General features: G+C 39.1%; 19 protein-coding genes across 23 annotated transcripts in view; 11 read left to right on the plus strand and 8 right to left on the minus strand.

Moving 5' to 3' along the window:
• The window catches only part of LOC106649747 (zinc finger protein 888-like), a 1,328-nt gene extending 117 nt beyond the window's left edge, over nucleotides 1-1,211 (plus strand). The window contains exons 1-3 of the mRNA XM_023460063.1: nucleotides 1-148; nucleotides 220-343; nucleotides 426-1,211. The exon at nucleotides 1-148 is cut by the window's left edge and continues 117 nt beyond it. Coding sequence (XP_023315831.1) covers nucleotides 123-148; nucleotides 220-343; nucleotides 426-1,211 — 936 coding nt within the window. The 5' untranslated portion in view covers nucleotides 1-122. The remainder of the gene's footprint in view (nucleotides 149-219; nucleotides 344-425) is intronic.
• A 6,227-nt stretch (nucleotides 1,212-7,438) lies between these two features.
• On the minus strand, nucleotides 7,439-10,025 carry LOC106660237. Its single transcript, XM_023460065.1, has 7 exons — nucleotides 9,968-10,025; nucleotides 9,254-9,266; nucleotides 8,731-8,993; nucleotides 8,359-8,561; nucleotides 8,077-8,275; nucleotides 7,884-7,993; nucleotides 7,439-7,809 (listed from the first exon to the last, which is right to left on the minus strand). The coding sequence occupies exons 1-7, from the start codon at nucleotides 10,023-10,025 to the stop codon at nucleotides 7,459-7,461; spliced, it is 1,197 nt and encodes a 398-aa protein (XP_023315833.1). The 3' UTR covers nucleotides 7,439-7,458.
• Nucleotides 9,974-49,653, plus strand: LOC106649774. Its single transcript, XM_014367377.2, has 5 exons — nucleotides 9,974-10,973; nucleotides 19,576-20,718; nucleotides 33,337-33,500; nucleotides 46,464-46,648; nucleotides 47,299-49,653. Exons 2-5 carry the CDS (start codon nucleotides 20,099-20,101, stop codon nucleotides 47,722-47,724), a joined length of 1,395 nt encoding a protein of 464 aa, XP_014222863.1. The 5' UTR covers nucleotides 9,974-10,973; nucleotides 19,576-20,098; the 3' UTR covers nucleotides 47,725-49,653.
• A 1,017-nt stretch (nucleotides 49,654-50,670) lies between these two features.
• LOC106649775 (asparagine synthetase domain-containing protein 1) lies at nucleotides 50,671-53,236 on the plus strand. Its single transcript, XM_014367378.2, has 5 exons — nucleotides 50,671-50,912; nucleotides 51,013-51,210; nucleotides 51,293-52,171; nucleotides 52,245-52,657; nucleotides 53,037-53,236. Exons 1-5 carry the CDS (start codon nucleotides 50,838-50,840, stop codon nucleotides 53,209-53,211), a joined length of 1,740 nt encoding a protein of 579 aa, XP_014222864.1. The 5' UTR covers nucleotides 50,671-50,837; the 3' UTR covers nucleotides 53,212-53,236.
• Nucleotides 53,237-53,381: 145 nt separating this feature from the next.
• Nucleotides 53,382-55,110, plus strand: LOC106649746 (malate synthase 1, glyoxysomal-like). Its single transcript, XM_014367336.2, has 2 exons — nucleotides 53,382-53,647; nucleotides 53,723-55,110. Exons 1-2 carry the CDS (start codon nucleotides 53,392-53,394, stop codon nucleotides 55,084-55,086), a joined length of 1,620 nt encoding a protein of 539 aa, XP_014222822.1. The 5' UTR covers nucleotides 53,382-53,391; the 3' UTR covers nucleotides 55,087-55,110.
• A 296-nt stretch (nucleotides 55,111-55,406) lies between these two features.
• LOC106649799 (WASH complex subunit 1) lies at nucleotides 55,407-57,267 on the plus strand. The gene is made up of 4 exons (XM_014367424.2): nucleotides 55,407-55,643; nucleotides 55,730-55,859; nucleotides 55,932-56,457; nucleotides 56,546-57,267. The coding sequence occupies exons 1-4, from the start codon at nucleotides 55,622-55,624 to the stop codon at nucleotides 57,251-57,253; spliced, it is 1,386 nt and encodes a 461-aa protein (XP_014222910.1). The 5' UTR covers nucleotides 55,407-55,621; the 3' UTR covers nucleotides 57,254-57,267.
• A 5-nt stretch (nucleotides 57,268-57,272) lies between these two features.
• Nucleotides 57,273-62,642, minus strand: LOC106649797 (congested-like trachea protein). Its single transcript, XM_014367422.2, has 5 exons — nucleotides 61,965-62,642; nucleotides 61,726-61,840; nucleotides 61,347-61,661; nucleotides 58,589-58,762; nucleotides 57,273-58,405 (listed from the first exon to the last, which is right to left on the minus strand). Exons 1-5 carry the CDS (start codon nucleotides 62,058-62,060, stop codon nucleotides 58,218-58,220), a joined length of 888 nt encoding a protein of 295 aa, XP_014222908.1. The 5' UTR covers nucleotides 62,061-62,642; the 3' UTR covers nucleotides 57,273-58,217.
• On the plus strand, nucleotides 58,947-61,293 carry LOC106649796 (leucine-rich repeat-containing protein 15-like). The gene is made up of 6 exons (XM_014367421.2): nucleotides 58,947-59,065; nucleotides 59,136-59,270; nucleotides 59,416-59,538; nucleotides 59,610-60,406; nucleotides 60,483-61,026; nucleotides 61,097-61,293. Exons 1-6 carry the CDS (start codon nucleotides 59,021-59,023, stop codon nucleotides 61,268-61,270), a joined length of 1,818 nt encoding a protein of 605 aa, XP_014222907.1. The 5' UTR covers nucleotides 58,947-59,020; the 3' UTR covers nucleotides 61,271-61,293.
• Nucleotides 62,643-63,487: 845 nt separating the features above from the next.
• On the minus strand, nucleotides 63,488-69,058 carry LOC106649757 (ras-like GTP-binding protein Rho1). Its single transcript, XM_014367349.2, has 5 exons — nucleotides 68,842-69,058; nucleotides 68,473-68,669; nucleotides 65,164-65,324; nucleotides 64,686-65,069; nucleotides 63,488-64,596 (listed from the first exon to the last, which is right to left on the minus strand). The coding sequence occupies exons 3-5, from the start codon at nucleotides 65,317-65,319 to the stop codon at nucleotides 64,558-64,560; spliced, it is 579 nt and encodes a 192-aa protein (XP_014222835.1). The 5' UTR covers nucleotides 65,320-65,324; nucleotides 68,473-68,669; nucleotides 68,842-69,058; the 3' UTR covers nucleotides 63,488-64,557.
• A 1,324-nt stretch (nucleotides 69,059-70,382) lies between these two features.
• Nucleotides 70,383-80,089, plus strand: LOC106649872 (glycerol-3-phosphate acyltransferase 3). 2 transcript variants are annotated; one of them, XM_014367571.2, is made up of 9 exons: nucleotides 70,383-71,802; nucleotides 75,128-75,442; nucleotides 75,517-75,657; nucleotides 75,738-75,872; nucleotides 76,028-76,264; nucleotides 78,333-78,448; nucleotides 78,531-78,672; nucleotides 78,737-78,945; nucleotides 79,020-80,089. In XM_014367571.2, exons 1-9 carry the CDS (start codon nucleotides 71,650-71,652, stop codon nucleotides 79,105-79,107), a joined length of 1,536 nt encoding a protein of 511 aa, XP_014223057.1. In that variant the 5' UTR covers nucleotides 70,383-71,649; the 3' UTR covers nucleotides 79,108-80,089. The 2 variants fall into 2 exon arrangements, with proteins under 2 accessions (XP_014223057.1, XP_014223058.1); XM_014367572.2 differs by lacking the exon at nucleotides 76,028-76,264 and adding an exon at nucleotides 77,028-77,261 and having other exon boundaries at nucleotides 70,393-71,802.
• On the minus strand, nucleotides 80,079-81,118 carry LOC106649874 (39S ribosomal protein L43, mitochondrial). The gene is made up of 4 exons (XM_014367575.2): nucleotides 80,961-81,118; nucleotides 80,657-80,763; nucleotides 80,363-80,568; nucleotides 80,079-80,283 (listed from the first exon to the last, which is right to left on the minus strand). Exons 1-4 carry the CDS (start codon nucleotides 81,095-81,097, stop codon nucleotides 80,164-80,166), a joined length of 570 nt encoding a protein of 189 aa, XP_014223061.1. The 5' UTR covers nucleotides 81,098-81,118; the 3' UTR covers nucleotides 80,079-80,163.
• A 155-nt stretch (nucleotides 81,119-81,273) lies between these two features.
• On the plus strand, nucleotides 81,274-82,753 carry LOC106649873 (ribulose-phosphate 3-epimerase). The gene is made up of 5 exons (XM_014367574.2): nucleotides 81,274-81,416; nucleotides 81,653-81,893; nucleotides 81,964-82,071; nucleotides 82,143-82,364; nucleotides 82,615-82,753. Exons 1-5 carry the CDS (start codon nucleotides 81,286-81,288, stop codon nucleotides 82,723-82,725), a joined length of 813 nt encoding a protein of 270 aa, XP_014223060.1. The 5' UTR covers nucleotides 81,274-81,285; the 3' UTR covers nucleotides 82,726-82,753.
• A 220-nt stretch (nucleotides 82,754-82,973) lies between these two features.
• Nucleotides 82,974-84,200, minus strand: LOC106649745 (putative methyltransferase C9orf114 homolog). Its single transcript, XM_014367335.1, has 4 exons — nucleotides 84,125-84,200; nucleotides 83,613-84,007; nucleotides 83,083-83,451; nucleotides 82,974-83,027 (listed from the first exon to the last, which is right to left on the minus strand). The coding sequence occupies exons 1-4, from the start codon at nucleotides 84,198-84,200 to the stop codon at nucleotides 82,974-82,976; spliced, it is 894 nt and encodes a 297-aa protein (XP_014222821.1).
• A 329-nt stretch (nucleotides 84,201-84,529) lies between these two features.
• LOC106649803 (puff-specific protein Bx42) lies at nucleotides 84,530-87,327 on the minus strand. The gene is made up of 2 exons (XM_014367432.2): nucleotides 87,089-87,327; nucleotides 84,530-86,238 (listed from the first exon to the last, which is right to left on the minus strand). The coding sequence occupies exons 1-2, from the start codon at nucleotides 87,103-87,105 to the stop codon at nucleotides 84,627-84,629; spliced, it is 1,629 nt and encodes a 542-aa protein (XP_014222918.2). The 5' UTR covers nucleotides 87,106-87,327; the 3' UTR covers nucleotides 84,530-84,626.
• A 3,387-nt stretch (nucleotides 87,328-90,714) lies between these two features.
• LOC106649888 (protein BCL9 homolog) lies at nucleotides 90,715-97,846 on the plus strand. Its single transcript, XM_014367611.2, has 7 exons — nucleotides 90,715-92,189; nucleotides 92,288-92,517; nucleotides 92,589-92,868; nucleotides 92,962-93,314; nucleotides 93,390-93,948; nucleotides 94,606-94,795; nucleotides 94,870-97,846. The coding sequence occupies exons 1-7, from the start codon at nucleotides 91,880-91,882 to the stop codon at nucleotides 96,782-96,784; spliced, it is 3,837 nt and encodes a 1,278-aa protein (XP_014223097.1). The 5' UTR covers nucleotides 90,715-91,879; the 3' UTR covers nucleotides 96,785-97,846.
• Nucleotides 97,847-97,975: 129 nt separating this feature from the next.
• On the minus strand, nucleotides 97,976-100,488 carry LOC106649767 (zinc finger Ran-binding domain-containing protein 2-like). 2 transcript variants are annotated; one of them, XM_014367366.2, is made up of 7 exons: nucleotides 100,408-100,488; nucleotides 100,186-100,319; nucleotides 99,882-99,934; nucleotides 99,735-99,816; nucleotides 99,305-99,665; nucleotides 98,767-99,008; nucleotides 97,976-98,700 (listed from the first exon to the last, which is right to left on the minus strand). In XM_014367366.2, exons 2-7 carry the CDS (start codon nucleotides 100,296-100,298, stop codon nucleotides 98,697-98,699), a joined length of 855 nt encoding a protein of 284 aa, XP_014222852.1. In that variant the 5' UTR covers nucleotides 100,299-100,319; nucleotides 100,408-100,488; the 3' UTR covers nucleotides 97,976-98,696. The 2 variants fall into 2 exon arrangements, with proteins under 2 accessions (XP_014222852.1, XP_014222853.1); XM_014367367.2 differs by lacking the exon at nucleotides 100,408-100,488 and having other exon boundaries at nucleotides 98,767-98,799; nucleotides 98,866-99,008; nucleotides 100,186-100,364.
• A 611-nt stretch (nucleotides 100,489-101,099) lies between these two features.
• On the plus strand, nucleotides 101,100-104,104 carry LOC106649764 (phenylalanine--tRNA ligase beta subunit). Its single transcript, XM_014367363.2, has 12 exons — nucleotides 101,100-101,483; nucleotides 101,576-101,631; nucleotides 101,702-101,856; nucleotides 101,939-102,005; nucleotides 102,085-102,351; nucleotides 102,430-102,609; nucleotides 102,686-102,861; nucleotides 102,935-103,139; nucleotides 103,238-103,318; nucleotides 103,428-103,520; nucleotides 103,602-103,881; nucleotides 103,949-104,104. Exons 1-12 carry the CDS (start codon nucleotides 101,426-101,428, stop codon nucleotides 104,098-104,100), a joined length of 1,770 nt encoding a protein of 589 aa, XP_014222849.1. The 5' UTR covers nucleotides 101,100-101,425; the 3' UTR covers nucleotides 104,101-104,104.
• Nucleotides 104,105-104,317: 213 nt separating this feature from the next.
• Nucleotides 104,318-105,996, minus strand: LOC106649765. 3 transcript variants are annotated; one of them, XM_023460201.1, is made up of 7 exons: nucleotides 105,878-105,996; nucleotides 105,618-105,743; nucleotides 105,369-105,550; nucleotides 105,200-105,295; nucleotides 104,971-105,106; nucleotides 104,481-104,896; nucleotides 104,318-104,408 (listed from the first exon to the last, which is right to left on the minus strand). In XM_023460201.1, the coding sequence occupies exons 1-7, from the start codon at nucleotides 105,880-105,882 to the stop codon at nucleotides 104,347-104,349; spliced, it is 1,023 nt and encodes a 340-aa protein (XP_023315969.1). In that variant the 5' UTR covers nucleotides 105,883-105,996; the 3' UTR covers nucleotides 104,318-104,346. The 3 variants fall into 3 exon arrangements, with proteins under 3 accessions (XP_023315969.1, XP_023315965.1, XP_014222850.1); XM_023460197.1 differs by having other exon boundaries at nucleotides 105,191-105,295; XM_014367364.2 differs by having other exon boundaries at nucleotides 104,971-105,295.
• Nucleotides 105,997-109,392: 3,396 nt separating this feature from the next.
• Nucleotides 109,393-119,461, plus strand: LOC106649795 (fibrillin-1-like). Its single transcript, XM_023460163.1, has 18 exons — nucleotides 109,393-109,739; nucleotides 110,587-110,919; nucleotides 111,003-111,254; nucleotides 112,329-112,739; nucleotides 113,427-113,591; nucleotides 114,203-114,340; nucleotides 114,418-114,609; nucleotides 114,679-114,965; nucleotides 115,036-115,266; nucleotides 115,346-115,770; nucleotides 116,481-116,684; nucleotides 116,757-117,227; nucleotides 117,291-117,521; nucleotides 117,595-117,723; nucleotides 117,817-117,977; nucleotides 118,057-118,452; nucleotides 118,752-118,881; nucleotides 118,954-119,461. The coding sequence occupies exons 1-18, from the start codon at nucleotides 109,685-109,687 to the stop codon at nucleotides 119,369-119,371; spliced, it is 4,629 nt and encodes a 1,542-aa protein (XP_023315931.1). The 5' UTR covers nucleotides 109,393-109,684; the 3' UTR covers nucleotides 119,372-119,461.
• Nucleotides 119,462-124,770: the final 5,309 nt, after the last annotated feature.

Below are 124,770 nucleotides of genomic sequence, written 5' to 3' on the forward strand. Positions count from 1 at the left end.
TAACAGTTTGACTTCATACACAGTTACTAAATATCGATATAAATAGTTTTTATCAACACGAATACCTATATTTTTATTTTCACAAAAATTGTCAAAAAATTGTCTTAACGCGAGTTTGAAAGATGGAGTCTATTAGACCTTTACTTGGGTAATTTTATTATTACATTCTTTGAATTGTAACTATTATATACTACCTTTTTATATGAATTTCTATTTTAGAATAAAGCAAGAATGTGACAATGTGTCATCAAATGAAGGTTATATAGATAGTCATGATTGGTATATCATGACAAGTCCATTTAATAATCAAGATATTAAAAATATTTTCCCGAACGAAAGTTTTGTATGTCCATTATAGTCAATTTAGATCGACATTTTGTAATTTATTTCGAAAGGAATCAAACTTAAGTAACATTTAATTGCAGGTTCACGGGCCACAACTTGCAAATTTTTCTGCAGTATCACAGTTTACATTCAAAGACGAGATAATAATCGATTTTGAATGCGAGGATGTCAAGCCTGGTATAGAATTTTTGCGCCCAAAAATCTCCGACTTTAACTCTACAAATGACTCAAATAATGTGAGAGTTGAAAAGTACAAGCGGCCAAGCAATATTGTTGAAGATGAACAAGTGAGAGTAAAGAAAAAAACGATTCTACGCGCTAATGAAAAAAATGAAACTTGTAAATGCGAGAGACGTCGAAAGAGCGATGGGCGAAGAGTTGTTGCGAAAAAAGGCGATAGTGTGGTGCCAAATAAAATCAAGCCACACAAGTGTAAAAAATGTCAAAAGAAATTTGGAAAGAAGGATGCTCTGAAAATTCACTTTAGCTTGGTACATGGTCATGTCAAATTCGAATGTGACATATGCAAAAAAGAATTCAATGATAAAAGTAATCTTAAAAACCACATTCACAACGTGCATATTCGTTTAAAATCCCACAAATGTGATGAATGTGATAAATCGTTTGGTGGGAAAGGCGATCTCAAAAAACATATCGATAGGATTCATAACTGCAGCAAACCTCATAAATGTAAAGTATGTAAAAAATCTTTCTTCAAAAGGAATGATTTAACAAAACATGTTGATTCGGTACATACCAATAAGAGTCGCGTTATTTGTGATATGTGTAAAAAATCGCTAAGTCGAAAAGATAGTCTAAGAAATCACATAAAAAATCAACATAATAAAAATAAGAAGTTGAACTAGATGAACGACGAAGATTGAAACAAAGTTTTTTTTTGTACTTATAAAATATTTTTATTGCTTAAATATTTTCTCGATGAATATTTAGAAAAGCTTTCTGATAATGTTAATTACATACGTACATAATTGCACGATTTCCGTAAAATTTTTGTTTCCAATTCAAAATGTACTTCATAAAAATTTTTTAAATAAAAAGTGTTTTTTTACGACGTTTCATGGATTAATTAACCTCTATTGATCTTCATATTATCGAACAATTTTGTAGAGAGCTTGAATATTCAAACGCTATTTTTTCACTCTTCTATTAAGGGAGTTGAAAATTAGTTAAACCACATTTTCTAATAATTTTACACGATGAACATTATTTCACGGCCCGCCTGTAATTTTTTTTTCTGGCAAAAAGTTGAATTGCAAAAGGTTGCAGCGAAGGAGCGCACGAATGATAAATAAACTGTAATCCTTTAAAAGGTATTTCTAATTATTTTTAGAGCGTGTATTTCCTGCATTGGTTAATTTAGCTGAAAACAAAGCTGATTTGCAAGGGCGCATGCTAAACAGTAAATCTTGACTAACAACGCGAACGAGCTTATACAGCCGATGCGCGCAGTTGGGAAATATGAGTCGTGAACACGCGAACCAGAGGCGAATAACAACACCGGTACCGAGAACATGCCATATACATGTACTTGCGCAGCTGCACATGCAGCATAGACCAACACATATAGACGGAAGGCAGCGAGGACACGCGAGCCGACTCGCAGCTCGCAAGCCTGCTGTAAGCTGTATACCGCATGCACAGCCATACAGCCGCACGCAGTTGGCGCGCGCATATTTTCCTCACTTTTCCAGGTGTCATTTTATCGTCCCTCTAGGGTTAATTACGCGCTCGACTGCAAATGATGGGCCGTGTCCGCTGCTTTTTCAGGTCATAACGGGAAAATCACATGGACGCGCTGCGAGCGTGCGCGCGCGCCTCAACGCTAATTAATTGAAATCCTGTTGTAAAATTTTAGATAACTCAAAGCGCATATACGAAATACGCTTTTCTAATCTCGGCGATTAATAATAATTGTTTCAAAAATGTGTACGTACTGTAGGCTGCGCGACGACGGCTGCGGCGGCGATGAAGGAAGAAACTCGCCGCATGCTCAGAATGCGAATTTAATTGAACGCTTATCACACTATTGAATCGTAGAACAACGAATGTAGCCTCTCGGAGTAGACTGCCTACGTTATTCCGTTGCCCATTGGATAGGTGCTCGATGCCAAGTCGCATTACTCTACTGTTAATTATCTCCGAGCATTCGACGTAATATATAATAAATTATATTATAATATATCGTTGCGTAATTTCGTTTGAAAAGCTTTAAAATGCGGTACTTAGTTGCATCGCGTCGCGCGCGCATTGTACGTAAAAATAATTACTCGCTTTAGCATCGCGGAGAAAAGAAAGAAAGAAACGGCCGAACGAAAGAGCGACGTCGATCGTTGCGAAATATCGGAGCAAACAGACGACGAGGTTTGGACGCCCAGAGTCTCTGAAATAAAAAAAAAATTCGTCGAGTACGTAAAAGTCGCATTAGAATAACTGGATCGTCGAGCATCGTCGACACAAAGCCTGTGCGAGCTTCCGCCTGCGGCTCTCAGAAGCGTACACACACATAGAGGGACAGATCGCCGACTATGTGGAGTATAGCACAGGAATAAACACGGCGAAATACGAAAAAAGAGGCAACGCGCGTCTAAACCGCACGCCGGTCGCAGAGGAAAGTCTCGCGTATAGTCCGAGCTCGGATTTTTCTCGAGGAAAGTCTTATTATAGTTTTAGCGATGGCGATACGGAGATCGCACGTGCTCGCCGAGCCTATTTATGCAGGCCGCAGCGCAACACAGCAGCAGTGGCAGCGGCACAGCGGAGAAAGGTGAAAGAGAGAGTTGCTGAAAAATGACTCTTGTGTGTATGTGTGTGTGCGGCGCGCGCGAGCGGCCAATTAAAGTCGCCTTCGCGTATCGACGGCGACTCGCGCGAGCCCCGACTCGTCGTGCAATACATAAACTTATCGCTCGAGCCTCAAAAACACGCGCCTCGTTTGTCAGTTTCAGCTTGGCTTTATCCAAGATGCATTTGGATTTACAAGCTGCGCGCGGCGTACAGCGGCTTCGATATCGCCCTCGGCTGCAATCGGACAAAGAGCCGCGCTAATCGTTCGATTTTGACGCAACCTTTACTAATGTCGAGGTGTTTCGCTCCCGATATAAACTTTTATACGCAACGGCGTCACAAAAGGCTTATGCTCGCGGCATTAGGCCGACGTCGACGGCTAATTAGGATAGCAGCTTACTTTCGATGCTAAACTCGGCCATCAGCGGAAATCGTCCTCGATATTCAGCCGCAAATAATCGAGAGAGCCGCTATAAATTAGATTCAGCGCTGCGGCGATCGGCGTCTTTTTGTCTTTCTCCAGCGGCGCACGGCGTCCGGTCGTGTCCGGTGCAAGCTGCTGCTTAAACGATTTTCAATGATTTCCAATGCGGCCCCGGATAGACGCGGCTGACGCTGGACATCGGTAGCCGACATTGATCAATTCGTTTGGCTCGCGTCGCGACCACGTCTCTGCGGAGCTCATTTCGATACGCAGCTGATTTCGTCGCACAAGTGTCCGGTCAAATTTCTAGCGTCCGCCATTTCGTTGATTAATTACTGTTACATCGTCCCTATGGTTAAGCCTCATCGACCATCAAAAGGCTGAAATGCTTATTTTATACCAAGAAAATGAAGCAATAGGAGCACGAGCTTCAGATAAGACATGCGATAAAACGAATAAATGCCGTCATGAAATTGGCACTTTGATTTCGCAAAAAGGATTTGATAGAGTAGGAAAACTCAACATCGTCGCGTGCGTCGCGATCCTCAGCTGCGGGATGATTCAATCGAATGAATTAGCCGCGCTCGCGACCAACATTTTTTCACCTCAGCCTGCGGCTCTCTTCGACTCTGCCCGCCTCTTGTTATCTCGCGGCAACTCGCGCAGTCCCCGACGTGATTATTGCGCTCTAGCCCTTGAGTTACCGAGTTCTGTCTCGGTGCCTGTATATAAGAAACGCGTATAAACAGGTTATTCGCACCAAATCATAATGATAATGATAATGATGATGATAATGATGATGTTGCGCCGCACACGGCGCTGCGTCTCGGCACAACGAGAGATACGTGTACGCGACGAGGCGGCCCTTTTAGCATGAGCCGCGTCGTACCGATGTGGCATAGGACGATTTCTGCGTCCGATCGAGAGTCTTTGTGCGGAGCACACACGTACACGCACGCATTAAAGTGATAATAATGTAAAGAGCCGGCCGGGAAATGATGTTGCTCGCTGCGCGTTGCGGATTAAAGGAGTGGCTCGCAATCGTTTCGCAGTTTGACCCCGCGCGCACCGGCAGCCAAAGTATTTCTATCATTTTTATGCGCGCATAAATCGCATAAATCTAACACGGCGCGTTGCAGGTTGTTGTTATTGTTGCTGTTGTAGCAGCAAAAGCTACGAATTATTATTGCAGTCGCTGTGCGCCGCGAGTTTTTACATTGAATCGACCGCAGCAGCAATTCGCAGCTGTAGCAAAGAGTCGACGAGCCTGCCGCGATAAAATAGGTAGCTTTGTATTTTAATGTACTTGGGAACGGTTCATTTGACTGGCTAGCTCGGCGCTCAAAGATTTAGATGCCATAAAGCTCGAAGAAGGCCGCGAGCTCGAGACACAGTCGCGTCGAGAGGTATACACGCGAGTAGTCGGCGTTAGCTAGTACTGCACCGACGCGACGCACCGATTTTACACCGATATATATTGCGCGCGCCGCAGACGAGAAATTAGAAAAGCAGTTATACGCGCCTTCCAACCGTCTATGCGCGCTAAGTCGACGTCCTTTTCGCGTTTTATGGATGTATATGGCAGCTACACCCGTGCGTGTATATACAGACCCCCGCCTGTATCCGAGCATCGTCCTCCATAATATAACTATATAATTTAAAGATTTCAGATTTATGATCGACGCGGTCGATTTTGACCCACAATACGCTTCAATATTACTTGCGCCGTGCAGGTGCTACTCAAGCTGTGAATACTCATATTTCTTTGTCGAGCCGATTGATGAATTTCCTAATATAAAGACAATTACGGCTATTTATGACAATACTGGCATTTGCGTAAACGAGAGTAATCCCGTGAAACAAACGAATCTGTTTGTGTCAAATCAATATTAGTGTTATTAGTTTAGAAGGACTGCAAGTGAAATCTTTCGTTAAAGTTTAGTTCAATTATTATAGTATTGCGTTTTTTTTTATTTCATGAATTTTTTGTGCATTGGGTATACAAGTTTGTAATCCAAACGAGCCAAACGAATGTTCAGCTGAATTATTTATCTTTCAAGGGTTGGTTAAAAGTTTCAACCGCAAACGCTTTGCGTGTCTTTCCGTGTAGGCTATTTTCTAGTCGAAATAAAGCAAAATAATAACTTTCTATTACATGGCTGTGTTATTGGAAACAAATAGTTTTTTGTCTTGGCGCAGACGGCCGTTTGATGAGCTCAATGAGCAGATGTTTTTATTTGCTTTCCATAGAAAGAACAGCGATTCATTGACCGTGATTATTTTAATCTGAAAAAACGATTCGCATATAGAGCGATATTTTATAAAAAGACTCAACGAGTTTTTGCTTGGAAAAACATTGAATGAACGACTGTGACAATAGCGTAAACACGATACATTTTTTTTATACAATTAAAAGCTTGACGCTCGTTTAAATTTATTTCAGCACTTTTCGCATGAAAGATCTCACACGCGTAACAAGAATATCTTATGCAAATGTACGAGGGAGTTTTCCTAAAATAGCAAATGTACTGAAAAACGTTGCAGGAAAATGAACTCGAAAAGGTAAATTTTTTATGTTATTTTCATATTTGGACATTTAAATGGGAACGGATGTCAGAAAAGCAGTTATAATGGAGTTATTAATGTAATAAAAAGTCAATCGAATCGATCGAGTAGATTAAAAAAGTTCAGGAATCGTGTCTACAGCCGTGTCTCAAACAGCACAGCGTTACAATGTAGAAGCTAGAAGAGGTCTTCGGAAGAAGCTGCATCTTGCATGTGGAAGTAAAGTTGCGGTAGTGGGCGTCGCTCTGTCTCGTTTCAGCTGCAGCTGTGGACCGAGCAGAGCAGCATCGTCGCTCCATCTCGCGTCGTGCACGCGGCTCGCTGCAGTCTGCAAGTCTGTTTACTGCACAGTAGGGTGTCCGTTATTTCCCGACTTTTTTGTATTGCTTCTCCCCCCACCTAGATGTCTTCTATTTGATAAGACAATGAGAAAGCCGGGTAATANACACGCTATTTGAGAGTAGACCGCTGACATTTTATTTTTACCTGCACAGCTGCCCAGTGCATTTCCGCATTCACATTCATCAAAATAAATGAAATATGGAATCACAATATCTTGACAATGTTTTGGGATATATTTTTGCCTGAATAAATCAGCTTGAATAATATTTTTTATAATAAGGGGATTATTTTCCTCAAGTAATTTGGATCTATATTCCATTATGGAATTAAAAACATTTGGAATTTCCAGAAAATGTTTTAAAGTGATCTTTAAAGGCATCACAAGAGCAAATACTGGGTCGAAACTAACATAAGTGTGATTCCCTTCCGATTTTTTTTCTAATACATTTCCTATCTCAGGAACCTGCGGATTACGATAATTGATTTTACGTAATAAATTGAATCTATTATCCTCTGTATTAAGTGGAACAAACAACGTTTTATAATCGTCAAAAACGGAATTTAACTTCATTTTAGTTCTCTCTGACAATTGTTCATTTTCTAATGCTTCTAAAATATCTGCTCGAAGAGATGGTATGAAATGATTTTGATTAAATTTATCAAAAAAATCAATCACGGTATCAACAACCGATCTAGGCAAGTTAGAATCTGCATAAATATTTAAAATAAAAATTAAAAGTTCTTTGATTAAGAAAAAAAGATCCATGATAATAAAGATTCAAAGATAGGGCTATAAATAATAACAATAGAATACAAATTTGTATTATTTTTGTATTGTATTTAACAAATACGTGATTTTTACTTAAAAATGAAATTTACATCTGATAAAATACAAATCTGTATTATTATATCTGTACATATGTTTCAAAAGGATGTGATGTTTAATTTAAAAATTAATTAACATTTGAAAAAAAACCTTATTTCTTATTTATTTGCAATTTTTCAATTAAGTTTTTTGTCACAGCATGAGTCTTATAGACAAAAAATAAGCTCTTATTCATCGGTATCTTATAGATAATAAATTGAAAAAAAGCATGAATTGGCTCACAGGCAATGGGCCATGAACGCAGAGCTGCTTGACACTTAATGCAAGTTAAAATAGCTTTGAACGGATTAGAATAACTTATAATAGTTCCATTAAATACAAGATAAGATTTTGAAATTGATTCAATCGTTCCACATAAAATTACATACAAAGGTATCCTAATAGAAAGTTTTTCTAGAGTTTTTTCGTGATTCTCCCTATCTACAGCTAAATTTGAATCATCCTGTAAAAAAGTATTTGTGTAATTAAAAATAAGAATGAAGAAAATTAGAATAAAGTATGGGTAGAGAAGCTTACCTTAAGATGTAGAAAAAAAGCATCTGCAGCTTGCTTTCTAGTGATCCCTTCGTGAGTGTTGTTCAAGTACCATGGCAAAGCGAAAAGAGCCAATAGATTGTCATGTTTACCTGTACAAATGAAGCAAACAGATATAATTATAAAGATGCACTGACATCGATTATCAAATATTTACATGAAATAAATTAATTACCTGCATCTATTAAAGGTTGGTGCTTTTTCTTGAAATTTTTTATGTTTTGGCCAGAGGCAACTTTCACAATTGCCATAAATTTTTCAGCGATGATTGGCCATTGAGTTTCAAAAAAAGTTTCACTTCTTGCATAAAACTCGGTAGTTATTTTAGTAGAAATATAAAATTCGTTAATTATAGTCTCAAAATCAGATACCAACTGCAAGAGACCATGTAACATAATAATAATTATAATATTTGTAAACAATTCAAAGATCTATATTTTATAAAGTGGTAGATTACCAATGATATTGACGAGTGATCTAGAAGGCATTTAAACGAATGAACATAAAGTGTCGGTGTTAATAGGAAATTTTTTCCTTCTTTTTTACACAACAAATCGATCCTCTGCTTGAAAGTGTCTGTCCACCTTGCTGAAACTATAACGTCGTTATACTTTTCTCGATCGGCATCAATCAAGCAGTCGTAAAATGAAGCAAAAAGCTCTGTAAAATACATAATAAAATATTAATTTATTATACATTGTCATTTTTATGCGTGTTTGAAAATATTAGATAAAAATTAGATAAAAATAAATGCATGTATATTAGCAAACTAAAGATACAAAATATTCATGTAACAATTTGAAGTACATGACCAATTTTTAAAACTTACGTTTTTTGGCAGACTCTGTACTTATTGAAGCTGCTTTATCAGTGGCATTTTCTTCAATGTCGTCGTCGTCGTCGACGATAATTCCTACTTTTCGATACTTTCTTCTAACTTCTTTATAGGACCAATACAATTTTCCTCCCTCAGATACTTCCAAGGTGGTGCTGGTGCTTTTGGCGTGTTCTATGTACCACAAATCTTTTTCAGTGGTTGGGAAAACTTCAGCCAGTTGATCACGCAACCACACGAAAACAGGAGTAGTTATTCTGCAATTGATTACATTAAAACTATTTTATTAAACATGAACAAATTTGTAAGTTCAAATCACTACAAAAGTTTTCTACACATACATTATAATTTACATAGAATTAAAGCATAAAAATCACAGTTAAATAATAGAGAGTACACATAGAAATGAAACTCTTAATCTACAATTAGTAAGAAAAGGTCTATTTTTAACATAAAGTAGTTGAAGAGTAAATTTCAAAGTTGTTGATTTGGCAAAGCATCCCTTGGTTTTACATACTTGACTTGAAATCCTGTCAAGTATTAAGAAAAATACTGCTAATAAATATTAAACATTTAATATAAACTTTAAAATAAGTTTATTTTCTTTACGTTAGTGACAACATTTAAATATATAATGCCTGGAGTGACTTACATATAAAACAGAGGGTCTTTATTAATGTATCTGTATATAACAATGGGAATAACTTTAGAAAAGTCGACTTTTCCAAATTTTTCATATTTTCTCAAAATAAAATTCCCTTGGTCACTGCCCTCAATTAAATAATAAATTTCATTTTTTTTAAAAGTAAATGGTTCTGTAATACATACTTTAATCAGATCAACAACAAAAATTAAAAATAATCTATAGAGATGGAAAAAAAAATTAAAACCTTCCACTGGTGTTTCTAAATTTGATCGCTTACAGGGATTATCAATTTCTGCTACAATAGTATCTTCTGGTGAATGTGGTCTCTTATTATTTATAATATTATTGTTAGTATTTGAAGAGGATTCACTATTTCTATCCAAATGTAAATTTTTCTCAAAAAAATAAGATGAGATAAATGAATTTTTTTTACTTATTGAGAAAGGCTTTAAAAGTGACTCAATATTTGAAATTTCAACTGTGTAAAATTGCTCTGACTCTATTCCGCAATCTAAGAAAGATTAAAATGAAAAAAATAAAGGCTATAGATGTAAGAAGTTTAGTCCTATATTTATGCTTACTTACCCCAAAAGTGTTTGCAAACATCTGCCAAATCTGGATATTCTTTTTCAAAAGAATCCATGCTGGAGACTAATACAGGAGTATTTTGAAACAATCACCAATTCAGATCGAAGTTGTTGGTTAGATTTATAAATAACGCACGCGGCACTGAATAAACTTAATAATTATACACGATGATTATGTATACACGTATATATACACGTATATAGCAACAATAATAACAGCAGTGCGATAAAGATTTGCAGAAATGCAACTCACGATACAATCGTATGTTTTTGCACGATACTTCAGAGTCTTTAAAACTCTTGCAAAAGTGTGTGTCGTGCTTTGTCTTTAAAGCGGGAGAATCACACGTGTGGCGCGGGACGGTTACTCGACCATCGAGTATCTAGCACACGATGACGTTTAGTTAGCAGCGCCACGGCAGTTTGAGTGTCGTATTCACGACGCTGTGTGCGGCTCACTCGTTCGCCGTTTCAGTGGAGACTCTAGAGTTGGCGATTCGCTCAGTGTCGGCCCGAGCGTGTCTCCGAGCGCGTCTCTCTTTATCTCTCTGCAGCAGCAGCCACCTTCCTTTTTTTTCGCCCGCGTCTCTCCGACCGATGCTGCTTGTCACTTAGTTCGGAGCCACCTCGAGTTTTTCGACCTTGTTTTTTTATTTTATTGCTGCTTTTTGTTATTGTTGTTACCTTTTTGTTTACATTGTTGTTGTGATTGTTTGATGTTGTTGTTGTTTCGTCGAGATCGGGAAAGTGCGCGTTGCAGTGTGTCGGGCCTCCGCAGAGTCTCGAATCCTTCGCAGTATACATAGCGATTCTCTGTGCTCCGAATTTGACGTATGCAAATTGCTCCGACATCAGTGGCTTTCGCGCTCGATCGTGAAGCTCTCCGACGACTTTGCGTCGTCCTTGCTGGACGCTGCTGGATATAACGATGATCCGGACCAGTTGATTTACTCGAGCAGCAGCAACAGCATCAACGGACGACGGGACTCGTGTCTATAGAAAAGGTGCGTCTTGTTTTATCCAGCACGAGAGAGAGAGCGAGATACTGTAGCTAATGCGAGTGTACACAAAGTCGTACTTTCGTATGCATGCCGTGTTTCGCTCGTGTAAGCGAGTCAATGTATGCGTGTGTGTGTTTTGCAGTCAAGGGTCGAATGCAACTGCGACCAACGCGTTTCTGCCATGCGCGATTTAGGGTTATGTGCATCGTCTGACGTCTCTTCTCTGGACAATACCTAGCTTGCGGTCTGCGTGCAGTTTTAATCGACTATACTGCACCGTTTAGTTGCTTTACTCGATTAGCCAGATGAAAGCTAAGCACTCGATCGCCGGTAGTCACAGGCATATGCATACGAATCGGACGAATGACGGATATAAGCAACGAGAATGCGCGACGAATGACAGCTAGCTGCGAACGTCGCGTTAGACTAATCCTCGTGCGTGCGAAAACGCAGCTGAATTTTAAACGTCAGCGTTGTATGTATGCAATGTGCTCGGTTCGGTGCACGAGTACTTATACTCGTTGGAGTCGCGATCAGACTCGGCTATATCTATACTTGTACGTGTGCTTTGGTATATTATGTATTGACACAGAAGCAAAGAGAGAGAAAGAGAGAGAGAGCGAGTGCACGAGGCCGCGACTCTGCACTCGCGGAGAACGCGTTCTGTACCCTAGCATGAGGGAGAGAGAGAGATACCTACTTACAGCCCGTAGCTATATAGGTATAACGATGACGATGTGTGCGTGCCGTGTACGTGTGTATGTATACACGGGAAACGGTACACGGTTCTCTCGTCGCTGCTCTTTCTTTCTCTATTCTGCTGCTGCTGCTGTTGCATTCGCTGCGCTGATGCTGCTGCTGCTGCAACACAGCCAAGAGCAACTATACCAGCTCTATATAAGTAGTAGCGGCTATAAGTTTACGCTTTTGACGTGCTCTTGCGTGTGTTTGTGTGTGTGTGTGTATATGTTATACGCGCGCCGCAGCAGCAGCTCTGCCGATGCACATTTTGCACGACTCGTTTCCAAGAGCACACGGGATGATCCTCTTTGTCTGCACAGAAGAGCGAATGTATGCGCTCTTTGATGGTTTATTTTAGCTCGATTATGCAGCAGCAGCAGCAACATCGGCAGCTGTAGCTCCGCGTAATAAATTGTCGAATGTCGCGAAGCTTTTCGGTCGAATCCTGCAGCGAGTTCGTGCAATTATCAATCAACACAGGCTATGCCAGCTCAAAGAGTAGATCCGCGAGGGATACACGTTTGCTTTTGATTAGTCAAAGTCTGCAGCTATGGAGAACGACACAAAGACGGGCGTGCGTCAGTAATTATCCTGCAGCTAGTATTCGTTATCAATTTTTTTAATTCGTCTCAATCTGTTTTAATCCGTTGATCGTCGAGTAATGTAAATAGTCTCTCTCTCTCCCTCTCTCGCATAAGAGCGCGTCAAAGGTTATCCATGTCCTTATCGTTATCGTTGCATTTCGTAGAGGGAAACAGTTGACCGAGAACAAGTTCGCGCGGCGCATGCAAACGAGTTGGTCGATGCTCTTCCAGCGCGAATTTTCGGAGAAAGTTGGCTGCGCGGGGCACTTATTGTTATAACACACGGGAATCGATCGATCTGCCTCGCTGTGTAGCGTAGTACGTGCAGCGTCGTTCTATCGGCGCGCCGATTATATATTACAGGTACGCCTGCGAGTCGCGAGCGCGTCGGTGCACGCGTACCTGTGGCATACTCTACTCGATGGAAAGCCTCGCTTCGCATTGCACGTATAAGTAGAGGAGTACGACCTCGTGTGTGTCGAGCATGCATATATAGTTGCAGTCGCAGCGTCGGTGCATCCTGCTGCACTGCGCGCAGCTCGAGTCTCGTATTCCTCCTGGCCTGTGCAGCGTGGAATCGTATGGGGCAACAACGGCGAGTCCTTACGTCGCCGCCGCCGCCGCCGCCGCCGCATTGTCTGTGCATCTGAGCACGCGTACACTTTCATAATAAAGCGCCTCCTGCAGAACCGTTGATATTTAGGACATGTACACAGCCCTTGCCCCTTCCTTAGCCACTGACCGTATCAGCTCGCACATATGCGCGCGAAACGCACGCACATACGCGCTAACCGTTATCCTGTATACAACTATAAACGCTCGACTTTTTTCTCGCTTATACCTGCGCTCACTCTGCCGGGATAATTATTATTTTTTTTATTTTTTTTTTAACAGTAGTTGAACGAACCAAGAAAAAAAAGAAGAAGAGAAAAGACCTTAACGCGCAGTAAGAAGCTCTCGGCTCATTTGTTCGTTTGTTTTACCCTTTCCGCACTTTCATTTTGTGCATTAAGCTGCGTGCTGTTATTATGTATCCCCTTCGAGGCTGCTCGCTGCAATATTGCTCGAGCTCGAGCCATTGTGTCGTTTCGGCCAGCTGCAATTTCGCTCGCGCGTCCGCAATATTCTCTTCGGCGCAGTGCTGACCTACATTTTTTGGGCGAATTTGAGAGCTGGCCGAGAAAAAACAACACGCACGATGCGGGCGAAGAAAACAATAAGATGCCAAGGCCCGCGAATAATACGCGCGCATTTTTAATGCGACATTCGTGTATACGTATATGCGCGAGCGCGAGGCAATTGTGCGCGCACGCAAATCATATGAAATTAAATTGATGAACGACCGTAATATATACGAATGTGAATAATTGTATGAAAAACCAGTGGGCTAAATGAAGCAATTATATTTCATAAATGTCCCTACGATGCGGATGCGTTCATGCTCGCTTCAATGTTACTCGTTTGGGAGCTTAATAAAGGAACTTTTGCAGCCCGTGACGAAGCTGCAACGATTCTGTGTCGTCTCCTTCGAAGAATAAATTACGCCAACTTGTGCGCCTGCAATGTAGTCATTTTGTACAAATAACAAGCGCGCGCGCGGAAATTGTTATGATCGCGGTGGCGGAGCGCACCGACAAACATAATCGACTCAATTATAAAAATAACCAACTTTTGTTCAAATACCTATTAATCCAATTTCATACAAGGACACTAAATAATTTCAATTTCAATATCTATCCCGAACTTCTTTATAATTCAAACTTAACATGGTTCAATTTGCCAGTTCTTTTCTTAAACTTTTTCCAATATACACGTGTATATTGAATCATGTATTGATCGTATAATTGTCTTACTTTTCATTAAAAAATATTGGAGGAAAAAATTAAATCAGTATCACGATATAACGGCAATCGAGGTAATACCGAATTCAGATTATAATGAAAACGAGTTTAAAATTTTTATTTTTACTTCGGCTTTGTTACATTCTTTAAAATTGATACCCCAGATCAAAAAGTACATTATTATATCAAATTAATCGAAACAATGCAAAAAACGAAAACTGAAAAGGCCTGCCAATTAGAAAATTGAGATAACGAGAGCAATAAGTTCGAAACTGTAGCTTGAATTATTTTTGATAACACACGCGAATGCCGTCGCGTTAAAGCCACAATCTAGCGGTCTCGTAAAAAGTTGTTGCGGAACCGACTCTAACAATCACTGGTTGGAAAATCATTTCTAAAAATACAACCATACGATAGTCCCCGTCTTATATCCTCAAATGTAATAAAAATGTAATAAATGCAATGCCATTAACGAGAGGATTTTCTCCATTCGCCAGTCCAGCGAGTTAACCGTTCGATAAACAGACAGACCAGCTATGAGCTTTGAAAATAAACTAGCGAAGGTCCAATAATTTAAGGCAATCAAATTACGGGCGCGTGGCTATCGTACATAAAAGCTAGTCTAGAAAATGGCTGCGTTTATCTGGTAGGAGCACATCGGCACCCGCACTCGCAAGAGCCGAACCAGAGTCCGGGAACAAAGCGAACGTACATCTCGGCTTCGCATCAAAAACTCGTGGTTAGCATGTGAAATTATTAAGTTTTCGAGCATTTATTTTCGCGCGCGCAAAAGAGCAGGATCTTTTTCTCGATCGATTAGTGCTCGGAGCCGCGCGTTCGAGACATCGTAATACAAGCTGGCTACACAATAAATCCATACGTGTATAAATCCGTGCTGCGCTGCCGCGGCTTCTCTCGCTTGGGTTGCGCGAGCAAGCGAGCGAGCGAGCGACGTTGGAACTGCATCGAGTGAAAGTCGGGCTCTTTTCCTTTAACTTGGTGCCGATCGAACGATTCCGATCGCGCGTGGCTACGTCTAAGCTGCTACATAAGCAGCCACAGCGCCGCTATTGCCATTGCCGTAAATAGCCGCGGAGCAGAGTGAAAGAGCAGATACCTCCTGCGCCGCGACGTGCTAGACAAAATTTTTTACGGCCTTTTTGCTTTGTTCTGATCCTCGACTAGACTGATTTTTCATGCATCAAACATTTAGCACTACTTATTTGCCTTGAGAATCAGCAGCGTTGATACGCGTCTACTGTACGGTACTAGCCTCTCCTTGGTTCGTAGTTTCGTACTTGCTTTTATCATTTATCACTTTTAACCGTTTTCTACTTTTTAATTTTTTTTTCGTACAGTTACTTTAAAGAGCTAGTTCATTTTTTTTCGTTTTTTCGTTTTTCTGCCTTGAACGGAGATGCTATAGACGCTCCATCGTAAACTGAAAGCTCTCATTTTCTGTACAAGTGAGAGCTTTCGCAACGAGAAATTGTTTTTTTTTCGCAAGCGCTACATTTCGAATAAAAGTTTTCGCTTTAATACCAGATGGCTTAATGCACGAAAAGGTTTTAATTTTCTCAGTATTAATTATTTGACGCGGAAAAATCGCGCGGATAACAAAATGTAAGTTTAGATGTAAGTTAGTAAGAGCATAAATTGAACCGAGACTTATGCGAATTAGCATAATTGCATTTTTGTAAATATGCGAATGGCGTACGGAAACTAGTTGGGTATACAAGTCAGAAAGTTTATTATTTTTTTATCTGTCGTTTCTCAAACACTCAGAAGTAAGTAAGTAAGTAGTCGGAAGAAAAAATAATTGTTGCGAAGCATCGTACTCGGCAGATTTAATCCCGCCGAGTATATGTACAGTCGAGTGTGTAAGCAGCCACTGTTGCTGTCGATGTTGTCTCTTGATATGACCTGCTTTCCTATTTCAAAGTCTTGCCTTTTTTTCTCTTTCTCTCGGCTCAGCTTTGTATGCCGGTATATATAACGTACATCGCGATTACATGAACTTTCCGCTGTGTACAAAATGCACCGGGCTTAACATGCGCATTGTCAATAAAAACTCATGCGAACTTACAAACGTACGTACACACACACACACACACACGTCCGCACACAGACATATAAAAATAACATTTTTTCGAATTTGTCCTCGGAAAAGAGTCGCATGCAATACTGAATGTAAATGAGTATAAATGTCACATTGTAGAGATCACACAGAAATTTAATAACGTTTTTCATTGTATTTATATTTCTTATGTAGTTTAGCGTTTTACGAAGCATCTGTTAAGGTAGAAAATTGTTTTTATTGATTAAAATCTCTGAAAATGTTCTTGTCCAACTTTTACTATTCTTACAAATGATACGACGGTTTTATCAGATTAGAACTTTACAAAGTGTGTCAGATTATAGACACGAAAGCAATACATTTTTATGGATATATCTTCGACTTTATTTGTTCCGTTCGAATCGCGGCGTTTTTTTTATCATACTTTACAATACTTTTTTTACGTCAGTATAATTTTTAACGTCATAAGCTGGCTGATTTTCATATAAAAGAGTAACAAGACTCTTGAACAGTTTGCTTCTGCGTAAGCTCGTAAAACTGCACAATGTTCTTTAAAGTAATTTTCATATTTTTTTAATATTCTCGTGTATCTTTTACTATAAAAGGATCCAAACATCAAAAAATGAGAAATTTCTCGCGCGATAAAAGAAGCTATATCGTGTACAAAGTGCATGGTAAAATCAGCCGAGGTTTCGCAAGGCGCGCAGGCATCGTCGACGCCTGCGATGAAAAAAGCACGGAATCATGCACAATCGTGTGCATTGTCCTATAAAATCTTCACGACGGCCTGCGAATGCTCATTTCGTAATAGGCCTTTTATCTAGCGGCGATTTTTTACGAGCCCTCCAGGACTCGCAGCGTATCCTGCCGACGCAAAATGTCCGAAGTCATCGAAATTTGAAAGTGCGTTGTAAAAATCAGTCGCGAGGCTCGTTTGCGCAATGTCCTTATTGTTTCACAGTTTCCCGGAGAAAAACGGCAACGGTGGCGCGCGCGCGTGCGCGCGAACGATGAGAGAGATAAAAAAAAGACGGGAGAATAATCATTTCGGAGCGCGATCCGTTAGAGGCGCATAACTTACATTCGAGCGTCAATAAAGCAGTCGGCAGCGAGCTGATATCAATTACGATGATTAGCCAAGGACTCGAGGAACGAATAAATTAGAAAATTCGATAAGGATCGGCGTAGAAGCTTAATCGGGTTTCTCAATCTGACATAAGAATCAGAGCGCGCGCGGGTTATATCCACACGGTGGCAAATGCAACTCAAAAAGGTTATAAGAAAGTGCGCGAGCGAGACGTTGTACTATACAGGTAGTTGGCTGCAGCGCACATAGAGAGCAGTATGCAGCGGGCATATACAGCGTCGAGCGAGCGGCAGTCGGGCAGGCAGCAGCAGCAGAGATCGGGTCTCTCGCGAACTCGAGTGTACCGTTTGTCAAAAGAATTGCGCGGGCGCACGACAACGGTGATAATTTACGGCAGCAGCTGCCGCCGCCACGGCCTGAGCCGCTGCAGTGCAACGTGCACAGTTAGCGAAGTGCGTCTGCACCAGAGAAGAGAAAGAGATGTATATAGGTATACGAGGCGCTCGTGCAGCAGTCGCTCGAGCTTCGGGATGGATCGGCTGCACGGTGTATATATACGCTATATATATTGTAAGTGCAGCACATTCTCTCGTGCGTCGGTCGCGGGCGCCCATCGCGATTCTCGCGCCTCGTTATTTGCTGCTGCTGCTGCTGCTGCTGCAGCGCAGGCTGAGTCGCGAGCGCGCGGGAGAGCCAGTTTATATGTATGCACCTCTCGCGCCGATTTAGCCTGCGCTGCTCCTATACATTTGCCTTGCGTATACATGTATGCATCGATATACCCGCCGCATCGAGTTATTAGCGCTGGGCTAGACGATAGCTGCCTATCTGCAGTACTCGAGGATACCGCGCGTCCGACGCGTTCGGTTGCTGTTTATCGCGGGGCAGGAAGGGCCCTCGGCCCACGCGCCGATCGACTGGACCTTGCGATACTCGCGCAGCGTCTTTTCCCTCTCTCTATCTCTCTCTCCGCGAGCATCTCTCAGTCTTTCTCCCTCTATATGCGAGTATGTATTATATGAGCGCTCGTACTTACATTGTCTGGCCGATCGAAGGTGCGCACTTTTACGACAGCCTACGTTTCAATGCAGGCACACGCCGTGCGTGCAGCAGCGCTCCGTTATAAATACGTATACATATACGTTGCCATTGTTTCGGGAATATAACGACGCCGTGGCAGTGCTCAACGAGCTTTGTAATATCGGTCACGCCGGCCGCGGACAGCGTACAACTCGCCTTTTTTTTCCTCTTCAAATACACATTCCTCTATTATATGGTATCGCGAGAGAGGCGGATGCCTTTTAGCGGATTTTTACCGACGCGCGCCTCGCGATCACGATCGATTTTCGATTCTTATAATATCTTGACAATTTGTTGCTGCGCGCGCTTTCGAGGAAGGGGCCGATCCTGTGCGCGATATATTTATACATGGCTGCGGCGACGACGATAAATGTTGCTGCGCAATTTACTCTACAAAGTTTCGACTCGAAGTATGTCCCAATTATTCGTGCAGCAGCAGCAGCAGCAGCAACACGTCTTGGAATATCGGAGAGGCGGCACGCGATATTTGCACTCGTTCGAAGGGTCTGCTGCTGCCGTTGAGTGCACGCGTGTTTGCGCGCAGGATACAGAGTCGAAGTGCAGCAGCGCGCTTATATATATCCTTGACGCGAAGCCTCGCGCAGGGTCATCGTACGAATGTACTCGATACGAGGGAGCACAATAAAGAGCAACATCATTAATAACAATAATCATGCTGTAGCTCTGCGCTCTCTGCTGCGACCGACTCTAACTTACCTACGTACGTACGTGTGTACGTACGGCGAGGCGATATAGGATAGAGCGACAAAAAGGCCTACTACCGTAAAGCCGCATCAATCAAGTGGAATACTATATATATATAACGTGCGTGCGTATGTACAGCCGAGGCGGTTAATATCTATACTATTCCACGAGAATGAGCCGTAAGTGCGTTTCGCTCGCTGCGCGCCGCCGATCAACGAAAGAAGAACAAAACACGCGCGCAAAAAAGTACTTACTCGCTGATCGTCGGGCCCTGCATCTTAACTGCGATTCATATACCGTCTGGCATATGTTAATAGACCTATATATATATAAATAAATACACAACTCTGTTGCGTGCTCAATTATGCATGCACGAGATGAAAGAGCATGACTGCAGTGTGTGTACGTGTGTGCGTGCGGTAGCCCTAAGCCGCGTTGTACATCAAAATGCCATTTGCCTGAATAATAAGCCTATTAAATGTTGTTTCAGGCTGCTCTGGAAGGAGTCAGGAAGGAGTCTGGTCTCTTCCGAGGGAACGGGAACTTTGTTGCGAGCAGCAGCAGCAGCAGCAACAGAACTGCCATTGTCGCCGACAGGATGCCTGAGACGGCCGTTCTGGGCCAGCGAGGATCGGTCACGCGAGACTTGCAGTCGAGGCCGCTATCGAGCTTGCACCGAAGACGATGATCGCTCGTCGTCGACGTCGTCGGCGGGACACTCCTTGCCGCGCGTGCTGACCGTTCGAAATAGAGACTCACACGAGTAATAACTCCAGCTCATCCAGTCCTCGTTCGTCCGCCAACAAAGTCACGGCCCATCGGCGTAAGGAGACTTCGTATCGGAGAGACACAGAGCAGTCTGCAGACCGAGCAGCAGCAGCAGCGCATCCAGTACACGGAGTCAGTCACTCCGGCGAGAAGAAAGAGAGCGCCGTTAGAGCGACTCCGGAGGAGGAGGAGGAGGAGGAGGGGAGCCGACGCGCAGCGTGGAGCCCCATGTTCAGGACCGTACGATGGCCGGGGCGCTGTCAGAGAGTGCCCCCAAGCCTGTGAGCGTCGTCCGGGTCGAGGCCGAGCCGCCGCTCACGCCGCCAGCCCCTTCGGCGGTAGCGGCCTTGCTAGCTCCGGCGCTCGACCAGCAGCAAACAACGACAGCGGAACCAATCTCGACCGATGAGGTCGACGCTCGACCGGCAGCGGCGCCGCCGCTGGTGCGCTCCTTCGTGTCGACCGAGGCCCAGACCGAGCTCCAGACGCCGCCGCTGCTGCTGCCACCCCCGGGAGCCGACCTGCTCTCGGAGGAGCTGCGCGACGCTCGGCGTCGGGAGCGCCGCATGCGCCGCCACCACAGGAGGGCCATGCAGCGAGCCAACGCCAACGCGGCCGCGGCCGCCGCCGTCGCCGCCGCCAACAACGCCTGCGGGGTCCTGCCCCCGCCGCCGAGCTACCCGGGCCTCGTGCCGGCCGGCTGTGCGCCCGTGCCTCCACCGGTCGCGCCTGCCGGAGGGAGCGCCGTGCCCCTGGTGGGCCCGACCGGACACTTCCTGCATCCGCCACCGCCGCACCTTGGACTTCGAGGGCTCAGCCTCGGCTTGCCCTTCCCAGTGCCCGCCAGCGTTTCCGCCTTTGGCAGGTCAGTAACCTACCCCGCTCGCTTCTCATCGCCTTCTCTCCATCGCATCTATTTTCCTCTCTTTGTGTGTGTATGCTTGTATTCCATCATTATTGGCCCTTTGGCGCGTCAGCTCAGAAACTCTTTTTCCACTTTGATTGTCTAAACGTTTAACGGGTATTCATCTTCGAGTGCGCGTAGAGATTAACTAATTGATATCATTCATCCTGTTGAATCGTTTGCATTTAAAGATCGTTGTGCCTTTCTTACTATCGCAGACCGATCTTTAATTGCGAGCAATTTTCAAATACATTTTATATAATAACCATTTGTCTCATTATAATTGTCCAATGATTTTATCAAGTCGAAATAATCTACCTTAAAAGAGCAAGTTATCAAAAGAACGAGACTCGAGCGTAAAATAGGTTTCACCTCTCAAGACTATACGTTTAATTCCTAGTTCAATAAGAGCTGCGCGAATAATTAATTTCCATCTTGCTACTCGGCTGTAGAAGCACGCCAAACTTGATATGAACTTGAACAGAAAATAAGCAGTTCAATTGAGCCGGGAGGGAGCTTTTGCGCGCAAAATTAACTGCGACGAGGGAAGAGATACTTGAAACTCGGCAACTCATGTATACACTAGGCGTGTATATATGTTCACAAAGCTTTAATGCGCAGTACTAGAAAAGCTGTTGTTATTTCTATGTCGAAAGAGCGAGCTTCAATTGGACCGAGTCTGCAGTATTAAAACATTCTACCTGATGTATGTTTTTTTAGGACAAGACTGTGAGCTCGCTCGAATATCGATCATTTAAGCCGAAAGTTTTTCAACTAGTTCCTCCGAGCCATCGCAATTACTGTCGAAATAAAAAAAGTATCAAAATTATCGATTAAAAACTTTGGTTTCCTTTGGTTTATTTTCATCGTCAATACCGTATATATAGTTCCGATAGCAATTTGAAAATTGATGCGATAAATCAAACGTTCGCATAAATCAAAAGGTGAAATTTAGTTCGTTAACGAGAATAATGTGAATGTTGCCTTCGACTCACCTTGGTGTAAGGACGGTCCGAATTTAAATGCTTCTCTGGAGGGTGAGCGCAAATCATGGGAACGAGACGAAGCGCGTTCGTGTCAAGATACGCGTGTCTGCATTCGTAACACTTAACAGAGAGAGAGAGAGAGAGAGAGAGAGCCGTGTGTGCGTACGCGACCTTGCAGAGAGATACCGCGCGACATACTCGTCCTGACCAGTTCTGCGCTGCGGATGCAAAAAAGGTCGATGATGCGGCGGTACCCCATAGTGCATCGTACTCCTGCCGCGCTCGAGTTCGAGGATGCATGCGAGCTATCATTTTTCACTCCTCGCAGCGCCCAGAGGCCGTCAAGGCCTTTGTGCCGCTTCGAAAGACACAAAAGTGAATCTTCGGAATGAACTCCCGGAAATGAATACACCGGTTAGACTTGTTCTTCTCATTGTCTCTTCGACGCCGCATCATTTTTCAATCTGCGCGCGATTTTCTGAGAGAGGCGACAAAGCAACGACGCAGATGGAAATTTTACCTTGGTTTATTGTCAACAATTTCGAGTGGGTGTAATATATATGTAGAAATCAGACGATGTAGCAAATCAGATGATAAAGTTATTTATCGATGAGTAATTGTAAATACACATGGGTAAATAACGCATTACCTGGACTTTTAGTGCGTCTATAATCTCGAGTTTGAACGTCTTGTACAGATAATAGGTAATCTTCGCAGCAATGCACACCTCCACTTCCGGCAACGGTGTGGCTCTATCGAGCCCTCAAAGTGACGATCCGCAAGCAAATTACCTACTCGTATACGTGTTTCTTAATCGGAAAAACTGGATAATTTACGCTTTCGAATGAAATACCACAACTGTACGGGAACCGACAAAGTTTTCTTAATAAAAATTCGGTTAACGTATAAGCTCGTTCGTTAAGAGCTAGCGCAATGTACGTTGATAAAGGACAATGCGTTAATTCATTACTCTAAACTTATCCACCCAGATCTTCAGATATGTCATAATGTAATCTCCGCCTCTATGGTCCGCACGCATCGACGATTGTGGGAATCAACGCATAAAGATTTAAGATTCAGCTCCACCCGTATAATTTTTGAAATTGAACAAGTTTCGATGTATAATGTTGCAATTAAAATTGACATTTTGAACTTGGAGCGATAATTGAGCATTTGAGTTTTCGCACGATACTTTCAAGATTGCCTCTACTTGATATAATAAATTATTGAACGTATCAACGGTATAACAGACAAAATTTCATCATACAGTCGGTATCCAGCACAGAAAATAACTATTTAATCGATCGTGCGAAAGGTTATAGAAAATCCACGCTTTAGAAAAGCTTCGGACCCCAACCGGAAACATCGTGTACCAAGATTTTTTTTACCTTTCACTATATACGGGTAAAGCTTCAACAGACTTCATAATGATAGCTTGCGCAACTTCGTGCAGTGCGAAGGTATATTTGTGGCCGATTGTGATTTTTCCTCGCCGACTGCGTCGTAATAAAGCTCGTGATGAGTGTGATTACCGATCCCGTAAATACTCAAATCCCGATCAATTGCCAGCGGAGGTGTTGCTGGCATCGATGTCCGTTGCAATTCTATCCTTTGACATATCCTCCGACTCGAATCATCTTTTGTAAATCATATTTATTATTTCTCGACATGTTTGTAATTTATAGCACATCGGCTTGATTCGCGCGCACTATCAACATATTGTCTCGATCGAGCTTTCTCTTTCACCTATCCATCATTGCAGGAATATTCCTAATACAGATATCGATAATCACCGTTTTGTAATGTATTTGCATAACATGACTCTGTCGATTGCAGTAAAATTTATCATTGTATTCTTAGCTGTTTAGACAATACGTTTGTATTTATCAAAAATTCATTTTGATTTGTTTTACATAAAATGTGCTAATATCGTTAAAATTATTTTATGTGTTTTTGAAATTCATGCACGTGTCGCAAACGTAGGCAATAATTCATGCAACTGTTATTATTGACATCAATTACTTTAGTCGGTGACAAATCATAATTTTGTATTTAAAATTCATTGTTCTCATTAATTAAAAAACTATTCATATAACTTTCTTTGATTTGTAAAATTTCATTGACACGCAGGTAGCAATTATCTAAAAATCGTAAAATGAAATGTCCAATGATAATCTTCGGTACAAGTAATTGGTAAAGCTGCATGTAAAATAGAGTGACACGCGTATATTATGCATGGCGGTGTGCGCTTTATTTTACCGTTACAAGTCCAACTCGCGTTTAAAGTACCCATGCGCGTGTGCGTATACTCCGACGCAGGCTTACACACACACACACGCGCGCGCACACAAACGCACATAATCTCACTGACAAGGATGTGTGCACACACGTACACGCAGGCTCTCGTACGTTTGGATCGCTGTTTACACTTTCAATGCGCCTTTCCAATTGCGATGCAAAGGCCTCGATTTACACATGCGCGCGCGGTCTACCGGGATATCTTGTACGCGCTTCTAAAGATGTTCCTCCGATACTACGCACTCGGAGTCGAGCGACTACAACTCGCAATCTCCGCTCGAGTGAATTTGGCGCGCGCAGTTTACATAGCGAGCTGAGAACAAAACGTTTTGACAGTGCACTGCGTTGATATACTCCAGTTTTTCAACAATTGAATTTTTCCAAATTTGCAAAAAAGACACGTTATACTTTACTTTTCCTCATTTTTCTCATCAAATACTTATTCGATCGGGTCGAAAAAAATTTATTAAAAAGTTCCACAGAAATGGACACTGAACCTAATTCTTATGTATACTCATCGTGTCCTAGCCGCTTGTGGGAACCGCAATAATCGCTAAATAGACACCTAGCGTCGAGAAATCTAAGTAACCGGCGACGAAATTGTCTTTTACGCGGACGTGGCAACATTATTTTGCGTAGTTTTTCTCCGTCTCCGAAGTGCGCGTTGTAAGTCGAGCTGCCAGGCAGGCAGGCAGGCCGGACGTCGTTCGGCAGTCGGGACATTCGTTTGTTAGCGAGCTCGCGCATAAGTGCCCTCAAAGCCCATTTAATCAAGATGATACCTGTAATTACGTTGAATCGAGCGACTCGAGCGCACACCGACGTGTATATACGTTAATTTTGCGCCTTTACTGCTGCAGCGACGTTATTCTCGCTCCTCTTCCTGCAATCGCAGCTCGACGACGAGAGAGAGAGAGAGAGAGAAAGAGAGAGGGAGAGAAATAAGAAAATACGCGAATTTAAAGCGCGGAATGTAGGACAGAAAGTGAAGCGCTGCTGCTGCTGCTACAGCATTCGAAATTCAATCAGCTTTATTACACCCGCGGCGCGGCGTACGGCGCACGAAGCGATAAACCATACAGCGTATACCTATATCTCTGCCCGCTCCGGCAACTTCATTCTCGGAAAGCGTAAAATTTCATTAGGTCCGCAGTGTAGCCTCGGTGCAACTGACAACGACTGCAGTTTCTTCCTCTTTCTCTTTCTCAAAATTTTCTCGAGCCGCGTCGTCGCCGCCGCTGTCGTCGTCGAGAGCCAATGAGACGCTGGCTTAATTGATTTTTCCACACTTTTCTGAGTCATAATTAATTGTTGGTAAACGAAGCTACGAGTCGCGCAACTACGCTTTGCCGAGGCCCATTATTATTGTTGCCGCTGCTGCTGCTTCTATGATATTGCACGTTCAGCGAAATGAGTCGAGGTTTTGACGACGATTGCCGTGCCATGTACTAACGAATGTTTCCTCTCGGCGATATTATAGAGCAATTGCAGGAGACTCGCAGGAATCGGAAAAAATCGCGTGGAATGGCTGAGAGACCGGCACATATATAGAGGAAGCCGCATGCACCGCAGCGATCTCTGCAACGAGGCTAGCTCGAGAGAAAGAGAATGACTATATCGAGCGCAGATAGTATACATAGTTGGTAAAACCCCACCTTAAACTTTTCTCTGCTCGATTTTTGTAGGCACATTAATACGCTTGGGAAAGTGAGCCTTGTGCACACACATGCACGCGGCTGCAAATATATGTATACGTATACGTGTATAATATACATAACCGCATCGTTGCGAGAAAGTTGAAAATTGAGATCACTGATTCTTCTTCGTCTTGTACCTACCTCTCTCGTTCTTGTTGCTCGTTCTCTCTCTCTCTCTCTCTCTCTCTCTCTCTCTCTCTCTCTCTCTCTCTCTCTTAGCTGCTCCAAAACGACTCATTTTTCATTGCTTCGGATCTGCCGGAGCGCGTGCGCAGCGCGAGGCTCTCTGCACTGGATATATGTGTAAATTATAAGCGCGAGTAATTGCAGAACGCAAAAAGTATGTTGCCACCGCCGCCGCAATGCATATATCTATATTGCCTTGTCTGGCGCGCGTGGCTAGTAGAGAACGAGCGCGAGACTAAGAGAACTGCTCACATTTGTACGTAATAGCTCTCTGGCTTTTCTCCGAGGCGTCGGCGCTATTTTTCTCTCGACTCGCGTCGAATTGCGCGTCTGCATACGCGCTACTAGGTAGTATAGAATGTAAGCCCAGGTACACGCGGCGCTATCGATTGCCCCTTTTTTCTCTCGGGGCGAGCTCCTCCTTTTTACCGTACGTCAGTTTCGATTGATGATAACGTCGTTGGAGATTTATGTTTGGCGCGCGTGTTAGCGACGACGACGACGATGAACGAGAGCTCATCGTTTACGTCCTACCTAAGGTTGTCCGGATGCGTCGAGGAGCTCGTCGTCCGTCGGCTCTCGTCGAGACACGTCTCCTCGCAATGCACACTGGCATACGCGTATATATATACACTGCTCGACTCGCGCGTGTCTGCCTCTTTGCCGCTGCTACTGCCGAGGGAAATTAGGAAAATATGCTCCGACTTTTGCGACTGGTGCCGTAGCGAGGCGTCTGTGCAGTATTACGGCTATTTCGTACCCAGAAAACTCCGGCCTAAATGAGTTTGCGTCTCTCGCTGCTCCAAACTCATTCCTCTTCATTTCATATTTTTTTTTTCTCAAGAGACACTAACTTACAAATAAAACTGCAACTCGTCAATTAAAATGGCGAAAATCGAAGTATCTACAAAATTTATTCTCTTATTTACTCGTCTCGCTTGAGAATGCAGGTAGATATAATATAGATAAGTTGGAAAATTGTTGATTCATGAATTCAATTTAAAGGCGAATGTTGGTGGAATTGTGAAAAAATCGCAAAATAATAGCGAGTAAATAACACGGGTGCGAAGAGTATAAGATACATGCCGGCGCCCACATCGGAAATGGCGTGTGCGCCATCAATAAGGAAATTTTCGATGGTTTTTTTGCGGCACGCGCATACCAGCGACGCCCCTTTATCTCGCGCCAACGCTACCAAAGTCTTAGCAAGTTCGCTCGCTATCAGCTATCGATCTTGCCGCGCCGCGAATAAATGTCCATTACGCCGCGAGTATTTTCAGCTTTACCCACACACACACATATCTACATTGTGCACTCGTACGGATGCGAGAATTCGTATACGGTAATCAATTCATCTTGCTGCTACATGAGCAACCTACGTACGGCGTCGATGTGAAGCTGCACCGCTGAATTATCTTGACTTCCGATAAAGTAGAGCAGCTCCGGCGTATTTTAAAATTCATACGTATATTTCAAAGACTGTGACACTGAGCGCGGAAAAACGAAAAGACGTGTCGGAAGTATCAAAAGTTTACGTATACATACCGAGTCGACTCGAGTCGAATAAAAACGGACAGATTTCCAATCGGCGAGAGGCGAAAAAAGCGCGCGCGAGAGAGCGCCGTTAAACTGCCTCAAAACGAAAATACATAAAATATATACTGTGGCGAGGAGTATTGTGTGTGCGCGGGCCGAAAAGTGGGAACCCGCGAGCCCAATAATTCCGCCAAAGGAATTAACGAATGTTTGCAATGCTGAAGCAATTTGTCGAGGTGAAAGAGTACGCGGCGCCATTTACGTCCAGTTACGGAACATTTGGGGAAAATTTGACTCGGAGCGTTTCTCTCTGGCACTTTGCGCGTTTTACAAGAAAACGAGTATAAATGCATTTTAACGCGATTATCGCCGGCAGATTTTGCGGATCGATGGCGTAAAACTATAAAATAAATAGCGCGCGCTTATTTCGTGCGAGATAACGCGCGCTGGCGGGGATAAACACGGTGTTTAGATATTTCGACGCATGAATTTTTTGCCGGAGCTGTGTACAGGATTACATCGTATAGGAATCGAGTCGCGATTGCACGAAGAAACGTATATATACAGGAGTGCAGCCGGAGGATCGATGCGCCGAGGCTCTAGCGCACGGCTCGAGAGATTAAATAGTTTCTAAATAAATGTGCCGCGGTCTATTCTCGCTCGGGCAAAAGTCGCATCGTGAATGGGTGCAATCGCAACGTCAGGCGCGCTATGGCGTCAGGGTATATAGATGTATTGTATATCTATATGTAGGTTCAATTTATTCAAGAGCAATTGTATCGCTAGAGCTGCTCGAATAGATATACCGACAAGCCGAGTAGCAGCACTCCACGACTACGTTCGAGCAACGTACATTGCTACGTGCATCTATCGAAAGGATGAAGAAAGCATTACGAGTATATACATATTCGCTGCAGCTGGCGCAGTAGCGACGAGACTATAGCGATATTACGATCCAAGATGAAATTAACTCATTTGCATCGATCGAGCTCGCGACGTCTCGAGCGCGTCGCATTGTCGTCCTTTTCGGACTTTCGATGCGAGCTTTCTCTTTCTAACTATACGCTCGCTTCGCGGCGCGCATCGCGACAAAAAAAAAGAGTTGATCCTCATCGGCCGACCATTATAAAGTACGGCTCGTCGGAGCTAATCGAATGGCGCAGGTCTAGGGCAAAGGAGCCGAGCGCAGTAGCAAGAGCCGACGGCGAGCCGATGAAAATTGGAAAAATGACTCGAGTGGAAAAACGGCTCTGTGCTCTCTCGCTGTACCGGGCCTGCGCCGCACACAGCAACTAATCCACTTAACCTATGAAGTAGAAAGTCCAATCTAAAATATATATCCTGGCAGCTATAGCATAGCTCGGCTCGGCTCACGACGGCTGTAGCTGACGTGCTGCTGCTGCTGCTGCAAGCCTCTGCGCAGCTATATCTATCCTGTATCCACGAGTTGGCTTCGAGCACACGTTGGCCACCGCCTGTGCAGCTTCGCTTCGGGTTTTGTGGTCTGGAAGCCATACATAAATACATATACAGCTGTATGAAGCATCGCTTGGGCTGTGTGTACCTATACGCGCCGCGTCAACCTCAACTGCGCGCCTCTACACACGCGTGTATCATATATATAGGGTTTGCAAACACATACACAATGTATATACAAGTGTCAACAGCCAACCCTGCCACTCGTCGTCGTCGACGTCGTCTAGCTCGCACGAGTCAATGAGCGAGATATCGCCTGTTCCATATCCAATAACCGCTTCGACGCTGCTCCGATATTATACCAATGCGCTTGGATGCTGCGGCTGTATAGAAGCCATCCCCGCGTGTGTATATATATATCTATATACACGTATGCGCCTATGATGGCTATAATAACCTCGGGTATCGAGCGTGTCTGTTATTATATTCTGCAGGACGTATGGTTAAACCGATCGTGTCGAACGACTCGGCTCTATATATATGCTTCCCTCAACCTCTATCTCTAATACGAGCCCACTATACAGTCCTCGAGCGTATTGTCGTCCTTCGATCGATTACTTTTCGACTCAAATCCTCTTTTGTCAATTTTCTTTACTTCATCTTTTCTACGTGCAAAAAGTAACTAGTAAACATAATTAGACGGGCCAACAACAAAAATATACTTTTTTGTGCCTTTGCCGTATTCATTATTATTGGTGCCTGCCGAAATCGTTAATCCTTCGTTAAAATATTTTGCTATAATCGTGATTTTTCATTCTTTTTAGACTTTTTTCTACTAACAATCCATTTTTTCATACAAATATAGATCTTTCTTTAAAACAACAATTTTTTCTGTACATTAAAGCTTTTCTTTAATAAAAGAAATAGGTCATACTATGATATTAAAATAAAATTAGAAAATGAACAGAATATTTTCAAGTTGTTTGCCTTGTATTTGTGTGAACTTTCTTCAAACTAAGTATACGGATATTTTTATCGTTTGATTCACGAGTGAGTTTATTGTTAAACCGATGAAATATCCATTGCTTTTAAGCAATACAAGTGACTAAAATGAATGGGATTGATTGGAAGCAACTGAACAAGGAGTTTTTTTGGCTTACATCGGTTAAACAGCGTTGCAATTCGGCCTGACGAAAAAGAATCGTGAAAGTGACATCTGCCGTAACGGCAACTTCTGGATATAATTTTTCAGTAGTAAAAAAAAACAAGCCAGAGGAAAATAGGAAATAGCTCGTCTGCGAGCTATAGCCATATAACTCGATGCGTGTGCGTGCGATATGTAGATGCAACAATACCATTACACACTAGTGGAACAAGTCGTGGGAATAAACAAACACGAAGCTCCGCAATTATATTATATACTTTTACGCGCAGACGATAAAAGAACCGCACCAGAAGTCGGAAATTCCTTCTTCCTTTTCCTACTGCTGTACAACGCGCGCAATAAATTATCAAGGAAGTGCGTGTGCGAGTACGAGGTGCATCCGCGTGCGCTATGTTTGCATTTAAACGTGTTGTATTGCTGTTTACGTTCGTTGCAGCTAGGTGGCGTCGACTCTGGGCGTCGCACCCCAACGAAGGAAAGTACACTTACGTGATTATAAATGCATCTACAAAATTTTTGTAGACTAACTGGGATTTTTGTTTTTGACCCATATTCCAAAAAACCATTGCCATCATCATCTCATTCATTGGTGAAGTAATTACAATTCTCGGCTTGCACACAGACTTTGCTCCAAAGTGAGAGGAAAGTTGAAGCAAGTAGTTCTTTGACGACCGATAGTAATCTCTGCTCGAGCGAGGATTCACTTTTCCAACTAGCTTTATGTAGAACTCGGTAAAAAAGAGCCCGTTTTGTGTATGCTAGCTCGCCTATATATGCTGCACCGCGCTCTACCTCGTCGAATCTCGATCATCGATATATAATCGTCGAAGATTTTCACTTCGATTACTGCGTTGACTGCATCTCTCATTCTCTCGAGCGCTATGCATACATATTATATAGTACATGCCTTGTGCTCCTTACGCGACCGTCGTTTTTTTTTTCATTATTTTCCCAATGAAAAAGTGTGAGAAAAAGAAGATAAAAGAATAATTTTCATTAATTTGTAGCTGCATAACTCGTTCACTTGCTCCGGCTAGCTTAGATTATAAACTGCTCTGATTGGTTCGTAATAGAACAGAGCGTTTACGAGTTCGAGCTTTCCTTTGGAAAAACACCGTGGCAATTTCGACTCGCATTTTTTTCCTATCGATTTTCTTGTGCGAGGAAAGCGCGTCGGTCGACGCGCAAGCCGGGCCCAAAACGAGTCAACATTTTTCTTTGGTCAACAATAAGCGAGACGGGTTAGTTTCGCGCTTCCTGATGCCGCTTCCTGACGAGCTCGTTCGTTCGCTGGGTCAGGCACAATGCAACGATTTCCAGTCGACTCGCAGATAGCAGCCCGATTAATTTGTAGCGGGCATTGTGCGATATGAAATCCTTGCCGAGACTTGACCTATAATAGCCGTAAAGTGGAAATAACACAGATGCGCCGCTCTTTGTTCGAATCAGCGCGATTGCCTCGGCCGATCAATGAGAGAAGGAGGAAAAGCGATCAGAGACTCTCGAGTATGATCGGAGCTATGGCTTTCTCGCTAGTTGCTTTTCGCATCCTTTTCCCGCGCCAATGCAAATTACGTAAATGCGCAAACGAATCGATCGAGCGAGTGGCTGTGGAGGAGGTATAGCGTGGTCGATTATGCCAGTCGGACGCTATATATAGCACGAATCTACGCCTTGCTCCTCTCGTCGCCCATGTGAAAAGCCATTAAAAGTAAATAATCTCTTTCCCTTTTGTTAGGCTCGTTGCTGCGACTGTGCAGCCGCTGCCAACTCGCTCGTCGAGAAAGAAAAAGGAAAGCGGCCATGTTCTCAAACGAACGATAGCAATTATGCAAGTACGAATGGCTAAAAGTGCGGTTGCGAACGAAAAAAATACATCCGTGAGACAAAAAAAGGCCGTATACATTATTTTGCGCACGTTTCAATATTGTTCTCGAAAATCTCTTCGAGTAAGAGTATTTTCGACAGTCACGTGTCAAAGGCAATTAAAGGACTAAATATTTCCCAGCGTGGCATTTAAATTCAAGCGTACTCGAATCTAGATGATGCTATTTTTCTTTGCAACGCTCAGTTGCCTTCACAATATCTTTATAATTAAATTTAAAAACTATGTTTAAAAACTAGATGCAAATAAGTCATGAAGGCTCGCAAACAGCGGATTAACCTCGTTTAACTAGAATGATGCATAAACTTAAGTAAAGACTCGTAATAGTCGAACGAAAAAAGATCAACGTCCGCGTAGAAAACACGACTCATTTTTGTTCGCGCGTACATGTGTTGCTCTGTTGCTCATCCCTGGCGACAAAGCAGTGTGCGCGCAAACATCGTTACATTATGTAGCTCGCAGCAGCGCCTAAAAGCTCTGCATACGAGCCCGAGAGCTGCTGCGTATATAGCATAGCATTTGCAAGTCAAGACTTGTAATTAGTCAATTTTCGAGCTCACAATTTGCATACGCTACTTCCGAAGGCTCGATCAGGTTTACATAATTATAACGGCTCGAGCTTCAACTTCGAGACTAATGTCTTTTTCAATGCTAACGTACCGAATGAGCATTACGTTTGATTAAGCTTTCGTTGCTGTGCACATTTCAGCAAACTTAATTGGCTGCATAAACAAATGGGCTGCTTTAAATAGCAATCGTCGACGCAGTAGCAGCTATTCCCTTACAACTCGGCAGTGCGTTGCATTTGGGAAAAAAAAAGTTCTCGAACCAGTTCCGCTAAATCGCTTCATCCATGACTCGAGATCGGCAATATGTAAAGTCGTTGCTAAAAAATTCCCATATACTTTATCAGCGAAAGTACCGATTCGAATTATACACCGATTATTAGACGAATCCATGATTTAGTGCTACTGGTTTTCGCATCAAGTTTATTTACTAAAGCGATTGATTTATTGTAAATATTTTAGTTCACTAAAAAACAAGGGCGAATAAAAGGCTGGGGATGAATGTATTACATCTCATGCGAGCGTATGCGTGTACTGGATAAAAAACGAAAAAAAAGAGAGAGAAAAGAAAGAGAGCCGCAGGAAGTTGGCTCTCGAAACTGTACATGTGCGCACGCGTAAGTGCATGGATGCATATGTATCTGATGCAGTTGTGAGTGAGTGTGCATGTGTGTGTATATGTGTGTGTTTGCGTTCGGAAGAAGGTGTACGAATGTATGTATATATACGGTAGAGGAAAAGAGAGTTGCTATGGAGCTGCTGCTGCTGCTGCTGCTGCGGTAGGCTCTCGCTCGCGCTCTGGGTCAGTGGGTCAGTGAACGTTGGTGTGTTTTTGCTGTTGCAGGGACGCCGTGCCGAAGCAGTGCTGCGGTCTGGGATCTCCGCCGGTGCGCTGGTCTATCCTCGGGGTCGGCGTCGTCGGCCTCGTCTGCGCCGGTGCGGGTGCGCTCCTCGGAGCTCTGCGCGCCACTGGCCGCGACCACATAGCCGTCGCTCTTCTCATGATAGGTAAGTCTTTTAACAACGATTTCAATTGCAACGATTTCGATTCGCCCCCTCGTAAGTGGCGCGTAATTGCCGCGTCGAAAAAGTTCCTCGTTCGGTTCAACTATATACAGTTTAACAATAAAAAGTTTCGAGACTAGAACTCGCAGCTTCGAGTCGTGTCCCATATACCATACTATGTACTTTAAAATGGGATAACTTTTCGCTCGAGCCTTGGATTACGCGAAGCGTCACGGTCTCGAATGTAGCTCGGGTGGCTCGCGCGTATATAGGTACGCACGCAAGAATAAGCCGAGCAGCGAGCCCTCGCTCACGCGCAGATAATTGGGTCAACGTAACGAAATTGAGAGCGTCAGCTGCTCACCTGCATCGCAATTAGGTGGGGGATTCTGCGACTATAAAAAAGAAAAGGAAGAGCAGCTGCCCACGTGACACAATGAAACGAACCGAGTTAAGTTTTTATATGTATAAAAAAAAAAAAAAAAAAACGAAGAAGCGATTAGAAGAGGAGGTCGATCGCGCTCGCACTAGGAAATTTCGGTGGGTCGAGCTGCGATCGTCGATGCACGCGCTGCATCGATACGTCAATTTTGCTGCTGGCCGGTCGGCGGCGGCGGGGAGTAGCGCGCGCGAGCCCGGGAAAAGTTTGGCAAGGCGAAGGCGTCACTTTTTCCCGGCCATGACCCTGCGCGTCGAGGCAGTGGCCAGCAGCAGCAGCAGCTCTTGGCCTGTTATATGCTGGCACGCTGCGCGAAGCGTCGATATATAGGTATAGGGATGGCAGCTAAAATTGCGCTCTCTCGAGTAGTCCGAAACTCTCCGGGCACGCTCTAGCTCGTGTATATAGTGTACACTCGGTATGCGCTATAGTCTGGCGCTAGGCGAGCGCACGCGGTTTCCTTGACCTACATACCCTCGTGTGCAGAGCAGCAGCAGCAGCAGCAGCCCAGCACCCGCCACATCTCGCCTCCCTCCCTCCCTGGCCTCCTCTCGAGCTACACGTGTCTACGACGTCACAGTCGCATACGTATATGCTGCCTATATATTCCACATTATGAGCGCGTATCTATATTTACATTGTCCGAGCTATATCGTGCCCCTTATCATCGTCCCGGAGCTATAGCAGCAGCTCGTGCCTCGGCAAAAAATCTTTACGCACCGAGTTTTCTTTTACCCCCGTTCTCTTTTATCGATCGCTCGGCTGCTTTACCGCGCGCATCCGGCTAAATTGTTCGTACCGCGTGCGTGAAATTTATTTTATTCAATTTTCTCTTTTTTATACAAAATTCAATTCCAGACTGATAGGAGCGCGACGAGAATATATTTCCGAGGAATCGTGCGAGTATTGGAGAAATCAATTTTCTGCAATCTCGGAAAAAATGTAGTACACGCGCGATAATTTATGCTCATTAGTCACTCGATTACATCTTCAAGGTATTCCGGTCGCGCTTTATGCATGGAAATAAAACTGGTTGGCAGTCGGAGTGTGTGTGTATCAGCTCGATCCTTGCAGCTGTATCGGAAAGCCAAGTCTCGTGTGAATTATAATCGCGTTGCAGTCGCGGTGGTGTCGCGTCGCTATTATATCGTCGCACGCAAGGATCGAGCGCGACGCGTTTGTTATGCGTAGGACAAATGCACGCACAGATCCTGCGAGGCGAGCTCGTCGTTATTTCCGACCTCTCCTAATGAAAGCACGTCTCTACTTAACCCAGAAACTACGCGTAGAATATAATCTTGCGCGATTTTTGAACCTTGACCGGCTTTCCATAATTTCCTATTCGCTCGCGCCTCATCGACGGGCTTCATCAACCTTTTTTCCATTGTACTTTATATCGTATCGTACGCGATCGAGATGACTTCGGAATTGGCATAAACGACTTAATCAAGCATTACCGACAGTCCTTGGAGGGGTGAGCGCGAGGATACCTAAAAGTACATCCGATAACACGAACACGATTGTCCTCGCTACTGCGATGACGCTCGTGGTTGAAAATCCTTCGGCTCGGCATGGCTCATTGTCGAAAAATATTGACGTAGGAAGGTCCAATGTTCCAAGAATTATTGTTTCAGCGTAGAGCAGAGGTGAGTCGTGAGCGCGTCAATGACACAGTCTCTTTAGGCTTTTAGATCATGTGTCCCCTTGACATCGATTCTACCTGCGGCTAATCAGTAATTTTCTTAACAAAGAAAACGTAGACGCGTGCGAGCTTTATGCATTCCTCGGCCGCGAGCTGCTATACGCGATCGCTTCGTATCGGCTGGCTAATTTAGCCGCGCGAAGCTAATTATTTAGTCAAAGTCGATGTTGCCACTCACGCACTCGCACGGTTACGATCGCGCATTCTTCTAGCGCGGCTCTGCGAGAATCAATAATTTTCGCGCGCGCTCGACGTGTGCAGCGCGCAAGGATATAGCTACTAACACGGCGCACACAACGTGCAGCGAGTTTCGCTTTCGACATAATGTGCTCCCCGCGTGTATCCTCGAGTCTCGAGGTGTGGCTCCGCACCGCTGCTGCTGCTGTAGCCGCTATACCATATACTACCTAGCTTATATTGCAACTGCATCGTGAGCTGCACCGCGCAGCAGCTATTTCATCGTTTATTCGTAAAATTGCGCAAAACGCCATATTGCAGCTGTATACTATAGAGCGATCGCGAGCGCGCAAAAAAAAGTCTGCGTGCGACCGAACGCGCGAGAGCTCTCTGCGGCTGCAGCGCGAGAGCCTGACAGCTGCTGCTTATAACCACACACACACGCACACACATTATACTCACGCGATTCGCAATGAATTAAGAGTCGATCGTTGAATGAATTAAGGCCGCGCAGAGTCGACGTGCGGCGTCGGCGGCGGGCTTTCTCTCTCCCACACTGCGCTCGAGTATGCATGGCGTTACTTCGATAAGGCAAAATCATTCGGTAGCGGAATCTCGTCTTCGGCCCAGAGTCCCGATCCCATCGAGACGAGTGCGTGCCACACGACTTGATCGCAGAGATGCAGTTCTGTACGCTCGAGCTCTGCCAAGTTTTTGCTCGTAAAATTCATCGCTTGGCTTTTGGCCGGCAATTGATCCGAATAATACTGGCGCGAGACTCAACATCCATGTTTCGATGCGAGAAGTATATTTGAAAATATTGAACTTTGACCTTTCAATTGATCTTTCGTGTACACATCTATATGTGTGTCTGTCGTGGCGCGCTCCGCTTTCTATTTCTGAATGTGAAAAAGTTGAGCAATTTTTTCTTACGTGCGACGGATCTCATCGAATAATCAATGAGTCCTTTCAGACTTTTTTGAGGAATTTTATCTAAATGCACGAAGTACTATTCTGATCCGTATACCTATTTTATGAATGGATCGCCGCATAAAGTTGAAAATCTATTTACGGTTATTGTGCTACTTTGAATATAAGCAAACTCGAGCGAGATGCGGCTTTTTCAAGCTCATACCATTAACTTCATTCATTCATATCTAGTCTGATCTTTTCCATTTCAAACTCATTGGATTAAAAAAAAGTTTACATTTTTGCAACTAAAATGTGCCGGTATGAACAAGAAACTAGGTTCCAACGCGTTCAATGAATTTCACAGATTTCTTAAATTTCAATGAATTTTTTTTAAAAAAACTTGGAAATAATCAAAAGTTTTTAGTTAAAATTTTTCATTACGTACATCCGTTGAATTCCATTTTTATGATGTTTACAATGGGTACAAAATGTAACTCATTTCTCCTCAAAACCAACTCATTTTTTCTTATTATGTACTTTTTTTCGAAAATGTATAAAAATGATACGACACTTTCTCTAATGGATCTCTTTCATTGTATTCTATTGAAGCTAGGATTTTCGCATCTCAACAATAAAATGCACAGATATATTTCATACGTGGCACTGCTATATTACTTGTGTTTATTAGAGCATCGCAGGAATAATGATATTTTTTGTGACAGTCTGTGCATGCGGATTTACATGTAAACACACTCCGACACGCACAACAACATTTTGATTGATTGATAGATAATGCAGCGCTCGGAGCTTTGCAGATTGGCCGAGTTGTCGTTCAATAAGAGAGCGAGGGGCAAAGAAAAAAAAAAGGAAAAAGAAAAAGCTCTTGGCTTCTTGCTTCGTCGCTTCAGCCGCTCTCGACATTTTCGATTTTCCAGAACAAGTCTTTCGGGCATAGAATTTTCTCGCCGGTATTGCGTAATGCAACGTCGCTCTCGAGTCGAATCCTTCGGTGCAACGAGCTTTCGCATCCCTCGCAGCAGCAGCAGCAGCAGCAGCAGCTGTCTGTCGCGCGTACTCTGCTCTCGTTTTTCCGATTTAACTCTCGTTCGATATTTATCTTGAGCCCACTGCGCGAGGTATCGAATTTTTTCTCTACCTCGCTGGCAGCAAATGCATTTCTGCGTTCAAAGCGATCGTAGCACCGAAGCCTTGGCTCTTAGCGGAGCAGATTTGTTCGACTGCAGACTGCGAGTGCATTAGCATCGCCGCGATAAAGCAATTACGAGCTGTTACGTTATTTCGATGTGCAGCTTATGGCTCTGCACTCAGCTAGTCTAACGTTCGAGTTGCATCTCACTAGCTGGGATTGATTTTCTCAGTCACGTCGAGAGATTTCGAACTACGATTGTAAATGAAACACGAATGGCCAGAAAAGTCAGTCGACTGTTGCCTGCTCGATGCATGTACGTGCCAAGTCGAACGCAGGGGATGTAAGTTTCGCCATAACTTTTGCTTAATAAGCTACATTTATAGGCGAACGATAAGACGGGGGATTTTTATCTCCGCCAGCACGAGCTGCAGCTTTTTTCATTCGCAGCGCCGAGTGCGAGTCCGAGTAGCGATTCCGAGCTCTCGCATATTTCGTCGCCCTAGCTGCGCTGCGAAGCACGTATAGTTGGCGCAGGATGGCAACTCGCGTAGGCGGCTATGTATGCACTTGTGCGCGCAGCGACACGTTGTTAGGGGAGTCGTGTGTCGATGCTGCGCGCGGCAGAATTAAGTACCGAGCAGGGACAATGGAGCACACATGTACAGACGCGCACAGCCGCTGCACTTGCGCACGCGAGATCGACCCTCGTTTACGCGCTGATTTCCCTCGCCGATATAGGATCGGATGCTCGCGCCAACTATATTGCCCGCGGCCGTCCTCTTTCGCTGCGCTGACGCTGCTCTTTTTACAACTTTTCCATCGACTTTTACACGAACTTAACGATGACTGATAAATTTACGAGAGAGAAACACGCGCTTAGTGCCGTTGTAGCTGCACTGCAGCTAGATCGTGCCGCGCTGTTGCTTCCATCCGAGCGAATTCGAGCTCCGCGTCTCTTCTCGCCTCTGCACCGCCTCATCCGTTCCGATGAAATACTAAAATGAAACTATTGAATTTGTGTCTTGATCTAAACAAATTTTCAACGCGGCAGTTTAGTTTTCAGTCAATCTCGTATCATCGTTGTAAAATTTCTTTAAACTTATGTTATTTTTATTTCATCAATAAGCTCACTTTTTCTTTTTATTATTAAAACTTTTTAACGTGAAAAGGCTTTTTGCGCTTACAATTGCTAGCTCACCTTCTTTCGAAGATCATTCAATTTTAATTACAGTTTTACTCAAATACAATATTTTTTCTTTGCGAAACATTTTTTTGAACCATTAATCTCATGAATTTCCATCTAAAGATGAAAACAGTCAATAATGATAGACTTGGCGCAAGAAAAATTGCTTTACTTAATTGCAGTATACCTATCTGTGACGCCAGTTGATAATAGTATACAATTATAAGCAAATAAAATAAATAGATTCTTCTATTTATTTGATTTGCTTCACAATATTCAATTTAGAAAGATTCGTGAATACTATTAATAACATTTTATCGAATTTAAAATTAATTTCGCGACGAAATGAAATTTCTGGGATCTGGTATCAAAATAATACGTTTGCAAAATCGTTCATTCAAAATAATGAAGTTTTATCAAGGAAAATGTTGCAAAAGCGTTAAATATCGTAGAATGAGATCTGCGAGTACGATAATCCATGTACGCGATGGAATAAGTACTCATTGGGCGAAGTAAAAATGACAAGCGCGTAAAGCAGCGAAATCGAGTCGTTTACAGCACGAGCGGGGAGGGAAATTGGTTCTCGGCAGGTGCGTCGCGCGGCAACAAACAAAAGAAATTTTGCGCTCCAGTAAGTCAATTATGCCTCCGCGCTGCGTCCGTCGCTGTCGGTCGCGTTGCGCGAAAGTGTTCAGCTCGTGCTTCGGCAGCGGCGGCGATTCGAACAAAGCTCGACGACGACGAAGCGCATCCGCGCACGCCTCTCTATATGTGCAATAGTATCGCGAGACTCGCGAGCTTGACAATGGCCGTTGCGTGCGTGTGTCATTCTGCGCTAGAAAAATAACGCGAGGCTCAAATCGCAGGCATGAAAATTTCTTTCGGATCGTTGTCGTTCGATGATCGCAAGACAAGGAGTCGCCGAAGAGCTGCCGTGGAATAAAGAAAAGAAAAACGAACACGAGCTCGCGCCGCAATTATAACTCACGCACGAGCTATTGGTGCACGCGCGACGATGCAAGTCGAGTTATCGCAACTCAATGCTACGTAGTCGCGCGATCGTTTATGCGGTGTCGTCAAGCCAACCGAGTCCGATCGCGGAGTTTACGTTATTTGCATTTTGTTGACAAGAATCGAGATCACTTGTGCGTTACACAATTGACAAGAATTGTATATAAGCCAGTCATATCGAGTCTTGGAGCAGCATAGGAGAGACGAAAACGTACGTCTCGTTGCTCGATCGAGCGAATATATCGCGAGTCACAATCGATCGTTGAGTTGTAATAACAGCGATGATCGCTACGTAGCCAAGCTTTCAACTGCACTTATATATATATATAGCTGTTGCATGCGCTATCGGCGAACCGAGTAAATATCACGGGTCAATCGAGCCTCGATCAACCAATCCCGGAGGGGGATATACGCCCACGGCGTCGCGAAACAATACGCAGTTAAACCATTATTATTTTCATCGCGCTGTCAGCTCGTGTCTTGTAATTTTTTCCATGCCACTATTTATTTTATATATATAATACAAGTCGGTGTGCGTGGCTATGCGCTCCTCGCTCGGCTGCAATTTCGTATGCGCGCGGCTTCGAATATACGCTCTGCAATTATCATGGGCAAGCCACGCGCGTCTTTCCCTCGATCGTCCATAAAACGAAGCTCGCGTACGCGTTGCATATAGCGTTGGACTCGTCAATTCGAAACAATGAGATAGCACGCTTGGTGCGTTACCACGGCGGCTCTAGACATGTTATTGTCTTTGAATGGCCACATGCGCCGGTCTATTCGAGTCGACTAATTAAAGCTGCAGACCAGAACAGATTTGTCGCTCGGATCTGCAGCACGGCGTGCAGGTGTTACGTCGTAGCTCGGGCTCGAGCTTTACTCGGCTCCGCCAAAAATCCATTCGGCAATTATTTCCTCCAAAGCTGCGAGTTGAAAAAAGTCGTGCCAGGCTCTTGGTAGATGTACACGTTACGTCGTGTCTGGGCAAGCAGCGGTTAACTTGCGCTTGCCTATACATATACGTACGGCATACATACACGCGAACGAGTCAATTAATCTAGCAGACTGCGACTACGTGTGCAGTTGCATACATACGAAGCAAAGATCCTTTGCTCTTTTCAAAGTACGTTGCCGTTGACATTCAAAGCTCGCGGCGTACGAAAGCAAAGGGAGCCATGCCGAGAGAGAAAGAGTCAAGCGCGCGGAATTATAGAGTCATGAAAAAGTGTGTGTGTGGCCGCGCGCCAGTGACTCGTCGAGGAGATGCCCGTAAAACAGGAGAAAAGATCTGAAAAACGACGACGACGACGGCAGTACCTTGTGTTGACAAAGTCTTCTGTACTTACGCACTGCTGCAGTGCGCGCGCGCGGAGGGGTGCCTTAATTGTTCTCCGCCAGGCTCTCGTGCTTGACTCAATCCTTTGAGAAGATCGTTGAGCTTTCGAGTGGGCCGTTGTACTTTTACTCGTACACGCCGCGAGCAAACGACGCGACTCTCGAACGTATAGAGGAGCTGCTGCTGCTGCTGCGAACGACGTTTTGCTCGCTATTGATTCAAGGATCGCTCGTTCAAACATATCGACGTCGTCGTGCAGGATCGCAACGGATTATTTAACTCGAACGAGGAAAAAGTACAAGTGTATTTGGGTTTGTTTCGAATTTTGCCAAAGCGAAGCATGGAAGTTAATGACGATGCGGGCCGCAGCGGCTTTGTTGCGAGGCGCGAATCCTTTTCTCCTCGTAATGACACGTGGAAAAGCTGTGCGCCGTACGTACATATGTATTCGCGGAGCGCTTCAAAGTCGACGAGCGTTGAAAAGATAATTAGTCAAGCGAGTCGACGTAAGTACACGAAAGCTGCGCGCGCAAAATAAAAGAAGAAGCGACTTACGTTTCCATGGATGCAAGCAACGCAACGCAACGTGCACTTTCTAAAACGATCCAAATTAACGAAAATGTCCGGGCATCTTTTTTCGCACACGCGTCTCGGCGGCGTCGTCGTCCCGTCATCGTGAATAGGGATCTATCAACAATGGGAGTTCGCACGAGCGCGCGTAATCGTCGAAACGAGCCGTTGAAAATTCTCATTTCCGCGTATACCCGCGCGCGCTAGTAGTCGTGTATTTCGTTCGTCGACGACAAAACGCGCGCGGCATATATCCAGCGAGCGACACGCTTCAACGAGACAATATATATATATAATGGACTGTGCAGGAGGCTGCTGCTGCTGCAGTTGACGAGATCGAGATCGCGAGAGCTCAACTTCTAAAAGGTGTCATCGTTACGAAGCCATGGGAATACACGATCGCTCGGTATATATATCGAGACTAATTTACCATTGGCTGCGGAGAATCGCTGTACGTATCGCGCCTAGAGTACAATGAAGAATCGCTATTGCGAATATTGTAGCAACGCCTCTCGTGACTTGCTTTCACTTTCTCTTTCGTGTCTGTCTCTCTCTCTCGGGTAGCGCGAGCGCGACTTTGCTCGCTCGCGAGCTCTCTCAAAAAATCTCTGCTGTATACATATATAGTAAGTTGGCGTGCGCGAGCGAGGCAAACGCGAAGAGGCCAGTCATCGGTACACAGAGTACACCTTGGGACTGTGCTTGTATTATGCTACCCCAGCTACTTACTGCTCTCGGAGCGCGTCATGCACGCGCGCGACGCACAGCTGTCTCCATCATCCTGTCGGAGGCTTTCCTTTTCTGCTCTCTTTCCGCTTTTGCTGCTGCTGCTGCTGCTCTATCATATAGTTAAGCAGACAGATTATAGCCAAAGCGCTTTTTTTTGCAGCTCCAACTTTTCTACTTACTTTATTTTTATACTTTACTCGCTCGATGCCTCGCTCGGATTCCGCTTGGTCAACTCTTTTGATTCCTTTGATCCTTGACATCTTGCCTGTAGCATTATTCGGATTATAAAAGTGTAGTTATACGTCCAGGCCTCATTTACTAGGCCATTACAAATCCTCGCATTATATTCAGCTCGTACGTCATCGAGCCGCGTGTACGGTAAAACGTGCAGCTATACGCAAAAACGATTACGTTCGCTTATTGGTTTTTCTAACAAAAGGTGCGACTCTTTATTCGAGTGTACAGGCTGCAGTGCAGAGGCATATATATACACCCGTATACACTGTCAGTCGTTTAAATTGAGATGAGTCGACGTCGCAATTGTTGTTGTTGCTGTCGGCCAATGGTAGAGCTGGCTTTTTTTCATGTTGTTGAATTTAAAAAATTATCCCGCCAGTAATTACGGCGTTTGACATTGTGTTCGCGCGCAGCATCGCGCGGAGTGCATTTAATTCGCTCGACGTCGCCTATACATATATATCTGAATCATCGGCCTTGGTGAACGTTTATTAAGAGCAGAACGCGTCGAGCTGCTAGTCATACTCGCGCTCGAGAGAGCTGCACTTTTCAAAGGTAGCGGCGGATCGCGATTCCTTTATAAGTTGCTACAGAGAGAGAGAGAGAAAATTAACGAGCGAGATTTAAATGAATATATAGCCTCGAGGGTACGATCTTCGCTTGCTCGCCTCTCTCGCGCGCGCGAGATCTAAACCTTGCTTTTTTTTCTTGCGCCTAGCTTCATGAGTAAGTGCATTTGTTTGCTTTTTCCTCCTATATGCGATTAGCGATACAAAAATCAGGCGAGAAAAAAGCGCAGCTCGTGAGAATATGTAAATCAAGACATCAATAGACCTGACTATATCTTAGCTATTGTCTATACGTACAAGTTATTTATATTTATACCTGATCGGATAATAAAATGCCATGTCTTATAGGTCGAAGCAGATTTTATCTGCCTTTGATTGGTTTTTATTGTATTATAGTACTTGGCAAAATTCATGTTAGTGCATGTGCTGATACGAGCAGTAAGCTTTTCAAGCTCTCAAATTATTGCGACGTAATTTTCTATATGCGCGCACGATAATAACGAGATAATAGAAATTTCGGTATCTTTTTTCTCGAACGAATGCAAACGAGCTCTCGGGGATATAATTTCAAACTCAACAGTCTGCTAAGTGATTTAATTGAACGAAATTGCACGGGCGCAAACTTCGAGGGTGAACAATTCAAGCGGAATCGTCGAGTTCACCTATCAACGCGTAATGAAATTCAACCGCGCCGCTCATGGCCCGCGAATATACGTAGATATTCCAGTAGTGACATATTTTTCGTGCACTCGTCAAAGCGAATTCAAAGCCGTCTCGTGAAATATCGTTTGCAGAATGATTGATAAACCAGACGAGTCGCGCGAACTACTTGTACCACGAGAGCATCATAATTGCGCGGCCAATTGTTGTTCGAATTTTTAAAAGACCGAGCTCGATCGCAAAAAGCTGTATAGCTGTACATTAGGGCTAGCAGTCCTGCTATGGCTTTCCCACGCTCTCCCTCCTATATATAATATGAAAATATGCCGATAGCCGAGCGGTTCAAAGTATTAGCATTTATACTCGGCTGATCTCGTGATGCGTCCCACTGCCAGCTCACACGTTCGAATTGCTCCTTCTTGGATCAATATAAAAGGCCATATAGTCGAAGTACGAGCGTGGAGGTATCGAACTTCCACCGCCACTGCTCTCTGTGCTCGATGAGAGGCAGAGAAAGACCAAAACACGAGCACAAAGGATAGGCTGCAGCTGTGCATAAATGTCCGAGCTTGACAATACCGAGTCCAATTGTCCGTGTACATTCGTATGGACTTTTACGAGTCCGACGAGTAATTTTTTGTTCGTACACGATTGCGAAGAGTCCATCGAAGCAGGTATCCGTATTCAGATAAATGTTACTCGGTTGATTATCTCTTCAAATGGTCTCGAAAGCAAACGACTCGTATATACGACTTGTACGATTAGGCTAGGACAAAAGTACAAAGCTTGCGCAAACAAAGCACGAGCGCCGAGCGAGATGTTTCGATAATATGCAAATTACGAGTTGAAGCAATTGTAGTTGAGTTATCGTCCGATTACTCGCGCGCGTTCGTCGTCGTCGTCGTCGTAGCTCGAGAACTACAGGCACATATAATCGTAGCGGAGTGCAATCGCTGACTCTCGGAGCGGCTACGGCACTCGCTTGCGCAGCAGCAATCGAGTTAACTTTTTCATGGGCACTCGAAGTATTAGAGCTGGTCAGCACGCGATCGCGACCTCACCACGCGCGCGCAACTTGAAATGGGCAATTCGAAGGCTACAACTACTCAAACTGGCGTAACTCGTGTGCTCTTGCGACTCGATTCATCCTTCGCGTGTAATACTACTACTACACAGACGGACTTTGGTCGGTATATACTGCGCAACATTTCGACTTTCCCGAGGTGCGTGCGCGCGTCGCGAACTTTTCGCTCTTTGTGTCTGACGTATATCGTATATATGTATACACACGAGCCGGCGCTCTCGCTCTCTCGCAGATAACGAGGACTTTTTCTACTCGTGCATTTTAATGCGCGTGCCAACTGCCATTGCAGCAGCCGCCAGGGGCCATTGAGTTGCACCAGCAGCAGCAGCTTGCCCAAGCTTTATACAGTATAAGGCACGGAACGTAAGCGACGCGCGCGCGTCGTCTTCTTCTCTCCGACGTCGTCTGGCGTCTATACGTACACGAGCTCTGACGAATTCCCTTTGTAGCCAGGCGCGCGCTTCTCTAGATATGTGTGTGTTGTCTCGCTTTGATTGCGCGCCCAGACCTTAAACCATTCCGGCCTTTGCGCTCCCTTTTTTCTTCTTCGTCTTCTTTTTATTTTCTTTTCTTTTTTCTTTTTTTTTTTTTATTGTCTTTGCAGATGGCGCAATGAACTTTCGCACGCGTACCCGAGGTACATAGCCCAACTGTTTATCCCATCCGATCGATCCGGTAATAATTGCAACTGGGCTAATTACACCGGAGTACCTTCCGACTGCGAGGCAGTAAAAATCTCAAGACGAGCCCCGATACGAAGATTCCGAATCGAATTTCAATAAAGCGATACTTTTATCTTGAGCGTGAAATGCGTCGAATTTCATACGGTGTATTTCGCGTACCATGCATACATCGAAGCAAGTCGAGCTGAAGCATATGAATTTTTCAATTTTCCCATAATTCTATCGAACTGTCAAGGGGTGTTTTTGACTATTTCTACGACGGGACGCGCTAACGCGTGCGACATTACGTTCGGTGTTGCGCGTACGAGCGTTCGCGATGTCTAGCCGACGTCTCGGCTCGAATGAAAAAATTCCAGGCTGCAAGCTAAGCGCGCATCCTCGCGTTCTTAGAGCAAGTCTATCGGAAAAATCTCGAGCCGTATCGTTCGAAGCACTATTTTCACTCGTTGTTGCGAGCAAATTTTGATGCGATATCAATACTATACACAATATTTGAATGAACACTTTTATTGCTTTGTTTGCAGGAATAGGAGTGGTGCTGGTGACGGTGAGCGCAGTCGCTTGGCGAGTCACGAGCCGGGAGAACTGCGGCGGCTTCTTCGGTCTGACGGGCATCTCCGGCAGGATACCTCCTGCTCGGCCGATGCATCCCTACGCGGCCATGATCTACCCGGAGTTTCAGTTTCGCACTCCACCACCGAGCTATCAGGTTAGTAATGCGCTCCTAATTTTTATGCCCTCCCGTCGTGCTCTATTCTTGGACTCGCTCGTTATCTGCTCCAAAGTTCGAGCCATCTTGTAATTTGCGCGAAAATCTCGAGTACGTAACGATCGCAAATTGCAAAGCGTCGAGAGTACGTCCGCGTGCAAAAATAAACTTTTCGCCCGAGCGGGACGCTGTAAAGAGAGTTGAGCGAATTGTTGTACTTTTTGGCAGCGGCGCTCGAGTAAAGTCGATAAGTAGCCCAGCTTAGACAAAGTTCGAGCAATAAACTTAATGCGCGCAATACCTGCGAGCCATCGCTATATTCGACACTTATATCTCGGGAAATCGCTCGAAACTATGTTGCTCGACTGTAAATACACATTTTGTAGAAAGTTTTTTTGTTCGATTCGTGCAAGTGCCTCGCTCCGATGCCGGACATAAAGAAAATTGACGAAAAATCGCTTTGCTCCAACTTTTACACTTTCTTAGAGCTATTAGAGCGCACTTATGTATCAAAGTGCATCGGTAATACTCGACGAATCTATGCGAGATTTTCTCCGGCGTTCCACAAACTACCGATACATAAATAGACCAATTTGAGAATGCCGAAACACGATGGATCAGTTAAAGGAGTATTTTTAATTTGCTCGCAGGCTAGCATGCAGGAGTATCGGCTGAGGCTACTGCTGCTGGACCGACTGCAGCCGACGTCGTCGCCGCCACCAACCTACCGATCGAACTCGGGCAGCTACGTCCAGGGCGGGGGCGGCGTCCAGTCGCCGACGAGCAATCACCATCACCACCAGCACGCCTCGGTGCTGCCCGTGGTCTCGCAGAGCCCGGGCTCGCGGGCCGACCTGAGCAGGCCGCCGAGCTACTGCGGCCACCACAGGCTTTCGTCCAACAGCTCCCAGGGCCACCACCACCACCACCACCACCATCACCAGCACACGAGCCTCGTGCCCTCGAAGAAGGACGCCAACCTGGTGCGCATCGTCCAGACCGAGAGCGAGCCCGTCATACTGAGCGGCGACCAGACGCCGCCCTGCGCCGCCGTCGAGGTTCTCGCTCATCTTTAGTCGCGCGAGCGTCTCCGTTCTTTCTTTCCTCGTGTCTACTTCGTCGTCTCGACTTCTCGATTACCCGCCGCCGCACGAAGCTTTGGCATATTCTGCGCGGTACTACGCGCGCTCCGCTGGACTTTGGCGAGCTAAACTCGCTGCTGACTTCAACTGATCCGCCGACGATTGCTGCGGTGATTTGAACGGGTGTCTTCGACGTGTACCTCGAACCATTTGAATTTTTTCAGGGATAAACTATAGTAGTGCGGCATGAAGTCACGAGTGTGGTAACCAAATTGTACATATTTAGATTTAGCTTTGTAAAAATCATGAACGATACGGCTCTTAATCCACTGCAGCCACTTCACAAGCGTCGAGTGTATTTTTGCCTTTAGTTTCTGTTTTGTAAATATATTTATAATGATAATATACCTTTAATTGAATTTTTATGATGTACCAACAATTTTCCATTTATTGTATTGTTTTTCGATCGATGAATTAAAAAATGTCGACCTTAATGTATTGACGGTTTACCGTGATTTTGTTTTTTCAAAAAAAAATTCGTTTCACTTTTTATGTTTTTGTAACTCGATATGTAGTTGTGCCATAAACATTTGGTCATAAATTTCGTTAAATTATCTAATGATCTTTTTGAGATTCAACTTTGTTTTTGAATCAGGATTTGAGTAAAATTCCAAATACATACGCTTTTAATAAATTTAACTCCAAACGATCGTTATCCTTTCCCCAACGGACGTTCAAAAATTTACAGTATCAAATGCTGCTAGCTAATTTCATTCTCAACTATAAGCGTCGATGTACCTTGTAAAAATATTACAATTATATGCAACGTCGTGTTACACAATTTTTTCACAAAATAAAAACAGATATCGATGTACAAGCTACTGCCGTAAAAATCATTTACTAATGTATAATCCAAAACTTCGTTTGCAGTGTGCACTAAATGTGTTTTACTTGCAGCTCATCTGCCATCCTTGTTAGAAGAGGCGCTTAAAACACACTTGATTTCATTAGTAATTGTAACTGAGCGAAATAACTTTAATCTACAGAAAAACAAACATACAGATTATACAATAGTAAATCATTCGCTTAACTGCTGTGACAAATTGTTCAAAAAATGTATATGCAATGTATATCTTTGTATAAGAGAAATTATATTTGTTCGACGAAAAAGCATTGTTATTACTTATATGAGGTAAATGAATTAACATAGATAATCTGTTATTCTTGAACTAACAATAGACTGATAGATTTATGTTTATAATTCGTCATATTTTGCAGATATCCGAACGATAAAAGAAGTCTTCAGTACAATAATTAAATGAAATTTTTTGAGATTAATATGATTATTCACTCAACTCTTTATTCTTTAAACGAAAGCGATTTAGCATCAAAAAATTAATAAATAGTTACAAAAAAAACTAAAACTATAGATAGCTCGCTTGAACGAAACTTAAAGGTTAATGCTAAATTATTGTGACAATTAATAATAATCATGCTACTTATCCACTTTATTTTAATGAACCTTGAAAAAATTTCTATGCATAAACAAATACAAATGTTTATTATGCACTCCATATTGACCAGATATTTTTATGATATTTTCATGTTGGTAAGCTGTTTGCTTTATGTGTTGTACAATATGTAAAGCTACGCAGAAATAAGATACATAATAGAGATATTATGCGCCATATGTTTTTATTAATCTTACATGAAAAAGTGCTATCTTAGTTTATTCCAAAGACATCTGTGAATTTGTGAATATTATTTTCTTTCAAGTTGAAAGAATTGTATCTTTTTTGTAAATGTACAAAATAAACTGTATATAATGTTATGACTATGTGTTAGAAAATGTCTTTAAATATTTTGAAAAAAATCTTATACCTGTATGCAATATTTAATTAAATTCATTTCATTAATTAATTAAGGTTATTCATATTTTTGAAAAGAAAAAAAATTACGTTGAAATGATAAAAATTTATTCATTAATCATCATTGTGCTTTTAAAATATTTGTTAAAAAAGATTTATTAACGCAATGTATTTAAAAAGCGTAAGCCCGCTAACATTGAGCGATTCGATAAATGTGATACGTATACTACACATTATTTTTCTATATCTTCAATGGAATCGTAAGTATCAAAGCATAAAAACCTATTTTTGATCGAGATTTAAGTGAGTCAAAGTACCAGAAAACACTAGTAATGAAGTATCTGTAGCATTAATCTGAACAATATATTGTAATAAAGAAAAAGAATATGCGGCATTTACTTGTATGCTTGTTACGTATACGTTCGAAACCAAATTCGCAGTGAATCGTGAAAATTGTGAAAGGAACGATAAACAAGACGATTAAGTTCATCGGATAAGTAGTTCCTCTAATATATTGTAGGCGAATTTGTATAATATAAAAATTAATAAAAATTGTATATATGCAATGTGTAACACAAGTTTACTCAACAAACAACCTACCATTATTCGACTACTTGCACCTTATATTCTTATATTAATCATTATTTTCTTTCATTTAAAATTAGTCGCGAAAACTGCCAATTTTTTATTTGATAAATGATCGTTTAGATTTTTTTTATTGATAATTTTGAAAACCAAAACAATTGATCGATTTGATCGCAAAGAAAAATTAATTCTTTCATCTTTAACAAATGATCTTCCAATCAAATTGTATAAAATTTAATAATTCCAAACGATTAATTAGTGAATTTTAGTATTTTCAAGTACTTTTAATAAAATAGACAATCAATAAGTCAGTGACAAATGATTATTTTTTTAATTTTGAAGTACTTACTATATTTAGAATTTTAAATCGCAAAATATTTCGGACAAAATGCACATTTGTGTTTACGATTTAATTCCATTTTTAACATAACACATGTTAAATCTGCCCTTGTTCTCGCATACTTAATTCTGTGTATTGCAGGGGACAGAGGCTCAACCGCTCAAGACGTGTCGTTTGTGACTATTTGCCGGCAAATCTATCGAAACCCTAACCTTGATTACTACTTTTACGTACCAATAGAACATTGTGAAACGCGTGTCTGCTAAGTAATACTTCGATTTTTATTTTAAAAATCTACTTTTGAAAATTACACGATGTGTGGAATATTTTGTGTTTGTAACAATAAAAAAACAATTGATGAATCAGAGACCCACGAAACTCCATCAGAGGTAAGTTAAAATTAATTAAGACAATCATTGACCTTTTTAATTCAATTCTTTTATTACTGCGAGAGCTATACAATTTGTTAATTAATGATAATTGTAACAGTGGGAACAATGCAAAGAACTCATCAAAGCTAGAGGTCTTGATGCTTATGGTGATTGGGAGGAACAAACGGATCATTGGAAATGTCATTTGCATGCTAGTGTTTTGTGGATGCAAGGTATACGACCAATTTCACAACCACTCGTTGATAGCGACCGAAATGTTCTTCTCTGGAATGGAGATGTTTTAAGTGGCAGCATGGTAAAATTAATTGATATATTTATCTTTGTTTTTAATCTATAAATATAAGAAAAATTTTAAGCTGTAATTTTTAATCTTGCAGCACATGGAAAAAATTTGCGATAGCGATGTAGTGATGTCAGCTTTAAAACTTGCTGAAGTACCATCCGTTTTAAGAGAAGTTAAGGGGCCATTTAGTTTTATTTATTATCAAAAATCGTCTAAGTTATTATATTTTGGAAGAGATCGATTTGGTAGGCACAGTCTGGTTTTTAGATTAAATGAAGATCATACGCAACTACTTCTATCGTCTGTGGCTCCTAAAAGTGTGTCAAATGTGTATGAACTACCAGCTATAGGTATTTTTGTTGCAGATTTTAATAATGATCAAATTCAGCTAAAGTGTATTCCATGGTATGAGCCCAACGAACGGTTCGAAAATACTTTGAAAGCATTTTCTGAACATTTCAAAATAAATATAAATGTTGTAGAAACTGAATATTTACCTAAAATGGAAGGTTTGTCCCTGAATATTATTCCTAACTCTGAAATGGGATTTTTAAAGTATACAAACCTTTGTGAAGAATACAAAACATTTGATGATATAATGTCTCATATGTTGAAAAAAGAAAACATTAGCCAAACTGTGAATAACTTAGAAAGGGTACTTAATGAAGCAGTTAGAAGAAGAGTAAAAATAATACCCAAATATTGTAAAGATTGCACTAAAATAAGATTTGAACAAAATGCAACTTGTCAACATTCAAAAGTAGGTCTTTTATTTTCTGGAGGTTTGGATTCAGCAGTACTTGCAGTTCTAACCCATAATCATCTTGATAGTAATGAAACAATTGACCTTATTAATGTAGCATTTGAAAGAAAAAACATAACTAATTACGAAGTGCCAGATAGAATTACTGGGAGACAGACGTACAATGAATTGTTACAAATTTGCCCTGGAAGAAAATTCAATTTTGTTGATGTAATCTATAAATAACATTTTTTAAACATACAACTTTTAAATTTTGATTATTACTAATATCTCTATATTTTAGGTCAACATTACAGAGCAAGAACTTGAAAAATATAGATCAACACGGATTGCAAATTTAGTGAATCCACATTCAACTATTTTAGATGACAGTTTAGCTTGTGCAGTTTGGTTTTCCAGTAGAGGAAAAGGAGTGTTATATCCCAGTAAACAAGCTTACAACTCAACTTGTCGAGTTCTTTTACTTGGCATGGGGGCAGATGAACAATTTGGTGGTTACATGAGGCATAGAACCACTTTGAAAAATAAAGGCTGGAGTGCTCTGACAGATGAATTGAAACTTGAATTTGCAAGGATTTCAGAAAGAAATTTAGGCCGAGATGACAGAATGGTTGCTGATCATGGCAGACAATCAAGATTACCTTACTTGGATGAAGATTTAGTTACCTTTGTTCAAAGATTACCTCCTTGGGAAAGGTAATGTATTATTTTAATATAAAAAAAGTTATTATTAAACTATATGGAAAAATTTTAGATATTTTGTATGTACTGTGTGGATGTCAAATTTTATTATTAAAATTTTGATTATCCTTGGAAGTTTTAAAATTGTTTTAAATGAGAATGTTGAAAGATTTTAATTTTAAGTATCGCGATTGCAAACAAATTTTCAGAATATTCAATTGAAATTTTTACTAAATTGTTTCATTGTTTCATTTAAAACAGTAGAATAAAAGCTAACACTTTGAAAATTTCAAAAAAATATTCTATGTAGCTCTAAAAAAACTAATTCAACATTTTGATTTTTACCAATGATTTCAGCATTTTTTGAATAATAAGTCAACTGTTTAATTTTCAGATGTTGCCCTAGTGAAAACTTCCCACCAGGACTAGGTGATAAGCTCCTGTTACGTTTATTGGCGCGAAAAATTGGACTGAACGAAGCTTCAAAATTACCGAAACGAGCTTTTCAATTTGGTTCGCGAATTGCAGATGGAAAAGAAAACGCCAAGGACATATCCAAACGCATATAATTATTCAATCGTATCATCTTTTCTGTGCGCAAATGCTAATTTTTAGCAACGTTGCACACAGCTTATCAGCTTCATAAACATTCGTTCTTTCGTCAAAAGCGCTTATCTCGACTACCAGTATTTCACGACTCTTTGAGCGGGTAGACACGCGTGAATATATTAAAAAATAGTCTCATTAAAATGAACGACAAATTGGCTGATCATTATAATGTATTTTTAAGTCCTTCGCCAGCTGGACTTGAACAAGAGTTTCATTTGTTATTGACAGCTGATGCAATTAAATTTTTAATAGAACTTACCATAAAGTTTCAAGATAAAGTTAATGATTTATATTTGACAAGACTTGAAAGAAAGTTCATACAGAAGAAAGTGCGCAAAATCCCAAGATTTTTCGAGTCTAGTAATTCTACTGATGATTGGAAGGTAGCTCCAGTTAGTGAGTTTCAAATAAATTTATTTACAAATCAAACAGGTGTAAAAATTGATGATTAAAAAAACCTGTCTTATCTAGATCACAGACTTCAAAATCGTACCGTTGATCTTGGTGACGTCAGTCCTAGTGACTACATACATTTTACTTCAGCTTTAAAAGCTAAGGTCGAAGGAATTCAAGTTGATTTCGATGACGGACATTGCCCAACATGGAAAAATCAAATTTTTGGACTGTACAATATTTATCGGGTCGTTCACGATCAAATTCCGAACGTCCCTAAAATAGCTGATGCTCCAGTTCTAATATTTCGACCCAGAGCTTGGAATATGATTGAACATAATATGAGTATTAATGGGAAAGAAATTCCTGGCCCTTTGTTCGATTTTGGTCTATTAATTTATCATACTGGTAATATTCTTGCTCAATGTGATTCTGGACCATTTTTTTACTTACCAAAATTGGAAGGTGCATCAGAAGCCAAATTGTGGAATGAAATTTTCACTTGGAGTCAATCAAGATTGCGCATTCCCTATGGAACTATCAAAGCTTGCGTTCTCATTGAAAATATTTTGTCTTCTTTTGAATTAGACCAAATATTGTATGAATTGAAGGATCATTCACTTGGTCTAAACTGCGGTGTTTGGGACTATACCGCCTCTATAATATCCAAGTTTGGAGATGATGCATCATTCATTATACCTGATCGAAACATGTATGTAGATATGACAAAACCATTCCTCAAAAAGTACATGGATCTTGTTGTAAGAACTTGCCACAAAAGAAATGCTCATGCAACGGGTGGCATGGTAGCTAAACTTTTACCACCAAAAGAAAGTACTGATTTTGATGACATTGTGCAAAATATTACTGAAAAAAAGTTATTTGAAATGAGTGCAGGAGTTGATGGATTTATTATATATGATTTGAAGCTTGTAGATATTGTCAACAACCTATGGATGAAATTTGGAGTATACTCTAATCAATTACATTATTTTGGATCTTCAGAAAAAATAACAGAATCTGATTTACTTACTTTACCACATGGAAAAATTACTGAAGCAGGATTAAAAGATAACATAACAATTGCAATTCTTTTTATTTTCAATTGGTTGTGTGGCAAAGGTATTTTTGAATTTAAAGGAGCTATTGAAGATTCAGCAACTGCTGAAATATCAAGAGCTCAGATATGGCAATGGATTAGACACAGCGTTGTAATAGAGAATACTGAAAAGATAATTACTAGAAAACTTGTTTTTAAAGAAGCAACAAATGTTTATGAATCTTTATCCAATCAATATGGAGTTGATGAATTTACAAAAATAAAGCTTGCCATTGCTTTTGATATATTTTTAGAGATTGTTAATCATAGAGAATTTCCGGAATATTTTACAACTTATTTAAATGACACTTATATTTTTAGAAAATTACAGGCTAGTCTGTAAATGTTTTTGAAATATATTTTTTAATAAACTGGTATTTTTCAAATATAAAACATTGCATTATAATTTTTATTTGTTATATAATAATCAGATTTAATCACAACATCAACACAATTGATTGAAAAAAAGTTAATAAAAAAATATTTTATTTAATGTTCAATAAAAAAATGTATTTAATTATCATGAGTATCTGTAGCAATCAGTGATAAGAAAGAAATTCAAAGAAAAGATGTTTGATAGAACATTTTGACTTATCAAATCAAATTTCATATTAAGTGTTGTGTTGTAAGTGACACCTTCAAGTTGTGTACTATATCCATATGTAGGTATTGGAGTATGTTATGTATGTATGAAAACTGAAAGATCAATGACATAAGGAAAGAAACCTTAACCTCGTACCGATCAAATTCTGTTTATTTGCTAAATTATTATTTCATTGAATGTTAATAATATAGTAAATATGAAAAGGCAACAATAATTTGATATTAAAATTAAAAAATAAAAATTCAAAAAAATTAAAACACTACATTTTAGTAAAATGCCTGAAAGAATTGAGATATGTGAGTAAACATTTTAATTATCTAATTTTTATATTATAATTTTAAACACCATATTGAATGAACTATACATGGTACAATATTTTTAGCTGTAATTCCTCAAGATTTGAGGCATGAAGAAACTATTGTACAGATTGCTGAAGTTCTTGATGATTTGAATTTTGCAGTAACTCATATTTTTGATTCATTAAATCAGAGAATTAACAAAAATATCAGCAGGTAAAAAGTATTAATGTTAAAAAATATTAATTTTAATTAATATATTTAGCCTAATAAGTATGAAATGAGTAGACTTTCAGATATAAAATCAAGAGCTACGACTGTACAAGGAAAGTTACAATATATGAAAAATAATCTTAATAAGACAGCTATCAAATTATATTCTGCATCAAAATATCCTGCTGCTCATGTATACAAAGATTATAACTTAGCTGTACAACCAAAATCTAGGAAAGAACCTAATAAATATGAAGCTTATAAAAGTCCTGTACCAATCTCTGATACACCAACGACTATGCACAGAAAGGAAGAAAATTTGCATTATTCAAATAGCAGTAAAAATGAAAAATTACAATTTTATTTTGTAAAATCAAAACTTTTAAAAGACACAAAAAATGACAATTCATCAAAACCCAAAGTGACCTCAGTCGATTCTTTATTGATTTTTAATGAACAAGATACAAAAAGTCAAAATGACACACAGTCAATAAGTAATGATAACCAAATTGAAGATGCTCCAGATTCTATTTCTCAACCTTGGCATGCATCAGAATTAGAATCTTCATCCTCTTATTTATATACTCCAACAGTAGGAGAGGTAATTAATAAAATTATGATTCCATTAAAATTTTTGAAAATAATTATTCTGTGTATGAATTATTAATTACTGCATTTTTTTGCATCAGGTACCACATTTAGATATACCTTTGACACTGCCCGATTTACCAGGTATTGTCGATGATGAGCAATTTATGCTTGACTCAAATATCTCAAGTTTAATAGAATCTCCATCAATAAAAGGGAAAAATGTATCAACTATAAATGAAGAGTCAAAAGAAGCAGATAAAACTTCTCTAAACCAAAATGATCCTTCAACTGCACCTTCATCGACCAATGAACCTTCAATTCCAATTGTAACAGAATCTACCTTGCATAATTTACCAAAATTACCAAGTCTGCCTGCTAAAATTGTACCACCTCCTCCACCACCACCTCCACCACCTCCTCCTCCATTAACATCGTCAGATGAAGAAGAAGAGACAATTTCAAAGAAAAAGCCAAAAAAAGTTTCAACTCCAATAGCTTCAGCAGATGATCGAAGCAATTTAATGGCAGCAATTCGCAACGCTGGTGGAAGATCAAAACTAAAACCGATAGACTCTGCAGATAAGTCAAAAGACCGTTGGGCTTCTGCATCAGTTGAGGGTGATTTGATGGCTGATTTACACGCCACTTTAGCTTTAAGGCGTAAAGGTATTGCAAATTCATCTAGTAATGTTTTATCAAGACTTTCAAGCATGATTCCACCTCCTCCAAAACCTAATGAAGCATCTGCATCGGATAGAAATTCAGCTACTAGTGAATCTCAAGATGATGAAGCTTGGGAAGAATAAATGAATATTGATATTGAAGTGTTAGATTCTGCCAAATAATTGTACATAAACTTAATTTATTAAAATACTTTTATTTTTTTTATAACATTTAGTCTTATAAATTGTATACAATATCTTAGGCAATTCCTTTGTGCTTTACGCGTGATTTTCACCTTAATGGCAGTCATATTATATGATACAAAGGCGAAGAAAATCACAATATGAGTTTATATCTTGTATAATAACATTTTTATATTATTGCTTGACCAGTCGAGCAACCCATCCCAGAACTTTATCTTACTTTTGAAAATAAATTACAATCTTGGTGTAAAACACCAACTTTTACAAATGTACACAACTTCTAAAATCTAAAGTAAGAATAAAAAATTCGTATAAAAAAATAAACCAATTCAAAAATTTAATTATCCATTTACCCATCACGAAACAATTGATATTTCTAAAATAAAATATTAATTACCTAATCTATGATGATGACTATAGCATCAGCATGTGATAAAGCTTTATAACCAACCAGTAGAAGTTTTTCATTGCACAGTTTTCATTCCTTTTCATTCATCGTTTTTAAAACTTTTGTTTGATTAAAATTTTAGTCAGTATTAATTTTTTTGTTCCAGCGTTAAAAAAGTAGTTAATTTTTTATACATGAGTCAATTAGTACAATTTTACTAAAAAGTAACTGGTGTAACATATTTTAAATATAAAAGAACAAAAATCAATTGGTACTACTTTTAATTGAATACCGAAGTGAATTTTTTAATAATCAGCACGGCAATAAAATGGTAAAAAATACTTGACTAAAATAAGTTAAATCTCATGATCCTAATATAGGCAAATTTAAATGCTAACTATATATCATCCATCAAAGGTTGATGTAAAAACATTGTATCGATCTGTCATAAAATTTGACAAACATAAATATATCAAAAGTCAATTAAAGCATGTAGAATTTAAACAATGCCTGCCTTTACATATTCGGAGCAACCCAATCTAAGAAATTCTTTGCTACCTCAAAACCTAAAAAGCAAGCTGCGTTTGCGGGAAAAGCTCGTAACATAACTGGAACTACACCCTTGTATAAAGCTGCTGGACCCTCATTTTTCATGAGTTGTACAAAAACCTCTCGAACTCCTTTTTTGTAGGTTCCTTCAGGTGCTGTAAAAATTAAACAAATTTTATTTACGTGACTAATAGTAATAACTGAAATTATGTCGAATATTTTTTATCGAACTGTTGTTTTGATTTGAAAAACCAATTAATATTATGCAATTAATACTTTAAAAATTTCACGCTTCATATCAATATGAATTCTTATGAACGATATAAAAGAGTACGTACCAGTTTGAAGGCGAGATTTTAAAACATCAGGCGGCATTCCGATGATCCAATTGGCTATTCCTGCACAACCTCCGGCAGTAATGGTTGATAATAACGATAATTTTCCGTCCTCCGATTTAAGAGCTCTTTGTATCACTTCGTAGGTAGTAAAATAAACCCCACTGGCAGGTACATCTGAAATAAAAAAATTGTTTAAATTTTTTTTTAATCGTAAACAGTATTTTTGTACCAACTTATGTTTTAAACAGCATGCATCAAGTGAACTGAATAGATAAATTTACGCATCCTGCGTTTTACTGATATCAATAAAGCACAGCATGCAGATAAAATTCAACGAAACTCAGTTCATTTTGGCCTATTGCAAGAGACTACCAAGTGGTCAAAATTAATCCTTAAAGTGAAGATCAATCATTGGAAAATAAATGATTGATCATGGATTGTAATTTTTCCATTTTATTCAGGCTGTTATTGATAACAGTAATAATATAGATAAAGGTTTATACCAATTAAATTAAATTTTCATAAAGAATAGTGTCTTTCATTTCAGGTCTGTTGTTCAACAAAAGTTGACGACGTTAAAAAGGTTTGGAAAGTTAACTGTCCCCGTGACTGTTCTTGTGAGATCTTACCGTATGCTGAATTGTCTTTGCATCATTGGATTAATTCAACTCATGATTATCAGGTACATTATCGATTTTTTAAAAAAAATTACTTTCAAACCATCGAAATAGGTTTGAGCTAAATAATTTATTATTAAAATAGTAATAAGTTGTTAAGGAAACCAAGAAATACTATAATATAACGTATAAATTTCGATTTGTTTCTAGGAAGAGTCACTCTATCATGTGGATATCAAAGACCCATTATCAAATGATCTTTTCAAATCTGTAACGTGTCTCGTTGCGAAAAATCCTCGGAAGCTTTTATCATCAGTACCTGTCGACGTTCAGGTTTTGATAATACATTTTATTATATTGAATCAATTCAAATAAATAAAAGCTAAATGAATAATTACTTTTAGATTTTAACTATTTTGGAATCAGAAGCTAGAGAATCAAAATTAATAATCCAATCTAGTGATGTCGAATTGTTTAATGATTTAATATCCCTCGATATTCAAGGACTATCAAACAGCGATCGTGTTAGCTCGAATAGAATATCAGAATATGAAGATGAAAAAAGAGGAATCGTATTATCAGCAGATACGCTTCTTCCCTTGGCTAATAAGTTACTTTTTTTAAATCTCGAACGAGTAGAGTTAACTCGGCTCACAGTAAAAGAGAGAAAAAAAGCAAATCTTGTGGTGAAACCAGTTCAACCCAAAACGGACTCGTCTTTTATTTATCAATCGAACCAAACAAGACACCGTCTAATTTTCTTGACGAACAATGACGAAAAAGAAATATTACCTTACGATATTTACAAGCAAGAGATCGAAGGCTATCGACTGTCATCGGGGCTCTTTACAGAACTCAGGGCGTTGACACATCTGCGTGTAAATGATTGTGCTCTCAAAGATATTACTTGGCACATGTTTGATGGCCTTGACAATCTCAAGTATTTATCATTGCAAAAAAACAATTTAAAATTCATTCCAGAATTTTGCTTCTATGGCACCCCGAACTTGAGGATTTTATCACTCGCCAATAATGAACTTTTATCGTTAACAAGCGTGGATTTAGCAGGACTTCTAGTACTTGAAAAACTCGATTTGAGTAAAAATAATTTGACATTTCTTTCGGAGGTTTCACTTCCACCATTTCCAACCTTAATATCTGCTGATTTTGGAGATAATCCTCTTATATCAATATTTCCAAAGTGAGTATCAGATGATTTTATCTAAAGATTATTTTCTAAGAAAAATTAAATTTTTATTTGTTGCCACTTTTTTTAGTTCCTTCGAAATTATGAATAAAACCTCTCGACTGAAAATTGGAGGCTCTGCACTAAAGCTAGAAAAAAATGCATTTCTTGGTTTGAAAAATTTGCAGATATTATCTGTTTATGATTTAGATATACCCGTTTTAGAAAGATTTGTATTTTATGGAATGCCATTATTGACCGATTTGAAATTGAGAGGAGTAATTTCGAGTATAGAATTTGATGCATTTGTAGATTTAGATAATTTAATAAATTTAGATTTAAGCCACTGTCAATTAACATCAATTTCAATGGATGCTTTTTATGGTTTAAAGAGTATAAATCAAATTGATTTATCTCATAATAACTTAAAGAATATTCCAAAAGGATTATTTTCTGCTCAACAGCAGCCTAATCTCAAAAAAATAATTTTGACTGGAAATAAGCTATTTACATTGCCTCAAGACTTTTTTAAATTGTTACATCTTCCTTCAAAACACATCAAAGTTGAAAGTATCTTATTAAATAGAAATCCTTGGGATTGCAACTGTGACATGCTATCATGGAATTTCAATTTGGTATATAAATAGTTGAATAAAATATTTTAATCTAATTTTTCATTAATAAATTAAGTTAACTAAATTCTAGGTTCATCTAGTCAAAGGAATGGCACCCAGGTGTTCAACACCAACATCATTAAGGAATCGGGGTGTATTTTATGCTTTAAGAACAGGTGCATTAGAGTGCAAGAACATTAAACATAAACTAAAAAAGAAACACTTGAAAATTTCAAGAAATTTACGTGTTAAGACAGTTAGTTAGTCTTGAAAGCATTGGTACATAAATATCACTAGCCAAATGGAAAATTGAAGCAAAAAGAAATAAATAATCTACTGACCTCTTAACAAAGTAGCGCATGAACCTTTGAAAATACTTCTCAAACCACCTTCCCTGTACAATTGTTTTACACAGTCTGTGGGACCACTGTACTTTGGTTTAGCTTCTGATGCCTGTATTTGCAGAAGACACTTGATACGCTCTCCTGGAGCCATAATAACTGTTGTGAATATTCCACTAAACGCTCCAGCATAAAATAGTTGGAGCTCACTGAGCTTTTCATTTGGATCTTTTTGTTGCAGCTTCTTACCAATGCCAAAACCTAAAAAGCTCATAGCAAAAATTGGAGCAACTCCAACGAGAGGTGCTGCCATACCTGTTAATCAAGAATGTCATATGAATAAGATTTGAATGAAAAATACACAAAATTATTTCTATACCTTTGTAAAATCCTCTTACACCTTCTTTTGCTAAAGTTTTTTTAGCGCAATCCAAAGTACCAGCATATAGTGGTTTTTCATTTGGACCAGGGATTGGCATGGTTTGCAGCCGTACCTGTCAAAAGTAAAAATTATAAATCTTTATAATAAAATAAAATACTCAATATATGAGTTACGTAAAAATAAGTTAAATAAATAAAATTAAATATAAAAACTTAAGTCAAGCATCATAACCTTACTTTGATCGTATCAAGAGGATGACCTGCGAGGACGGTGCATACTCCACCGAATCCTCCACTCAGGAAGTACTTGACAGGGTTGACGTTCTCAGACATGCTTACGGATTCAATGTATATTATCTACGGGTGAGTTTTAACAGGTGCGTTTCGAAGAAACTAAACAAAAACTCGGTTACGAATTAAAATTTAGATAGTCTGTTAATACTTTGGTCGACTGCACGGCAGTTTTTGCCAGTGCGCCTGCTGTGACTGGGCTCAGAGGTCAAATTGATGAAGGATGCAGATTGCTTTTTATTAAGCTCGATCATTGAGATAGTTTCAAAAGGCCGAGCGACGCACACGAGACACTACTAAGCAAAGTAGCGCCAGCGCACTGATTTCTCTACGAGCAGTAGGGAATTCGCGATCATACACAGGCCACAGCACACATGGGCTCGCTGACACTCTCAGCTTCGAGCTCAGTGCTCAAGCTCGTTCATGAAGTAAAGCTTAGTCACGCTTACTTGAAAATGTATATCTCGCTCATCTCATGCAAGTCGTCGCTGCTGCGCCGACACAGTGTAAAAACGAGTTTGCAATGACCATTCTATATCTAAATAAAGGCGCTATAAATCAATTATGAGTTATTCAGCCATCCTCGTAGCTCTCTGTCAACTCAAATGACTAACGCAGCATCATTCGAAAGTAAATTTGACTTGCAATTGTCCTGTACCTGTAAGATTTAATGTCGATTGTCAAAAAATATCAGTGGGTTTTTGTTCTTCTTTATATATGCAGATTAAAAACCTTATCGTCTTTTTGACAGTTTAATCTCCAAAAAACAATACGAGACTAGTCAATAGAAATATCAATTAAACGTTCATTTTTTAAGATTTTTTCAGTCCCTGTCTTCATCGGTCTATCAATATAAAAGTGAATTTTATTCTTCTAAATTATAAAAATTAGGAAAACGAAATTAATGACTTGCATCTAAAAATTTTAAAATGTTATATACTATACGTTAATTTATGCAAATATTTCCAAAATCTGTAAACTAATTAAATGATTCAATTGGAAACGATAAAGTTACTGTCTCAAGATTTCTATTGTGATTGTAACAAGAATAACAATAAGAAATCGCAAGTTAAAAATCAAAGCGAAAATAATTGTCCAACGATATTATATTTAACTAATTTTACCCTTCTGATTTTATTAACTTTTGTTTTCGATTAACATTTGTTTCATATCAGATTAGCATTTTGTGAAGAATTTTTTCATCATAATGTAATGGACAAATTTTTTAAATTCAAAGATTTTGGTGGAAATTTCAGTAGACATCTCAAATATGCTTGTTTTATTCAAAATTAAATTTTGTCATATTTTATTTGGATAATGAAAGTGGAAAAATGTAGGGAATCTTTCTGACATGAGTTAAAAAATACTGTTTATAAAATAGTCTTTGCCCAATTATTTTTAGGCAAAAATACAGTTCACCATTAAAATAGGGATATATTTTTTTTAATGAAAGTTTTTTATAAACAGCATTTTATAATAACCATTTTATTCGACTTCAATAAAATATTTTCAAATTATGAAAAATATATAAATAGTTTTTCTGCAAACATGATGTGTATAGATTTCTCTTTGCACAGTGATTAAATGAAAACTAATTTTATGAATAGTTCGCTCAAGTTTTTATATATAGCGAAAGGTTTATTAAAGTATAAAAAAGAGAACTAATAATTAGCACGGACACGCGTTTTATGTAATGATATCCGAACAAGAATAAAAATATGTATATACTTTATACAATCTGCAGTCTATTTTTACGATTTTTTCTCAATAACCATCATTGATTTACGAAACATTCAGGTTTTCCATATAGCGTTAATAGTTAACAAATTTGCAAAAAATAGATATAATAAAAAACTACTCTGTTTTTGTTAGATTGTTACAATAAAAGCTGCCAGTTTGTCGAAAGATCAGTTTAATTAAAAGTAAAAAAGGTCTAATCGACATATACAGCTCCAATGGCCATTTATGTATCCGAGAAAATAACGTATTTTAGCAATCAGGTCTTACACAAAAGGCAAGGACCTTATAAAATTTTTTTGAAAAGCTTTCGAAACTTTTTAAACATTCAAGTTCTCCTTTGATCTGTCCTTACTTTACAAGTGTATAACTGGAGTTTCAAAGTGTTACAAAAACTTATTTGGCTGTCAATGCCAAATGGTAAGAGGATGATTCGGAATACATAAATGTAACAGCTGCTTATACAAAGAGTGAAGTCACAAGCAATAGTTACAATATATCAAATAGTTTTTATCAAGTTTTTTTTCTTCAGTTAAATCTGTCGAGATGCGAAATATTTGCGCCTCGCGTGTCTGAGCATATTGCTGCTGCTGCTGCTGCTGTTGAGATTGTATGGTTTTGTTTCTTCTTTCACTTCACTTTTATCCTTTTTCGTTTGTTTTTATTATGTAAAATAATTAAAGATAAGATATTATGATATAGTTGATGCAGGGGCATAAGCATGACAACTAGCTTTTTGGTATAGCTAACCCCGCAATTTCTTAATTCACCGATTCATATCGGGCTTGTTTGGCGTGACACCTTAAAGCAACCTACACCTTCCCTTCTTCTTCTTCTTAACCTAAAATTTCAAAATAGTTATTAATACCATATTTCAAACTTAAAATAACATTTCTATTTACAGTGTAGCTAATCATAAATATTTTTTACCTGTAATGCAGCTCTGGTAGCTGTTTCAAAGACTTCCCTTACACCTTCCTTGCTTTTAGCTGAGCACTCAAGGTAGGCAAAGGCATTGATTTTTTCAGCCATGGCACGACCTTCTTCAGGTTTGACTGGCTCCTGCTTCATTTTATTGAGTTCCTTGATAGTGCTAGGATCATTACGCAGATCTTTTTTGTTACCAACTAAAATAATTGGTACATTTGGGCAAAAATGCTTGACCTCTGGAGTCCATTTTTCTGGAATGTTCTCAAGGGAGTCAGGACTATCAATTGAAAAACACATCAAGATAACATCTGTGTCAGGGTATGAAAGAGGACGCAGTCGATCATAATCTTCTTGCCCTGCAGTATCCCATAAGGCAAGTTCAACCTGTAATAACATATTGATTGATAAGTAAAATGAAAAAAAAATAACTTTAATGTGTAGTAATAGATACTTAATTATTCATTTATTGTTTACTTACTTGTTTGCCATCAACTTCAATATCTGCTACATAATTTTCAAATACGGTGGGTACATAGACCTCTGGGAATTGATCCTTGCTGAATACAATCAACAAGCAAGTTTTACCACAGGCACCATCACCAACAATCACAAGTTTCTTTCTGATAGCAGCCATGAATCCTAAAACATTAAAATTATATTATAAACAATCATTTACAATAGCATAAATTCACACTGCATATTTTAGCACATAATTGATGTTGAATATCTATGCTAACTATTCAAATTTTTTACGTTAACTCATATAATCTGTACAAGAAAATTATAAAAAGTTTAGCTTATAGATCTAGCATACTATCAACTAATTCTGCAATAATCTAATAATATGAAATTGTTAAAAAGTACTGTAAAATAATTTATCATCATCAATACTATTTTATATCTTTGAAACAAAGCTTCTTTTCAATGTCTTGACAAGAATTTTTTTCATAGTAAAAATTTTCAAATACTCTAGTAAAAGGTGAGTACAGAATGTATACTTAAAAAGTATCTTGTGAAACTACTGATTTTTAAATCTCAGCTCAAAAGAAATATATAGTGAATGCGTAATCAAAAATATTATGCGCCAATACTTTCTTGCCTGCAGTCTAATGTTAATTAATGTGTCCTATAGTACAAATGTCTGACATTGACAAATGTAATAGCATGAATTCTCAACTCATAGACTTTGTTATCTTTATCTGTAACTGTGATAAGATAGGAAATGTAAAAAAATGTTTGATTTCTCACAGTTGCATGATGAAGGATTGTAAATTGATCAGGTGAAAGACATTTCATAGTAAAAGTATTAAAATAAAAATATCAAGTTATTGTTTTGAAATAGTTAGTTAAGAAGAGTGCATTTGGAAAAATGAGTATTTCATTGAAATTTATCATTTTATCTAGGTGATTTTTGTAAAAATGAGTCACTGAAAAAAACCAATAATTTAAAGATTTGATTAGACTATCGACTTTATTTTAAATACACAACAAATGATATCTGCTTGTAGGTAAGGAATGTACCCTATGAAGAACTACCATCTATTGTACTTAATAAAAAATAACCAGGGAAATCTAGTATGATCCTGAGGATGTAGCTGGCACTTGGTAAGCTTTCTATGAAAGAAGATTGAACAGAATCATACCTGAGCCAGTATGTTCCAAATCATCTGATCTGGGTGTACTTATTATGCACCCCATCTTTCGAATGCTTTTTCTCAGTCTGTTTCCCACCCTCTCGCTTACAGCCTCATCTCTAGTTGAATTATGCATTACATACTAGAGTGGTCAGATCTTGCAACACACAGAGCCTTTTAAAATTGAAACAAAAGTCAAAGTAAATATCATCAATTTAAAAGACTAACTGCCACCTTATTGACTCTACTATTAGTCAAAAGTACAAGTAAAATGAAAGTGAAATATCAAAATTGAATTTATATAATAATTGGAAAATAGCTACACACATTTTAATTTTAAGAGTGCACAAATGGTGCAAATTGAAAAGTGTATACACATTATTGAAAGAGACATTTTTACAAGTGTTTAGTTCAGAGTAATTCTAAAACTGCTAGTGCTGTTGTTAAGAGGTTCAAATTTGATTCTAAAATTAATTCTAATAGTATTTGGATCATATAATTCTGTAAAGTTAGTTGTGCTTTTAAAAAGGTCTAACACCTTGTTCTTTGAATATAAGCACATCAGTAAAGTCTTAAAGAGAAGCCAATTGACATACGTGCCCAGCAAACACATACATACATACAAGATGCTCACTGCAACAGCACATGACAGATTTGCACGAAGTAGGTATCTTAGATATAGATATGTTTGCAGCATAGAGGGTCAAAGGCCATTGACACAATGTACCTGTTGTATCAGTGGTTATCGCAAATTTGAGCGATTTACATTGTATTCAAAGGAAAATTCTTTACAATTTGATTTTCACAAGAAAATATTTGAAAGAATAAGTAAGAAAAAGCAAGGTTAAAATGTTTTTCTTCGCATTTTTCAACAAGAAGCAATACACTCAGGAATAAGAATTTTATCTTGATTTTTACAAACAATAAGTTTGTGCTCTCTGTCACATTTTATATAATTTTTCGTTTTGCATCGCAGGGTATTGCTTTCGTTCTTACTTTCCATTTTTCTTTTTTTTTACTGAGTGAGTCGCACCTATAAGACGTACGCACACAAACTCGTGCGAACACACATATACTTTCAGACAAACATTTAGCATTTATACTTGGCGAGGCAAGAGCACACACGGACGTATAAGTCACATATACACACAGATACAGATAGGTATACTCGAAACGAAAGAGAGAGAGAGAGAGAGAGAGAATTGAAGGCTCGGATTTGCACGCCAAATACTTGTCCAAAATTATACGTACGCTCGGCATAAACTATAGAGAAGAGAGACCGAATAATGCGCTGTTCAAATAACGTATACGGAATTCGGTTTAGTCCTACAAGTTCCAACAGTGATAGTACTAAAGTGATGACGATGACACGGTTATAATACACAAGACGATGCAGCTACTGTGACTGAATAAAATGAGAAACATACATATACCATACACACGCGCGCGCGTGTGTGTGTTCGCTTTAACGTGCCTGTCTATGTATTTTGCGCCTGTGTGAATGTACAAGATGAGTAATAACTAATAAATATGGGCCGCGACGTGGACGCGAATCAACAGCGACGACGCCGATGAGGCTTTAAATGACTATATCGTTGATTAAAGAACTTAAGGACAAAAAGGGCTTTGCTAACCAACTAAGGCCGACCATCGGCCAGAAATGCTTATCGACGAAAGTGCAGATGATGTCAACGATAGACCAGTTGATGATGATGACTTAATTGTACTAGGTCATAGTTTAGGGGTGTGACGGACTATGACGCCGATGACGATGTTGACAAGCTCGAATCATGCGTGATTGTAAAACAGAGAAAGCCACAGATAGCTAGATTATATATTTATTAGATATATAACTCATGACGAAGAGGAGTGAGTGAGCGAGTGAGTTTGCGAGTGTGAGTGTGAGTGTGAGAGAAAGAGAGAGAGAGAGAGAGGAGAGAGAAAAAATACGAGATGGTCGTTCAGTCGGTCGAATCGCGAACAAGATAACCACAATAGCGAAGTCAAGATGATCTGGCCGCACGGTCGAGAGCACACGCCCGGATATCTAACAGGGTGAGTATAGTCGTGTTGGGCGATGGAGCTCTCGATCGTGGCTGCCACTTGGGGCTCGGGGCTACGGGGGTGGACGTATCTAAGGATGCTTTATTTACCTGTTGCCACGGCGAGGCCGACAGGGTGTAGAACAACAGGCTTATAAGATGGCTGCCCGCGGCTGTTGGCCACACCTCACTCAATGCCTTAATCTGTTGAGTGCTGCTGCAATTGCCTGCTGCCTGGTGCTGCGCTGCTGCTGCTGCTGCTGCTGCTGCTACCAAAGCGCCGCGCGACGCTTTGCAATTTTCTCTTTCTATTAAACCAAACGTTATATATGGTATAGCTATATGGGCACTCGCACGCACTCGTGTATATTATTGGCTGCTTACTGCCATATAATGCGCCGCATATATATAGCAACAAGCAGTATGCTCTATGCCTGTAGATATGTAAATATAGGAGGAGAATAATATATAAATACATACACAAATTACACACGGTAGGTCAGGCTCGTCGCTCGCTATGAGAATTCGCTTATTCGATCAAATACTGCGCTCATCTATATGTTGCTACTACTGAAAATGCAGTAGAGTTTTATTATATACGTACTATACACGACGTACGTCGAGAAAGCACTGCCTCGGCCTGAAGCGCTTCTATGCCGTAAGTATATGGCCGCTGCCGCCGCCGCCGCCGTGTGCCGTCTCTGCCAACTAGTTTTCTTTCGTCGCTGATGCCGTCGATGCCGATATTGTATAAGTCGCACGCCAAACCCACGAAACGCTGCTTGATTTCTGTGCTTGCCCGCTGGCGCGCTGCTTTCGCAAACGTGGGCTCCGCTGATGTGATAGTTCGCACTTTTGAACTTACACGCCAGCACGCTAACACCGTCCGCATTCGCTCCGATTAATACGTTTAGGCTCTGGCTACATGGGCGCGGACGAGATAAAAATTCTTCGCTGCGATTGACCAACTGCGAAAATTTTTTTTTAATTTCAGCTTAGCTTTACATTCAAATTTCGATGCACCATTCTCTTGAAACTTTAATCTTTTTTTGCAGTTGGTCAATCGCAGCGAAGAATTTTTAGCTCTTCGGCGCCTATGTAGTCGCAGCCTTAAACCGTTGTCTCTGTCCCGCCCTATCTGCTATCGCAGAGCCGCAGTTCGTATGTACATACGTTCGAATTTGTGCTATTCCCTGTCAAACGACCACGGAAATGCGGAGCAAAGAGGGGGCGCGACTACAAACAAGTTACAGCTGATGCTGGATCAACTGACACTGGAAATTGCAGCTCGAGCTGCTACTAATTCTATTTTTTAATAAGTTTGAGCTGTTTTGAAAAGCGCGCTATCGAGCTCATTGATAGAAGGAAGGTCAAAGTCGAGCTTTTTTTTTCAGTTCGATGTTCGTTGATCTGAAAATAACAATTTTCAGATGAATAATTGCTCAAAGCGATCATACGAACGGAATACCCCAATCAACCCTTTGAGAATTCATTTCTCTCTAGAGCTACAGTTCTACTGTCAGATTCGACTTTCCGACATATTGCTAAAAATGTACCTGAAAGATAGATGAAAAGATTTTTATGTCTATGAACCAAACGAGTTTCATTTACACCCAACATTCGAATGCAGTTGTTTTAGCATGCATTTTTCCGTTAACAAGTGTAGTTGTCGCATTATTTGCATTAAATCGATACCCTAAATGTAAATTGAAATCCTATTTCATTGAAATCATGAATGAAGACGAAGATGTGTCAGCGTAAGAATGTGCCACGCCGCGTAAGCACGCACGAGTCGCTGCGCCCAAGCGTTTGGCGCGAAAAAGTTCAAACGCGGGCTGGGATCGTTGGCTGCTGCCTGCGTGTGTGCCGGTATCAGGTATACCTATATACCGCGGCAGCTGTGCTGTATATGTGCATAATAGAAGCGAGTTCGACTGCAGCCGAGTAGAGTATAGTGACTCAGTGAGCGTCGAGCAACAGACTGCAGCTGAAGCTGGCGGTGGCTGGTCAACGCGAGGCGCGCGCAAGCGTCAGCTCATTAGCACCTGCGAAGTCGCGAGATAACCGACAGCTCGCGGAATGACGGAACGTCGGAAGATCGTTGTCGCGCGCGAGTGCAGTACGTAGTATTATCGCAAAAGTGATTACGTCGTTACGTATTGCGCGAGCAGATATATATATCTCGTGCCTGAGAGCAGTGTCTATCTGATGACTATGGTACGTGTGCTCGTTAGTCGTGACTTCGTTACACGACGAGGTTCTAGTCTACAGTGTGTGTGCAGCATATAGTGTACACGATCGGATATAGTAGAAATAATATTGGACCGCGTCTAGGCAATACGGATAGCTCAGCGAGTAATCGAAGCTCTCCGATACATACAAGTATTCGAGTCGCGAATAGCGCGCCTAGCGCGATGGAAGGAGAAATAGCGCTAGTGTACGCACTCGTACGCTGCCACGACTGATATCGAATCGGAGTCGCCCGAAGCCGTCGACGAATCAGGCGCGCGCGTATACTCACTTATATACATATGCCTAATTTCTGCGCGTATCCCGCGCGCCACCGAGCGAGCAGCGAGTCAGTGCTGACTGCGAGCAGTCGGCTCCCATCCTGAGCGATTCCTCGGCTGCTGCTGCTGCTACACGGCCGTTCGCCAATCGCGCCAGCACGCGCACACGACACGCTGCCCGATTGTTATTACGCTGTAGGTATATGGTAGTAGTAGGCCGAGCGCACTTTCTGCTCGCTCAATTGGCCTATACTCATTCAGCTGCGTTTCCACGAGGCCAATTTCCATTTGGATTATTGGACGCGAGTCGCTATTGCAGCAGCGACTGCAAGCTCTTACATATTACTCGAGTCCTACTCGGAGACAGCTGCTGCTGCTGGTCTGCGGTGCAGACCGAATTTCTCAAGAATCGTCAGGCCAGAGCGAAAGTCGATTGTCAGTAGTGAGAATCTCGTCAAGTGCGCGCCTCGACTGCCTACGCAGTCGAAATAGTGTACGCACGTTTTCGTGCCCCGTCGAGATTTTTCAGTGTGTCAGTGTGTGTGTGCGTGACTTCGTTGCGAGAAGCCAACGACTTATCAACGCCAAACTGGCGATCCGCTAGCAGCTCTCTTATTTCCCCCGCGACTCGAGTACTTGTGCGCGTAGCCAGTGAAATTTGCTACTGCTATAACTGCTCCGCTACTGCTGGACTCGCACACGCGGAGCCTTGAACTTTGAGCCAGTGTTTTGGGCTCTTTACTCCGGATTCCAGTGCAACCACACATACACGGCCAAAATGGGTGTGCTCTTGTCCATCGTCTCGGTGGGCTTTTCCATGCTCTTTACGCCGCTTCTCATGATGCTGCTGTCGGTCATATTCCTCGCATCGATGGGTAAATCGCTCGGTGTCAGAAGGCTCTACATAAAACTACTCCTTGCACTCTTCGAGGTTAGTTAGAACTTTCATTGAAAACATTCTGTCCATAACCATGACCGTCTGCCCTTAATCCTTTAAATCCGATTGGAAATCCGCACTTGCTTACTGTGCTTCTTCTTCGCTATTCGAGCGGGTGTTTTTAACGTCGATTTTTTTTATCCGACATTGAGTTAGGTTAGCCATTTTACCTGTCAATCGTGTTCAAATAATAATAGATGCGAATTCATGGAATCGCAGATGCCTTCATTAGACTTGAATTTTCAACAAAGCCAAGTAGCCAAATGTTCAGCAGATAATTATGCTGGCAGATAAACTTGTAAGTTATTCTGTTATTTGCACGTCTACGTGGCTGCTGCGCGTGTTTATTACGGATTGCATCTGCGACCTTAGTGAGCTTAGCCTCGCGAGTCTTCACTCGCATGCGGGATAATTAGAACGGGCAAAAAAGAGTGATTTTGTAGCTGTGCCGAGTGGCTATATGGCACAGCAGCAGCAGCTTGCAAGTATAGTTTGCGCCCGAGGCGCTCGGTTGCGGCCAATAGGATACTTGGCCACTGGTCGGCAGAAAAGCTCTAAAAAATTCACGCCGCTCTCGTCGCTCGCAAATCGTTCCGCTGCCAAAGCCATGCTTTGACTTTCGGCAAGAGCGATCAGCTGTCCAGTACATGCAACAGTTTCGCTCTTTTCTCCTCTCCGTTTGGATGTATTTCAAGCTCGATTCGCCTGTATATGTAACGCGATATAAAAGTGCAATATCATGCACAAAATATAATCGTAACTTTCTCGTTAATTCGTAAATACGTTCGAAAATTATTTGCTTTCTTGTTTTTAAAATACGTTTGAAGTAATTTGAATTATCGCCACTTAGAAATTTTACGAAAATTGATTTGTTTTTTTTTTTTTGTTTAATCTTCCCATTTGTTTATTGATTTTACAAGTGTTGAATGTAAAAAAAAAAGAATATAAAAATATTTTGCAATTTGAATGAACTGAAATAGGGAAATGAAAAGATTCGTTCGAGTTTTAAATAAATTAATCGATCGATGCATTAAAAATATTGAAACAACGTTATTTTTTTGTAAAAAAGTGTTCAAAGTGTTCAATTTAAATCCAAATTTACAGCAGATTCTGTTTCGATTATATTTTCGATTTATAATGAGCTAATTTTCAAATGAGACAATTTACTCGGCATCAAATGGAAAACGTTATCTCGATTGACTTGTACGTCTATTTTGATAAGATAAAAAAACGAGATGATGAACGAATTTTGTTGGAATTACGTAGGTATACGTTTCGTGTCCAAATTTTCCACGTGAACTTGAACTGACCAGCACATGTAAAGCATTTAAATGCTCGCTTAGCATAAACATAATCACGTTTAATTGCGTGATATCGGCACTATTTAACTGAATGTCTTAAATACATTGCACATACGCAGCAAAGCTTTTCTTAGACACGTTTATATCAGTTTCCGATACTAAAAGAGATTCGGATAAAATCATTTCATCTTATCAGCCAAATCTAATGGAAAAAACGTTGACATGGCTCGTTGTTAATCGGTGCGCGCATAGAGTATACATGTTTGATGCGCCGAGCACTATGCAAATAGATAATTTAAATATGATGAAATGGGCACGTTTACATGTTAATCACTTTGTTTATAAGAGTGCAGCAAGAAGAGTGCTCACTTCATTGTATTGTCCGCGTGTTTTTTACGAATCAAAAGGCGAAGAAAAATAATGCCGACTCATATATGTATGCGCGAATTAGCTCATGCGTGTACCGTAGGCCACCTCCGAAAGTCTAAAATCAATTCATTCGCGAAAGATGAATCACTGTATAAGCCAATACGAGCAAAAAGAGCCGATCCACTAAGTTCCAGAAAAAGTAAACCACGGCCCCTTGCCGTCACCTGGTCGTTTCGAAATGTCTCGAATATTCATCGATTAAAATTCGTAATTTGCCGGTTTACCTATATACGAATTTCATACGTGTCTCAATGGAGAGAAATTTTGCATCTTTTTAAAGACGTTCGTTGCACGTGATGCATGAAAGTTTATGAGGCAAATCATACTGTGAGACGCTGGAGCTTTTCATATTTGATGTTTTTTTAGCTCGGATTGCTTCATAGTTTTGCCAATCACTCGGATGTGTATAAGCAGCAGCACGTGTTATAAAAAAAGCCATGACGGCATGACATGCGCTGTACGCGATCTTATGTATTATATACGGATGTATATGTGTATATAGTCACTCTTTGCATGTGTGTACTCGATAATTCGATCATCGTGTGGAATAATTGCATTGCGGAACAAAGATGGCTCATTCTCTTTTATCATGGTTTACAGTATTAATAATTATCGTTGAGCCTTTGATTGCATAAACAATATAAACAACATTTTGGTAACATTTTCCATGCAGTTGGCTCTTTACTCTAAAATTTTGTCTCCCTCAATTGCAATGCTTTCCAATGGTTTACTTGAACCGGTACTACGGTTTAGCTACTCATAGTTATCTTTTATTTCAATCGTTTTGGACGATTTCGAAACTTATTTTCGAAGTACATTCTTCTTCAGATTTTTCCTGTAATATTTGTATTTCTCACAAAGTGGATTCATTGCAAAAAAAATACTTGCGTGATGGTAACTCTAAAAAATATTTTCGTGCCTATATAAAATCTGTTATTCTTTTGATACTTTTAACGTTATCAGTGATTATATGAAGATTTACTTAATAAGAATTGTTGTAATTTACAAAAAAAATATTAATAACTCGATAGACAACCAATATCATAGGACGTTCGTGATTCTTTTGAATAATCATCATTATTATTGAATCTTTTGTGAGGAATCTGTGTATATATCATTATCCAATATGAAAAGAAGCATTTCATTGTGACGGTCGCAATATTATAAGGATACTTTTTGCCTAGCGTTAAAAAAACTATTGGAGTTGCAAGTCATGCTGGATAACGTAAAAACGAAATTTTTATTATCTTTAAACATTGAACGTGTGAAGCTATAAATTATCGTGTGGCATTCGAAAAAATTTCAATTAAAAATTGTAAGCATATGTAATCAAAAATATATTATTTAAAAAAAAAACCAATTAAAAATTGCATCAAAATTTCTTTAAAGAAATTTCAAAATAATTCGTTGCTTTTCAACTTTAAAAGAAAATTTAGTGAGCAATCGATACGAGTGCGAATTGAGGCTGAATTAATTTTATCAATTTAATACTTATAATCTATTAATATTTGTCTTATTATCCCAGTAGTAAAATACTATTTTTACAATACTGAATATGCATCATTAATAATATTTTTAAAATATTTCAGTACGGGCGTCAAAATATTGAACACGTTAAGAAACGTAATGGAACGTGGGAGGTTGATGGAGGAGATAGTGAAGATGAAGGAAGTGAATCTCCTACAAATCCTAAATCTAACAAAGAACCAACGGACAAAGAAAAAAAGTCCCAAAATGGGTCACTTGGTAATTCTGTCATCGCTCGTTCCACGGATCTAGTACTCGTACCAATAGATCAAACAACACAAAACAATGAAAAAACTGTGGAGGAACCAAAATCAGACGCTAAAGAAATTGAACCGATCAAAAATGAAAGAGTTACTCAATTAAGTGCGAGTAAGGAGGTACATAAAATGCTTAATATTGTAATAACAAATTTTAAATGGAGAAATTAAATGGATTTATTCTTTTTTTTCAGACTGACATATCACGGAAAAAATCATTCGAAACGTTAAAGCGAGAATTTGAACCTGCCATTTGTTTGGATTACATACGAGCTGGTATTGAATCAATCATCGAAGACGATGTGACATCTAGATTCGAAGCTGAAGAACTCAAGGTCAGAATATTTAGTAATATTTTATAACTAGTTCTTGCAACTTTTTTATGACATTAAAAAATATTTGATTATATTTACAGAACTGGAATCTTCTAACACGTACGAATAGGCGCTATGAATTTATTTCGTGGAAATTAACTGTAATTTGGGTTTGCGGATTTTTCATGAGATATTGCTTTCTCTTACCGTTGAGGATTTTCATCTGCTTTGTTGGTGTAAGTTCTAACAAGTATATATTATATTTCTTCACATGTAATTAATTTTTTTTCTTATCGTAAGCAAATTTTGAATTTTATATTGATGACAAGATTTTTTTATGCGTTTGACTACAATGATGACAACAAAATAATAATAACAAGAAAACTCTTAGATGTGTTTCATCCTGCTAACAACGTTTAGCATAGGCTTTTTGCCGAGTTACAAGCTGAAACGTTGGGTCAATGATATTACGTCCCGTATTTTTTTCCGGATTATGGCCGCAGGTTTGTCTGCCCAAATAGACATTCACAATCCTGAATTTAAGCCGAAGACAGGTGGTATTTGCGTTGCTAATCACACATCAACTATTGACGTGTGTATCTTATCGACGGACACGACATTCTCTTTGGTAAAGAAATTATCTAACAAGCATAAAATATGCTTCAACCAACATTAAATTTGCATTTTTATAGTGTGACAAGTTATCCTGGATAACATAATTAAACATTGTTATGTCCGAGTGAATTTTTGGGATTAACTGACTTTCACCATTAATTGACAAAATCAAATCATACAGACTGCATACTATAGATGTTGGACAAATGGGTCTGGCTATTCAGGCAAAAACTGGATACGAAATTTAGTTCACCAAAATTCCTTTTCATTTAAAAAAAGTTTAAATGATTTTATGTTTTTCTGTAAAACATTAATTTCTTACACAAAAATCAAAAAATATCCTTTTTTTCGTATTCAATTTGTGTCTGAATGGACACTTCATTTATTTATAACTATAAACTCATATGTGAAGTGTTTGTCTTTTTTCGCCTTATTAGAGCATTCATGTCAGGTTTTCATTAATATCGAATATCTAGTCGACACAATACGTGATTGAAACATTCAATTTTTATCCCCGAATTAAAAAGTTTTGTAATGACTTTACTCTAAAATGAGACAATATATTTTGTATATAGACATTTTTTTATCAAAGCTGGTCAAAAATATTCAGATAGACTGTATTAATCATGATCTTAATAATAGCGAATGTCATGAACGTTTATAGATAAATAGCAACGAGACCATACCTGAGAAGATGACGATGAAAAATGATGAAAAAAATTTGCAAAAATGAAGATAAAATTCTATAATAAATATGGTGTCTATATGATGTACAGGTAATGTGGCTGACATTCTGCACGGCGATAGTAGGTTACATGCCGGACAGCGAATTCAAGCGTTGGCTCAACCAACGTGTCCTGATAATGTGTTTCGCGGTGCTGTCGAGTGCTCTGTCTTCGGTCATTACTTATCACAATGTTGAGAACAAGCCGAAGACCGGTATTTGTGTTGCCAATCACACATCGCCCATTGATGCTCTTGTTCTCATGTGTCACAATTGCTATTCTCTGGTAAATGCTTTTTAAAACGTCTTGTCTTGTTCTTTTTTGCTCACTTTCAAATTAATTCGTTTGCTATCATAAAAATTGTTGCTTGATTCCCTAGACATGTGCATTCATTATTTTTCCATGCTTAAGTAAACTATGCTGCAAGCTTTGCCACTTGCTTTTATTTGCATTGTTAAGGGTAAACCTGCTAGTGTCCGAGTAATTGAAAAAAATACTGAAAACAAGAACTTTTTGAAAGGGTTCATGCTTCTAAAAACCCCAAAGAGTAAAAGTGGCTTCAGAAAATTAATAATTGCAAAGTTTGCACTTTTGTGTTTTCAGTTGTGGTTTCACTTGTCCGAAAAAAATTTGTCAATATTTTGAAAATAATAATTAACACTAAAAAACGTAAATAGTCCAGTTTATAAGTTGCTTGATTTCTTATTTAATAATTTCCAAGTTTCGCAATAATTTTTTCTAAAAAAATAATATTTAAAAAAACAAGAACAAATTTTATTGCATAAAATTTAATCACTATCTATTTAAATAATAGCTCACAGTTGTCGGTTACTAGCAGGAATACCCTATAAAAATGCTAAGCTTCACTGATCAATCCTATCTTAATAATATTTTTAAAATAGTATCTTTTAAAATTTTACCTGTTATCTTTACAATAGTTAAACAGATTTATGTTATTACTTTAATTTATTCAATTATGAAATGCTCTTTTTTTCCTTTTTATAAATATCTGTAAGTTGATCTTTATTCAGTTTTATAATTATTTTTCTAAAAATTTCAAAAATAAGATATTTGAATCAGTAGTTCTGTTAATTGTATATGCACTATTTTTACAATTATTCATATTATTTTCAATTTAAACTATAAATAATTTCATGATCAATAGACATCATAATAGTTTTGTTTCTTAAAACACTTCTTAAAAGTTTTTTGTATTTTATCATGCTTTTACTTTCTTATTTTATACTACTTAAAAATCAGTGATAACTCAAAAAATCTTTAGTCCTTTAAAAAAAATTCTCTATAAATTAGTCTCATATTTTTTATATACTTTAATATTTTTTTCAATACCCATAGATCGGTCAAAGACATGGGGGATTTTTAGGTATTTTACAAAGAGCACTAGCTCGAGCATCACCTCATATTTGGTTTGAAAGATCAGAAATCAAAGACAGAGAAGCAGTGGCTAAAAGGTATATATTTTTAATAATTGAAATATCTATTTAATATAAATAAGTAATAATGTTTTTTTTTAATTCTACTATTATGCAATAGGTTAAAATTGCACATTTCCGATCCAAAAAATCCTCCTATACTTATTTTTCCGGAAGGAACTTGCATTAATAATACTTCAGTTATGCAATTCAAAAAAGGTAGCTTTGAAGTTGGTGGTGTCATTTATCCTGTCGCCATAAAGGTAATTAATGAGGAGTGTGGATAAAGAGTCATATTTAATAACAAATTTATAACTTTATTTTTAGTATGATCCAAGATTTGGAGATGCATTTTGGAATAGCAGCAAATATTCTATGATTCAATACTTGTACATGATGATGTCAAGTTGGGCAATTGTTTGTGATGTTTGGTATTTACCCCCTATGTACAGAAAAGAGGATGAAAGTGCTATTGATTTTGCCAATAGAGTCAAGTCAGTTATTGCACGACAAGGAGGACTTGTTGATCTTCAATGGTATACATGAATGAAAATTATCATTGGACATTAGAAAATTATATTTTATTTTGTATTTTTTTTTTTTTTTTAAGGGATGGACAACTTAAAAGAATGAAGCCTAAAAAAGAATGGCGGGAAAAGCAGCAAGAGGAATTTAGTAGAAGATTAAAAGTTGAATAAAAGTTTAGTGCAGTTTTTATTGGAAATTTTAAGACTGTAAAATGGTTTCAATTTTGAAGCTCATTCTATTCAACTGCTTGGCAGTTAATTTCAATGAACTTTATTGAATATTATGTGTAATTAAAAATACTGTATAAGCTGTGAAAGATATTTGTGAAAGTTTTGATTGAACTAGTGTAAGAGACTGATTGTTCAGTGCACATAATTTACGACTGTTTCAAAAGTGTGTTTTTTATGAATATAATATATTTTAAATATTTTTTATTCATTCTTTTAGACTATTCTAAAACAGTTTAGAGGTCTAAAATCACTATGAATTATCATTAATTCATAGTCATTTAAAAAAGATTTCTCCATATGATGCCTGAAAAGGTATTTTATTATTAAAGATTAGCAAATATATTGTTTTTCATACTTACTCATTGTCAATGAGCATTAAATCTTTTTTAATATTAGATTAATTCAAAACTTTTTGTTGCTATATTTTGTTACCATCGCAACCAAAAATCAAATTTTATATTTTACTATTTTTACACGTAGAAGTGAAATAATGTGCTCATTTATTTAATTTTTCATAACTTCCAACCAAAAGTATTTTATCAAAATTCATGCCTGTTTATACAAAAATTTCTAAAGATGTATGTAATAAAGCAAGCACACAATGATACATATTTTTTTAAAATCATGATATATTTTTTATAACAAACTTTGGTGTTAATATTAAATCAAATCAATTTTAATACAGAAGTATTTTGTTGTTGATATTTTAAAGTGTATATTATAACACAAAAGTCATAGGAACAATTTCAGTTAAATTAACTAATTTTAAGATTTGAAAATTGAGTAAAACATTGCTAAAATACTGGATAAAAAAATGTATCAATAATGCAATAATTGCTAAATTTGATTCTTTAAACATTTGTCACTCATTTTGTATTGATTGGCTGCATAATAAAAACCACAGACTGTTATTTTTTAAAAACTTTTTTTAACTTTATTCTACCAATGTTAGAAAAAAAATCAACGATAACTAAAAATAGTGCAAAATTATTCACATCAATTTTTTAATTGCTTTTCCTCAAGATCTCTTTTGTCCTCTAATTGTTGTTCTTTGAATAATCTAATAATTTCTTCCGTTGCTGTGGGTTCATATTTTGGACATGCCCCTTCTTCTTTCTACAAATATTTTATACAGTTTACCATCTTCCTATAAATTCATATTTCTTATGAATGTTAAAAACTCATAAATACTTACATTAGGCAACTCAGTGATGTTCAATTTTGGATCTCTAAATGTGAAAGGAGTCCAAGGACCTTGAATAGATGGAAATTCTGTATGCCACAGTTTACGTAGTCTCATAGCAGAACCATCACGTGATTGTGTTCTAACAAGTTCCATGTGTTTAACTACACACTCTCTTGTGAATTGTCGACAAGATATCCAATGGGTTTCTCCATTGACTGAAAAATTAAGTTAACCATTTGAAGTTTGACATTTGTATTTATAAAACCAAAAATACAAAGCTATGAACATGATCAAAATACTTACGATATTCTGCTTTGATAACAGGGCCTCTGTGTCTTCGAGGTTTAACATATACAACTACTCCTGGATTTGATTTTGCATAATCAACCAAATCGTTTTCAATAAAATCACTGCAATGAGAAAATTTATGTTTATAATTTCTATTTGCTTGCTTTTTGCAGAAGGTTAAAGAAGAGCCACAATTTATTCCTTTCTTAGACATAAATAGTTGCAATGATAATGTTTTATGAGGTTTAACGATAAAGCAGAATCTAATTGCAATGTGTTTTGTGAATATGATGATTTTTAAATAAGTATATAAGCATACCGCATTCCACGACTTGCTCCGTGACTTTTACAAAATTTCAATGTTACGCGTTGTAATTGTCCTACAAATCGACCAATTCCGTTAGCAAGATGAGCCCTCGGAAATCCGGACTTTAATCCTAACTGAGCATTAGCCATTTTTTCATAAAATTAATGTCAATTTCAAATATTTAAGATTATATTCAATGCAGCAATGTTTAATATTTGGTTAGGTTGAGTCGTTTTTATGAACTAACACATTAGCTGACATACACGAAAACTAGCAGACGATATGCAGTTCACAGTTCACTGTTCAACGCAAATTTCGGTGTGCCTCGCACGAGCCAATGAGCTATGAGAAACATATAGAATGCAGTGCTGCCGACACATGTCACTGGTTAAGAACGAGACTAGTGTATCCCGGCTCCACTCAAAGTTCACAGTTCAGAGAATTGCATAAAATAATAGTCGCTATAATGTGAGTAGTTGAAAGATATTTCATAATCTATCGAGACGTTCATGGTGGGAGTTATTAAGTTGCGACGTTGCTTGTGTTGGCAATCAGACTCAATACTAACAGAACTCAATACTACGCAGAATAACAGTTTTTTGACTTAACAACTTTGCTACAATCTTAAAGAAAAATATTGATATATATTAAGTATTTTTTGAGCTTCATTTAGTTTTATTCTTGATATTTCTTCATAATATTAGAAAAATGCCGGGTAAAGTAACAGCAAAAATAGGACCATCTATCCTTAATGCGGACCAATCAAGATTGGCTGAAGTAACGCAAAAATTGTTGGATGATGGTGCCGATTATCTTCATTTGGATGTGATGGATGGCAAGTTTGTCCCACGAACAGTTCTAGGATCACAAGAGGTCAAGTGTCTGAGATCGAAAATCAAGGATGCATTTTTTGAAACACATATGATGGTTGCTGAGCCTGAAACGGTGAGATGAAATTTATTATTTTGATTCTTTGTTTTAGAAATAAATTAAATATTCAAATTTAATATTCTAGTGGATTGAACAAATGGCAGATGCTGGAGCCGATCAATTTACTTTTCATGTAGAACCTGTAGCAAATGTTTCATTGGTCTGTCGTAAAGTAAGAGAAGCTGGTATGAAAGTAAGTAAATTTATGAATTAAATTAATTCAAATAAAATTCTTTGGTTTTTTATTTCCTTTTTATTTCTAAGGTAGGTGTAGCTTTGAAACCTGGAACACCTGTTTCAGTTGTCACCGATTATATAGATTTAGCTGATATGGTGTTAGTTATGACAGTTGAACCAGGCTTGGGAGGTCAAAAATTTATGGATAATATGATGCCAAAAGTATCTTGGTTAAGAGAAAACTATCCAGATATTGATATTGAAGTGGATGGCGGAGTTGGTCCAAATACTATTGATGCTTGCGCAAAGGTAATTAATTTTTTTCATGAATACACTCATTTGATAGATTTAAGTAGACTTTTAGGAAAGGATTATAAAGAGTAAACTTAATGATATTAAAACTGTATTTAATTTTATTTAAAAATTTAACAGTTTATAATGTCAAAAAACATAAAATTCTATATATGTACAAAAATACTTGTATAACACATTCTGTTAGTTTTAATTAATTGATGATAATGTTTTACAATGAATGAAATAATATATACATTTTTTTCAGGCTGGTGCTAATATGATTGTATCTGGTACAGCAATAATAAATTCTAATGATTCTGCCAAAGTTATTCAAAATATGAAATCTGTTGTAAATAACGTTTTGGAAAAATGTTAAATAAATTTATTATTTTTGATTGAAATATCAAAATAAACTATATTATTACGAAAAACTCTTTTTGGATAATTGAAAATCATTTCAATTTGAATTTTCAAAATCATTAGGTTCAAAATCTTCAGAATTATTTTGAGAAAAGTTTTCGTGTATCAAATTTGTTTTTTTTTCAATGTCAATATTCAAATGCTCTGGATCGTGATTAAATTGTGCATTATCCGGAGGTGGAACTTCTGGATTGAACTTTGTCCTCAATTCAGCAAGAGTGACCAAAATAGCTTCTTCTGTTCTAATAGTTCTTGATCCTTGTAGAGGACATGTATTTAAATACATGTTAAATACAAGTGATGCATCATCTACATTAATGTTTGGATCAACTTTAACAGCACTCTCAATACCGGACAAACCTCCAAATACTATTAAGGCATGTTTGTATTTTATACTTTTTGGAGCTATACTGTCAACTGGTGTTCCTTTGTCCGAAGTTCCAATGGACATTTCATAGCCATCTCGATAAGGACATTTGGCAAAAACTTCACTCAGATTGGCTGCTAGTCTTACTGAATATCCCCAGTAAATTCCAGTATCTGCTCTAGGTACTGCAGCAGAAACAATGATTCCATGGGGTTTCTTGGGATCCTCTTGTTCAGTTGGAATTTTCACTGTTACTCGTGTACCACTTGTCAAAACTTCATCAACTCTTACATCGTTTTGTAGTCCAACATATACCTATAAAGTTACAAATTTTAATACTAGTCTCATTGAAGAAATATTTATTTTAAATAATATTGGATGTAAAATAAATAATTATTTAATAATTAAAAAATTTTCTAATTTTTCAATCATGAAGCATGAAATAATTTAAAAATGAATTATTCACATGTAATTACCATAGATCCTTTTCCAGCTTTTACAGGTTTATTAGTAATCACTCCTTCTCTATAAATATATACATCTTGTTGTCTGAGATGATGAGGAGCATCTAAAGGGTTCAAAAGTCCTGCATACTGGAGATCTTTATGAATGGGGAAAAGATGTTTCCTCAAATATTGTGGACATTCAAGATATTGAAGTATTCTACCTAATTGCAAGCAACAAGGCCTTGCATCTCCTAGGGTACAATCCCTCTTCATTTTTTTTCTTTCCACTTCGGTAATTTCACCCTTATCATCATAAACTATGACTTCATCAATTTTATAAATACAGGCAGCTCTTGCAATTTGACCAGCTAGATAAGCTCTCAATTCGGGTGATTGAGCATTATCCAAAATTGATCCTGGTAAAGCTATGCTCAAAGTAGAAACTTTTTTAACCTCATTTATTTTTTTTTCTTCTTCCTTTTTTTTAATTTCTTCCTCGACACGCGCTTTTTTCACCAATTGTTCTTCGTTCTTTTGTTTACGTTTTTCCCTACGTTCTTTGTTAACTTCTTTCCACGTTTTACCAGGTGGTGGTTTTTTCAATTTTGCCGGCTGCATGGCGATTTATTTACGGAATGAACCCACGTGGTAACCCGAGCGACGTGCACTGATCTCGAGATCGTTCTGACGACTGACATATGAATTATTCTTGACAGGCATTTGACCGACAGTATATATTTACCGGTTAGTAACACTGCTTGTTTTTCTTCATCTATTCTCGGTCTTAGACAGATTATTCATTTTTTTGTTTACTATATAGAAAAGTCATTTCGACTGGGATGCAATAAAAACTAAATTACTAGAAATTTCAATTAAGGTAAAAAAATGAAATAGAACAGACTTATGAAAATAATTTTTTTTATTCAATTATTTTATAAATATTTACATTAAAATCTTATTGCCGATTTTATAATATACTTAAATTAGTAAATATAATATACTTAAATTAGTAAAGTACGATCAAGTTATACTATAATTTTATTTCTAATGTTTTCTTTTTTTACTATCTCGTTTATCTCTATCATCATCTTTCCTTTTAGAAGAAGTTCCACTACTACTGGCTCCTTTGGCTTGTTTTAAAAATTTGCTCAAACCAAATGGATCTTCTTCTTCTTTTTCAAACTGAACTGGTCCAGATCTAGCACTTCCAGTTCTATCTGTTCCACTAAATTCTTTGTCTGGAACAAATCTGCTTGTAGATTTCAATTTCTCAAGATCTGCTCCATAATTATCTTGATCCAAATTTTTGCTTGGTCTATATAAATGATTTGCGAGAGAGTTTTGATCCCTCCATGGTTTGTCATATACATTATACTCATCATCATGAGCATAACCACTGTCCATTCCTTTCTGCGTATTAAAGAGCCTCTGATCAAACGAGGCATCACCAGTGAGATTTACATTCTTTGCTGGCAAACCTAAAGCAATTTGTTCACTAACATCTCTCTCCCTTTCACGTTGTAGGCGCGATCGCCTATCAGGTGCAGCACGAGCTAGATTTCGATCACGTGTGCGTTCTTTGTGCCTTTCCTGTCTCAACTGTTCTCTTTCTAAAATCTCCTCGTTTTTATCTAGATTTGCTGCTGTTTTTAATCCAGCTCGCTCATTTCTAGCTTTTTCAGCTAACTGCCTCAAATGATCTTCTTTTTTCTCTTTTTCTTTTTGAGCCAATTTCTTCTCAAGTTGAGCCCTAGTCTCAACAGCTTCTCTGGCCTTTCGGTCCGCAATGTAAAGAGCCTCTGCTAATTTGGCAAAGTTCTCATTTATGTGAACTTGCTGAAGTCCACGACCATCTGCAGCCAGACGCTTGTCAAGGGGGATGGTATATCCTTTAGCATTTTTCCAGTTACTAATGCAAGGAGGTATTTTCCATTCCTTTTGCTCTTTTACGGTAACTTTTCTTGTTGGTGAGTGCATAACTGGGGCTGGAGGTGAAGGTGGTCCTCGAGGAATCTTCTTGTTAATTTTGAATTTTGGTGGTTCCATTGGGTCTACTTGTGCCTCAACCATTCTAATTACTCTTTGCTTTGCTCCTGAGTTAAAAGATTGGCCTTGTTGAGATGGTGTGTATCTGATGTACTGCGCTGGACCCAATTTTTCAGCCCGTCTTACTGGCATAGCTGCAGCAATTTTATTGCTGATTATTTTTTCAAGGGCATTTTTCGTAGCTTCTGTAGATTCTTCTACTTCTTCTGCACTTGGCTTTTGTAAACTTGGGTCATCTTCAGCATGAATTTCCATGGGAATTAAATCCTTCAACGTGCTGTAGACTTTTTTGTCTTTGGCATGACCCTGTCTGGCTATAAGGTCATACTTGACCTTTCCTCTAGCATCAAGTTGAATGGCTAAAGCGTTACTCGAACTATCCTTCCCTTTCATTCCCATCCCCAAGGGATACTGTGCGACGTGAATTTCTGGAAAAGCACCACCATCGCCATAATCTTCTTCATTGCGTGGTATCCAGTTTTTGCGTTCCCCATAGGGTGGAGCAGAAATGCAAGCTTTTACTAAGGCAGAAACTGGTCTTTGACGTAGCTTCGCCTCTCTTGCTTCATCATCTTTGTCCCATGTAACTTGGGTAGGAGGAGGCAAAAAACTGAAAAGAAAAAATTTAGAGTAAAAAAATAGATCTATTCACATCAGACTATAATAATTCTTTTGAGAACTGCTTTTTAATTACTTTATATTATAATACATACTTTATAAAGATTTGCAGCTTCTTTAAATTTGAAAAATTACTAAATACATAAGATCTTTATGAGAACTGAGAACAAGTCGATTTGCTTTATCTCGTCATACTAACAGCTTTCTTAAAGATCACGTAAGTTTTGATATTTGATCAATAAAATAATTTTTGAAATTCACTAAGAAAGTTGCTATATAGTTAGGAGTTTTGTCTAAACTTTTTTAATTTATTTTAATAATTCAGTGTGATGATTCACATTGACTATGGGTTGTGATTAAGAATTAATAAAAGATTTTAATGAAATCTTACCAGCAATTAGGGTGAAACACCTATTACTGTGCCTCTCCATATTACTGGATTTTAACATGTAATCAAATGTTCAGTAATAGGGAATTGAAGGTTATGTCTTGGGCACAGTAATAGGTGTTTTACCCTATATAGTTTGTAAAAATAATTTACTTTCAATCAATATTACTCAATGAAAAATAAGTCCATAAGTTAGTCTATAACCCTATTACCGTTAGAAACATTTAACATAACCTTAAAAATTGTAACATAGATGCATGAAAAATTAGATAATAATAAAAATAAAAGACTCCCAATGAGAACCCAATAGAAGGTTAACAAAAAAATAACAGTATCAGTTTATAAAAATAATTTGATTTCAATCAAAATGACATGAAGCACAATCATCAATGTTTCATTTTTCTCTCCATTTAAACTAAAAAAGGTATGTGTAAAACTAAAGAACAATATTTACCTTGATAAAGAAGACATTTTTGCTTTAATAAGTGCTGCTTAATATAGTAACTTGTCAATAATAAAAGCAACAGCTAATTTGTCGATCACTGTGGAGCGACTGAGACACGTCTGGTGTGGCGTAGTACTGCACACTGTTAAGCTCACTGCGTCAGTCCGATGATGGTCGGGTGTTGGTGGAGCGGCTACTGACTAGTCTTTGTAAACTGATATGAGCTGGGCTCTTTCATGCTGCACCGCACTTGTCGGCGGTGACTAACGAACGTCATTGCGCAGGCGCAGAGTTTAAGACAGTCAGCTAATGTTCGCAACTGCACTCTAGTGGCGAAAGTCTGTACTATCTCTGGCGGTGGCATTTAAAAAAAGTAATTTTGACTGTTGCAATTTCAATCAATTCGATTTAAAAAATGGCAAAAACAAGTATCTGATTCAAAACGATAATTTAATTTTATGTTTTATTTATTTCATCTCAATTATATCAACAAAGGTGTAAATATTTCGAGGACAACAATTTTTATCGTTTTAATCAAAATATTTATTATATTCGAAAGAATCACATATTGAAAAACTAATGTCATTCGAAAAAATTTTATTTTCATATTAAAAAAAATACAAACTTATAATATTTAAAATGAGTCAACGGATTCTCATAAAACTAAATAAAAACATTTAAAAATTACAGTAACTAGTTTTGTATAATGCTCCATATAATCTGTTTTAGAAAAAATGAACGTTACAATAGTCAATTGGTATTTTCAAATCTATAAACTATCAAATTTGAGCAACAAAATTGTAGCGTAGCGTGTAATATTGTGTAGATAATAATATGAAACACAAGAATATATATCATGCATTTTTACAAGGAAGAAATCAAAACTATTAGTTCAAACTTAAATACATAATAGCTTCCGTTCTTAAACAGCTGCCTATTGATTTTTTACTTGAATTTTAAAGTAAATTTATTTTTCATTTGTATTAATTTTTAATTTACCAATTTGTTTAATTTATTATAATTTGAGGGCATTTTTCAATTCAATCTCCCGCAAATACATATTGAATCCGATTCGAGTGTACCGATACACGATGATAGTGCGTCACGCACGTCATCGTGCGATTTTTAAGTGTTCCCTCCCCGCATATCCATGAACGTGCCCAAAAAAGTTTCACTTTAAAAAACTGAAGATATTTTTCAAAAAATCATTAATAAGGAAGCATATGTGTGGTCGTTCTTAAATTAAATAAAAGCTTAAATGAACATTTCATGGTTTATTGCAGGGGACTGACCATTTTACTGGGTAGCCCAATTTCTCATTTGATAATTTTCAAGTTCAGCTATGAATTTTTTACGACAAAATAATATATATAGAAGTGAAATGTAGTAGGGTACTAACAGATTTACCCTATAAGTCTTTTTGACGTTCTCTATAGCAAGTAGTAGTATCTTTGGCAAATAGTCGATTTCAATCACTCTCAAACATCTACCAAAATATACATTAACGCATTATATGGATCAAACGACAAAGATATGCTTGGCATTGATCTCCCAAAACTAGAAGCTTAATTGTGATAATCGATCAGCATGGAAAGATTATTTGGTAATTAAAATTTTTTGAATGTTCTGTGATGAAAATCGCGTTGATTCGTAAATCGAGGTATTCAAATCATATACATTATATCATTCAAAGTTCGAATTCCTAAGAAAAAGTAAACGTGAAAAAAAGAGTAAACGCGAAAGAAAGAGCAAATGTGAAAGAAAGAGCAAAAGTGTTTGTTGTCATATATTTTTTGTATGTGTATAGACATACACGCTATAGTAGGATGGTGACAAAAACGTACATCGAATGAATGCGTAAACAGGTTAAAGTTGGCGACGTTCGCGGGATGCGAGGGACGAAACGAACCAAGGAGAGAGAGAGAGAAAAGGAGCGCGGAGAACCTTAGCTATCGAGAGGTGGTATGTAGGATAAAAAGAGAGAGAGAGAGAGAAAAGGAGCGCAGGAGAACCGTAGCTATCGAGACGCGGTATTACATAAAAAATGAGCAAACGAAACATTCCATACTTCAGGTTGACATAGTTATTTTCACAGGGGCAGAGTCATTCCATGCTTTTCATCTTTTTTGCAGAGCGATACGTATGTTAATTCGCCGCGCGAACCTCCCGCCCGCTCTGAATCTTGTTCGCGCGAGGCATCTCGACTCGAATCTCGACGTGTGACATGCACGCAGCATCAATTCGGCGCATATTACGGCAAGTTTTCTAAATGAATCGGGATTTCTTACACGTATATGCGTAACGTGCAATGAAAGTACAATAGGTAATTCTTTTGTACGGAATTGGGTAGTACGAGGCATGGCTCTTTTATAGTCTATATATGGTGCCTATAAGATGCAGTGGATGAATTCAGTGTGGCGAGCATTCAGTAAGTGAGAAACGTATAAAAGAGGGAGGAAGAGAGGGAGCAGCAGGAAACGGCAGTAGCAGCAGGCGGCCCGCGAGACACATATAATATAAGCTGCGGCTGCAGGCTGTGTTATACATGTATAGGTATACCCTCTACATAATGGCGTCCGACGAGCGACAGCCACAGAGCGACTTTGGTGAGGGGCAAGGGTGAGAATATGTATCGAAATTATCAGCGAGGAGCAGCGCCACCAGCGGCACCTTGTGCTCCCCTCCTCGAGCTGCTGCTGACCCCCCTGCGTGCGATCTCTCTGTCTCTCTCTCTCTACCTTGCATACATACTCTCTCTCTCTCTGGCCGAATCATCGAGCGGACTTCATCATTCTCACCTCTCGAACGAAACTAACTAGTTTGGTGCCAGTGCCATCGCACGCACACCAATACTTACTTATGCCTCACAAATACACGTGAGAGCACACATGCGAGCAAGTATATGTATACGCATAAAGCCATTTCTGAGTCTGACCGCTCGCATATATGTGTTATGGATTCGCATAACACAGCCTCAGCTCGCACGTATGTGTGTGTGTACGCGTTGCACGCGCTGCCCGCCAGTGGCGCCTCGCGCGGTGGCCTCAGGCCCGACGGCATACGCGACGGTGAGATAGGCTCGAGCGAGCGATGAGCAAGGCCGCAAGCGGCAGACGCTCTGAGATAAGGCAGCAAGCTGCGAACCAGCCTTTTATTACTTTCACTGTTATTCTTCTACCTTTGTTAATTAAAATTAATCAATCATTAACTTTCAAGTGAGTTTTGTTCATTTTGCCACCTGACACCTGACACTTTGGTTGAACCATAATATATGTATATAAGATAGCAAACGGAGGCTATGGGCAATAGATAGCATGCGGAGTTGCGGGCACACGAAAGAGGCGATTCTTCTTGGACTCGGTGCGCCCGCGTCTCCTGTGTTTCTCTAATCTTCCGAGCTACTCCGAGTAGCGCCTATGTACACACAGCAGGCCATGCCAGAGCGCCCTATAGGAAAGTAAGAGATAGATGCCGCGTATACGTGTGAAAGTGTGAGTGTGGCATCTCTCGCAAACATTCGCTCGCACTACTCAGCTTTGGCACCGTAAGTGTCCTCATGCATGCGTGCTTGCTGCTGCATCGATGTGTGTGTGTGTAAGCGCGCAACTACATACAATCCGTCGACCGTCGTCTCTGTACTCTGTAGTCGTGGCTGCATACACTGGCTTGCGCGTGTTGGTGTCGGTGAGTGGAATTGCGACTACTACGCGCAATCGAGAGATCTGCGCTCGCTACTATCTCCGTCTCGCTTTCGCAGCAGCAGCAGCAGCAGCAGCTCTCGCGAGATACGTGTGTTGGTGGCACACCAGCGTATACGCCGTTCAGTCGTTTCGCGCTGCCTCTGCTTCTTCGAGGCTCCAGAGTGCGCTTTCCCTCTCGCGCCCGCAACTATATCGTTAGAACCGTGTATATACACAGAACATTCGCTCGCGTATGTAACGAGACTCCTAACCCAGCGTGGAAAATCGCGAGTGCGAGGCCTAGTGCAATCGAACCCGACCGTTTCGACCCATAGTGCCGCTCTCTTTCTCGACTTTCGTCCAGTGGCCAGTGCTAGTGTTGATACTCTCTCTCTTTCTCTGTGCTAAACTCCGATCAACTTGTGCATGCATTATAGTTGTTGCTGCTACCGCTGCCGCTGCTGCTGCCGCCGCCGTAGCTCCTGCTGCTGTTCCTGCTGCTGCTATTCCGTATCAGCACCCACGACTGCTACCTACTGCTACTGCTACTTATGTCGATGATGCTGGGCTACCCGCAGACGACCCGATCCAGCTCCCAGCTCGAAAAACAAACTACTTCAGCGGTTTCTGCTTCTCCTCGCTGCAAAGACTCTTGTCGGCGCTCGGATGCGCACGTTTTATAAAAAAGCAGCATCCGCGCATACATACGCTCTTGTCTTCTACGACGTGCGTGCTCGCTGCTAGTTCGCGGCACATTTTGTGTCTAACTCATGTTGACTGTTCAGTGCGTTGACGCTTACCTCGTGGGCCTATTTCTGCAACAGATCTAATCTCTCGTCGTTTGCCCCTATCGTCTGTCTACACGGTCAAATAGCTACCCGGGCGCTAGCGTCACAGCTGAGTGCATGACGCTCCATGCTGCGACTCCTCCAGGGATCTAATCCCCATCGTTATTCAACGATTCTTAGTGGATTTTTTTGTCCAACTGCAGTGTTCGCAGATTTACGTCAAGTGTTGTTGTTTTAAACTCTAACATGCTTGAACAATTGTCATTTATCTGTTACTGTTGTTGCTGACTCCTGTTACTGCTTCAACTGCTGCTTCGTTAGTACCTGCAAAGATGAAGACTGAGAAAAAGTCTAGTGAGCCTAGCTGCGTTTCCCCAGCTATTGCTAAAGAGGAGCCTAATGCCAAGCGAACCAAATTAAAAGATGAAACAGCCATAGCGAATCCTGAAGAAGTTCTCTCTGAGAATTTATCCACAGATTGTTTGCAAGATGCATTATTAGAACCTCCCAGTATAACAGAATCGTCAGCATCTAAAACCTCTATTAGCGATGATAATCAAAATGGTACACCTAGTGAACAAAACATACTCAATTCGATCAAAGCAGAGGCTGAAGCCTATATCAAGTCTGAACCTGTGCCAGGTTAGTAGAACTACATTTGCTCTATCTTTATTATGAATATTGAAATTATTCTAATATACAAAGAGTACTATTTATTTGAAACAAATTTAAATCTATAGGAGCCATTGCAGTACATGCTACCCACATCAACCCACAGATGATGAATGTAAATAAACCAATATCTGGAGTTTCTAACACCAGTGAAGCTCAATACATGCAGCAACAAAGTCAAATATTTGTTTTTTCAACACAAATGGCTAATAAAGGTGCAGAAATGGTTATGCAAGGGCAATTCAATACAATAATTGCTTATCATATGGCACAGCCTAATACTAAGAAGTATTTGGAGGTAATATAAAACTTCTTTGGAATGAGATATTTTATTATAAATTATTTGCAAATGTACGATTTTTTTTACAGAAACTACCCAATAAGATGATAAACTTCAGGCAAAATCAAAATCAATGGATTAATAATTTTAATTCTTCCAAACGAAAAGGTATTAATTCAAACTTACCATTTGCCAATGAAGCACCACCAGATATATTAGGATTAGAATCATCTGATCCTGCTTTCTGGAATGAACAATCTAATATCCAGAATATTAATGGCAATAATCCAATAGGAAACCCTGAATCAGCAGTAGATAATACAAATATTAATGTGCCTTGCCCTGTGCCCAATTCTCCCAGTAGTGCAGGTATTTACATGCAATGATTGCTTTAAAAGATGTTGAATTTATTTATTAATTTATTCAAAATCATTTTGTAAAACATGTAAATTATTTTCTTAGCTAATGCCCAACCTATTGGTGGTCCAACGATAGATCCAAATACCAATTTAATTGGTAATACGAGTCCAGGATCAGGAAGACTAGTGCAACCTTCTTTGGCAGGAGTTAAAGTTCCAGATGAAAATTTAACTCCTGAACAACGGCAGCATCGACAAGAGCAACTTAATGCTCTTAACAAACTTGGTGAGATGTTAATGGGAGGAAATGGAGGAATGCAAATGGAGTCAACACAAGGGAATAATGCGCAAAATCTAACGGGTCCAAATCCAATGAACAATTTACCACCTGTTAGTGGTCAAAATCAATACCCACCACAAGATTGGCAAAAATCACAACCCCTTCAAAGCCACAAAGTTTGTTTTGATAATTACATTTTTTTATATTTATTAGTAATAGCTGCAATTAAATATTTCTTAATCATTGTTTAGACAAATCTTAGAAGTCCAGGAATGCCTATTAGAAATATTGGCGGTGGTGGTATAGTTGGTGGTCCAAATAGTGTAAGTGGAAATATAACAAATAGCGGCCCTATTGTTGGACCCCCAGGAGGACCACGAAGTCAAGGACCACCACCACCTTATCATCAAACTACACGATCAGCCAGTGTGCCAATTGCTATTCAGAGTCCAAATCCAGTGTCTCCTAATAACCCCACCAGCAATTTGTCACTTCCATCCCCAAGAGCAAGTTCAGCTCTAAATTCACCTGCAGATTGCAATAGACAATTCCAACTAGGTAGTGGGGGATCTGCTACAACTCAAGCCCCTGGTAGTCAAAGGTCGTCTACAGGAGTTTCTGGAACTCATTTGCAAGGTCAAAGTCCAACCAGTCAAGATTCACCAGCTGGAGTAGCACCAACGAGAATCAATCATAGTAATCCAGGAACCCCATTATCACACAATCATCTTGCAACTGCTCCTAGTCCTTCAGGAACACCTCAAAAAGATTCAAGCTCACTTGATTTTCCAACGAATCAATCTTCTAGCAGTAAGTCTTTTTTATTATTGTTCTTCTTACTTGCTCAATTTTGAAGTATTAAAGTAAATTCATAAAATTGCCAAAACAATGTGAATTTTGATGTCGACTTCTGAAAGTGCGTAGCGCATTTATCTTGAATAACTATAGGTTTTGCCCCCATACTCCTGCAGTTAAAATTGTACAGCATGGAAAAAAAATTGAATACAATATTTTTTAAAAAGAACATTATCACTCTACCCCTATACAGAACTACAAATTTTGGTGTTCTTCGATACATCAATTTAAAATTCGTTTCCCAATAAATATCATTTGGAAAACGTGTAAAATGCTAGTAGGCAACTAATTTATATAAACTTATTCAATAATTTTCCGAGCTGCTCGCCTTTGGTTCATATTGCAATTCTTCATATCGATAAAAATTAAATTTCACTTAATTTCTGTAATTTGCTTTGGAGCTGTATGTGGTTGTACCCCCTTGTCCCAGGAATAAAACAATAAAGTAATAAGTAAATAATAATCAAAGAGCATAATTACTTAGTACTGTTATATTTTTAAAAATTAATGAGGATTTAATATTTAAATGTTACAAAAATGTATTAGAATCATTAAAACAATTACTGTTAAGAACCATTTTTAACTAATTATTTCATAATTTATTGCCTTTAGTTGATGGAATGTTTCGATCATTACCATCCATGGCACCACAAAAACCAGCTGGTAATCCAAATGGACCTAAAGAATTGATGCCTGTTCCAAGCCCCCAACAAATATCGTACTTAACGACTTTTGAAGGGCAAGAATTAACGATACAAAAACAACCTAACACTACTGTTAAAGACGGAAGTAGCATGCCTACGTAAGTACCAACATAAATCACAATTCTATTTATATTATTAAGTACACTTTAAAAAAAATTAATTTGACTTTTAGAAATCATTCGGGCAATATCAATTCTGAAATGAATAATAGAATGTTATCTGGTGGGAACATTGATGGTTCTGGAGTTGGATCTGGTAATGGTGGAAACAATAATAACCCTTATGCATCTCAATCAGAAGGAGCAAGTCCTGGCTCAAATAGGGGTTTCGGCCATAGTCCACATACGCCCCATACACCTCACACGCCAGGAAGTGTAGCACCACATACGCCTAATATTGATACTACCAAAACTGGCAACAAAAATACCAGTGCTCAAAGCAGCCCTGCATCACATAATGCCGCCCTTGCAGATATGGGTATGGGCCCTCCTCGAACTGTACCTGCATCTCCCAACACCAAAATTGATACATCACCGACGTCGAAAGAGCTTCAACAGCAACAACTACAGCAAAACGTTTCAAATATTGGTCCAACAACTCAAAGCAATATTCCAAACAATATGATGCCATCAATGGCTGGTCCAGGCAATAATGTATCTTATGCTTGTCCTCCCAGAGCTCCTTTAAATGTGAATCAAACGAATGATAATATTCCTTTGAATCCAAACAATATTGGCAACAGGATGGGTGGTTTTGGATCGATGTCTAGTAATAACTTCGATCCCATTAGTTCTCTTGCACAAATGAGTCAACAACTCACGAATACTACGAATAATAGTGCACTCAACAATGAAAACTCGGTGATGCACGGTGCCAACCATCATGGAATGATGTCATTCAATCAGCCTCCACATAACATGCACATGATGCCTCAGCAAATGCAACAAAATGAATTGAATGGAAGCTGTCACATGGGTCCTGGACCAAGTGGCCCTGGACCTGGACCTGGTCCTAGTGGAGAACTAAGCGATGTAACAAATATAAATATGGGACTAGGCGGTCCTGCGACCAGTTATAGTCCAACTTCACATACTGGCAGCCCAGGAATGCAAAATAAAATGAGCCAAATGGGTTCTATGGGTATGGGACCTCATGGAATGATGGGTGGACCTCCAGGATCTAATATGCACGGAAATGTGAATATGAATGTCAATGTGCCTGGAGCTGGCTATGCTGGAGGACCTGGTCCAGGTTCCGGTATGATGGGTGGTTCTGGACAGCATAACATGCATCATGGTCCTTATAATGGAGCAAATATTCAGGTCAAGCCTAGTGCACCCAATACAATTCAGTATCTGCCTGCAAGGCCAAACATTGGACATCCCCCGAGAGGGCCGCCGAGCTTAGATTTTCTACCACGATTTCCAAATCCAATGAACAACATGGAAAATAAAATGAATTCACCTAATGTTAATTTACCATATTTTCCTAATGGAAGTATGCCACAAGGTCCTCCAGGAAGTATGGGTGGTGGATCTGGACCTGGTGGCCAACAATTAGGACCAGTTGGTCCTGGAGGAATGGGCGGTCCGGCTCCAGGAATGCATCCTGGCATGAGGCCGCAAATACGTCAGCAACCGAATCTTATGCGAATGCAACATATGGGTGGCGGAGGAGTTTTTCCAGGTAATCCCATGGATCAGGACAAATTGTTCAATCCTGACATGATGGGACCTGGGCCACAATCAGGCAACTCAGCGTCAGGGATGTATGGAGGTCCTAAACTCCAACACCAAAACCCAATGGGTCAGATGGGTCCTGTGCCACCTGATGCTACACAGCCTCTTCCCCCAAGTATGGGTGCAGGAGCTGGACCTGTAGCGAATTTCAAAAATAGTCCTTTTATAGGAGGTGGACCTAACATGTCTGATCCAAATTATGCACAGCAGTTCCATAATTTTCAGCAGCAGTTGTATGCTACAGGAACTAGAGGGGCCAGTAACGGACCGCAGGGTGGACCGGGACCTGGTTCCGGACATCCAGGATCTATGCATAACCAGCAGCAGCAATTTTTCATGCCGAAATAAGCACTAGTTGAAGTGTTGCCATTGTTATTGTGAGTTACGTTTTGCTGATGAATCACTTGTGCAGAGGCCTACGAGTTCGGTAGTCGCTGGTTCTCCTTACGAAACGTTTCATCTAAATCCATGTGATTGTGTTGCATAAATAGAGTCAATTACAGTTGCTCACAACTCGTTGCTGTGGATAAGTGCCCATCGATCGAAAAGAAGTGTTTGCAATTTAGCACGATACTGTAAAATATTTTTATTTCATTACGACGATGTTTAATTTATTTGTAAACACAGACGCATCTTTCATATCGTGATTAAGAACTTTTTGATCGAAAGGCACTTCTCTACTGACGCGTAATACTTCGATATGTGACTTTTGTCAAAGCACCTCGAAAGTTTTGCGTTTTTATTTATTACTACATAAATAAGTTTAATTTTTACGTTGCGACGATCGGTACAGCTAATGTCTGTAAAGAGAAAGTTCCGCATGAAAACTGAGGTGCTTCCTGAATGGACGGAAATTTTTACTAGACGTTAGTTAAAAATAACATGGAACGAAGAAAATGAAGCAAAACTAGTGATTGTACTTGAGATTATTTATTGTAAGTGTACATGAGAGAATGAAAATGAATAATTGAAAAATTCGAATATTTGAAAAATTGTAAAGATACTTTATAGTAAAAGTTGACGTTTTCTGTACATATAGATTAAGAGGAATTTGGGCTTTCGCAATGTCGCTCAACGCGCACAAGAAGTATACTCACTCGCGCTATGGATGATATAGTATAATAAAAAAATCGTGAGCTGTCGAAAAGCTCTTGGCAATCGTCAAAAAACATTGAGGAATTAAATTTCAAATTAAAAACAAAATTTCATTTTAATGAAAAATAACGTGTTGAAAATTTACACAATTATTTGCGTTTTTAGATTATTATTAACAAGAAGCACGCCTATAAAGTGGTAACTACCGAAGTTAACATTTTTTAAGAAATGCGGTTTTGTTAAAGCCTTCATTTAAAAGGTCATCTCGTGTCTTTTTGTCTGATGCTCATATACTTAAATAAAACGAACTTGAAAGCATAATGTAAATATCTGTGACACATAAGAATTATTTACATATATATATTTTTTTTTGTAATAAAAAAAATATATATATTATTATATAACGCAAAATTTAAAAAAAAGTATATATATGTGTACCCTATTTAAAATTTTTAACGAAATCCTCTCGTTACTTTTTTATACTCTTTTGAGATTTGAAGGGATCATTTTTTAAATGACCAATTTTCTCACAATCACAAAAAGTTTCGTTACATACGGTTAAATCTCTTTTTGACTACACAATCAAATATTCCTACGAAAAACAACGGAATGTACACATTATTCATATAGCGTGTAAATTAATATTAAGAAAATATTATTGTATAAGAACAATTACTTGTTGATGAATGATTTTTATTAAAACTAAAATAAAGATATTTACAAAACATAAATTGTTGAAACACACTTGTATTTATTTCATTTAAATATAATGTATTGTGCTTCATATTTGTGGATGACTTGAATTTGATATTATCAACTACAGCAATTTTGCACAAACCATGGATTCAACAATTTTAGGTAGACTGTATTCAAAAAGTTTATCAAATAAAACTTTGTGTAAGTGCAAATTCCATGTATTGCTAATAGAATCATGAATTACCTATTTAATTATAATTTGCAAACTTAAATGAATTGATGAACGTAGTGCAAATTTCTAATTAACTAATTACTTCAATGCAGTATCTAATATTATATATTGAAATTGACATTATATAATAATGCAGAAGAGTTAAAATGATTGCTTTAGTTAGTCCAGATGATTGCTACTGTAATTATTCCTCCATTAATTTTATAATCAATGTATATTAACTACCAATTATTAATTTCATCTGAAAATCGAAAATATTAATTATCTGATTAACATCTTTTCAATTTAACATTTTTATTATCATTACCTTGGCTGTGAATTTTCAGATGTTCCATTGGAGCTAAAGCATATTGGAATAATTTTTTCAATTAAAACGTTTGTTAAAAATTTAATAAGATATACATACCTTTTATTAGCAGCAAGATCATCCCATTCACTCAAATCATACTTAGATAGATCTTCATCACTTCCATCATCTTCTTCATCTTCTTCATCTCCTTCATCCTCTACATTTTCTTCACTTTTATCATCTTCATGTTTGAAATTTTTCTATAAAAGAGAAAAAAAATATTAAATCATTTTAATTTTAAACTTCTTCATCATTATGATTCCATAAAAAATGATTAAATTATATTGCAATAAATCTACAAAAAAGAAAATATTACAAAAAATTATATTTTGACCAAATATGCAAAAAATGTAAATTTTACTTTTTTGAAAAAGTCAAAAATAGACAGAATTAAAAATACAAATTCTACAGCAAATATGAATAAATGTCATTATTTTATGAGCTGCAGATTATGGACTTGGAACATAAATTTTAATTTTTCATAGCACAAAATTACCTCTGTGTTTTTTGATTTATTTTTATGAACTCCGACATCCTCTTTATTCAACTCATCACTTTTTTGATCAGTATTTCTTAATTTAGTTCTCGGTGAACTGCTATATTTAAATGAGTCTTTCGAATCATCGTCAGAACGATTTTCAGTTTTTCGCTTCTTTTTTCTTCTACCAAACTCATCATATTCATCATCATCATCAGCTCTTCGTTCTTTATATTCAACAACACCTCTATCATTATAACCACCACCATACCCAGTTCTCTCTTCAACATCACCAAATTTAGGAGCATTGCACATGTTACATTGCTGGCGACGGGCCCAATTAACATTACCACATTTGTTACATTGCCAATCATCAGCACTAAAAAAGTTATGTTGAACTGTTAGTATTTTCTTTCATTAAAAATGAAATATACATATAAAACTATACCTAAATAATCCTCTACTTTTTTCAGCTGCAGCTTTACCAATTTCTTGACCAAGCTTCTTTTTTTTTGGACATTCTCCTCGTTCTGATATTATGCAAAAAATTTATTAATTCTTGTTTTACAAGTTAAAATATATCCTTGTACTTTACCTTTGCCACAACGATTGCAGGATAAACGTTTTGCAAAGTTTACATTACCACAACTAAAAATATAAAATTTAATTTAGGTACAATGACATTGACATAATTTAGTATTATTCAAAAATTGTGTCATTTGATGTATAAAATAAAAAAGTGTCTAAACAAAATAAAAAATACTTTATATACAGAATATTTTTAGTTAATTATAAGAAGAAATTAATTTCGAAGAAATGGAGCAATTTTCATATTATCGTGTTATATGATAAATGAACATATCTGGAATAATAAACAGTAAAAAAATAGGATAGATTACTCGGTATCGATGCATATCCAGTCGCCGTAATCTTTATCCTTGCTAGAACGCTCCTCGTCTGACTTCCCTACGTCAAGCTCGGTTGACAGCCTTTTAGACCTTTTGTCAGTCATTTTGTGTGCTGATTGTTTACGCTATTGCCGCGAAAACTCAATGAAGTATTTTAATCACTGTTTAGGATTTTTTCATTAATTATATCATTTTTATATTAGCATGCCATACAAGCTTCTTTTTAAACAAATAAAGACGTCTGCTGCATATGTAATACTTAGCGTCCACGCTCTGCTTGGTGATTTGCAATTGGCCCCTTCTTTCTTCGTCTTCACTTGTCGATCGTAATGTTATTACTTTTATTTTGTCAATGACGACCAGTTCAATATTTTACGAATCAAATAAACTATGAAAATTGTTTAGTCTAGAAATTAGTCTAGTTTTTTATGCGATTCAATATTAAAACAGACAATGAAGTGTACTCGATGTCACGCTCTCTTAGTTCGAGAGATGCTACCTTATCTCTGATCCGAGATTTACCCTAACAAATTACAAGCATAGCAACTTTGCATTGCAGGCACTGGTTTGCAAAATGTTAAGCGACAGTCGACGGTGGTTCATGAATTGCTATTTACTCGTATACGCTTGCGCATCTCTTGAACAATGCACTTATTGCAGAAAACTGAATATATGCAGCCTGCGCCAAGTGCAAATGTTTTATCTGTAAGGTCTATGTTCGAGGGCGCGACCCCTTCAAATTGATTCACTCCAACTAAATCTATGATTCTTTTTAATTATTGACTCCTTATCTGAATTGTCTATTAAATGATACGACATTATTGAAAGATCTTTGATCCACAACTTTTCACTCTTTAACACTGACATTCGTATTATAATATGTATGACATGTTGAATATCTGATGCGGCGAACTGCTAGAACACGTGGATCTTTGCACATATTTCCATTGTAATATTGTGCATGACATCTTAGAAATATTGCTAGAGTTTATCAATAAATGAAGGAAGTGCATGGTGATGTGAAGTCGTCCAGTGACTATTAATACCACGACCTGCCAACTCATTCATCTAATTGATCTCACGTCTTGGAATTCATAGTACGAAGACGTGCCAATTCTGAGAACGTTGGACCAGCTAGAAATTATGCATGTCTAACTGACATAACCTGAATGAACGTATGGTTCATCTGCGAATTCGATCCAGTTACACTTCACCAAATTATTTATAAAAAATGCCTACGATTAATATTAAGCGCAACTTGCTGTTCCAAGCCCTTGGGGAGACTTACAGTGAGTTTATATTTATTCCTATCAAATCAAAAACATGTTTTATACATTTTTTAATTGATCTTAAATTCTATGAAAATAATTTTTTTGCACAGCTGATGATGAATTTCAAAAGTTATGTTTTGCATTTGGATTGGAATTGGATGAAGTGGTAAATTTCTTTCACTTTCTACTTGATATTTTAATTCACAAAATTTTTTTTAATAAAATATTCAACTTAGACAACAGAACAGCAAATGATAGCCAAAGAGCAAGGACTAGAAAAGATTCAAGGAGCTTCTGATGAAATTATTTACAAAATTGACATCCCTGCCAATCGATACGATTTACTTTGTTTAGAAGGTCTTGTTAATGGTCTTTTAGTATTTTTAGAAAAGTAAGTAATTTTTTATTCCTTTTTATAATACACTAATTGTTTTTTCGAAATTTACATCATTGTTTTTTATTTTTATTTATAGAATACCTGTCCCTTTTTACAAATCAATACGACCTCAGAATATTGAGAGAATTGAGATGAAAAAATCAGTATGTATTTTCATTATATGACTCCCGAGTCATTTTAATATTTAAAAATTGGTACTAATTTATTCATACCATTTTACAGTGTTTACAAATTAGGCCTCATATTGTTGCTGCAATACTAAGAAATGTAACCATTACACAAGCTGCATATGACAGTTTCATTGATCTGCAAGATAAACTACATCAAAATATTGGAAGAAAACGTAGCTTAGTTTCCATTGGAACTCATGACTTGGATACAATTCAAGGACCTTTTGTGTATGATGCTAAACCTCCTAAAGATATTTTCTTTAAACCCCTTAATCAAGAAAAAGAATATACTGGAGAACAAATCATGGAGTTATATGCAGTAAGATTTGGCCTATTTCAATTATTTATTTTTTTTTTTTTGGTTTCTAATTGTTAAATGAAATGCTTTTTTTTAAAGAACCATGCGCAATTGAAGCAGTATTTACATATTATTAAAGATAGTCCTGTTTATCCAGTAATTTATGATAAGAATGGTCTTATTTTATCTCTGCCTCCTATTATTAATGGAGACCACTCAAAAATAACTCTTAATACAAAGAATATTTTTATTGAGTGTACAGCCACTGATCTTACTAAGGTAAATCTTCATTACTATGATAAATTTTAAGGACATAATATTATACAACTTGTGACTACAAAATTATACATTTTAGGCCAAAATAGCTGTTGATACATTGGTATGTGCTTTCAGTGAATATTGTTCTAAAAAGCACGAAATAGAAATGGTGGAAGTTATTTATCCAGACAATATTAAGTTTGAAACTCCAGAACTTGAATATAGAATTGAAAAAATAAGTAGTTCACGTGCTACTAATTATGTGGGAATTAGGTATGTTAAATATCTTTATTAATTTAAGAATAGATATTTATTTAATTTTAATTTATATAACAATTTATTTTAGTCAATCACCTGAAGATGTGGCTAAACTTCTTACTAAAATGTCATTGAAAACTGAAGTTAAAGGAAAAGATGAACTGCATGTGGAAGTTTCACCTACAAGACATGATGTTATTCATGCATGCGATATTTATGAAGATGTTGCAATTGGTTATGGTTATAATAATATTAAAAAGACTATCCCTAAAACTCCTAGCATTGGGAAAGAAGTAAGAATTTGAATATTCATTTATGACTTATTGAAAGTTTTCATGCATTTCTTCCTGTAAAGGGTTGATTATTTGATACACTTTTTGTTTAATTTCAGTTCCCTCTCAATAAACTCACTGATCAATTACGAGAAGCAATGGCAAATGCTGGATTTACAGAAGCCCTAACATTTTCATTGGTAATTTTTTTAAATAATCAAAATAAATATGCTACATTTATAATTATTATTTAAATCATTCAATAATGTAAATTAGAATTATATGAATAATTATTTATTCTATTTCCAGTGTTCAAAAGAAGATATTGCTGATAGACTTGGTCATAATATTCAAAATGTACCAGCAGTACACATATCCAATCCAAAAACTTTAGAGTTCCAAGTATGATATAATTGTATTTAATATTTAATTATAATATTTGCAATTAATAATATTAATCATATGATAATTTTCTATTGATAGGTTGGAAGGACAACTTTATTGCCAGGCTTACTAAAAACAATTGTTGCTAATAGAAAAATGCCTTTACCTATGAAATTATTTGAAATATCAGATGTTATTTTACGTGATTCAAATACTGAAGTTGGTGCTCGTAATGAAAGACGCTTATGTGTTGTTTATTATAATAAAATGGCAAGATTTGAATTTGTTCATGGTGTGTTAGACAGAATAATGGCCTTACTTGAAGTACCTTGGCATTGTAATAAAGATGACCAGGGTTATCATCTTAGACCTCTCGAAGGTAAATTATTTTTTTTTTTTTCATTGAATCAATTTCAATTAACTAATGATCAAAAATATTTTTGTAGATCCTACATTTTTCCCACAAAGGTGTGGAGAAGTAGTAGCTTATGGCAAAGTTATTGGCAAAATTGGCACACTTCATCCAGAAGTATTATCCAAATTTGGTCTTTCTATTCCTTGTACATCATTGGAAATAAATATTGAACCATTTTTGTAATTTAAAAAATAAAATCTGTCATTTTATTGCTATAAGTGGTGCTTAAATATAAAATATTTATTTACAAAATAAATTTTTAACAATTATTAAGAAAATACTTTCAAATTAGTAACAATGACTATTTTTGGCATAACTCATTTTAAGTTCGTTGTAATAATTATTAAATTTTAAATTTCGTTTTAATAGTTAAATGTATGAATTGTTTTTACAAATCATAAATTTGTAAGTTTGAAGTTTCTTCTTTCATCAGTCATAAGATATAATCATTATTGACATAGCCATTTTAAGAGCAAGATCTTGCCTGTTATCTATTCAATGAAAATATAATTATTCATCTATAATAAAGTTCACTTAATTTACTTTAAACTGAATGTTATTACCATCACTAGATGAATCTACTCCAAAGTGGCAATTATAACCATAATTAAAAACTCCAATGAATGGTATATTTGAGAAAATCCTTTTTAATTCAGCCATTAATTCATGACTATTACGATACATGTTTTCATAGGAACTTTTACTTAAATCTTCTACATATCGAGGACCACATACTAAGCCTATTGTATGTCTTTTAAGATTTAACTTATTTTTTAAATGCAAAAGCTTTTTATTGATATCACTTTTTGTATTCGTACAATCTACAACCATTGACCATGATTCTAAGCAACTACCTGTAATACTCATAGCAAAGACAGCTGTCTTTTTACTGTCAACATGTTCTACTGTAGAACAATTAATAGCTTTCAAGTCATCATCAAATACACCTCCCCACAAGGTATAGTTTTTTTGTTTAAATCTATGAAAATTTATAGTAATGAAATAATAAAAGCCATTTTTATAATGATCTATAAAAAAAAGTTGTATCCATACCTTTTTCTAATCAATTTCCAAACTTGAAGAGCTATCGAATAGCCTTGGTGCGAGTTACAAAACATTATAATTGTTGATTTAATTTTTTTATCATCAGGTGTTATCTCACTTGTAATTTTTTCAACTGCATCAGTACCTGCACCATTGGTACAAAATGAAATTTTTATTTTCAAATCTTGATATTCAGGAATAAAAAGGCCTAATATTCCATTTGGATTACCAAGCAGACCTGGACAACTGACAATAACTTGTTCATTCATAATTGATTCATCTACACCTATAGCAACTAAATACTGAGGGAAATATTTTTTATACATTGATAAAACTGTAAACAAAAATCAATTTGACATTATTTATGTTCACATTAAGCATCTGTAGTTACTTTTCCAAAAGAATACCTTGAAACTCTAAATTTTTGGTGTTACGTTCCCTTAAACTAGGCCCAATAAATAACAAGCCTATATAAGGTTTTATCCTCAATATATCCCAAATTTGTTCACATGAATGAGACTCATCAGGTAGTAATGCCATTTGAGGACCTCTTTTAGACAATTCTCGTGTAACTGATTCATTCCATAATCTGATGAGATTAAAATGTGTAAAAACAAATGTCTATTAACACAAATGTATTTTTATTTGGAACATACTTGCAAACTGAAGAAACACGCATCAAGTCTCGAATTTTCAAGTATTGACAAATGTTATCTATAGCATCCCCAAGAGCATAAGCTGCACTTATGATCTTGCAAGTATTTAAATCTCGAATATTTGAACTGTAAAATATTAATAGAAAATTTCAATATTATTCAATGAAATTTCAATTTTAATAAACACGCAGTATAAAAAATCATGTAAATCAATATAAAATTATCATATTTCTTAGAAAAGTAGTAAAAGTATTCATTACCTCATATTTTATACATTAATTAACAGAGTCTTATATAATATTATGTCACTCATAAAAAAATCCCATTCAAAATTATAATTATTTTCTACTTAAGAAACGCTAAAAGATGAAACAACATAGCTGCACTGTGTATTATTTGCGATACTATGTATATGCGTTATGGAACAGCTGATCAAAATGCATTCTGCTAATCTTAATCACCAATACAATAGCAAGTTTAATTTGCTATCAAATAAGCGGAAATTTAAAATGGATTAATTAATATTTTCATTTTAGTTTGCAACAGAAAGGGTTCGATTTATTTATCAATAATATTAACGGGGAAATTGCAGGTATAATCTGAAAAAGCTTCTCTCAACCACAAATAATTAATATAATGTATAACAAATGAATCGGTTTTTTTAAATTTCGTTATGGACTTAAATAGGAGTAAACAATTTTTTTTATGTAAGAAATGGCTCTTTCATTTATGGAAACAATCTCAATAAATCGTATACTAAGTACAAACATTCCAATTTTTATCTTTGGATATTTTTGACGAGGAGTAATGTTGCTAAAACAGCTTTTGATCAATCTTATAGATTTGAAAATAAATTGCAAAAATGATTTCTCAAGAAAATATAATTACAATGATGATTTGTATAAAACATTGGGGTTTATCAGAATTCATTAAAAAAGATTCTGCGAATAAAACTTTAATCGTTGAAAAATTTAGTTCTGAAAATTATAACGTTTTCACTTGACCACATTTCAATATAATATATTTTTATTTTTTATTATTTTTATTATGTTAACTTGCTTGACACAATAAATAAAATCATTCAACAATGAATGTTTCAAATACGGCTATTTAATTAGTTCTAAGTAAATATAAAGGCACCTACAACTCGAATAAAAAATGGTCGAAAGAGGGTGGTCGGGTATACTATACATAAAATAGCTGCGTAGCTAATAATTAAAGATCAGAAAATATTGTTTAAAGCTAATCGCATTCATTTGATTGTGCTATTCTCGAAATTACTCGTAGAGACGAAAATCAATGAATTACGATTCGCGCTTTAAAATACAATCGTTTTTAATTATAATATTCGTTAACTATATACGCAATCTTGATGCGCCACGGGTAGTCCCTTTTTCTCATCAACTTTCATTTTGTCTTTTTTGACGTTTGTAAAAAACATTTGTCGCCCCACAGCCACACAGTAGTCTTTTTTTTCCGCTTCGCCCATGGGCCGTATTTAACGCGCGTAAACATATAGAACGTGCGCATACGTCATGCTTATGACCAAAATTCCGAGACTCGAGGCAACGGCACATTTGTCATTTCTATCATCCCGTGGCGCAGAAGCCGAATTTTTTTTCGCTGCTATACTTTTTACACACGAGCACAATGATTTTGTTCACACGCGCTCGCTCAGCTACGCCTTAATTTGTGTCAGGGTCGCCATCGTCGTAGCCTGGCATCGGAGTCCGCTCGTTAAGAGTAAAACGCGCGTGCTATACGAGCTTGCAGCTTCCATAATCGCACTTTGTTCAAATTTTCTAGACACTTCATTTTTCGACTATGCGGGTTAATTATAATGTAATGGAACGTTCGAGTACAAAAGTTTTTGCAGCGTTGAATATTATAGTAACTCCATTGAAACACTGAGAAAGTTTTTTAAAAAATCGTCATGAAGATTTTTTGTTCGCAGCAGATCTCAATGTTATGAATTTGTTGTCGGTAAGGATTATATAAGCAATCATAGGACAAGTGTGGAATATTTCAAATGTGCCAATTTAGCATGTGTTTGGAATTTCGACAAAACAACGAATTGAGCCTGGTATACCCCCAGAACAAAGCACAGCAAGTTATGTGATTGATGGCTAAAGCATTATAAATTTTACCTGTCTTTGGTGTGTTCGTCACTCCTTAGAAATTCATTCGAAATAAAAATTTCCACAGAAAAACATCCCGATCCGAAGAATTTTAAATAGTACAATTCTCATCACTTTTACTATTAACCAATAGTTTTTAAAATTATAAAAGTATTTATTTTTAAATTTCTTTACTATTTGATTGCAATTGAAATATTGTTTTTGCTTCCTCATAGGTAATCTTACACGAAATTCTAGAAATCTTTAAGTTTTTTAGGATTTTCGTATGCATTAAAGAAAACGGAATTTGAAATTCAAAAATAAAATACGAATTTTCCCTTCAATAACTAAACCCTTTCATTAATATAATTTTTTATGAGGAAGCACTTTGCCAATGAATTGGCAGCGGTTTTTTTTAATATTTAAATTAGACAATTAGAGAATAGATGGCAAGATCAATGTGCGTATGAAAATGTTGCTAATATTTTCAAATAAATCTAAAAATCATAGTTTTATGAGGAAAAAGAGCTCGAGCTATTCAGAAACTAGAAGCATTGTCGAGTAAGTGCATTACATTTAATGTTTTAGCGACGAAAGCTTCAGTCATTACAATGCTAATGCACAAATTTTTGTTAATTTTCAAAATAAAACGATCAAAACAGAAGCTCCGATTAATGTCGGGCAGTTTGCCATTTTTCGCGTGGAAATCACATCGATAAGAGAAGTTTATAAATAGCTTGATAACGTTTCGCTTCACCTAGTTTCGGCGGCACTACTTACTTTTTTTCTTACGACCGCGCGAGACGCGGAGTCGAAAAATGCGTGGGCGCGCGTAAAAAGGGATCGTATATATATATCATAGGCGACGAAAAGCACGTTGCAGGCAGCAGCGGACACACGCGATGACGCGCGATCTCGAGCCATGTGTTGCTCCGCGGCATATGATATTATACAAACTGCAGCAGGCGCGAGGAAGCGCGCGCGACGACGACGACGACGACGACGACGAAAAAAAAGTGCAAGGGAAGTACAAAGCGTTTTGTATACGTTATATGCGTGCGTTTGTGCGACGCACAAGCATATACTAGAATCCTAGGCCGAGCGTCTTTTTCGCGGTTGGTCAAGTGTTTGTCGGTAGCTGGCGCGTCGACGGATCGTCGCAATTGCGAGACGACGAGGTCTTATCGTCGACTCTCGTTCTGTCGGGGCGATGACGAAAGAGGATCTTTCCCCTTTCGCAAATTGTCGCTATGTACATACGTATATGTAGTACATACGGTCTCGCTATCGCGCGCTCTTCGTTCGAGCAAAGTCTTCTTCTTCTTCGTCTTCTTCTTCCGAGCGATCTGCTTTTTTCTCGCTTTCTTCTTTTGCGTCTTCTACTTTTCTCCCTCCGAATGTCGTCGTCGTCGTACACACATCCGAGAGAGACTGCGACACATTTCAACGAGCTTGTGTGTGTGTGTGTGTGTGTATGTATGTGTGTGCGAATATATATAACACATACACCTATACAAAAGGCGCAGAGATATACATACAATTACACTGGCACACGCAAGTGTTACAGGCCCCGGCGGCGCAAACGAGCCGATATATACACCGAGAGCGCACGGAGTCGTCGTCGTCGTCGCCGCCGTCAGTCTGTCGCTTCCCATCGTTTCGCGTGCTTATATCCCCCGAGGTTTCTACTTTCGTATACTTCCCTGCGCGCTTCTCGTGTGTGTGCAGTGCGTGGCCAGTCCTCCCCATAGCGATTGCAGCTATACCTACTTGGCTTTGTGAATGAACGAGAGTCGTCGTCGATGCACCAGTGCGCAGCTTCGTCGTTGCTTCCAGACTTTTGCGCGAGACTTTTTTCATAATCCGTACGTTTTTTGAGCACGAGATATCGGCGACTCTGGCCGATCGCTCGAAAGCTCGGCTGGGGCGATAGAACAAAGCTCGACGAGGATGGCTCCGCTATCGACTTGGTGCTTCATATTTTCTCTGATTCTACTTCTTCATGGTGAATACTTACGACTTCGTACTTTTTATGAATATACAAATGATTTTTATATTTGAATTTTTTAAATACAAGCAGTTTTTTATTTAGATTATTTTTTTATTTCTACAAGTTTTAAAGAAATATTATCGATCGTACTATCGAGAAAGTTCAAAATAGTTTATGCTTTCCTATGAAAACTCAAGAGTATCCCTAAATAATCGAAGCAACTCCTCCGACAATTACAAGTTAGCTACTTAACAAGAGGCAAATAATAGCCCTTCATGCCGTACTCAAACTTCTCGGCTGTTTAAATATAAACTAAACTCGTACGCGCGCGCGCTCCTATGCAAATAAATACATTCGAATGTTTATGCCCTATATAAGCATGACTCTTTAGTGCTTTTCCGCCATTCGACTTTGCAAATGATAAATGCACGAGGCGCAGTGTGAGAATTGTTTGCAGCTTCTCGTGCAACGATAGCAACATTTATGACTGTAAGCTCCCAACTGCGATGAGCCTTTATATTTTTCTCTGCCGAGTACTGAAAACTGAGATGAAAATATTTCCAACAACTTTTGGTTTAGTTCAATAGTTATTTCGTCGAATGAAAGATTAGTTTTAACACGTGCACGTCTTTGTTTACTTATTCGTTTGTCGACGATGCACAAGTTTCTGAGCGCGTTGTCGATGGAATTTAATGCCTATGCGCGTGAATCATAATTATAGCTACGAAGTTGCAATCATTTTGATGAATGCATCATTGGGCCAGACTCGAACCTTTTTATTTTCCAAATTCGTAGATCTTAATTATTGCAGATAGGTATTATAACGTACAGAGCAAAAAGCCAACAAATGAACACTTTTCAGGTATCCAGGAAGCTTCGAGCGTGGATGAGGAGAAGGGTGACGAAGAGGACTACCTGGAGAAATGCTGCGGCTTAGGAAGCTCCTGGGCCAACGAGAAATTGCGCTGCGAACGTTTTTCCGGACCGGTGGCCGGCGTGCCCGCGACCGAGCAGTCGGCTTGCCTCGAGACCATCGACATATGCTGTCGGAAAAAATTCCAAGATGACGACTGCAAGCTGGGCAAGGCCGACGCCAAGGCCGGACTCGCGTGCACGCGCAGCGAGACGGGACCCCGACGAACGCCCGTGGGCCTCGGGGATTTTCGCCGCGACTGCTGCGAGGGCTGCAAGCTCGGTATGCGCCTCTTTTACCTTTTATTAACTCGGCTGCTCGTGACACACACGATAATAACGCGATCGCGTGCTCTCGACTCGCAGGTATCGCGGCTGGTACGAGCGGCAAAACGTGCGGCTTAAAAAAAATCAATCTCGGCATCCCGTGGGACCCGGCCTTCACCGAGTGCTGCAACGAAGCCGCAATGACGAGCACGAGCCAGAAACAGGAGACGAGCCCGACAACGGCCATCATGAGCTCGACGGTCGTCTCGACTAGCCAGGCAGCGGACTCGGACGAGCTCGAGAGCATCATCGACGAGCTCAACGATCCGAATCTCAATTTCAACTTGACGGGTGAGTAAGGGACCCACAAGACGGCTGCAGATTTCGTTTCGACAGGTTTACTCTCTTTATTGTTTGTTGGTCGCGACTTTGTCCAGGCTCTCGAGGCCCTACAGCGAGATACAGCGAGTCGCGATCAGGCCGCGTCGTACCATTGCTCGGCGATGCTGTCGAAGCTCCGAGAGGTGGCCACGGCGACCGCCGCGACGCTCGATCGCTCGCGACAACGATCGTGCTGGGGCTTCTCGTCCTCGTTGCCGTCGTCGTCGCCGATCAAGAGCTCGAAGTCGTCGTCGGCTCCGCACATCTCTTGGAGCGCGAGGCGCACTTTTTTGACGATCTCGGGGGTCGAGCGGCGCCAGTGGAAGGGCGCGTCCGGTCGTCGCGGCAGCGGTCCTCGCGTCGAGCTGTTCCTCTCGTCGGCCGTCGACTGCTCCTCGTCCGAGTGGTTGAAATTTATCGCCGCTTCGGGCCTCGGCAGCATGTAGTGCGGGATGTACGGCCCCAAGTGCACTGCGCTCGCAATTTTTACGCGTTAGACACGACGACGATTACCAAGTACGACTCAAGCTGCGCGATCTGTAATCAACGAACCCGTCGGCTGGTCCATGTCGTCGTTCAGGTTGATCAGCAGCTCCGCGAAGTCGCCATTGACGCTGCTGCTGGTCGGCCTACCGCATCTCGCGAAAAATATCAAACAGTTGGTTACTGCTTCTTTTGTCCTCTTCCACATTACAAGTAGCGAACATCTTGCCTCGTCGTCGTTGATTTGAATTTTCAATTTTTCTATTTAACAATTTACAGTTGGCTCCGACAGCTTGTTTGACATATTTTTTTGGGGGAATTTTTCTTTTTTTTGTTCCGAAATTTACTGCCGAAGAGGCTAAGGATGTTACTTAACCCGCTTCGTCGCGCGCATCGGGGAGACCTTCGTTTGTTTCCCGGGAAAATTTTTTTTGAATCGATTCGTTGTTCCAATTGTATTCGTCCTTGAATGAAAATGAGATTGATTTGGAAGGGGATTTGAAATTCACCGTGGAAATTGGAAACATAAAAAGTCGAATGCTCTACGATATTAAATTTCAGTCGACCTGTGCGAGTTGATGGGCAGCCTACTGTGCTCGGAGACGTGCGTCCCTACGCCCGGCTCGTACTACTGCAATTGCAGCGCGGGCTCGACCTTGCAGGCCGACGGCAGAACTTGTCTTCCGGACGTAACGAGCACGGTGACTCCAAGGAGCACCGTCTCACCGTCGACGACGACGACCATCGCCACCAAGGTGACCAGCAGCAGCAGCACGACACCGGTAAAAAAGAGTCCCCCAACGGCAAAAGCGAAGACGAGCAAGCCCACCAAGGCCACGGCCAGGAGTACGCTCAAAGTATCGTCGAGCGTCACGAGGCCGAGAACGACGAGGTCACTGTCAACCGAGCCCAACGAGCACAACTCCCTCTGCCCCAGTGGATACCGCTTCACTTCCAGCGAAATCTGCGATGGTAATTCAATTCTGCTTCCTTTTTTTTCACGCTCATCATTTATCATAGTCGCTATACGGAGTTCATTCAGTCATTCATTCACTCATCCATGTGCTCACTTGGCTTTTGTCTCATAAAAACATTTAAACGTATATATATACACATCGGTTGATTCATCAAACCTCCGACTTGACATATATAAAAGCGACCCACTATTTGTACATATTAGAGCGCCAATTAGCGTTATATTTTTTTCTGCCACGGTCTCATGCTCATCGTGTTTTTGTAATTTGTATGTGCTTTGCCACTTTCATCCGCCTTTTCGTTAAAAATAATTCGTCTCTCCGTACTTTGTACTAATGTATATGGTAAAATAATAACTGCGACAGCGAGACTCGAGTCAGCAGCCCACACCATTAATATATATCATAGAGCGAATGACTCAAAAGTTTTGCAAAAAAAAAGGGTATTATGAAAATAGGCATTATCGCGTTGTACGGTGAAGCATCGTATTTGCAAGTATCGTATATATATATTTGAGCGTTCGAGAGCGTTTACGAAGGCCGGCGTGGCTTTTGCGCGCGATACCGTCCGACACTACTGCCTCATGTATACAATGTGTAACCGTATCGCTGGGCTTTTGGCTCGTGTCGTCACGATTTGCGGCCACCTGCGATAATTTGCCTGGCGGCCCGCGATCGAGCGCAGACATCGACGAGTGCAGCGAAGGCCCGACAAATCCCTGCCCGCCGAGCAGCATGTGCTTCAACACCAAGGGCTCCTTCAGGTGCTTCAGCATCAGTCTGGGCAACAACTCGGCCGATCGCTGCGAGCTTGGCTATCGATGGGACGACGCGCTCGAGCAATGTCTCGGTGAGTCTCGACCACAATCTTTATATTATAAGAGATCCTGTAAAAAATCTTTAAAATTTTCGGGTAAATCAAATAGATGTTGATAAATGTTTTTATTGATATCTCAGAATTTTTGATAGTGTACTGTGTCTGCAGCTATATTTGTTAATGTGACTATTTCGTGTTTGACATTGTCGAAATCATTCGAAACTTTTCTCTCGCTCTATTTTTGGCCGTGGGATATCCAAATATGAGTATCCAATACGCTTAAAAAAATTACATTCAAACGGTATAATTTTTTGTGAATATTTATCTACACTGAAAAAAATACCTAAGAAAAAACTACTATATCAGTCGTAACAGTAAGATGTACCTATCAAAATGTTCATTTTTCTCGTGTATTCCTATGTTTTTGGAATCTCAATGAACAATTATCAACATCTGTTATAGAATCCAGTGAGAAATTTTTAATCACGAGTTCAACTTTAAATCGATCATAATTACAATGATTAATTAGAATTTATTCGCTACAAACTGTGCGAACGCGTGAAAATAATTTGAGCGTTTTTTCTTCTCTGCGACTCGTGCTCCGATTAAATTGTCCAAACTTGCGCAAAAAAAACACACCAAAGATATCGATGAATGCGCCGAGAACATCCACAAATGCCTCATCGATGGCGAGATTTGCAAGAATCTCGATGGCAGCTACGAGTGTGAAATAGTATGTGAAAAAGGATACTCGTTCGACAGTACTTACGGGGCTTGTCTGGGTAAGTCACGCGTCTTCGTGGCAATAGTTTCGACGAAAACGTGAATTTTCAAGCGTAACTTGAATGCGTCTCCGCAGACATAGACGAGTGCGTCGAGCTGATCAACGTCTGTTTGCGGCCCGACACCGTCTGCGTCAATACATTGGGCGGTTACGAGTGCGTCAAAGTCCGAGACTACAATCAGCTGAACGAGCCCAATCTGTTCGCCAGCAACGGGACGGACTACGGCAGATCCGGCTTCGACTACGAGGACCTCCTCGAGGAAGAAGGTCCGCGAGAAAGCAGCAAATAAAAAAAAGTCGATCGTTTCTCTAAAAGGTCGTTTCGCGAATTCACAGATATCGACGAGTGCCAAATACACGAGCAGCCCTGCGCACCGGAGGAGGTCTGCCGCAACACCGTGGCCGGCTACGACTGCATCCCGATCGGCTGCCCCAAGGGCTTCGCCATGGCCGAGGACCAGACCTGCCGCGACGTCGACGAGTGCCGCGAGAATTTGCACTCGTGCGCGGAAAACGAGCGATGCCAGAACACCAACGGCTCGTTCACTTGCGAGCAGCCTCGATCGACCCCCGCGCCGACGACCGCCGAGCCCCCGAAAATCTACTGCCGCAAGGGTTTCAAGGTAAGGTTCGAAGCCGCTGAGAACCGAAACTATATCGATACCAAACTGAGAATTTGCCCGGGAATCGCAGGCCAATCCAGCGAGGCAGCGAAACCACAGCGAAGCGGCCTCGAGCTCGGAGCTCTGCGTTGACGTGGACGAGTGCCTCGAGGGTCCCGGCTGCCGCGAGCACGAGAAGTGCAGCAACCTGCTGGGCAGCTACGAGTGCTCGCCCCTCTGCGGGCCCGGCTGGTTCTTCCAGCCCCAGAGCAAGTCCTGCCAGGACGTGGACGAGTGCCTTCTGGGCCACCACAACTGTCGGGTACGTATTTATAATAGAAAAAAATAGAAACGACGAGAGCACGCGATTTTACACGAGACCGACGATTGTGCCCTCGCAGCGCTCGCAGTACTGCGTCAACAGGCCGGGCGGCTTCGGCTGCGAGCCGCTGGGCAGCTGCGCCGCGGGCTACCGTCGCCTCCAGAACGGCAGCTGCGTCGACGTGGACGAGTGCCTCGAGGGCCTGCACACGTGCTCGCGCGACTCCCACCGCTACTGCGTGAACCGCGACGGCGGCTACGAGTGCATCACGCGGCTGCCCTCCTGCCCTCGGGGCTACGAGTACTCGCTGCTGAGCCGCCAGTGCCAGGACGTGGACGAGTGCCGACAGGCCCGGGCGAGCTGCGACCCGCGCGCCGAGCGCTGCCTCAATCTGCCCGGCGGCTACAGGTGCGAGCGCCTGCCCAACGACCCCAACAGGCCCGGACACCGCAAGCGGCCCGCCTGCCCCAACGGCCTGGTCTACGAGCCCGAGCTCAGGAAGTGCGCCGCTACTCCTCCGAGTACCACGGAGGACGCCACGACCAGCGCCGTCTCGATGGCTCGCTGAGAGACTTTTGATCTGCCTCCGCGAGAGCTAATTGCGTGCGGCGGCCCGTTTTATAATCGACGCAACTGCATAGAGACTGACAAAATAATGAATTGTATTGAAAATTATTGTTAGATCGTGAGATAATACTCCAAGTACTTCGTACGATGTCATTCGATTCGCGATACTTTTTTATACTCTCGATTGTTATTTACATCACGATATCATACAAATATTTTTACTATATATAAGCTAAAACTCTTTGAGCAAAGAAATAAAGTGTACTGCGAATGATAAAATAGCTGTATAAATAACCATTTTTATCTATAAGTTCCATTCGAATATTAAAGATTCTTTCGTAAACTAATAACTTTATCATTGTTCATTAATCAATTTTTATGACTTTCCGCACGTACTAAATAGTGTTTTACGCTTAATCAATCTTCGTCACCCGCTACTAACCGATACACCAACGCCCCTAAACGATTTCGCATGCGCTTGTCCGTTCGAGAGCTTTTTTCATTCTTCATCATCATCGCACTTAATTGGTAAATGCTTCGTTACGAAGTTGAGTAAAATGCGAGCGAGTCAAGACGAAACGCCGATTGACGGTCGACGCATGATGATTATTCGATGAAGTAAATAACGCTAGTAATCACGAAATTTATTCAGATATCGACGAGTGCGCCGAGGGAACGCACAACTGCGGCAAAGAGAGATGCTACAATTTGCCGGGCAGCTTTCAGTGTGCCAAAGCCGTCGTGCGGCCCGTGAGGAAGAGAATCACCCCGACGACACGTATGAGCGAGCTAACGACCGACTCGCAGATCCAATCGACGACCGAGAGCCACTACTGCGACTACGGTTACAAGTAATACCAATCAAATAGAAGCCAGTCGATGCTATGTATAGAAACATTAATTTTAACGGAATACAACGACAGGTACAACGCGACGATCGGCAGCTGCGTCGACGTGGACGAGTGCGTGGAGAGGAAGGAGGTGTGCAGCCCCACTACGGAGGAGTGCGAGAACAGCCAGGGCGGCTACAGCTGCCGCTGCAAGACGGGCTTCAGGCGCGACAACGAGACCAAGGCCTGTCTGGACATCAACGAGTGCCTGCTCCAGAACGCCTGCAACACGTCGCAGCGCTGCGACAACACCATCGGCAGCTACACCTGCATCCGGTTTCTGCCCTGCGGCACCGGCTACACCCTCAACGCCGCCACGGAGCACTGCGAGGACGACGACGAGTGCGTCATGGGCACCCACGACTGCTCGCCCGGCTACAGGTGCAGAAACACCCTCGGCAGCTTCAGGTGCGACAAGGACAGGAGCGTCAAGCCGACCAGTCGCAGGCCCGTCGTCGTCCGGCCCCCCTTCCTCACCACTCCGAGGCCTACGATGACGCCCAGGTAATACGACCGTTTGATTCATTTTTCCGAGCGAAATATCTGAACAGCAAAAACTCGTCATAGAATTACAACGAAAGCCGTTACGACCTCGACTACCTCGTCCCCGATGAGGACCAGCACCAAAGCTACAGTCACCCCAAAAATCAACTCCAACAGTACGCTGGCTCCTAAAATGGAAACAACTACACCAAGGCCAAAGGAAGTACCGGATAAAAAAGCAACCAAGCCAGTGTCAAAGACTAAACCTTCGTCAACTCCATTCACCCCTTTCTCATCGAATACATCCACTCCAAGGTTCGACTTTTGAATTTTAATTTCCAGCTTATTGTTGTATGAATGAAGTTTTGATCGACTCCCGCTTTTACAGACCGAGACCAAAGTGTCCACCAGGTTTTGAAACGGGCCCGATTGGTCAGTGCATGGACGTTGACGAATGTCAGCAAAATCCCAGAGTGTGCGGCTCTCGTAAATGTATCAACACAATTGGATCATTCAAGTACGCAAAATTGTTATCAACTTATTCGGTGCAAATCATATTTTGTTGCATTCAATTTTAATGCTCACAATTCATGCATTCAACTTTGTACAGTTGCGATGGTCCGGTGATAATTTGCCCACCCGGTTACGCGCCGGATTTCCTTTCTGGACGTTGCAAGGATACCGACGAATGTCTGCAAGGTACGCACAAATGCGGAGAGCAGCAAACCTGCGAAAACAGGCCTGGAGGCTACGTGTGCTACTGTCCACGAGGTGAGAACTTTTACACCGATCGATATAATTCTTGAACGATTTTCACCGAAAGAATTTGACTATGGCAAATGTGTCTCAGGCTACGAGGTGAGAAATCGCGACTGCATCGACGTGAACGAGTGCGAACGAGGTCGGCCCTGCGGCTCGAGCAAGTGCCTCAACACGCCGGGCTCGTACAGGTGCCTGTGCGAGGCCGGCTTCGAGAACGACGCCTCGGGCGCCTGCCAGGACATCGACGAGTGCTCCCGCGATCCCGGCAGCTGCCAGCACGAGTGCTACAACACCTGGGGCGGCTATCGCTGCGGCTGCAAGTACGGCTACCGGCTCAAGCCCGACAATCGGACCTGCGTCGACGTCGACGAGTGCGCCGAGAACAAGGGCCTCTGCCACGGCATCTGCGACAACACCCCGGGCAGCTACAGGTGCACTTGCCCGAAGGGATACCTGCTCGAGACCGATGGCCATACCTGCACAGGTCGGTATTCTTAATTATTTGCCTTTTCTTCAACCCAGCCTCCCCTCGGTTGAATCGATGAAAATACTCTTTTTCGTTCTTATAGGCATGATTTAAATCACCTTCGGTGCAATTAACTTTACTTTAAAATGACCTTTGCCGTTAATTAAAATGTGTGGTGTACGGACAAGCGTGTAAAAACTTTTAATTACGACAATTGCTACATTGTTAGATTCCGAATGATGCAAGGGCGAAAATTAGTTCTTTTTATTATTCCATTCAATGCGAGCTCAACACATTTGCGCAAAACATCATTTCAGATATCGACGAATGCAAACAGGAAAACGTTTGCAAAAATCCCGGCGAGCTGTGCCAGAATCTTCGGGGAGGTCACAGGTGCAACAAGATCGACTGTCCCGCTGGTTACATCATCGACAAGAACCGAAAAAAGTCAGTAATAATTGTTTGAAATCGTAGATATTGTCTTTGAAATGCTCAATTAACGTGCTCTTTTGACCGTAGCCGGTGCATCCGAGAGACACCCTACTGCTCGGTGCACGACAAGGCCTGCTTCCAGCGACCGGCGCACTACACCTACAATTACATCGCCATCGTGTCCATGTTCCCGATCCCGGTGTCGACGAATCAGGTCGAGCTGTTCACCATGCGAGGCGCCTACAACCTGCCCGGGGCGACGATGCAGTTCAGCATAGCGTTCATTCAGGCGCGCGCGCCCCCGCACGTGCAGCCGGCCACCGAGTCGTACTTCGCTCTGCGCAGGCCCTTCCCGACCCAGGCCGTCCTCGTCATGACCAAGAGTCTGCAGGGCCCGCAGGACATCGAGCTCGAGTTCGCCATGGAGATTTACGCGCCCAACGGCTCGTTCGCCGGCAGCGCCATCGCCAGGATCTTCATCGTCGTGTCGCAATACGAATTTTAAATCTGCTCCGTTTGTTCGATCCTTCCCATACACCTCTTTGTACATGGAATCGCACTTACTCGCGCACGCAACGACTTGGCGATCGTTTTTCTTTGATCGTACGTTCGTATTTTTACTTAAGTATCGGATGAATTTATTTTTTCATCAAAAATATTTTCATTCATCTATAACTTTTCCAATAGACTTACACAGTGATTATATTGTGACTAAAAAACTAAAATTCGAAATTTTGTTGGAATTGAAAAAAATTCAAGGATCCAACGGAGTCATCTTATTTTTGATACATAATTAGAATATTCGAAAATCACTCTAGTACTAACTAATTATTTATTAGAAAATCATATCATTCAAGAGTTATATTTTTCAAAGTATTAAAGGACAGCGTAAAAACTGTTACATCAAAAAAACCATTAATTTATCTTTAAAATAAATCCAAAACTTTGATATTTAATCAAATGTACTTGTTTTAATCTCTAGTTTACTTCACTGTTTTTTTTCAGTGTATTATTAATTAGTTTTATTGAAATATTTATAATGACCTTATGTTAAGAACCAAAAACAATAATAAACCTTTACTTTCAAATAATACCAATTCATATTACTATTATAAAAGACCTACTCTTTCCTGGTTTTTGAGTTAAAAAACACATTTGAAAAAAGTGTGTAATTAAAATAAAGCTTTTACTCAAGAGTTTATGAAATTATGATAAATATCTTTTTCATTTTATATTGGTTGAATTGAAGAGTTTGAGCGTTGAAAAGAATTTTATGAATAGAAATATCGTTAGAAAAAAGTATGAATTACAACATAATTTAAGATGGATGTGTGGGACATTACACTGTGAATAAATATAAATGTTTATAAAAGTATGATTTAATTTTGGTACCAAGATTCAATGAATCTGACTTTAATTTATTTCATCATATGGAATACAAGAATCCGCGATTTGTGAACACTTAATGATTTAATGAACATAAATCTAACAAGAATCGTGTAACAATAAATAGTTTATTCTCAATAATTATGGAATTGAATAAATTTGAGCTTCTGTTTAGCTGATTGTTTACATATTTACATACAAAAATTCATCAACATTCATTTACAGCGTTGTAAACGCATCACAATTTTTTTACAACAAAAATTAATACAAGTGAAATTCAAAATTTTATGCAGAACAAAATATTTGAAGAGTGTATTGACCATGAACAAATTGAATTAACTATTTTTCACTCATATCAACATTTACACTTTTGTTATCTTTAAAGAAAACACTTGACTAGGGTGCCCAATATGACCAGCTCAATGTCTCTCTCATTTATTTGTTTTTTACCTTCATCTTTCAAAATCATTCATACCTAATTCTGAGTAATATTTATAAAATATATTTTTTCAATAATAATCATTCAACGAGTTCAAGCAATCATTACTACAACATCGTTGTTCTGGTGAATTGCATTCAAACGTTTTATGTAGCAGTCAATTTTTTGGACAAATATCAACGCCGAATGTTCACAGTTAATCAATTATTTTTGATATCATTGAATGAAAGATACTAAGCAATAATGAATTACACTATAGAATTATCACTTCTCAGAATCCTTCGAGAAATTATAAATATTTTTGGAATATACGCATTTCCTGGAATCTTTAATAGCAAACATATTTCTCATCTCATCATTTTAAGGAGGCTCTTTCGATTTTGTCAAAGATGAGAGAATTTGATGTAATTGATATCATCGATTCCTTAGAGCATCACAATTATGTAGAAAAAAAAAAAATTGGGGGTCGGCGAACTAACTTCCGAGAAAACTGCAGTCGAAAATGCTCATTTTAACATGCAGTCTTATGGGAGGCTATCTTTTTTTGTTAATAACTTTTTTCAATGATGAGAGACTTTGATAAAAGTTATATTTTCTGAAAGGGAATTTAATAATGTTTAAAATGAAATGATAAAAAATATAGGTTGGCGAACGTTCTGCAGAAATATAACGTGATAACCGTTGAATTCCTCGATGTGATCCGAAAGACGACGCAACGCAAAAGAGCGCGAAATTCAAATTCGAATAAAAATAAAAATTTTAAATTAAATAAAAAACGGGGCAATTCTGAGAAAGAAATCTTTTATTATTAAAATATGAATTGAACATTTTATAAAAAAAATCAACTAAATCTATTTCTCAATGGGAAATAAACTTAAAATCAGATGTCTGCTCGAGAAAGGCCTAGCCGTACGGCACATGCGCATTACGTTGCGTTCTGCACCATGCGTAAGCTACAGCGCGTTCGACTGTACAAAAACCGGTACCGAAAGAGCCTCGTTAATTTTAACAGATTTTTCCCAAAATAGCAACCATCATTTTTTCGTTAAATGATTAATATAATCAAATTATGAATTTATAAATAAAAAAATGTTACCGTTATCTTCTATTGTTTGTGCCAAATATAAATTTAGACTGAAATTTAATAATTCCTAATGTTTCGAACATTCTTTATACATAACAAAAATTATAAAAATTAAGCAATCGACTTTCGAAAACTTATGAACAAAGGAAGCACACCCAGTTGAAAAAAATTGCGTGGATATCCACGTGGATTATCCACGCTGATTCCACGTGGATCATACAGGGATTTCTTGAGGATGGGACATTGATTCCACGTGGATCGAACATGGATCATATAAAGAGTCCACGTACGTAAACCACGGGGATTTGCACGGAAATCCTCGTTGATTTTCGATCGATCCACGGGGATTTTCGCGCATATCCTCGTTGATTTTCGATCGATCCACGGGGATTGCGCGCAAATCCTCGTTGATTTTCGATCGATCCACGAGGATTGAAAAAAAATCAGCGTGGATCAGTCGAAAATCCGTGGTGATTCGCCGCAAATCCTCACGGATGTTTCGAGCACGTGCTCGAGAACAAGTTCCACATCCACGAGGATTGAAAAAAAATCAGCGTGGATCAGTCGAATATCCGTGGTGATTGCATTTTTTTCAGCCCATGATCGATCCACGAGGAATCCCTGTATGATCCACGTGGAATCCCTGTACGATCCACGTGGAATCCCTGTATGGTCCACGAGGATTACTAATCCTCGTGGATTTCCACGTGGATATCCATGCAATTTTTTTCAACTGGGCGAGCAAATAATTTGCATTAATGATTTATATATAACCTATTGGCACTCGGTTATAATGCGTATGAATCACAGTAGAAGCTAAACTTAATATATCTGTACTAATAAATTGTACTAATAAACTGTAATTAATAAATTTATTGCACAGCACATAACTTAATTAAGTGTATCACATTATAACTCCTTGTGACATATTGGTAACGCGCGGTCTGAAATGTTGTATATCGAAAAACGGACTCGTTAATAACATCCTTTTTCTCTTCAAAATAATTAGAAGAATTAACTAATATAAAAATTAATTGAATTATTATTTGAATATTTTTTTTAGATAATATATAATAAACTCACAGTCACAAATCTAAGTGAATAAATAACTATTTCATCGTATGGGGTGCTGAGAGTGTAATTGTAATCAATTACGAAGTGAATCCAACTAAGCGTCGAAACTACTTGGGAAAATAATTCAAAGTTGTAGATGCTTTTTAGATGATTCAGCTTTTTTCATTCTGCATTGCTCATTAAATGGGCGTTTCTCGTCATGCTCCTCATATCTTTTTTGAAACTAAAATGTAAATTTTTATAACTTTATGTACACTGCCCGTCAATTACTTTTGCCATACCTGAGCGAAAAATGAGTAAACTTCAAAGTTTCGTAGCTCAGTCAAAAAAAGTCGGATTGACATTCTGAACCCGCCATTCAAAAGGTATTTACTAGCACTTTAAGGCTATATAAATTGTTATTAGGTTTTTTTGTTTATTCATCAATTTTTATTAACAATTAACGAATAAAAAATATTGCTTTTTTTGCCTCCGCTATTTCTCTTGCCATTTTAGTTAGAAGGGTCGTAGAAACATTTTGAACCGATGGATTTGTAGGTTTTAACGAGACCTTTAAATCCTTTTCTTAAAAATTTTCCTACGAGCTTTTTTCACAAATATACAGCCCTTTTAGTGCAAAAACGACCCTTTTTTTCGTTTGCATGTACACCGCGTTCAAGGGGTCGTAGAAAAAAATTTTATATACAAAAAAGGTTGGTTTTTATGTGTACAATAAGAAGCAATAGTTACAATCCGTTTCTGAGAAAATTTTTTTTTTTCGATTTTTTTATGCATGTTAACTCACCAGATTGTGTGTGTTAATAAGTGAGTTAACATGCATAAAAAAATCAAAAAAAAAAATTTTCTCAGAAACGGATTGTAACTATTGCTTCTTATTGTACGCATAAAAACCAACCTTTTTTGTACATAAAATTTTTTTCTACGACCCCTTGAACGCGGTGTACATGCAAACGAAAAAAAGGGTCGTTTTTGCACTAAAAGGGCTGTATATTTGTGAAAAAAGCTCGTAGGAAAATTTTTGAAAAAAGGATTTAAAGGTCTCGTTAAAACCTACAAATCCATCGGTTCAAAATGTTTCTACGACCCTTCTAACTAAAATGGCAAGAGAAATAGCGGAGGCAAAAAAAAGCAATATTTTTTATTCGTTAATTGTTAATAAAAATTGATGAATAAACAAAAAAACCTAATAGCAATTTATATAGCCTTAAAGTGCTAGTAAATACCTTTCGAATGGCGGGTTCAGAATATCAATCCGACTTTTTTTGACTGAGCTACGAAACTTTGAAGTTTACTCATTTTTCGCCCAGGTATGGCAAAAGTAATTGACGGGCAGTGTATTTGAAATTGTCACTATCAGAAATCAACACAATTCGAAACTTACTTATGAACTGAATGCGCCAAATACACTAACAAGGCTATTGGAAAAACAATAAAAAATAATTTTCCTATGAAATCCATATGAGTAGGAGACTCTGGGTCAAATACTTTGAATGGTGATGAAATTTTCTTCGCCCCCTCTCCACCAAAAAAACTATTAAGGTAATCAGATGAAAAGAAAAGTTAATTATTGAAATTTTTAAAATGCTATGATTTTCGTGGATTAAAGGCTTATATCGGCAATTCCAGAATTTAGTTTCGATAAGAATCTTCCTAGGACCTTCAAAAACAATACCCAATGTTCACGTTTAGTCAAAAAATTCGAAACTAAATTTTGGAATTGCTCATATATTACTGTACACTGACCATTAATAATTATATCATCTTCGTCGTGATTAGAATGAAGTTCTGATAAATGTTGGAGAAGATCAGAAACGATCTGAGCTGTTTGAAAATTTACTTTTATAAACAATTTCAAGGGTTTTGCCTCTGTAATGGTACGAGTCTATAACTTTTGAACGGTTTGCCCGATCGACTTGAAATT

The sequence above is a fragment of the Trichogramma pretiosum genome, unplaced genomic scaffold, assembly GCF_000599845.2.
Source record: "Trichogramma pretiosum strain Unisexual culture from Peru unplaced genomic scaffold, Tpre_2.0 scaffold60, whole genome shotgun sequence".
Classification (NCBI taxonomy): domain Eukaryota; kingdom Metazoa; phylum Arthropoda; class Insecta; order Hymenoptera; family Trichogrammatidae; genus Trichogramma; species Trichogramma pretiosum.

Bases quoted from the DNA above. Each gene is read 5' to 3' on its own strand.
- LOC106649797 (XM_014367422.2), bottom strand. From the start codon at position 62,060: ATGTCTGAGAACGTCAACCCTGTCAAGTACTTCCTGAGTGGAGGATTC. The intron at 61,841-61,964 runs GTAAGGTTATGA...TACTTTTGACAG, and splicing joins ATCCTCTTGATACGATCAAA to GTACGGCTGCAAACCATGCC. The intron at 58,406-58,588 runs GTACGTACTCTT...TAATTTTTACAG, and splicing joins AAAATCTCGCCTTCAAACTG to CACCTGAAGGAACCTACAAA.
- LOC106649775 (XM_014367378.2), top strand. From the start codon at position 50,838: ATGTGTGGAATATTTTGTGTTTGTAACAATAAAAAAACAATTGATGAA. The intron at 50,913-51,012 runs GTAAGTTAAAAT...TAATTGTAACAG, and splicing joins CCCACGAAACTCCATCAGAG to TGGGAACAATGCAAAGAACT. The intron at 52,172-52,244 runs GTAATCTATAAA...TCTATATTTTAG, and splicing joins GAAAATTCAATTTTGTTGAT to GTCAACATTACAGAGCAAGA.
- LOC106649872 (XM_014367571.2), top strand. From the start codon at position 71,650: ATGGGTGTGCTCTTGTCCATCGTCTCGGTGGGCTTTTCCATGCTCTTT. The intron at 75,443-75,516 runs GTACATAAAATG...CTTTTTTTTCAG, and splicing joins AATTAAGTGCGAGTAAGGAG to ACTGACATATCACGGAAAAA. The intron at 78,449-78,530 runs GTATATATTTTT...ATTATGCAATAG, and splicing joins AGAGAAGCAGTGGCTAAAAG to GTTAAAATTGCACATTTCCG.
- LOC106649874 (XM_014367575.2), bottom strand. From the start codon at position 81,097: ATGGCTAATGCTCAGTTAGGATTAAAGTCCGGATTTCCGAGGGCTCAT. The intron at 80,764-80,960 runs GTATGCTTATAT...TTCTCATTGCAG, and splicing joins GGAGCAAGTCGTGGAATGCG to TGATTTTATTGAAAACGATT. The intron at 80,569-80,656 runs GTAAGTATTTTG...TTAATTTTTCAG, and splicing joins TGTTATCAAAGCAGAATATC to TCAATGGAGAAACCCATTGG.
- LOC106649888 (XM_014367611.2), top strand. From the start codon at position 91,880: ATGAAGACTGAGAAAAAGTCTAGTGAGCCTAGCTGCGTTTCCCCAGCT. The intron at 92,190-92,287 runs GTTAGTAGAACT...TTAAATCTATAG, and splicing joins CAAGTCTGAACCTGTGCCAG to GAGCCATTGCAGTACATGCT. The intron at 93,949-94,605 runs GTAAGTCTTTTT...TATTGCCTTTAG, and splicing joins AACGAATCAATCTTCTAGCA to TTGATGGAATGTTTCGATCA.
- LOC106649796 (XM_014367421.2), top strand. From the start codon at position 59,021: ATGGATTGTAATTTTTCCATTTTATTCAGGCTGTTATTGATAACA. The intron at 59,066-59,135 runs GTAATAATATAG...CTTTCATTTCAG, and splicing joins TCAGGCTGTTATTGATAACA to GTCTGTTGTTCAACAAAAGT. The intron at 59,539-59,609 runs GTTTTGATAATA...AATTACTTTTAG, and splicing joins CAGTACCTGTCGACGTTCAG to ATTTTAACTATTTTGGAATC.
- LOC106649764 (XM_014367363.2), top strand. From the start codon at position 101,426: ATGCCTACGATTAATATTAAGCGCAACTTGCTGTTCCAAGCCCTTGGG. The intron at 102,352-102,429 runs GTAAGATTTGGC...TTTTTTTTAAAG, and splicing joins AAATCATGGAGTTATATGCA to AACCATGCGCAATTGAAGCA. The intron at 103,140-103,237 runs GTAAGAATTTGA...GTTTAATTTCAG, and splicing joins CTCCTAGCATTGGGAAAGAA to TTCCCTCTCAATAAACTCAC.
- LOC106649757 (XM_014367349.2), bottom strand. From the start codon at position 65,319: ATGGCTGCTATCAGAAAGAAACTTGTGATTGTTGGTGATGGTGCCTGT. The intron at 65,070-65,163 runs GTAAGTAAACAA...ATGTTATTACAG, and splicing joins TTGAAGTTGATGGCAAACAA to GTTGAACTTGCCTTATGGGA. The intron at 64,597-64,685 runs GTAAAAAATATT...TTGAAATTTTAG, and splicing joins CTACCAGAGCTGCATTACAG to GTTAAGAAGAAGAAGAAGGG.
- LOC106649774 (XM_014367377.2), top strand. From the start codon at position 20,099: ATGGCCGGGGCGCTGTCAGAGAGTGCCCCCAAGCCTGTGAGCGTCGTC. The intron at 33,501-46,463 runs GTAAGTCTTTTA...CTTTGTTTGCAG, and splicing joins CGTCGCTCTTCTCATGATAG to GAATAGGAGTGGTGCTGGTG. The intron at 46,649-47,298 runs GTTAGTAATGCG...ATTTGCTCGCAG, and splicing joins CTCCACCACCGAGCTATCAG to GCTAGCATGCAGGAGTATCG.
- LOC106649873 (XM_014367574.2), top strand. From the start codon at position 81,286: ATGAGCTATGAGAAACATATAGAATGCAGTGCTGCCGACACATGTCAC. The intron at 82,072-82,142 runs GTAAGTAAATTT...TTTATTTCTAAG, and splicing joins TAAGAGAAGCTGGTATGAAA to GTAGGTGTAGCTTTGAAACC. The intron at 82,365-82,614 runs GTAATTAATTTT...CATTTTTTTCAG, and splicing joins CTATTGATGCTTGCGCAAAG to GCTGGTGCTAATATGATTGT.
- LOC106660237 (XM_023460065.1), bottom strand. From the start codon at position 10,025: ATGGATTCTTTTGAAAAAGAATATCCAGATTTGGCAGATGTTTGCAAA. The intron at 7,994-8,076 runs GTAATTAATTTA...TCATTTGTACAG, and splicing joins CCAACCTTTAATAGATGCAG to GTAAACATGACAATCTATTG. The intron at 7,810-7,883 runs GTAAGCTTCTCT...ACTTTTTTACAG, and splicing joins CTTTTTTTCTACATCTTAAG to GATGATTCAAATTTAGCTGT.
- LOC106649745 (XM_014367335.1), bottom strand. From the start codon at position 84,200: ATGCAGCCGGCAAAATTGAAAAAACCACCACCTGGTAAAACGTGGAAA. The intron at 84,008-84,124 runs GTAAACAAAAGA...CTTTGAGCATAG, and splicing joins CAAAGAACGTAGGGAAAAAC to CTTTACCAGGATCAATTTTG. The intron at 83,452-83,612 runs GTAATTACATGT...GTAACTTTATAG, and splicing joins AAGCTGGAAAAGGATCTATG to GTATATGTTGGACTACAAAA.
- LOC106649765 (XM_014367364.2), bottom strand. The intron at 105,551-105,617 runs GTATGTTCCAAA...TAATCTCATCAG, and splicing joins CGTGTTTCTTCAGTTTGCAA to ATTATGGAATGAATCAGTTA. The intron at 104,409-104,480 runs GTAATAACATTC...TTCATTGAATAG, and splicing joins AGTAGATTCATCTAGTGATG to ATAACAGGCAAGATCTTGCT.
- LOC106649795 (XM_023460163.1), top strand. From the start codon at position 109,685: ATGGCTCCGCTATCGACTTGGTGCTTCATATTTTCTCTGATTCTACTT. The intron at 116,685-116,756 runs GTAATACCAATC...ATACAACGACAG, and splicing joins TACTGCGACTACGGTTACAA to GTACAACGCGACGATCGGCA. The intron at 117,228-117,290 runs GTAATACGACCG...AACTCGTCATAG, and splicing joins AGGCCTACGATGACGCCCAG to AATTACAACGAAAGCCGTTA.
- LOC106649799 (XM_014367424.2), top strand. From the start codon at position 55,622: ATGCCTGAAAGAATTGAGATAT. The intron at 55,644-55,729 runs GTGAGTAAACAT...CAATATTTTTAG, and splicing joins GCCTGAAAGAATTGAGATAT to CTGTAATTCCTCAAGATTTG. The intron at 55,860-55,931 runs GTAAAAAGTATT...TGAAATGAGTAG, and splicing joins ATTAACAAAAATATCAGCAG to ACTTTCAGATATAAAATCAA.
- LOC106649767 (XM_014367366.2), bottom strand. From the start codon at position 100,298: ATGACTGACAAAAGGTCTAAAAGGCTGTCAACCGAGCTTGACGTAGGG. The intron at 99,817-99,881 runs GTAAAGTACAAG...GCATAATATCAG, and splicing joins CTGCAATCGTTGTGGCAAAG to AACGAGGAGAATGTCCAAAA. The intron at 99,009-99,304 runs GTAATTTTGTGC...TCTCTTTTATAG, and splicing joins ATAAATCAAAAAACACAGAG to AAAAATTTCAAACATGAAGA.
- LOC106649746 (XM_014367336.2), top strand. From the start codon at position 53,392: ATGAACGACAAATTGGCTGATCATTATAATGTATTTTTAAGTCCTTCG. The intron at 53,648-53,722 runs GTGAGTTTCAAA...TGTCTTATCTAG, and splicing joins TTGGAAGGTAGCTCCAGTTA to ATCACAGACTTCAAAATCGT.